This window comes from Enoplosus armatus, chromosome 23 (genome assembly GCF_043641665.1).
Source record: "Enoplosus armatus isolate fEnoArm2 chromosome 23, fEnoArm2.hap1, whole genome shotgun sequence".
Lineage (NCBI taxonomy): Eukaryota > Metazoa > Chordata > Actinopteri > Centrarchiformes > Enoplosidae > Enoplosus > Enoplosus armatus.
The window spans coordinates 15962233-16084128 of NC_092202.1; the positions used below are offsets into that span (position 1 = coordinate 15962233).

The window sequence follows — 121896 nt, forward strand, 5'->3', positions numbered from 1 at the left end:
CCGACGAGCTGTGCTCAAAAGATAAGAGGAAAAATGTGAGGAATCCTCGAGCTCAGAGGGGAAAAACACGGGGAAGAATCGAAGGGCCCTGATGTTTATGTGCGCAGAGTTGTGTAAGAGATGAGATGAAAAAGAAACCGAAGGCACACAGGGGGGACAGAAGACAGAGAGCACAACAAAACCAAAAGACAAACTGACCAGTCGACGAGCCAAATTCTCCGCTTCCCTCAGCTGACCCGGGGGCCAATCACAAAAGTCCACTCTCCAAATAAATAAAAAAAGGGGGGGGGGGGTCAAAGGTGAAGATTTCCTGGCTTTAGCTTTCAAGCTCTGGAACCCGGTTCAGATTCAGCCCACAAGTCCCATGACCTCGTCGGGACTGGTGCCGCACGATGCTGGACTGTGGGATCTGCGCCGACTTTCTTTTTTTCTTTTTTCTTCTTCTTTCAAGTGACGGCACGTGTTTATTTATATTAGCCTCGGTGGGCGGCAACGTTGACACACGAGAAAAATCATCCGAGAGGAGGGGGGTGAGGGGGTGGGGGTTGTCAAAGTGTGAGAGTTGACACGCGCTCAGTCTGGCACTCGGTTTAATGAAGCCGTGCCGCCGGAGGATAAATAGTTCGGACACAAATGGAGGGAAAACGAGGCTGGCTTGGAACTTCAAATTCCCAATTCCAATTTCTTTTTCTTTTTTTTTTTGCAGCATTGAGACAGTGGTCCTCTTAAGTTGTGTGTGTGTGTTTTTTTGTTTTTTTTACATGCCAAGTCTTACTCAGAAGGAATTACACTCAGATTGTTCCATTATGAATTCAATTACAGTGACAGGTCTGCTCAAATAACGCACAGTCTGGGCACTTAGCTTCACTTACAGTCCAGTATCACACACAAATTCTTCCTCCTCCTCCTCCTCCTCCTCGAAAAAGCGCAAAACTCTCCCTCACACACAGGAAACTTAAACACACACAGGAAACTCTATCATGGATAGCTGTGGTTGTGGTCTGTCCATTCGGCAGCCCCCCTTGTCCTCGTTCGAGTCTTGTACTCACCCCATGGCGGTAGAAAGAAATCCCTCTGGCTCTGCTGAGCAACCTCCGCAGCTTCGACGTACACACTCATGCACATGCACTGATGGAGTCTAACAAGGGGGTTTCCTCTTCTGGTTTCTCCCCTCTGTGTTTTTTACCCCAGCCCCCCCCCCACCACCACCACCACCACCACCCTCCTTTCTCTGGCTTTAAAGGTTATCCTTTTTTGGAACTGGAGGGGAAAGGGAAAATAAAAAGGAGCGTGTTAGAAAGTGAGTAAGGGAGGCAGAGACAGGATCGTAATGATTGCTCCTCGCGTCCCACACCAGGGACCTTACCAGCCTCCTGTGATACACCACTCTCTCCCTCCAATCATCCCTCTTTCCCCCCTCCCTCCTCCTACTCCTCTTCAGCCTGGAGACTGTGAAGGCCTGCAGGGAGTCTGTCAGCGCTGTCTTTCGCTCATTCTCCTCATTTCACGCCACGCGATTGTTGGGTACGTGCGTGACTTCGGCAGACTGGTCACCGAGCTGTCTTGACTGCTTTGTTTTTCCCAAGAAAGAAATGAGACAGCGTAGAGTCGTCAAAACTCATGGGGTCAGCCTGTTTTCCGACTTAATTGCACACACCTTGCATCCCAGGTGTACAGCAGGCTCAAATTAGAGGACTAGACTGAAAACAAGAGGGACTTTGGGGGCAAACCCTCAGGACCAGGATGGAAAACACAACAGTTATATCAGGGAATAGTTATCGTTAAAGTTTCCATGAGCTGCCTCGATAAATTAGATATTTCAAACCAACACGCTCCACTCCATTTTGAAAGGAGATTTCGTCCCGCTAGATTAGCAGGCCCTCCAGGAGCGTGCCTCTTACCACCAAGACGGAATCGCTGTTAGAAGGATTGATGTATGTTTTCTCTGGGGTCTCCTCACTGTTATGGGCCCGGCCACACCAGAACGGGGGAACAGTGAGCGCACTTCAAAAGCTTGTGGATCCAAAGTTCGCTAACATTGAACACAATAAAAAACAGTAGAGCTAATTTACTAATTGCGCCGATTCCGTTGAAAATGAATTGGTTTTTGACTGATTCTGATTCTGATTTTTGCTGCAAAATGTCACCGTGCCCTATGTAAGAATCACATTAGCTTGCGGCTGTGGGACTCAACACTGGTACCCAGAAGCAGAAATACAGAATTCATTTTAATGTTCTTCTATTTGTTTTTTAGAACACCGCGTTCAATCAAAAGGCAAAATGGCTTTGTAGCAGTCAACAACGCACTTTGGGGGGGGGGGGAGGGGGGGGGGGGCAAAGCAACAGTGAACATGTTGCCCCACCATCAAGGTCAACTGGTAATATAAAAGATGAATATGTCGAGAGAAACAGGTTAAAATGTCTTAAAATGGTAATTGCATCTGAGATGTTGAATGGGAGCTGCAGTGTAAGATGAAGCACTTGAAGCGTCTTTTTGAAGTGAAGACCCAAAAGCAGTTGCAGTCAGCTGAAGCGTAGCCACTGAAATCTTTATTTCTAAATCAGGCCCTGATGTGCCAGCTTGTGTGTAAGCACTGGGAGCAGTTGAGCTGTCACTTGAAGTGTGACAGATGAGAGCTTTTGAAAAGTCATTTACAGAGCAGGAGGTGGAAGCAGTTGAATTGTCAGCTTGTATGTTCGCACTGAAAGTAGTTGAAGTGTGAAAGACAAAAGCAGTTGAACTACCATTGAAGAAGAACAAGAGGTGGAAGCAGTTGAATTGTCAGCTTGTATGTTCGCCCTGAAAGTAGTTGAAGTGTGAAAGACAAAAGCAGTTGAACTGCCATTGAAGACGTTCAAGCACCAGAGTCCAAGTACACTGTAAATAGTTGAAGTGTCAGTTGGAGTATTTGAGCCGTCATGTCAGTGCGAAAGTCTGAAAATCTGAAGGGATGCCCAGATGTCCTAAACAAGCTGAACTAAAATACCAATAATGTGTAGTATTTTCAACAATTGTAGCTTCTTCAATGCATTCCTTATGATTTTAAAGCTGCTATAATTGATATTCTTATATCAACAATGGGTCAAATGACTGTAGTGTGAAAGCGGCTGCCAGTAGTGACGAATGCCCAACTCTGAATCCACTGTTTTGGGTTTTCCCGGCCCACAACTTTACAGCCTGGTTCACTCTCACTCTCATCAGCATCATGTTTCCAGCATCAGGAGGCTGTTCCCAGTGGGAAAAGTTCCGATAATCCCGCTGTACACTGCCTGCTCAGCGGCTCAAACGGTTAGCTTTAAAGATGTTATGTTTACAGCTTTGTTTCCGCTGCCCCCAAGTGGCCAAAAAAAAAAAAAAGGTTTCAATTTGATCAACAACAACAACAAAAAATTCTACTTCATTATTTTGGTAGTCTACTCATCCCACTCTAATAAATACTATAAGTACAGTCAAACTGAAATGGGCTAAATGTCCCGCTGTGGTAGCTTGTCTGGACATTGCCGCAGAGACTATTCAGAACAGCTGACAGTGTCCTTCCTACTGAATAGGTCCTGTGACAAAAACAGTACAAAGCATCAGTTCTGAGCCTCTTTAGAGTAACTGTGTGTGTGTGTGTGTGTGTGTGTGTGTGTTTTTACATGTCATTGATGTGTCTTGCATGCATATACTCTGGCTTTCAAGTGTATATTTGTGGGCAAGTGTGTGTGTGTGGCCACCTGCTGCGATGGGTGGGTGCATTCAGTCTCTGTTCTCAGCAGATTAAAGCAGCTGAAAAAAAAAAAAAAAAAAGGTGCTGCTTCAAAAGGTCAGTGGCGGTTCAGACAGGAGACGCTTTCAGAAGGGATGGGAATAGAACCGACAACTGCCTCTTTCAGCTCAGCCTCTTTTCAGCTTTTCTAAAAAAAACAAAACAAAAAACCCCACCGCTTTAGCACAGCTGCTGTCTTTGACCATCCTCTTTAATAACCCGTATTGAACCGAGGGTGTTGATGCGCTATTTGAAGTGTCCCGGTCAAATCTCTTTTGGATTGGAGCAGATTCACAGATCGTCTCGTGTCATATATCAGCATCTTTTCCGATTACTATCAAATGTTTCCTCCTCATAAGCATGAAAAAAAGTTCTGATAATTGTGATTACATGATTTTTTTTTATCATCCTTCATCTTGTAGAAACAAAACAAAAAAAAATGGAAAGAGCTATAATTAGAATATTGAGGAATAATTCATCTTATACTTTGAAGATCACATTAGTTCTTAACGGTACAAGTGCGGATTTATTCAAGTCAATATACATTACTCACATATCATATGTATGTTTATGTGCTGCTGTAATCATTCCTACTTTCCATACTGGTGGTGACACAATCTACACTGTAAGAAAGTGGGGGAAAAGAATCCAGTTTTCATTGGGTGCAAAAACCCATTCTAAATATGTTGCAGGGATGACGTCGTTTTGTGGGCAAACGCGGGAGTTAGCATCGCCCTGGTTCCCTCGACAAAAAGCCAAATGAGATTTTTCCTTGGGATTTTGGATTACTGCAGAAAATAAGCTCTAGCTCTGGCGAGATAATCTTCACAAATGAACACCACTTTTATTACTTTTGAAGCATAAATGGAATGGGCAGAGGTGAAAAGCTAACGTTAGCCTATAAAAGAACTACATCATCACTTCAATGTCACCACCACTGAGCTTCACTTTTAAGAGAATACAGATAGATATAGATATATAGACAGATAGATATAGAGTATAAACATGAGGCTGTAAAGGCGGACTAGTGAGTAGATGACTTTCCGCGTTCGGCATCACGACACTAATGTCCACGACAACCTCTGTAGTCTCATTTAGCCACTTGTTACCAACCTCCTTTTTTTTTGACAAGTAAAACCTTCAGAATTCTTCAGAATTTAAAAAAAAACACATTGACTTTGAAACGAGGGAACTGGAAGTGTAAAAATGCGGACTCATTTCCAGGTTTTAGGACAGTTTGATTGGGAAAACAGGCTTTGACAGAACATCTGCATTTTGTCCCGCCATTGCAACTAACAGGAGGTAGCCCTCTGCTGTCGCTCAGTGAGAAAACACTGTCTGGGGAAATAAGAAGCTTTGGAAGGTACCCACTGAAATTTGGCTAACTTGAACAGCTGGGGGTTGGCCAACGTTTACTCAAACATACGAAGCACAGTTGGAGACAGTGCTATCTTGCTATCAGTGGACTTGGATGCAGGAGACTTGGATGCAGGAGAGTATGCCAAGAGAGATTAGATTAGCATGAATGAAACATAAAATAAAATCACTGGAATAACAGCTATCAGACACTTCATTTAAAGAAACACTATCTGGACTGGATAACACCCCACATTTGGATATCGTCATTGAAACCAGTTGCACTTTCAAGACCTGTGATAGGATCAAATGGAATATGGATTACAAGCTGTACTAAAAACATTTGGATTCATACATAAACTTAAAATAGTCCTAATAACAGATCCCTTGTCAAATAACAGAGGTATACGTCAGGGGAGTCAATGTTGAACATCTTGCACAAGACGTTCTAGTACAGCCTCTTTATCTGACCAATAACAAGAAATTATACACTTTTCACCATACATGGATGATTACCATCTCCAATTTTTGGACATTTATCCAAACGCCAATATTGGACAATTCTCCAAAATTGGATTATGTTCAATGTCAGTGTTCTTAACGTACAGTATCTGCGTGAGGCGACTGCGGGGAAAGGTTGTGATGCAAAAAGGGGACAAACCTTAATTGCAAGTCGGTGACGGAACTCAGATGCACAACTTGCCTGCGTTGTCACTAAACGTTGGCATTGGACGCAAATAGTGAGGTGCTGAATCGCCCAATATTAACATAATTCCTAAAGACGGCAGGCGGTGGAATCAATTCCATGCTAGGCATTCATTCTCAGCTCCTTGTCTTTTGGAGCTGCACCATCTTGAACAGTTGATGATATGCAACACGTTTTTTTTTTTAGAAGACATGATAGCAGCAGTTTGACTTCTACTTCAAAAACAGAGGATGTTTTTGGAGGGTTAGACATTTCAAGAAGGTAGAGCAAAGTGCTCAACATATGTGGTCTTGAGTTGAAAGTGTGCAAGTATAAAGAAAGCATATGAGACGAAATCCAAAGTAACCTTTCCTTGATTAAAACTCTAGTTACATTGTCTTCCATATAACTGCAGTGCATGTATCAGTGTTTTTAGCCATGCCAGCGGCAGAGCTGTAAGGATGGCAATGTTGGTCGGTCAGTCGTTCCACCCCTTTGGTGCAGACTAAAACACTTCAGCAACTCTTGGTTGGATTGACCTGAACAGCGACAGACACCGTATCTAGTACCCAGAGGATGGATCCTAACGACTCTGTTGACTGGTGTTAAATGTTAAATCAGTTACCCATTGAAATATATCTACTATGTACTTGCCTTGGTACCGATATTCATGGTTCCCAGATGATGAATCACACTGACGTTGATGATCATCCTGACCTTTTCACTTTGTCCATACAGTACCTCCAAAAATGAATGACGTTCTCATCAGCATGCCCGAAACTAGGATGGCGAACATGGTAAAGATTAGCACGTTAGCACTGTAACTGCGAGCATGGCTGTTGACTCTTATTTGTTCATCAAAACAGTCCGGACGACGAACGGGCCTTCTTGCGCTGGACCAGTAAGTAATATGCTACGTGCTGTGTTGTTGCACTTGCTTAGCGTTTGGCTAATGTTAGCAAGGTTGTCGACTCGCTGGTTTTTTTTCGATCACAAGCCAAGTCAGTCCACCAAATCCAGATCCCCTCCAGTCTGTCAACAAACGCACGTGTACCGCTATCTATGAGAGGGAACTGCACTCCGAAAACTGTGTGTGTGTGTGTGTGTGGGGGGGGGGGGCACCATGTCGCTTAAAGTGCACAGGATACAATTGTTAGCGTGTGTACACATGCAGTCCACACTTCCCTTTATCTCTTTTCATCTCTATACGCACCAACCCCCGCCCTGTGCTTTCTCTTCCCATTCCATATACCTGCATTAGACCCGTCCACTTTGGCCTACTGTTTTGATGTGTGAATATAAAATTCAATGGAGTGGGGGAAAGAAAAAAAAAAAAGCTCCAATCTTCCACATTTTATCTCATATCTCTCATCTAATTAGACCCCCCCCATATTCCATCTCTCTGGACTCATTTCCATTTCATAGAGAGGAAGGCTGACAGATATGGATCTTTCTCTACCTGCTTAGCATTTGAATCACACATCAGTGCTCAGCTCCTCTAAGCGCTCTGCTGGCCCTCTCGCCCCCTTTCTGCCTGAGTTTCCTGTATTTGTTTCCCGTCTGATTTCTTCTTTTTGTCTCCCTCTGCGCTCTTTATTTCTTTTGCTCGCTTTCTTACTTTCTCGTTCTTCTCGCGATTCCTTTGCTCAGTTCTTGATTTGCGCTGTTTCGCAAGAAACTTAACAGCTGCGCCGAGGCGGTGACACAACTTGATGACTTCTGTAACTTCACGGGGCCCATTACATATTTGGCCAGGGCCCCCCACAAGAGCAGGGGCATGCCCTGGCTGCAATTACAGAGCAATCTTCAAGTATGATGAAAATCTCTGTTGTTTTGGCCCTGAGAGTCCAGCGTGAGGGCGCTTACGTATGTTGACTGATGCTTCCATACCATTGGCTGACACTGCAAGACCCCACCCTCTTTACGCGTAAGGGCTGACCAATGCCTGAGTTGTTGACATATATACGCATGCGGCCGTGTGGTCTCTTCCATGGCATTTGCAGATGCGTGTCGAATGTGTTAATAGTGGTATTAGCAATGGAATTAAGAGCTATGATACTGCATCGAATCCCTGTGCAATAAAACACACACACACACACACTTTTAACATCTTCCTTTAGATTTAGAATCCATTACGACACATTAACTTGGTGTGTGAAAGCATTACGCACACGTGTTGAGGGCCCTGAAAGTGTGTTGAAATGTCCAAAGAAAAAGAGAATTAATACTTTAAAGTGCTGGACCGCAGCATACCAGCAAGACCTTCAAAGTAAAAGCGTAAAATCAGTCACTTCATATCCACAGTGGGCGGGCAGTGCTCCTGTGTCTGGTTGCCTTCACAGTTCGTGCTGGGTAAACATGACTGAAAGCAGGTGGGTGTGTGTGGGAGTGAGGGGGGGGCTCAGGATGAATCTGTCTTTTCACCATCATCATCATCATAAACATGATTCTGAAAGGATGTACTCGCTTACGCTTATCTATCTAGTTTATAAGACGCCCCTCGTTCCGCTGGAAACAATCATACACAGCGTCTGCTTCTGTGTGAGTGAGAAAATGTCCACTTAAGGCATGTTTGTCGTATTATCAACACAACCCATACCGCCAGGTACACATGACTCCCAGTAAAACAGCAACCAAGAAAAACAGGTTATCTGACAAACTCCAACTGTAAACAAGCAACATGGGAGATAAACAGATAGCAGCGCAGACCTGAACAATACTGCCATCAGGTGGCCAAAAGCTATCCTCACTTGGTATCATCATGAAGCAGCACAACAGGGGGCCCCGCATCTAAACGATCATGGTCTGTAGCGCAGGGCGCAGGTGAATTTAGGGCATGCCCAATGTGCCCAGTGTGTAACCTTCGTCACCTCTTCCTCACAGCAGCGGGCTTCATTATGTTCCCAGCCTTCATCCCCTCACGGAGAATGTCAGGTACTGTGCGGTGCCCACCTTGTGAATGTCATCTGCACTTTCACATGAGCTCAGATACCAAATAGGAAAAGAGGGAAAAAGCAGTCAAATACAGCCTACAATCCAAAGAAACTTGTCAGGCCAAATACTAAATCACCTGAACGGCAAAACCCCTTGCATCCAGCGCCACCGTGAGGAATCTCAGGGTAACTTGCATAAAACAAACTCCAAGGACTGCCTTCTTTCACCTCCGTAACATTGCGAAAATCAGGAAGATCCCGTATCAAACAGATGCAGAAAAACGAGTCCATGCGTTTGTCACGTCTAGGCCGCTAACGTTGCTGTGTCTCCTGGATGTGTAAATGCTGTAGACAACTACCAAATTAGCAGCAAGAACTTAATAAGCTCATATGAAAAAAAAACAAATATATGCAGCTTTAATTGTAGTTCTTTGGCTCAAACTGTGTAGTATGTATTAGAAAATAAGAGAACTGTTGTTACTTTCTGCCATACAATAAGAATAAATAGCAGCTTTAAATGAAAAACTCTCTTTATAGAACTTTTTTTTTTCTACTACAACGATTGCTGTCGTTTGAGATTGCGTAGCTGACGAGATACTGCAGGTCACACAGACAGAGCAGCCATCTTCTTAGCTCTGCGAGCTGCGCCGGACTTCCTCTTGGCTTTGGGCTTGAAGAGGGGTCGACGGGAACCATTTTTACCTCCACTCTTGGCATCGGGCCGATGACTGGAGAGGCCAAACACAGACAGACACAGCCAACAGGCAGGAGAACAAGTTAAAATATTGCAAATATTGCACCTAAATGGCGCAGCGACCGCAACAAGGGGGGGCCGTCCCCGTGTACACACCTGCTGATCCTGTGCGTGTCTTTGAGAGGGCAGGCTTTGCGTTTGTGGCCCAGGCTGCCGCAATTGAAGCAGCCCTCCTTTCCTTGACCGTGCCCGCACGGGTGGTCTGGGAGTGCACAGCGGCCGCAGGACTGGCAGTGTCTCCAGGCTTAAGGGGGAGGAAATGTAAAGAAATGTACACATCAATACAGGGCAAAAAAAAAAAAGTAGCATCAACGTAGTGCCCATCTTACTGCTGGATCTGAAGCTGTTATGCTTACGTACATGGTTTCACACATTTCTCACATGTTGAGCAGTGCTTCCAGTCTCGGCCGTCCTGGAGACGCAGACAGACAACAGAAGCTGTAACATGTGGCTTTGTTAAGAGTTAGCAAAATATGAACGTACAGAGCGGTGGTTCTATACCTTGGATGGACAGACGTTGCACTTAGCACAGTGCTTGTTGAGGGACCAGACGAATCTCTGACATATAGAGCAGAATCTAACAGGGGGGGGGGGGGGGGGAGCAGATACCTTTTAACACAACTTCAAAGTAACAAAAAAAAATCATTTTGGTATTGCAATTATATAAACATTTAATATATCATCTGATATAACCAAAAGACACACAATAAGGATCCCTTAAACTTGGTTGTTATAGAATTGTGACCAAGACGTGGGGAGGTACAACTTGCATGCACAGGCGCTCTCTGGTGGACAAACTACGTAACATGACACTGTTTCACCTCAAACACGTCTTTGGCATTTCTATACGGAAATGTGCTGTTATTTATCGGTTGCCATTACGCATTGAAACTGATAAATGCTTTGAGGTTACACCAGCCCGGCGACCAAAAATTCAGCTTAAGTGTGTTGATACCTGTAGCCCTCCTCTTTGGGCAGGATGACGTCTTTGGGTGAAAGATTAGTGAAGAGTCTGACAGGAGACTGCTTCCTGCCTGTCTTCCCATGTTTATACAGAGGATGGTTGTCATAATCCACCTGGATGGAAACAAACCAAACATTTGCTTTTTTTTTTTTTTTATTGTTTGTGGTTTATAAGGAAACCCGTAAAGCCCAAAGTTACTTTATAGAGTAGTAACAGAAATCACTGCTGGACTTTGGTTGTTGCCTTGATCTATGAGTCACTGCTGCTTTGTCATCGAGGTTCACACCTAACTAACATCACCTAAGGGCGTTTTCACATTTTGTACCGTTCCGTACCCACTTGATCCGCACTCTGGGCAAAGTAGTAAGGGATGGTCCTGCTATATTCACAGTGAACTAGAGAGAAGACAGGCTTCTTCATGTTTTGGATTTGACTGATGAGATTTAAAAAAAAAAAATTTTTTTTAATCTGTTCTTCCATGTCCAAAGTCTGTCCATCTTGAACCTTGGTCTTGACAGCCTGGCAGCATCAGAGCTCTCATCGTTCCCAAGCGGATCAGATCCACAGACCTTCTTCACTTTGACTTGTCATAGCAGGAAAAGCTCAGGAGTTACTAATATCATTGTTATCATTACAAAGTCTTTAATTTTAGTTCGCATTTTATCTCCTGCCACCACCGTCATGCTTTCTGTCAGCAGTTCTACTCTGCCCATTTATTCCACTGTGATGTTGTTGGTCTCTGGATCAGCTATTAAAATGAAAAATAAGGTGCTGGAGATGTACAACTAAATCCCACACGGGTGCTGTGCTGCATGGTTCCTGACAGCCTGGAAGCCTCCTAAAGCTCTTCCTATCAATACTTGTCTGCTAATCGTGTCTTTATCAACCAACCGCTGAAAGTGATGTAGCGCCAAGTCTACCTGGTAGTCCAGCATGGTCAGCGAGGGGTGACACTCCAGGATGCGAGGCTCAAAGAAATATGGGAAGACCCAGATCATGGGCATGTCGGCGTCACCGCTGTCTGCACACAAAAACATTGATGGATGTTAGCTTTTCAACACTGGACCAACTTAGGTTCATCAAGGTGACACAGACATTACTCCAAATAAATGCTAATGCCGCTTTGTGTCTGCTGGATGTGCAACCGCTTGTTAACGTGCCAGGTATAGCGACTTTATATACGATGACGGGGTGTCAATTTTGTGATTATAGCTTGTTCCGCTGCACCCCAAGTGACCAAAACATGTTTTTACTCTTAAGGTCTCTGTTTTTATGGCTTGTTGGTTTTCTACGTACAAATATATGAGTAAATATAATAATGCTCTCCGCCCTAATGTCAGTTCACTTCCATGAGTGTGCTCATAGGAAACTGCCAACACGTCATCGCAGTATCACCTTTATATAATGATAATATGCCAATTTTGTGTATACAGCCTGTTCTGCTGCCCCCTGCAGGCCAAAAAAAAGAAGAATTATACTTTAAAAAGTGTTATAAGTGACAATAAAAATTTAACATTTCATTTACATTTTTGTGTATGGTAATTCAATGTCCTCTACTGTTATTTATATATACATACATACACACACATATACATATACACACACATATATATATATATATATACACACAGCAGTCATGAAAAAAAACAAAACAGTGACACGAACCACAACTCTGCAGCCCCCTCCACATCCGTGAGATCAGAGAGAAACTATTGGCCAGAGGCTTCACCAGGCCACCGAACGGGGGGTCAGCCACCATCACCACCCTCTCGCCGTCACGCTCTCGGAGGAAGGCCTGAACCACTGCACTGGAAGCCTGGCGAGAGATGAGGGCTTCATTACACTGAACTGGAAATCAAAGTACATGAGGCGGACGTGTTTTCACTCTTACCTCTCCGTCAAAAAAGTGATGGTTGAACATGTTGTAGTGACAGAATTCCTCCTGGCTGTAGAACTGAGCGTATCTGAAACATTATGAAGGAATCGTGTTATTCAGCATTGGGACGACTCTCAAATGCAACAGTTGTCTTCAGTTCTGTTTCCTCTGCCTACACTGTGTTCCAAATTATTATGAATATGCTGTTTTAGTTCGTTTTTCCTAAATAGTCAATACAAATGACAGTTGGTACGATTTTTTTACATCCTCAACAATTATATTATAATCAGGATTTTATGAAACAAAACTTCAGATGATAACAGTATTTTTTTTAAATAACTCAAAATACAGTGTTCCAAATTATTATGCACAACAGAGTTTCAAAGCATTCAATAGGTTATAAAGAACTGAAAACGGAAATCTGTTTCAAGCTAAAACATCTTTACAGGTCAAGTTACATGTTAACATAGGAGCCCTTCTTGGAGATCACCTTCACTCTCCCATCCTTTGAACTTGTGTGTCCATGTATAGTTTCTGCCTGGATTTCATTTGCGTATGCCAGAATTGGGAGTGTGCATTGTCTTGCATGAAAATGATTTTACTCCGGAAGGCACGGTTCTTCTTTTTATACCATGGCAGGAAATGATCAGTTAGGAACTCCACATATTTTGCAGAGGTCATTTTGACACCTTTGGGTACCCTAAAGGGGCCTACCAGCTCACTCCCCATTATTGTTGGGACATGGTGGCCATCCACCAGCCATCCGGAACTCCATCCATCTGGACCATCCAGTGTAGCACGGCATTCATCAGTGAATAAAACTGTTTGAAAATTGGTCTTCATGTATTTCTGAGCCCACTGCAAACGTTTCTCCTTGCAAGCATTGGCTGGGCATTGGGTGGCTGAAATACAGCTTTATGCACAACTGCAAGCCTCTGAAGGATCATGCATCGAGAGGTTCTTGGGACTCCAGAGGCACCAGCAGCTTCAAATACCTGTTTGCTGCTCAGCAGTGGCTTTTTAACAGCTGCTCTCTTAATACGATGTATTTGCTTGACAGAAATCTTCCTCAATACATCTTAACCTGAACGAACCCGTCTGCACTCACACACATATCTTTTCACAGTACGATGATCTCTCTTAAATTTTCGTGAGATTTCCAGTGTTTTCATACCTTTTGCAAGGCATTGCAATATTTCACGCTTTTCATCTGCAGAAGGATCTTTCTTTCTCCCCATATTGCATGAAACCTGTGACTTGCTTAATAATGTGGAACAACCTCCAAGTTGAACAAGTAGTTTCCCTTTAATTAGGCTCACCTGCCAAATGAATTATCAAAACTGTCTGAAATTGATGTCAGTGTTTTAAACAGACAGGAGAAACAACACAAGCGAAACGTTTCATTGAAAAACAAAAAAACAAATGTTTATTTAACTGAAATACTACTTGCATAATAATTTGGAACACAGTGTAATAACAGCTGGCTGGACAACAAGAGCAAGTTTCAACTTATCTGCTGTACACAGACGCAAGTTAGGCAACACTCACTGGTGTGTCCAGGTAACGATAAGGTGTCTTTGCGTGTGTGCTGCAGGCTGAAGCTTGCAACTCAGTAACACACCCTCTGCAGCTCTACCCTGCACATTCTTTACAGAAGCAACCCGCAGAGACGCAGCGCAGAGACCTCGGGTAAGAACTGCTAGGAAAACACGACTTAACAATGCTAAAAGAATACCATTTAGTCTGTGTTATGAATACGCATAATGAATGTACTGCCGTCACAGCATGTGGGGGTTTTAGGGGACGACTCCACAGTAAACATGGAACTGTCTGACTGGAAGCTGTATTCTGCAAAATATGACGAATGAAACATAGAGTACGCAGTGAAAACAACGTTCTTCAGTGGCTTTGTGTTTAGTAAATCTGTTGAGAAAATTAGACCATGTCCTGAACAGGGTTTTTGCACCAAGCCTGGCACGGACTTAGGACTCAGAAAGGCAGGTTTTCACAGACTTTCCAAAAACCTGAAGAACTGGTTTCTCTACAGCTAATGCAAATAAACAGAAGCTTGAAACTGTGCAAAAGGAGAACATATCTCAGGCAGAGAGTTATTATGTGTGTGTTGTTTCGTTTAGTCCTCAGAAATGGCAGAAAAAGAGGCATTATCCGTTGGTAATGGACAGTCAGCACAGAGTGGTCTTGCAGCGCCCCCTGCAGGCCCCCACAGTGTACTGCAGGACGGACTGAGCTTCACTCCACTGGACTCCCGCGCTGACAGTGTTGTTCAGCCTTTCCCGCGATCTCCAAAATTCCAGAGGAAGGCAGCCAAAGCCGAGCCGCTCTCTCAGGTAAACAAGAGCTCGGGATGATTTCACGAACCGCAAGTCTCAACTGCGTGACTGTCAAGAAATGACTTGCTGTAGTATTTCACGAGAGGGCGTAGAGAAAACAGGCCAAGCGAGGTCCACGCCATCTTGAGCCGGTAATTAACCCTGCTGACACCCCAATGATATAGTTCGTGTGCACTGTGGTGTCCTTCCATCATAAGGCTGAGACAAACGTGGACATAAGTGTGAGTTGCAGATATACTCCCACTGTCAGCCTTAAGCCTTGTTTATGCTCACGCGGGCAGGCCGCCGTAGAGGTCGCGTGAGCTTTGAGATGGTATGGAGGCGTTTATGCTTAACGGCCGATTCGTTGCAGTATTGCTGCAGAAACGCCAATGGAAGATTGTCATAAACAAACATGGCTGCACTAGAGCTTGTTGTTGCTGAGGAAGAATGTATCCGTTTTTATCTATTAAATGTGGCGGCAGTCTCTCTCCATGAGTCCAGAAACATGTGGCTGTCCCCTGTGGTCTCTCATGGAAGGGTCGTAGAGGTGTTTAAAATTTACAATATCATTGTAAACTGAATATCTTTGGGGTTTGGACGGTCGGTCAAAACAAGACATTTGAACTCTGGGGAATACATTATTAGAAACATTTGTGTTGTCAGTAGACTGACATAAGAGGTGTTTCAAACAGTGTACTTTGATGCTCTACTTGTAACTGGCCGTAACTCCACACTGTGCAGGAGCAGCTGTCCAGACGCATGGAGGAGCTGCAGGCAGAGAGATCCCGGACTGAGGCTCACATCCAGTCTCTGAAGAAACGCAAGGCAAATCTGTCTGTGAGTATGTATACACACACACACACACAAGACCACCAACAAGGAGGACCTTTGGTGTGTATTCAACATCTGGCCCTCATGCCCTCCATGCCCCCCCCCCCCGAAGAGGAGCACAGAGGTGATGAAGCAGCAGGTTCGAGAGCGCTTCGAGAGCATGCGGTGCGTCCTGAGGCAGGACGAGCAGGACGCCCTCGACTCCCTGGAGCTGGACCTGAGACTGACCAGGACCAGACTGGACCAGGTTCTCAGTGACTGGAAACAACACCAGGACCAGGTCACTAAGAGCATCAGCGGCACCCAGAGAGCTTTGAGCAAGAGCCCCGGGACAGAGGAGGACGGGAAGGTCTGATACACGAACACCCTGTAAATACACACTAACTGGAACTGGTGTTCTAATCAGGATTTTCTGTTTGTCTCTCCCTCAGGGTCAGTCTGAGAATCTCAGGTAAAACACTGCGCCATTAGATGGAACACTTTCAGCTCTACTTCAGACCCGCGTCTCATTATAACCTCTGTGATCCCTCTCATAGTCCTAAGAAGCCCGATGCCTCCGAGATGGAAATCCGACTGGATGAAGAGAGATTTGAAAGGCTCCTTAAAACGTTATCCTCCATCACCAAACAACTGAAGGCTCAGCTGCAGAGGAAGACTCTTCTGTTAGGTACTGGGGGCCATTTTTTCTACATTATATCATCCCGTATGACGGCAAACTCACTTTGCAGTATTCAGTGTGTTTACAGGAACACTGATGCACGGCCAAAGTTCAAAATGTCGACAAATCAATCTAAGGGTTCTTTCGTTTCATTTCAGATTCCTCCCCCGTGGTCATTGACAGGCAGACATGCCACAACCAGGTCACGGTGACCTCAGAGGGGCGGAGCGTGTCCTTCTCAGGCTCTGGCCGCTCGGCCGCCGAGCACCCTCTTCAGTTTGATAAAGTCTGCTGCGCTCTGGGCTCGTCTCCCGTCACGGCCGCCCGGAGATACTGGGAGGTCGACGTCCGCTGCTGCTCCACCTGGGCCGTGGGCGTGGCCTACGCCAGCCTGGAGAGGAAGGGGCGAGACAAGGGCGCCAAACTGGGCCGGAACAGGAGCTCGTGGTGCGTGGAGCTTCGCAACGGTCATCTTTCCGCTTGGCACAACGACCGGCACATGGCGTGCCAGGGCGTTGGGCAAACACCGCTGGGAAAGGTCGGAGTGTGGGTGAACTACGACAAGGGCCAGCTGATGTTTTACGACGCAGACACCATGGTCGTCCTGCAGAGGTTCTCGGCAGCCGTGACGCCGGTGTTTGACAGGGCTCATCACCAGTTCACTGAGCCCCTGTACCCTGCTATCCGCTTCCTGAGACCCCCAGAGAGCCAGGTGTGGCCAAATCACCTGGAACTCTGTCACCTCGACACTCCATGATACTGCGGTCATACTCCAGCGACCGCCGACGTGGACTCAATCTGAATGTCTTGCTTGTGATGATGTGTGCAGTCCTTTCCGTCCATGTATATAAACACCATTAGTAGTACATCATGATAACAAACTAACCTGAAGTCAATGTCCAGCAGCAGACTCTTCATAGGCTCATGTTTCTGCTCCAGGTTTCGCAACTTGATCAGCTCCTGGAGTCTGGCACAAACAGCAACAATCACTATGGACTGAATATTAAATTAAAAAAATGTTCTATTTCTAACAGTTTCTCTCAGTCATTTGACCATTTTGTGACTTTCGGCAGTAGCTGACACCTTTGATTCAAACCTTACCATTTTATTAAAATGTTACTGGTGAAAAATCTCAAAGCCTGCATTTAGACCACCCTAGGAAACTACAACTGTCCTCTGACCCCCCCCCCCAAATGATGAATTTAACTATTTAGGTTTAGAACCTCTTAAAAAAAAAAGAAGGTATTTTTTCACGTTTTCATGGGGTCGCTTTCCCACCTGTAGTTCGCGTCAGTTGGTCCAGACCAGTTCAGGTCCCTTTCATGTTCAATGTCACAATGTGCCAAGAGCTAACGAACACGACATCATACAGACTGAGCAGTCTCACGGATTGGACAGTTCGGGTGACGTCATCCCGTCATCGTCAGTACTACATGGACCCACGGACATTTAAACAACAACATGATATACCTCCATTTTAACCCCTTTTCAATTTGTGATCCTGCACTCATGTGCTAATGTGCACGTGTGTTACCAAATATCCTTAATCCCTAGTTAAGCAGGACATTGCTTCCCTGACAGTCCCCGTCATCGGCAGATAGACTGCATACGTTTATTAGCAGTTTAATGTCTCATATTGTGCTGTATTTACTAACAGCATATTGAGTCTGGTTGACTGTTTTGACACCAGCCTGACGTATATTGATTATTCAACATATTTTGTATTATTCATATAAAAAAAGATTTCTTTTTGCAATTTGCCTTTGTCGGTTAGTTCGAAATATAGATACAGAAAGGAAACCGGAAAGAGGGCAATGTGACGTGCATCAAAAAAGGTAGCCAGAATCAAACCGACAGACATTGCAGTTATAAGATATGCATCTTTGACCACTAGGCCGGCCTTGATGCGCTTATTCTTTCAATTCCCACCAGAATTTAAAACTGCTATTCTTGCAAACTCAACAGCTCCCTCACCTGGGCGTGCCAACACACAGCAACTTCTTGTATCCTAGACTGGCCAGGGTGTCCAGCAGGAAGTGGGAGCTGCGGTCAGTGAACAGATACTGGGCGTTGCTCTTCTTGTTGTCCAGGGGACGCAGCAGCGCACTGGGCCTCCTCAGCTGGGCGGCGGTGACGGCCGCGGACCTGTGAGAGGTGTGAGCCTCCTGCTCTCCTGGCAGGAGAAGGATCTGGCAATCCTGGCAGAACTTCCTCTCGTCCAGCGGGAGGGAGGCAAACTTTCTGAACCTGAGGGACACATTTACAGACCTTTCAGGAAGTGTCCGTTAACATGCTCACTTTTTTGTATGGGGGTTCTGAATTTGGCCATGTCAACTTAACAAAAAAAAAAGTCAGCTTACAGTAAATCAAGTTCATAATCTTATGAATTATGTGAAAAGCGTCTTTTTCCATTAGAGGATGCCGTGACGGGCAGCAGACTTCTTACCTGCTACAGCACTCCAGCTGGGTGAACAGAGGTCTCTTTGACTGGTTCTCGGCCTCTCTGGCCAAAAGCCTGGCCTCTGACACCTGCAAAGCAAATGAATTAAAATGACAAGAGTCCACTGGATCCATCGGGTATCAGACGTGCTGTTATGAGTGACAATGCGAGTACCAGTGAGCCCACCTTTTCGTCTTCCCACTGGAAAAAGTTGCAGTCTTTTCTGTCCCTACAGGCCGAGCAGGCAAAAAACCTCCTGCCTTTCTCGCCTCCTTTGCACACCTTCTCAAATAGCAAGGTTGGACCTGGCAAAGCACGCGAGACATGTTATTCTGTAACATTTTTTTCCCATTTACAACACCAATTACTTACACAAACGGCTACAACATAGCTACATATTAGGTACATGTGTTACTCCCACAGTCTAAGTCTGTCAAAACACACCCCGATAGCTTGGAGTGTAAAGCAATTTTAGCGTACATTTCACTGCGATACGAGCTGTTTTGTGCTGTATTCATACGCTGAATTTATTAAAAGACATTACTCTGTCATGTCATGTCGTGAATAGTATTGTCTAAAGACGGTGTGTCTATAAAATAAGTAAAGCGACTGTGAGTTAGTGGAAACTGCGTTAGTTTGGTTGTCTTGTACATGTGACGTTACTTACCGTGCAGACAACATGGCGCCGTTTTATCGCCGTCTGGAAGAACAACCTCTATCCCAAAACTGTCGCCGTTAGTATCGGTCATATCGACGTTGTTAAGGTTACACAGTTGATGAACGTTTTCACTAAACTTCCCAGCACGAGACTTCAGCCTAACAGTCGGATGCCATACCGTTCTCTAGTCGCGCAAATTTTACGTCATGAGCGTGTTTGTCGCAGGAAAAGCTCGCCAGCCCTAAATCAAAACCAGCCAGAATCTGCATTTATTTGATGCTTATTCTGATATTTAGCACTTTGTTTTCAATCAAACTGGACATCCTTTGTGTTTGTGGGTAAAGGACATTAGAAATAAATTGGAATGTGTCAAGAACTCTTTGTGTTTTATTGCGGATTCCCTCATTTTAGTGGATAAACTTCAACCCCACGTTTTCATCTAAGTGGCTTTTTTTTTGGTAGAATAGATGTATACGTAGATTCTTCGAGATAGAGAGAGAGAGAGCAAGTTGTTTGACGAGTCCCCTGAACATATCATAACCAATAAGAAATAATACTGAGCAAACTCCATCTGCCGAGGAAGGCTGTGAGAGGTTGAAAGGACCTGAAAAAGCTAGTAAGTGGACCTTGAGATAAAAATTATTATTATTATTATATTATTAAAATATTGTGATTTGTTTACTTACTTTTTTAAACGTAGCCTTTATTCTGTAAATATTTTTTACATTTATAGTTATAATAGGTAATTTCTTAATATATATAATATATTTATTATTTATTATTATTATTATAATGAATTATAATTCATTTCAAGTGACGATTGTGTGGGTAACATTGTAGCCTTTAGCTGCTGAATGATGTCTGTGTGCTTGTTGATAATTGTATTACAATATTACAAATAGGACACAGAACCGAAACGAGCAGTATGATGTTCAACACCTCCACAGATGAGTTTAAAATAACTGCATAAACAAATAGCTTAGCCATTATATCTATATATCTATCTATAAATATATATAAAATAAATAAATAAATAAAATACAGTTCTGTCAGTGCCAGTCTCTTTCACAACGCAGTTTGTTTACACTGAACAGGCTTGTAGTCCAAACTTGGCAGCACGCTTATCATTGGAATGGGCGTATTCCCTCTTAAATACTACAACTCCCACGTAGCCTGGGCCGCGCCACCGGCGCAGCGGCGCTGTCAGCCCGGGGATGCTCTTGTTCAGGGGCAGCCTGCTGGATGCTGAAGCGGAGCACAGACAAGATGCCCGCTGTTGCTAACATAAGACCGGAAGCGCGGGGTTTACCCCTTCAAAGTAAACAACAAAAAAAGGCCTCATAAAGCTTGAATGTCGGGTGTCTAGACCAAACAAAAGCATACTTACCTCATCGAAGGTGACACCGACCCCAAAGCGCTCTCTAAATGTTTGGTTTTCTTATTTCTTGATATTTTCTTTATTTTGCCAATAATGATCAAATGTTGTCTCTGTCTAATGCCTGGCAATTGCCACGAATTACTGTAACTGATTCACAGTGCTCTTTCCAACGCAGCATGTATTCACCGTTTGCAGCTCTGTGAATGAAAGCATAGACTCTATACATGTTTATGTACATTACCTTATGTTTAGTGCATATGCTGTAGATGTAATCAAGGCTAGATGACCAACCAGGGGCCCCAAAATCTCCAGTTATACTGCAGGCCAGTTAAGTTAAGTTACAGCCCTTTGGTTAAAATGTAGCATAAATTCATCTGACAAATACATTTCACCTCACCCCTGACTCAGGACCCGTTGTTCAAATTTCCATCCTGAGCTCTTTCAAGATTAACTAGTGATCACTTGTCACTTATTAACGGAATCACTTTCCTTTCAATCACGAGTTCACTTATATTAGTTTATATTGTGCTCACGTATGTACATATTCCTGAATAAAACTGAGTTTGACAAATTAGCACAAATTCAGTGAGAGTACTGCTTGGCATCAAGGCGACGTAATTTTCAGGGCGACTTTTATTTTGAAAAGTCACACCGGAAACCACCCCGTCGCTATTCTGTCTACCTTGACTCTAGTCGCGTGCCTCCACCGCGCGCCCACACCCAACCTGCACCGTCTGCCGTTGTAGTGAGGCAGCGCAGCGCCGCAGTGTATGCGGGACATTGTCCTCTCAGTGCGGCCGATCAGCGGGAGACCTCTGCGGCCTCAGCAGCCGGGGACAACACGCCCGCGTGTGAACAGCTCCCCGCGTTCATTCTGCTCCTCGCCTGGCGTCATCCATGTACTGTCAATGTGGATAGTGGCTTGTTTCCTGCGCATCATCTGACTGGGGGAGACACCTGACTGGCACCATGAGCAGCACTGGTGAGACCATTTTTTTTGTTATTGCAGGCTGCACTGGGTTAATTCTTGTTAGTAGCCCGGGAACACTCCCAGTAACGCACTTTAAATATTCCCACAGGGCGCCCAATGAGCTGTGTTGGTCTGTGGTCGCTCTGTCCTAGTGCACTTTTTTTTCACCTGCTTTGGCAGCACAATAATACCCCCCCCCCCCCCGTGTAAAATGTGTATACTATGCGTTTAAATTCGGTTACTACTATGTATCTGCTAACGCAGGCAGCAGCATCAGGGTGCACCCACACATGTGATGCTGCGGTTAACATCGAGGCTGTCTGATGCGAAGACACAGTTCCAAAATGTGTCCCTGTGTAAATGTGGGCTAATTAGACGGGAGGTAGAAACGCCCACAGTGGGTTTGTTGCCCCCGGCAGTCACTCCTGGCTCAAAGAGGCATGGTCGTGGTCTACGGCAGGCTGCTGTCACACCTGGCTTTGTCCCCGAGGAGGATTCAGCAAATGTTACGCAGGAGGCTGGTCTTCACCTCGAGCCTGCGTGCGGCAGCAAGTCCTGCAGCAACAGAACCGCACTGTTTGTTTCACATGTGCAAATAAATACGTGGAGCCAAGCATAGAACGCGAGTTCCACAACTTCACAATATCACAGACAGTTGAGTAGCTGTGAATGAAATCTAAATCTTACTCGATGAAGGTAAATGTTAGGTGCTCAGCAGCTCAATGCAAATGTTATACGAGCTCACATTTTGGACTCCCAAGGGTTTCTTTCGAGGACCCTTAGCGGTCACTACATGGGGGATTAGCGACCATAACAGGCGGCTTTACAGAGATGTTGGAAATTCAGATTTATTACAAAAAAAAAACAAAAAAGTTTGTCCCTATTAAGTCAGAATTTGTATTAGGAAACTCCTAATCCTTCAAATCTCCTACACTTGTGTGACAAATGGTTGAACACTGATCTTTTAAATCTGAATTAGCCACTTAGCTCAGGTTGTATGCTAACTAGCTAGCTAACGATCCCCTTTGGTGCAAAGCTGCATTATACAGAGTGTCGCTGGGAGGACATATTTTTGTCGGCAAACCCGGAAGTTGGCACTACCCTGGTTCAGAGAGCCAATGGGATTCTTTCCATTGGATTTTGGGTTATTGCGGAAAGTAAGCTCTGTGGCAAACAAAAGTTTGTCACACTCGTGTTTTGTTCAGCTAATCTTCACTAAAGAACACCACTTTTACGATTGTTGAAGCGTAAACGGAGTCGCCAGAAGCTAAAAAGCTAACGTTAGGCTATAAACGAACTGCAGCACGGTCGCATGACTTCAACGCCACCACCGCTAAGCTTCACTTTTAAGAGAATATAGCTAGATAAAGATATATAGACAGATAGATATAGAGTATAAACACAACTAGTGTGTAGATGACTTTCCGTGTTCGGCATGAAGACGTTTAACGTCCGCGACAACCTCCGTAATCTCATTTAGCCGCTTGTTAGCAACCGCCTTTTTTAAGACACGTAAAAGCTTCTAAATTCACGAGTGGGGGTATCTGCTGGCGCATTTTACGTCGTAGGACAAAATGTTGAAATCTCTTAAGCTAACCAAAAACCTATCCAGAAAAACCCATTGACTTCCAGACAAGGGAACCGGAAGTGTAAAAATGCGGACTCATTTACGGGTTTTAGGACTCATTCCTGCAGCACTCGATTATAGCATTTAGACTGTAATCAAGCAGCGAGAAGAAAGTGAGGAAAACATCATCATCAGATATCAGAAATTTCTGACAGCTACACCCCATCTCCTCCTTGCACAATTAGCTACACACCGTTTGTTTGTGTCTGGTTTCACTTGTTCACTAGCGGCCACAAAGATATATGAATATATATTAATAATAATATGTAGGACTATGATAAAAAAAAGACCAGCTAATTTAGCATTTTTGTCTAGTGTGACCACAAGGCTAGCAATGGGGGGTAACCATCTTGGACTAGTTTAGGGCTATATCTCCCATCTGATTTACAAATTGAGAAACTCCCGCACTCGACTTTGCAACAAAAATAAGACATTACTAGGGCTTCAAAACAGGAAGCAGGGATGGTTTTCAGAGACCAGTCGATGCTCTGCAGCACGACTGGAGCTGTTAATGAGAGTGCTGCAGTTCGTCTGGGAGTCAAGACGGAAAGAGAAATTCATTAGCACCCAGCTGTAAACTGCAAGCCAAGGAAACAAACCAGGGACGTGGTTTGTCTGGGACTTTGTCTCCCCTATTTGCGATGCCTTTCAGAAGTCTGACCTTTAACTTTTGGAGGAATGTCGGCCGGATGCGCGAGTGGACGCGAGCATCAAAATTCATTTCAGATCTCTACCTGTGTGTGATGACAGCTGGTCTCCACGTGCAGGGACAAGTTGCTCCTGATTGACAGTATCAGGTGTGTGTGTGTGTGTCTGCAGATATTCAGTTGGATTTCAGTATAGCTGTTTAGCTGGAATTGCATTTTGAAGACATGTGGGCATCAGCCTGTAAAGAGGGAGTGTCTGAAAACATGTATGGTGATTTATACAGTGGTGGTTCACATGTAGAGCTTGTTTCCTCTACCTCAAAGCAGAAAAGCTTATCTTGTCGCAGTTGGGTGTTGAATTAAGTCATGCAGGCCTTGTAAAGTACACAAACTTTTAAGGAACTTCAAAATCTGTTTTGGCGGTCGATCATCTCACTGAATTTGCAATGATGATGTGGAATGTCCGCTCAAACACACATCACACTGCCATCTGCAACGACCAGGTTCACAAGATGGAGGACTCAATAGCGCGACTGACTCAGGTAGGTTGCAAGCAAAAACACAGTCCTTACTTAAGCAGAGTTCGGTCAGACAAAGCAGATGAATCCAGTAGGGAGAAGGCAGAGGCGTAGTCAAACCAAAGGTGATCAAAACCCAAACACCATAAACACGAGACACTAGGAATAACACTGAAACTAATTAGCGACAGGTGAAACTAATCAGGACGGGACAGGTAATCACGCTGGCGAGAAACACACAAGGGCAGGAAGTGAAGTATCTGAAACGAGAGGAGGGGTAAGTGCTACAAAATACAACAGGAAATGTGCAACAAACAACATGGAAGGTGACAAACAGTCAAGACAAGACTAACGAAGGGGGCGAGACATAACACCATCAAGTCAAGTCAATTTTATTTATGTAGCCCAATATTTGTTAGTGGACTACTGTTTTGAAGCCTTGAGTTTGGCATTTTGGCCATGGCCATCTTAGTTTTTTTGACCATATTTGACCACTGGAAGTGACCATATTTGGACGAGCCCACCTATACCGGCGACCTGACTGCACCTGACTCCCAGCTACGGCGTGCAAAGTCGCTGCTAACAAAGTTAGCTTGTAAATGTACATGCCGGAAAAAATGAACAGCAGGTTCCTTGGAGTGTCTTTCAGGGTTCAGGGTTCAACTGAACCCTGAACAAGACATTTTTAGGCGACCAAAATGTAACAATTACCTTTCTTGAACTGAAAACACACTGTGAAAGAGTTCTAAGTTCTAAGACAAAAACACAGACCATAATTTACTAAATGAACATCACGCTGTATTGAAGAAGACTTGAAACTAGCGAAGGAGACCATAAACTCATTAGGAAAATGTTCACAGAGGAAATAAACCAAGTGAGAAGTAGGGCCATCTTCTCATAGACTTCTATACAATTGGACTTCTTTTTGCAAAGAGCGGAGACGCTAGATTCCCGAGTGACCACACTACTGAACTACAGGTACTACCAAATTTAAGACCCCAAAAAAACCCAACCCAAGACCTGGAGCTATATTTTTTTCTTCATGTTTTTTAATAAATTACATTTGAGGATTACTGAACCCGAACCCAAAACCGACCCAAACCCGAAGCAACAAAATGTTCCAAACCTGACTCAAAATTCCATTCTTTCTCGAGACACCCAAGGTTCCTCCATTTGGGCTAAATGTGTGGAAAGATGCATTTGGTTGGAATGGAAACCTGCAGAGCCCCCCCCCCCCGCTAGTATTTGCTTGTATTTTTGGTAAAAATGGGCATTATGAGGAGACTGATATCTGGAGTCAGGACATGGTTATGCCTAGCCCAACGCATTATTGCTGCTAACATCCACCTACTACTACAACTACACCCACCCTCAAACACACACATACTGCATATGATACTGCATATCTTTTTGGCGGTTGTGACACCGTTGCAGTAAGGCAGCAGCAGTGTGCAGGAGGTTTGCACTGAAAGGCATGTGCCTCCAGGGTGGGCGTGTGCTTCGCTGTGTGTGTGTGCGTGTGTGTGTGTGTGTGCTCTGTTGGGACTGATGATATATGTGTTTACACGTGCAGTTTGTGCTTGACGAAGTGTTTGCGGAGGGGAGATGATAGAGTAAGAGGAGAGAGGGGGAAAAAAACGGGGGCATTTGCATGGGTGTGTTAATGTCTGGAGGTAATACATGAGGATATGTGTGTGTGTGTGTGTGTGTGTGTGTGTGTGTGTGTGTGTAGTCCAGGCTGATATTAGCCAATGCTGCCAATGTAATGGGTTGGCAGTTTGTGCAGTTGCTGTATATATGGATTACTGCACAATAAGTGATCAGCAATCAGCAATAGGTTATGATTGGGACTGTAACTCAAGATTATTTGGTAAAACTTTCTGTGACGCCCGTGTCTATAATGCATTATAAACATATTTATAATCATCACTGCATTATTATAGTTATAAGCACTCGTAAATATCCATAATGCTTTATATGCATTTGTTATCTGCATTTTATAATGACTTATAAGGTCAGTTATCATGATACTTCATAATAGCTTTTTTTTTTAATGCGAGGGTCATGATGTATTGTAATTCTATACATTTAATTTGCGCAAATGACAAGAGGCTGAAATTTCCTTTGTACTGAGAGCTGCCACGCCGCAACAACAATACAATTCTGAACATAACTTCGTGATGTTCATCTTAAAATGTGTCGTAGAATGTGTCCCAGTAAGCTGTGCCAGTGAGTCAGCATGCCCTGAAACTGAAGTAGCTAAATGGCACTCAGCGATCAATCATGCTATTATTTACGACTGTGCTGCGTCTGCTGCGAAAAAGACCTTTTGTGTAAACCGAGTGAGTTGTCGTATGTTGTTAAATGCTGCGTTTCCCAGTTTCTGGAGCTGTTACAGTCATGCTCTTGCTGCCGCTGCTGCTGCTGTAGCGGTGGCCCAACTGGTGGGCACATCCAGACTGCAGCCAGGCCGACACCACACCTCTTCTTACTGAGATAAATACTGGCTGACCTCACTGGTGCTAAGCCCCCGCGACACACACACACACACACACACACACACACATACACACAGTAGTAATTAACCCTGCAATGTGGTGTGGGTTTGTGACATTTCCCTGCAGCTTGCTGTCCTACGTGGCCTTTGATGAAGGCAGGAATGGCATGTTGTTTGTCCTACGTGACTGAATAGTTCACAGCTTTCGATAAACATAGCTAAAGTTTTGGGATCGGAGCTGATCCAATACTGAAACCATGTAATAAAGTAAGTACAATATATACGATATATATATGTGTATATATAGTTAATGTGAGTTTTATTCTTTTTACGGGGGAAAAACCTGCTCAAACTGCATTTAAACCGTCATGGGACACCGGATGCAAGGAGAACTGCTTGCCCAGCTCAATCAAAAGCAAGAGAGGACCCTTGATATATGTATTGCAAGTGAATTACAGTATTGAAACTCCAACCGAATTCAAAAAGACAGAAAAAGAAGCACCCTTAGGCTTTCCTATTGCAGATTGCTTTCCTTAAAGGATCTGTCATATCCATTGAGTCATACTTTATTCTTACCTCCCTCACAGCTCCAGCATGCAGCATGGAGCTTCCTATTAAGCTTCTGCTGTTTCTCTCCTGCGTTGAGTGTGTGACATTTAGGTGCGACAGCAGCCATCGAGATCAGCCACGCGTTCTACAGTGAGTTACGGTCGCAGGTTGTGCTCACGCGGACGAGGAGTTGAATGAGTTAACATTGTCAGGGAACCGTTCATGTGATTCTCTGTAGGATAAAATGCAAAAAGGCAAGGGGTTTGCAACTGATGCGCACACAAATGCAAAAGTCATAGGGGTGTGCGAGTTCGCTGTGCACCAACAGAAAGCTTATAACTTGGAGTTCCTTTATTATCATCAAGTAATTTACCCTGTGTGTGTGATTTGGCATCTCTGTGTCACCACCAGTGTTGAGCAAGACCATTTTCTCTTCATTGAATCTATGTGGCTATTTGGATATCCGTCGTTTGCTGAAACTGTTAACGGCGCAGTGTTACATGTTATGTTTAATGAGTAATGTAATGGTGAAGGCATTTCTTTTTTTTCTTCTGCTGGGCCATATTGCCCCCTTTTGTGAAGTTTGACCATGCAGGGTTGACGTCAGCTTGTATTACATTTTGGGCAAATTTGTATTGGGAGTATTGGGATTGGCGGCCGGTCTAGCCAAAGCAAAACTCAGCGAGATGCTAGAAGGCCTGGAAAACAAGGGAGATGAAGATGATTTTTTTTTCTGTCCACTTAACTGTTTAATCCCGCGTCTTTATAAAAAAAATTGGTGGAAAGCCGACGTAAAGTGTCTTAGTAGGGTGTACCTGTCACCAGAAAAAATGCAGATGCTGCGTTCGATAATTCTGTAAAACCCTGGATAACATTCAATGACATTGCAATACCCAATGCTAATATTCTCAAAAAGATTTCTTTCTATACTATCTTCATATGGCAACTACGGTACGGTTAAGGTTAGGGACAGGTAAGTAGAAAAGAAAAAAAATATATACTATGGTTAAAGTATAGTTAGGGTTAGACAACTAAAACTAAATGAAGATTAAAGCCGGGGAAAGATCGTGGTCACGGTTTAAACAAGACCACTGGTCTACAGTCATGCTAGTGACTAGTGTGAGGCTGTACTTAAAGTTCAGCGGTGCCTTGATCTAAGTGTTAACATCAGCATGCTGAAATGATAACAATGGCAATGCTAACATATACCAATGACAATGATGACAGTGACAATGCTTGCACTTAATGTTGGCATTGGATGTAAACTGTACGCCGGCGATTAGTGCAATACCAACACAATGCCTGGGCTCGGTGTTGGGCTACCATGAAACACCAGAGCACAGATTCATGAAGTCTCTGGAACTCTAGTGACGGGAGGAACACAATTCTTCCAAAAGATATTCCCCTCATGATGGTATCTGTCTAACAAATTGCAACAAAATCTCATAACATTTGCTTCATATTATTTTCATACTGATGAAACCAGTAACTTAGCCCTTGTGCTCTGTATGGAACCACTAATTTGTTCAGGTTTTGCTTATATTTGTCACCTGTCCGTTCGAATGTCCTGTGATATGTCCAAATGCTGTTTCAGTGGCGTGAGTGTGACTTTTTTAATATTTCTAATAGTGGCCTAGATCCTCAAGATCTTACAGAACTCATGATGCACAACGGAGGGAAATATACAGTCTTGTGTGAAACAAATGTCTTATTCAGTTCACTTAGCTCCTTATTTGACACCATTATAAATAACTAACAATGTTCCCTTCACCAATAGATCAAATGAAATCTATTCTCACCCCCACGCGGCGCATAATGAACCTGGTTCACAACATTCTGAAGTTAGCGTTTGATCTAAGGCTACTAAAGCTTCCCACAGTCTTTCACCACATATCTGGAAGTCTGCACTCGCAACATACCATCCAGCTATCCGTCCACCCACCTATGTTCAGCTGCTTATCCGGGTTTGGGTGGCCACTGACTAAGCAAGGTAACCAAGACGTCCTTGTATCCAGTCGCATGCTCCTGTGATTCGTGTGGGATCCTTGGGAAATGTCCTTATGCCAGATTGGATATGTAATCCATCCAGGGTGTTCTAGGTCTGTCCTGGCGTCTTCTTTCTATTGGACATGCTCAGAATACTTCCACAGGGAGGCGCCTGGGGGTGGGGGGGGTGCATCCTGGTGGATCCTTTGGAGGATCAAATGCTGGACCACCTCAACTGACTCCTTTCAATGCGAAGGAATGAAGAAGCAGTTGAGCTCCTTCTGGATTTCCACCCTGTCCCTTTGGCTGAGCCCAGACACCCTGTGACGGAAACTGTATCCATGATCTAAATCTTTCAGTCACTAGACCGTGTTCATGACTGGTTGCAGGTTAGAACACAGAACCGCTGGTCAATTGAGAACATAGCTCTTCGTCATAGCAGTTCTGTATAATGGTGGCATCACTGCAAGCGCCACACCAATCCACAATGTCGATCTCACGCTTCATGTACCCTCATTTGTGGCAAGACCTTGAGGCACCTGAACTTCTTCTCATTGAACTGCTTCCCATTTTCCAACTGGAAAATTGTGAGGATTGGAGCTTACCTCAGCAGTCCTTGATGAGCAAGGCACTCCCTTTTATGCCCCTTGGGTTTTTTTTTTTAAAGTGATCTTAACTGGATCTTGCAGTACTGACCTTTGAGGAACCAAAGAGCCGGAGAGTCCGAAACAGAGAAAGCTTTCATAGCTGCGTTGAACCCTCCGCTTTTATATAAACCTACTCTGCCGTCTCTTGGAATAAAAACTGTGTGAACTTATTATCTGGTTCGCTACCAAGCTTGACTGATTAGCACAAGCAAGGTCCTAACTGGCAAGAGTGAGAGCGGTTAGCTCTCCAACTAGCCTTGCGAGTAATCACTGTGCCACCGAGCATCTAGAGAGACTTCTTTTGCAAGGACTCTGTCAAGGATAAGCTTACAGAGTATAGATTAATACATACATAATTGTAGTCAGAACCAAAAGCCCAGTCAGCGATGAACAAATCAGTTGTGGTGATTGTTGAAGCCAATAATAGCTATATTGTTTAAAAATATTCATATTGTCAAAATGTGTTTCACATCAGCTCTGCCCCTCTAATTGGCAACTGACCGTATTGTGGTCTTACAGGGCCTGCAGTTTGTGATGTAATGGGTTCCTGTAATAACTCAGCAGCAAATTTTAATGTGATGAACAAATGCCTACTGGAGCTATTTGTAGGGACCCTATAAGAAGAAATAGGACATGTTGTCCTTTGTGTTTTTTCAAATGCATCATGGGAACGTGTGCAGCTACCTTGAGAGCTAAACTCTGCACTTAAAACCTGGACCAGATGACTGCTATGTGGGTAGAAGTGGGGGGGGGGGCACTAAGATCAATGAGCCTTCAGTGAATTATTCATCAATTCACTTTCTCCTGAGTGTGTTCGTGTACTGTGATCGATCGTTCCTGGAGACTGGATTGTTGTCTGTTGGCTGTCCAACGGTCCACACGCTGCTTGTGTACTGATTCTGAGTTATGATATCTCCACGCCCACTCATGCTAGTTGGAGAAAAGCTCTAAGTGCACGTTTTTTCCTTTTCCTTTTGTTTCTTCAGCACCATTGAAGAAAGGTAACAACTTCTTCCCTTCCCCTCTTCTTTATGTACACTCTCTTCATCCTTTCTTTCTCGCCGCTTTCTCCCCTCGTCTATTCTTTGCCTTTTCCTCCTGTTTCCCTGGATTTTCTCTTCATATATCTCCTCTCCTATTCTTTCCTTTTCTCAGTCTCCCGGAGCCTCCGCAGGTCCCACATGAAAGAACCAATTAGTCAGGTTAACACACCCAAGTCACACCGTGTGCTATCTTTTTATTAAAGGAGCTTCAAAGTAGGAACCGAAATGTGGGTCGCACAAGTCATTTTTGTGGTGTTAATTCTCTGCCTAAGACTGGAAGAAAAACATTGCGAAGACAGAGATTTGCTTCGTGTTGCGCTTCCCTGGTGATCACTAATCCTGATCAGCCTTAGTGCTTTTTCAGTCTGAGCCTCCGCTATCAGTGTGTGTCTGTATGCACGAGGACCACAAAAAGGATGGAAAGGTGCCAGTTTAGGATTCAAACTTGAGTTCACGTTTAAGAGTAGAAATGGAAATAGGTTTTGTTAGAGTTAAGGTTGCATGGGTGTGTGTTTTTTCTCTTGTAGTGATTTTTCCCCCCATTTGAAATGCTAAATACATTGCATGCTTAATTATATGCAGTTTAACTGCAGGGTGTTCCCCATTTATATGCATATATAATCAGAATCAAGTGAGCGTGCGTGCGCGCACGCACACACACACACACACACACACACACACACACACACACTGTATTCTCAACCAGATCCAGGGCAGAAAAGGTTAAAAAAAAGAGACAGACACCCAATTAATGACTAGGAATTTAAATTTAATTGAACCACATTGCATATTACTTGATTATTTCGACATGCAACAGAGGTCACTGGCTGGAATCGAACTGGCGACCGTTGCAACCATGCAGCCACGTGGGGTAACCACCAGGCCAGCCTTTGAATGTCCCAACACGAGAGTCATTTCAGTTTGAGTGAGAAGGATGAGAGACAAAGAAAATTTAACGAGTGCAAGAAGGAGAGAGAGGAAGATGAGCGAGGTCATTCCAGGTCATGCAACAGTCGCCGTGACAAGCTGGGTTTCGGTCTGGCGACTCCTTCTTTGTCTGGCACTCGTCCATCCATCCCTCCGTCACTGGTTGCTATTGGTTACAGCCTCATTTACACTCCTCCTCTCACCAATGAGATGCTGGAGCTAACAGTGTGTGTGTGGGATCTCTCTAGCATGTCTCCTGTTGCGTCGGACATATAATGGGGAGGATTTTCCCTCATGTTTACTTTTGCAGTGGTACACACAGTTACTTGTTGAACCACCCTGGGTATAGGGATTGTAATCTTGGAAATGGAGACAGCAAATGTCCTGAGATCAATTTCTTGACCTTCATTTGGTATTGTCATTGCTATTTAGGGCATAATACTGACTTCTTTTAGATTGTAATATTTTGGGTACATATTCAATACCTTCCTAACCTAAAACTTCTGAAACAAATCAGCATCTTAGGACACTGAATTGGTGTAGAGTTAGAAAGAAGTGGGCTGACCAGACCTCTGTAGCACCGCTGCAGGCTAGAGGCTCCAGGCTACTTTAGCAGCCACTAGCAATAACACGCCTGAATATACGACTGAACTGCGAGTCACATTGAGCGTTGCCGGCGACTTCCATCGAAAGTGCTGGCTTCAAACGCTGTGCTTTCCTAAAAAAATGAAATGTGTTCACAGGGTTTACCGTCAATATTCTCAATATACTTGTTTTTGTAATATCCACAAATGCTCTCTTCCGGTAGCATTTTCCCAACTTTTTAGCTGTGATGCCTGCTGTCTCCAAACGTCGACACGGTTCAGTCCTTCTGTTATTTACCGACACATCGGAACAAACTCGCCTCGTTCTGTCGAGCCGTGTCGTTTGACCTGCGAAGGTCTAGGGCTTGCGGGAAATGGTGCTCCTTGAAGGTTTTGCTAAGAACAGAAACATTAAATAAACAACCATATTATATCGGGTTTTTTTAGCATCTGCACAAATTGAATGAACTGCGCAAGGTACCGTTGAGTGAGGTTATGTTCCAAGGCTGGATTTTAGTAATTTGTGTCATTACGAATATCTATTAACAAAATATGTAAATTCAGTTTTTTTGGATCTTGCTCTATTATTGGCAAAAGGTTATTTTTCTAGATCTGCCTCATGCACTTTATGGAAGCACCCTGCTAATAATTATAATGACAGCAGTACCACCGCTATAATTAATCCCATCCATGCATACGTGTATGGAATGTCACATTGTAATCAGTTCAGGTTTTTCATTGACAACCATACTATTGATCAGCTGAATATCAAACTGCATCATATCTATCATTTCAAAGGGGGATGGCAGTGATTGGGCCAGAGACCAGCGTGTCCTAGCTTTTCATAGCAATGTGAATATGACCCGTGTTTCTTGCTGTACATCCAAAGTACAGTAGTGAAAGGGGGGAGGATCAACCTTTTTAGGTTAAGTACCATTTTGTTCACTTTTAAGACTCCTTTTGGATGTCTAAAGGTAAGCTACTTTTTTACACACTCACACACGCCTTCCATCTTTATCTATCCTCCCTTTAACTTGGGACTTGGACTTGGGATTGGGGTCGATGGGGCATTGCAGAGGCGCACACACACACATGCCTCTGTAATCCCTCAGTGGGCTCTCAGGGCTCCCGTCTCATTCCCTTATCTATTATCCACCACACCAGTATTCCCAGTAGTGATATGGTCACCTGAGCCTTTGAAGTGAGGCTCCTTACGATCGTCTGGTTCACTTTGGGCGCTGCAGGCTTGTCATGCATTAACCTTCTATGTAATGACCCAGTGGCTTCCTATAGGAGTTAGACCATTGCAGGGTGTAATTGATGCTTGTGCATACGTGACATGGACTGTAGGAAAATGCCAGGAGTGGCGAGTGATATAGATAAGGTCAAGGTCAAAAGGTCCGGAGGAGGTATATCATCAGAGCAGATTTATAGCCACGTAGCAACATCTTCATTTTGTTCTATGCATGCTGGCTGTTAAAGAGTAATTCTTGTCTATTACAGCTTGGGTTTTTACTTTTGTCATCGCAGTTTTGGCCGTTATTCCCAACGGTAATAACACCATTATATTCACCAAGTTCACTGCTGAGATCTGGCAGCGTTGTGGTATCGCTGAACAGAAGTGTGACGTCGCAAAGGATCCATCACAGTTTACAGTCGCTTCCCACATCTAGGGTCCGAATTATACTCCAAACTCTGGTTTTAGGCTAGTTTAGCTCAGCCTAGCCTCAACAATGCGGGAGACACCGCCATAGAGTCGCTACGCTCTTAGCTTCTGTAGCCGAGCCACCTAGCCACTCTAAATGCTTTGTATTTTACTACGTCCTGCTGGGAGGAACTCTGAGCAAAGACATTAGCCATAGCCATAATACTTGCCACAGTTGTGTGCACAAGACGTTTCCCTGTGCAACAAGGGATCATAATGGACAGTTTAGGTCTTGCATCTGTTCTCAAAGGTCCATTTTGCAATTGTTATTTCCAGTTTCTCAAACCTGGATCAAATGCAATTCAATACAGGTTTGTTTTCTTGTAGCCAGCCAGATTACAAATCTTATTGCATCCCTCTTTTTCCCTTGTAGATGCAAATGTGGTAGCTTTTAGCAGTGTGGCTCCTAACATCCTGTTGCCAGCTCAACTGGGATACACACAATGTCCCTTCCTGCTTAAAAGCTTATAGACAGAGCTCGAAAGCTACTGAGACAATTCCGAATGGACATCTTGTTGCAGATACAGATAGTTCTGTAGGCGTCTGCTGAGGTATTCATCACATAAACAGGACTTTTGTTCGTTTTTGTTGAACTGAATAGAACAGTTCGAAACAGCAACAGAAATGAAATACCTGCTGAACTGAGGACCCTCAGAATCCGTGCCGAACGCCAACAGCAGTACGAATGATGGCGCGATCGCACGGCCTTGAAGAAATGAGCAAACCTTGAACCATACTGAACAGAGTGAAAAACATTTGAATCTTTGAAACTAGTTCGTCGTTCCGCCTCCACTCCAGTCCAGAGGTGGTGGCAAAGTCCCTGAAGCTTTTGGGTAACTGCCAGAAACCCCCCCCAAAAAAACACCCACAGTGCATGAAGAACATGGGCTATTCAGAGCAGTTTAAAAAGATACCTTGCATAATTCAAGCACTCAGTTATTAGCTGTATTAGCCAAGTTAGTTTGAGTGCAAAAGTAAAACTGAAGCTTTGAGGTGAAGTTTGATGACATTTTTTACAGAAGCTGGTGGTTTGTTTGAATCCCTGTGCCAAAGGGAAATATGGGAGAAAGAAGAATGCTACATTACAGGTAATAACTCCCTCCGAGCATCCTTCCAGCGTATGCTCGCTCTCTCTGTCTCTGTGTCTCTTTCTCCCCTTCCATGTGCCTCTGTAGGTAGGTTCATAAAGCGTGTGCATGATGACAGATTGGGCTGACAACAGAGTGCTGCAGCTTGCACAAATCTGCCCAAACCTCTGCAAAAAAACAAAAAACAAACAAAACAAAAAAATGTAGGTAAGACAGATGGGGAGGAAACCTTATTCATTCTGTGACTGAATTTAAGCCCATGCACATATCTGTCTCCCTACTTTTCAGTGCTTTACCTCGCCAAAACTAGATTTTTTCAACATTCATTTCAGTGCCATGCAAGGCAAGGATTGCTACTGTGGAGCCAGATTATTGCGACGCTAAACCCAGATTGTCATTGATCGCAGTCGGATGGGGAGAAGCAGCCGAGTCATTGTTTTTCCAGTCAGAATTTTCCCCAAGATGAATGGCATTTATTCAGAATGCACTAAAAAAAAAGTCTGCACATATTCCTATGACAAAAGCCCAACGTGGCATTTTTATTATCATATTTGCCATTTTGCAACCTCGTAAATGTCGCCATGTGGCTGTAAATTGTGCCGTGGCTTCATTATTTTGGCTCGGCTGGAAGTGGCAGCACTCAGTTTTGGTCCCACTTTTGGATTTGTTGTGGACCCAACTTGGCAGCTCTGGTGCTGGATGATTTGCAATGCAGATCCTGTGTCTTTTTCTGTCCCTCACACACACACACACAGACGCGCGGTGCCTGCTGCTGAGTCACATGGCCAAGTCCACCATGCACGCTGTTCCCCTGAAGCTTCCTACCATTTACTGAGCACTTCCTTTGGTTTATGTTCCAGCGACGATCCGTCACAGCTTCGGACGACAAGGGAAGAAAGGCAGTGAGGATGTGTGAGAAAGAAGGGGACACTGTCAGAAATGAAATGGGGCCATGATTGCTGCTCAGTCCCTCTGGCATGTGTCTCTGCTCGCTGACAATCAGCTCAGCTGTAAACACTCCTCTGGTACATCCTGTCTGTTATTTTTGGTAGCTTTTAATAACCTCCTCTACGGGCTCCTGGTGGTCTGGCCTGGCAGAATAGAAACCGTTCACCATTCACCTGCCATGTCATGGCTTTGAATGCCGCTCATTCTGTGCCTGTCCTCTATCTGCCAGGGTTCTAGCGACATCCTTTGTTTCTAGGCCAATCCTGAAACCTCTAAAAGCTGATATGTTGTGGTCAGGAGGGCAATAATAATACAGGATCAATGCAGTACCTATCTATAATACTGCAGCCAATGGTGCTTTGAGCTAAATGCTAATGTCACCATGCTAACACGCTCACAGTGGCAATGTTAACCGTTAGTAGGATGTTGAGCATGTTCACCGTGTTACCTTAGTGTGTTGTTAACATTTGCTAATTAGCACTACACACAAAGTTCAGCTGAGGCTGATGGGAATGTCATAAACCGACATATTGGACAAGTAAAAAAATTTGATCTGATGATGGCGCCAGATGAAAAGTGAGGAGATGATTCATTATCTGAGAACCATGAATGTCTCGAGTGGTACGAATTCACTATGCAGATGTGGAGATAAGTGAAAACATCGACCCGCTGCCGGAGCTGAGAAGATTTGGATAGTAACCAAAGTATTTAGGATTCCTCCTCCGAGGAGCACACATTCATGGCAATCCACCCGATAGTTGTCAAAATATTGATGATGGGGAGTGCCAAAGTCAGCAGGATTCATCCATGAATGTTTGTACCAAATTTTATGTTGCAATCCCTAGAACCGTAACGCTAAGCATAGTAATATTTAGGCTGATCCACCGTAGAAATGGTTGCTTATTTCATTAGTATGGCCGAATATTCCTCCTCAGGGCATCTGGTTCAGTCATGATCTGAATGCTTGGCACAATGCCTAATGAATCTGCCTGCTTACTTTACCATTGTGGAAGTGGCTATTGTTTTACTGGGGCCCATAAGATGGAGAAGGTCCAACATAATTACCATTACCCTGAGGTGACCCTACACCAGCTGAATGAAGAATGACCTCATTGTTTCTGTACATACAGTGTTCAGTCACATCACGCAACTATTTGCTGTATGCTTTGGCCACAGAAATTGTTTGAGAGCAGTGAATTTGTCGTGAAACATGTCCAACTGTTAGTGAGTCAAGCCAAGCTGCATTATATATTATGTATAAAGACCTTTTTAAGCCATCATGACGCCTCATTACAAAATTCTTTAAACGGGAACCAAAAACAAACACTTTCAGAGGTCCATCACCATCCATCTGCCCTCGAAAATGTAATACCACACGGCCGCCGGGTTCTCCTTTCATTTGAAATGATGTCAGCGCTGTCCTTGCATCTGGGAGTTGAAAGCTGATTTGATTACAGATGGCAATGAATCCCTAAGGCTAAGTGTTGTATCCGCTCCTTGGATATTGATTAGATATCAGCCCAGATCAATGGTGTGATTTAAAGCCAGTCTCCAAATACCAACAAGCACGCGGCGGCTCAATATGAAGTCACCTCGCAACTAGCGACTGTAAAGCAAGGCACCTAAGGTAGGTGATCATGCAATCTGTAGGCCACGTGTAGCTGATTATCCTTCACCATTCGAGTGCTCATGTGGGGACATGACAAGGTGGTTCCTGTATTTTACTTGGACCACTGGCTCTGTGATGCAAACTAGCTTACCATTTACAAGTTACTTCATCAGCTAACGTTACGAAGCAACCAATGCCAGATCCATGCCGTATAAGTTACAGCTAGCTGGCTAAACGTAGCCTTACCTTAGCTCAGGTTACAGTTAGCGAGTTGTCCACCCCAGCCTTGCATCGCTCAGATGTTGGGCGATATGTTTTTCCAGCCGGCCAGTGTTTGACGATATATTCGCGAAGGTGTGTGCCGTGAGTCCGGCGACAGGCTCCACAACAAGCTAAAAACTAAACAATGTGACAAATGAGCACCTTACAAAGACGGTAGGGCTAACATGCTAGCAAACAATTGCTTACACCTTTAGGTGACATGAAGCGGTATTAGCATTTATTTGCTGCAGATTATAACGTTAACAGCTGACACAACACGTAGTTATTTGATCCAGCTGCCCCAACGTTGACCCTTCTTCATTTAGCTATGAAAGCTAATCCAGGGGGCTAATTTACGTATTCATTTTCAGACCCAGAGAGAAGCATTTTAATTAAATTCATTTGGATAGCTTGCTTACCCGGATATATGATGTTTTGATGAGTCGCCACTTCCCAAATCTCGACAACAGAGTTGGCGAATGCAAAGTCGGCATTACCCACAGTCTGAGTGGACACAGTTATCAGAATAAGTACGACCCAGGTTTTTCAAATCCTGCAATTTATCCTTTAAGATAGAAAATATTGATTAGTGCAGGTTTACGTTCTTTTATGGCCTTTCTTTCCAAAACATCCACATTCCGGAGCAGCACCCTGCTGGGGCCCAAACTCTCGCGCATAATTCCCTCTCCTGGAATGACTGGTGTAACTTTGACCTTTTGTTGATTTGTTGTTGACTTTTAAGTTGAGAGAACGCCAAGTACATTGACAGACTGAATCCCCGATTCGGCCGTCACTGAGCTGTCAGTTGAGTTTGGCGTGGACTGGGGAAGGTGGGACACGCCCAGTGACAGATTACCAAGGAGGAGGTGTCATTCTCTTTGAGCTGCACATGCTTCTATTTATAACAGATAGCTGCAATAACTCAGGGAGAGAGAGAGAGAGAGAGAGAGAGACATAGGGAGTCATATGACCTGCAGCTCATTCCAGAGATAGTGACAGACAGAGCGCTCACTCGGTGCTCCCACCTATTATTACACCAGAGCGTGCAGAGGATGTGTCGCAACACAATCAAAGGACTCTGAAAAGATTTTTTGGATATTGTCTATAATTACTACCGCTGAAGGACGTAGCAATATATCCATTTGGGAGAACAGCAGAGTGACAATGCCAGAGGAGAAAGGTAATAATGACCTTTAATAACCTTTAATAAGCTGTTTGTGGCGTGTTCACCTGCCAGGGAGAGGAGAGAGTTTCTAGCGAAAATGATTTGCTTGTTTTAAGCAGGACTTACCTTAATTAATGACCATTTCAACCCATTCTTAAGTAGATATGAATTACTTCTTTACCACAATAACATAATCAACTATAATAATCCCACAACTCAGAAGTATTCATTCAAAAGTTCTTGGTCATATGTGTGTGTGTAAATAGTACTTTACCTACAGCTTAACAGGCCCCCTATTATGTAACTGCAGTCAGAGGTGTGTAGCTCTTTCTGTTTGCATATGGTGTGCGAATGTGAATGACAACAACAAGCCCGTGGTAGCAGGCTGAATTCTTATGCGGCAGGTTGATATGCCGCCTGCCTGCCTGCAACATCCCTGGCAACAACACTGTTGTCTTGGTCCCACGCCTGCATATCTAATACCGGGAGCGCAGCCATTTGGGCTGCTCACAAAGGGGCGAGGGCCAGTTGCTACGAAGAAATCACCATGATATTCCTGCAGTGATTCACAGCGTGTCTTTAGCAGTGTTTCCCCACGCATGTTGTCCATCAGCTGCAGCAAGCACCACGGCGACCCGTTGTCCTGTGTTAGCCGCAGCGAAAGCGGGCAACAATTGGTTAGCGTCAAACTGCACGCCGACATCGTTTATGTTAATATTATTTTTTGGACTGACAATATGAAAGTATTTGATCGCATGAAGTGTTACAGTAAGAATGATGGCCACTGGGCCGCTGTCGAATGTTTACATTATTCATTGTTTTTTTTGTTTTCCCTGCTGTACCGAAAACATAGCAAACTGCAACCCCCCCCCCCCCCCCATACATACCAAGCTGCATAATAAGCTTGTACTGACCTTTCTATGGCTTTAGCGTCATTTCATTTTCTCTGCATCTACTGCATATATGGGGACTTAATGTTTCCACAAATGCGCCGACAATATGTACGACTGTATGACTTACAGTGAGAGTGAAAAATAAGCTTTGAAGTAGAGGATATAGTACTTTTTTTTTTTGTATAAGATTGCGTATTGAAGGTAACAAAGAACATAACTTGTACATACGGCATATGTGTACAATTTGGCCCAACATGTTCCAGTCATTAACCCCCTACCAGTGGTGGAAGTCAGAGTAGTAGTCAATACTACCATGTAAAAGTCCTGCATTGACATTTTTATCAGAAGTGAGGAGACTTTTGGGTGATTTTTCTCTGAAATACTAAGAAGCATGGACTTTCCACTACTGACCCCCCCCCAGTTGCTTGTAAAAAGTAGCCTCACTGCTGGTCCTCATGAACACACCACAGATATTTCCTCCCCACCCCCACCCCCCTGTGTCTTGTGCTCTCGTTAAAGCTGATCCAGTGTCAAGTGTGTGTTCCAGCTGTGTTTAGCGTAGAGCGGGGAGGCGTGTGTGTGCGCAGCAACGCAATGTGACGAGACTTGCAAAGTTCGGCGGTGAGGACATTCAGGCGACACACCCTCACACGGACCACAGGGCCACGTGCTCGCACACACACACACACACACACACACAAACACGCACACTGTACCGTACACTGACACGCTCGGCAGAAACACACGCTTCAAGGAGGAGCGTTGGCGGTTATTTTGCATTTAAGTAATTTGGTCTTGTTCTAATTAAATAGAAACTAATGACCAACCGCAAAAAAATGGATATAAATGTACATGCTGTTACCCACATACACACGCATGCATGCACAAAACACACACCACTTCAGGCTGTGTCTCAGTCGTAGCCAAGGACAGTGTATCCTGGGGGTGTGATGTAATGGCTGGCTGGTCGTCAGCAGTCACAGCGACGCCCGTCACTATTCTGGACCTGCCAGTAAACAAACCATCTGCGTGTCCGTCAGCTTACCAGCGTCAGCCCCGTTGACATTTTGCATTTCTACAAACTGAAACCAAAAGGCATTTTTATTGGCTCTTTTGTTACTAGTCATGATTTTTGAATTCCCTCTGTGAATGATATAGCTCCGAAAAACGGCAGGCAGTGGCAGGTTGAAAGCATCAGTTTAAGTTAGCAAGAGATCTCATAAAGTATCCTGAGATGATCCCTGATTGACATGGTGCATCATGTTAGAGGGTCAGCTGGTGGTGGTCTATATTTTTGTCGCTGTCAACGAATCCCATGTTGAGACCCAAACCAATATTGGGGCACTTGGATGATTTAGCGCCAAATGCATTTTCTAGGATCAACTCCAAAGCAATTTAAGGGACAATGTGCAGGTAGGGCGCATTAAAATGCATCAACCTGTTAGATGTCAGCTGAGAGGCAGGATTCGGGAAGGAAAATAACATGGCTTATGGTCATTTGACCTATTGTTATTATATTGTATATAATATATTGAGTTATGCAGCTTAGTGCAGAGTTTTTCAGTCACTGCATAATGAACTATGGCAATTCATATTGCATTAAAGGAGGCCTATTATGCTCATTTCCAGCTCTATATTTTCATTTGGTGATTCCACTAGAGCAGCTTTGCCTGATTCACAGTTCAAAAAAGTCCCGATTTATCTTCTACTGGCCCTTCATGCAGCCCCTCAGTTCACCCTCTGTCCGAAACAATCCGTTTGAGCTCCTGTCTCTTTAAGACCCCCCCTCTCCCTAAAAGCCTCTTCTGATTGGCCAGCAAAGTTCCGGAAGTCTTCGGAAGAATTTCCAAAGGCAAACTGTAAACCTAACGTTACAAAGCAACGCTGACGTTAACATGAACATCTGTGTCTGTGCCTGAAGCAGAGATACCATATAAGGACATCCGGGCCTTTCTGACATCAGATAGACATGGCGGGTTGAAAAAACTGAAACTGAGCGTTCAGAGCAGTCTGAAGCCTGAGCTTTTGGCTCACAGGGATCACTTTTACATACCTTTACCTAATTATTCGGCAACTTTGGCGACGTTTAGTATGAATATCCGACATTGTGACAGTATATATGTGACAGAAAATAAGGAAAAGCATAACGGGTCCTCTTTAACTTACTACGATTGCTCAAGTAGCAGGTGAATTATCCAGCAGTCTGAGTTGTCGGGGTCACTCTGTGCTCAATTAGTGACTACATAATGTATCTTTGTCCACTTCAGGGTCGAGTAATGTCCTGTGGATGTTGATAATGGCCCGTGTGTTCAAATTCAGCTGCTGTTGTTCTGGCCTCCCTCCCCTAGGTGCTAAACCTGCTTGGCATATGCCAGTGTTTTTGCACCAGCTCGGCTCAAACAGCTGACACGATGCTTTCTACAGAGAGGCTCTATTCATGAGTCATGCTGTTTCTCTCTGGGTTGAAATGAATGGCCTGCAAGCGCACGCAGCTCCAAATCCCTCGCTGTCCTTTCCCACAGCTCTTCCACTCCCTCCTACGCCGGTTGTGTGTGTGTGTTCCCGTGAACAGCCATGAGATTAGCAAAGCATCCTTTCACGCACACATTTATATACACGTGCAGACACACACAATCACATCCACTGTAACACGCTCAGCAGTTCAGTGATTTTCTGCTGCCTCACAGTGACACACGATCCAAGCTATTATACAGCACTTTCACCCAGACAAGCTAATGATGAGAGCATCACATCGACTTGCCTTCTCAAAAAACATCCCCACCTATCGCCAGGCATTAGACATTAGATGATTCTGCGAAACCCCTGATCATGTTCAGTGACAACTTTTCCGCCAACATATTTCAAATTAGCTAGCTCTCAACGCTAACCGCGGACGGCAGCTATGGTTTAGTCAGGTTTAGGGAAAGACCTTTGTTACAGTGTTACAGATACAGCCTCCTGTGTGAAAGAGAGCTGTGACTCCCACACCGTAACCTTTCTCCTTAATACATAAAGGGCGCGCTACTTCCTGCGTTGGCACTCAATATGAATCTTGATGGAAGTGATAGGGTCAAGGATTTGCTCCCATTCTGCTACAAGAGCATCAGGCCTGGCTCACAGTCTGCCCTTTCAGTTCAATCTCAAAGGTGTTGGATGGGGTTCTTCCACACCAAACTGGAAAACCATTTCTTTATGGACCCGGCTTCGTGCGCAGGGGAAGTACGCAAAGCATGTGAACAGTATTTCCATAGTTTAGGTCATAATAGTGTAGGCTGCTATTGGAGTTTTGATACAGCAGAGATGCTGATCCTCCTGAGTCCTTAAGCAGCTGAAATCAAGAGAGGAATATTGTGGCAGTGACTCGGGGCGACCACATGGAAATGTTCCAGAAGAGCCAGCTGAGGTAACACGTGGGATCATATCTGTAGGCAGTGTTTGTCAGTGGAAGAAATGAAAGAAGAAGAAAGAAAGGAATGGCAGGAGTCATATGTTTTCACACAAAGACCATATTCATTACAAAGCACACTAGTTTCCATGTCTTGCTTCACTTTTGGCCTCTTCATGCCTGATTTAATAATGTTTTGGTTACTATTTTGGTTACTGTTATTATAAATAGCAGCACCAGCAATATTAGTGCCTCCAGTGTCAAAATATACAGGAAGTGAGTTAACTTGGTTTTCCGACACCTCTCTGTTCATATGACGTGCCCTTGTCTTTATAAGGGCTGAGCCAACAAGGGTGCGCCGGTGTCATTTGCCAGAGAGGTCGGAGGTCAGCTTTCTGTGTAGTGCTTGACCTCAGGGTCAGACATCAAATGCTGTTCGGGTCAGGTTGCAGGCGTGACTGCACAGGTGGAAAAAAATCATAACTCATAATGACTAGTCTGTGTGTACCTATTGTCATAAAAGTTAGGTATGTCTCTGCTCCTTTTCCCTGTTTGACTTATACTCAGCGAACTCAGCCTATAGGCTCTGTTCATGTCTTTTCCTTGGCATCTAGAGAGGGTGAGATAATGGAGTGAGTTTTCTGTTGGGATGACGGACAGGAAACTCTTAAGCAGTGAAGTAATGGCTATACAAAGGTAAGGCCAGGTGTCAGCAGGCTCTTAAAGAGTCTTCACATGTTGTTAATCATATTATTTAGGCACGAGACCATGAGAGGACGTGAATACAGCCAATAAAAGAGTTTAAAAAGCCTTACATTTAGTTTAATAGGTCTTTAAAATGTTGCAAATTCTTGGTGTGCTGAGTTCCGGGGCTAAAATCTGCCATTCATGCTCTTATATCTGGAGAGGTTCCTGCTTATTCCAGTTGGCACTGTGGTCATAAATTTGATACTTTAGTAACCTGAACTGAAGGATCCTTAAAACGTGATGGAAGTTGCAGACACAAGGTGAAGGGGAAAGATATCGGGATATCTCTTTACATTGCTGTTGTAGAGGCATTATCCATGCTAAAGCAGATGAGCAATGTTGACTTCAGGTATTAGCGTAAGCAACGTAGTGGCTAATCATTCAAGATCAAATGGAGTTAAACAAAAAAAGTGGATTACCTACATTTTCTAGGCAAGTAAACCTTAGTTTTCATTGCGCATAAGTTCAATCAGTATGCTGCATGTTTTCAATGAAGTCAATGAAGAGCCCCTCAGTAGTTATGCCCGTTATGCGACTTTCCCGAAGGCTCTCTCCCCCAAAACACTGCTAGCAAGACAACACACAGCATAACACGCAACATGGCAGTAAGTAAGCTAGCAATGTTGAAAAAAGCTTTGCCAACCAGTGTACCCAGAACTGGCAGGGGAAAGCAGTATTTTATTAGTTGTCTTGAGTTCTAGTTTTGGTTCGGTTAATGTCAAGAGTTTATAATCCATGAAATGACTTGAAGGCATATTCTTTACCAATTGGCTCCTTTGCTAATCTATGCCAATTTTATTGTGGTAGCCTTAATGCTAAAAAGTGCATGCAAATGCATTGCAACACAAATGAGAAATGAGTTCTCTTTATAAACGCTTAAATTCTAAATTGTGAAATTCTACATGTAACTTTTATGACGATATATGTTTTTAGCTGTTTTAAAATGGGCAAAAAAAAATGTGTCTATTCATATTTACCAGCATTTAAGTAATACAGTATTATGCCATATATTACCAGTACCTTAACCAAAAAACTTGTGAAGAACACTGTGTATTACCAGTATTTACTGGCTTTTCCGTAAAGATAAGAATAACATGTAATCAAAATCTTTTTTTACATCCATTTGTTGACTCATAAGAAAGTGAAAGTCCCCAAGGTCAACAGCTCGGCCACCACAAAGTACTCTTGCTGTGGTAATATGAGCCTTTTGATCCCCTGCCCACCCCTGCCACCTCTGCAGATGGTTCACACCAGGAATGTTGCAGAGCACCATGGGATCCCCGTGAGTTGAGGGAACACTCTATTTTTAGGAGGTGCTGGAGCATGGCTTCTTGAAAAGGCATTTGAGATAGAACTGCTTGTGTGTTCCACCGTGTAGTGGCCTGTGATTCCTCATTACATGTATATGTACCTCAAAAGCCTTTTCGTGTTGAAGCGTTGCAAGAGATACTGTAGAATTTTGTTTCTCTACTGTTTTCAGTGTGATGTGAACTCAATTTCAATCCCAGCAGGAAACATATATTCTGTGTCTCATTTATTGTTGGTGACCTTGAATAACAACAAATTGGATAAGTGTCAGGGATCTTCTTCATGATGTATCAGAGAGAGAGACGCTATATATGGTGTAGCCACATGCCTATGTTTGGGCAGTTATATGGTATACATGTGCAGGTGGCAAGCTGCAAACCTCTGTCAGTGGTCAGTATGTGTTCCCAGAGGCTTCCTGTGGTGTGACTGTATGCAGCACAGACATGTAGTGTTGCATTGCTCAGATAGCTGCCTGCCTGGCTGCGACCTTTGGGACAGAGGCATCAGTGGTGGCCATCGGCCAGAGGACAGACACCAGAGCGTCTGATTGATGATATGGACAACTGGGCCTGGAGAAGACGGGGCACTGGCGGGGGCAGAGGGGATGGGAGGGTGAAGGACTCTTCGTGCTGCTGTGCCCGGCACAGTCACTGTCAGTCCTCAATCATAAAAAGAAAACTCATTACTTCCTCATGTCACCCGCATCCAAATGAATTATTTCTACTTCCTACTTTCTCTAAACAATCTCAAAAAACCTTTGTTTTTCTCTCATTTTCCCTGATTATTACACTGATTACTTGGAATTTCTAAATGCCTGAAACATGAAGATGGAACTCACTGCCCTACTGAGAACCCTAAGAAGGATATGAAAGAGCTGCAATTTGACATGGATTGACTGGATCACTCATTATTCATTTTGTCAGTTAACTGTATCAAATATAAACAGCAAACCGCCCGCTGCTGACAGATTGTTGGACCCTTATCACAGACTACGACTTGTCTTGGTTACTGGCAGCCTGAATGTCTGGAACAACTTGCCGGATCCTACATCTGGCCCAAAAGATCATCTTCTGTCTCCTCCTCATCCCCGCCCTGCTCTTCTATTTGCTGTTTAAAGAGGAAGTAAAGACACTGGATGCCCCCCAACAGGTGCAAGGGGGCAGCAATATACGCTGGGTCAGATCAGAAGGCAGAACCCCTCCCGACTCCCTTGTGGCGACCAATCCCTGCTGTCTATCCCCCTCCCAACCCTTTCTCGCTTTTGGACTGTTGTCTTTTCCAGATGGTTGCAATCAACTCAGTCTAAGACCATTTTTACGAGGACTCAAGACTTTCCCCTCCTAAATTCTTGTCTTTATTGCTTAGCATGCCCACATTTACGCTCAACATGGGTAGCTTCAATAAAGCCCCACCCCCTACCGACAATAGAATCTAGGCTGAATTGTCCAAAATCCCTATTCTTGTCTTGATTCAATTTGGAAGTCAGCACATTTTCAAGTTAGAGATCAGACTGTAATCTCGACATATGGACCGAATGAAAGCAGCTCTGTGGGTTTTAGCATCATCCAAAGCAAACTTCATGAAGAATTTCCTTTCTCTGTATTTTGATTGTATTTGCTGACATCAAGGATGTTCAGTATAACCAAGGAACATTTTTGACATTTTCTATTTAAATAAAAATCAGATTTGGGAATTAGATCCCTTCAGGACGATAACCTTCTGACATTTTATTTGTCTTGGCCTCATGGTAGAGTTTTCAAATCTCTAAGGAGGTTTGGGAAGTTGTGTTTGTCTTGGACACACAGGCACACACACTACAAAGCTATAAAACGGCTTTGTTCCCTACGGTGGGTGAGAGACCCTTGTAAAACTTGCTGAAGAATCTGTTGTTCCTGTAGATCTGGATAGACTGGTGGCTGCTTTTACTCTCCTGTCAAGTATCCCACGGCCAAGTATGGTTTCTATGTGCAGCTCCTTGTAGCCTTGTCATCATGTTGAGGTTGTAAGTTTTCATGCCATCATGCCTGTACAGAGACCAATGGTAAAGCCTGGGCTCACTGACTGTATCTGGCAACCCACGCTATAGCCGAAGGTGCTGCAAAGAAGTACTGGGTGGATGGATAAACTTGTTCGCCAACAAACCACAACTTAAATGCTTGAATGGTTGGAACATTTTTTAACTTTGGAAGGAGTCAGGCTAGCTGTTATTCCCCTGCTTCCAGTCATTATGCTATGCCATGCTAACCATTATCCTATATATCCAATCCTATATATTAACCATATCCTCACTCCAGCTCTGTACTTAATGCACAGACATGAGGCTGATGTTGATTTTCATCTCACTCGACTGAAATGTTCGGAGAGACCAGTCTGACTGGAAAGGAAATGACTTACTATGAGCAAATAAGTACGAACCAACTGTCTCTCCGGTTGTGTCCCTTTAAACTTTATAGGGAGAAAAGTGTCAGGGTTGCTAAACGTGTTTTGTATTGTTCCAAATTATGGAGTAGAGAAAAACAGCAAAACACTCTAGCTTTAACTTAATCTAAGTCAACATATTGTGCCAATGAAACACCCAATAAACGCCCCATGAATTGAGCAAACCTGAAAGAAGGATAGTTTCCACCAGAAAAAAGGTTCTTGGTGAGTTTCCAGAAAGGAGCTCTGTTTGGCTCACAGCTGCTATCCCTACAATTCCTTCTCTCTCGTCTCTTTCTCTAAATCAATTCATTTGATGAACTCCCATCTCCAATCCCAATCACCGGTAACCATGCAGGCCTGTTGAAACCGGTCAGACGACACAAACGTTTCCTGAGAACACGAAAAGGCCTTTTATTCGGCTGATGCACCAGTCAGTGCCGAGAGGCCGATCAGTATGTGAGCGTGTTCTGCCAGGGTTATGATGAAAGGGGAAAATGGCGAGGTGTACCGATGACGCTGTTAGGATGGAGATGTCAGGCTCTTATGGTGTGTGTGTTGCCTTCTTGCATCGTTGCAACGCCTAAGGGTTGTTGTTGTGCTCTGTTAAATGTTTTTCATTGCTGGTGTTGACATCACTTTTCTTGGCACAATCCCCTTCTTCCTGTGTGGAACAAAGGAGAGCAACTGCTTGGAGAGTGATCGGGAACTTGTCAACGCTATGACGTTCATCCAACATCAGTTTTTATGTGGACTTTCTAGGCTTTCTACTGTGTTTGTGTGTGTGTGTGTGTGTGTGTGTGTGTGTGCACACTATCCTGACATTGCGGGGACATAAACCTCTCTACTCAGTCACATTGTGGGGACCTGTCTCCCTTATGGGGACAAAGAGCTGGTCCCCACAACATAAATCATTACATTTTATGGTTAGGACTAGGTTTAAGGCTAACAGTAGGGTTTGGGTTATGCATGTAGTGGTTAGGTTTAAGATTGTGGTAAGTCTCCAGGAATTAATGTAATGTATTTAAATTAATCGAACAAGAAACAAGTGTTTGTGTGTGTGTGTGTGTCTGTGTGTCTGTATATGTGTGTGAGTCAAAGAAAAAAATATATAAAGAATATTGTTTTTTTCATATTGTTGTCTGATGTGACAACATAAGTGAAGGCTTAGCTATTTTTGGATTTAAAAAAAGTAAGCTTTGTGTGTCTATTAAAGTAAAAGGATGGTACTTGAAGCTTGAAGTCCCTAATGGGGACAAACATACTATATATAAATAAAGGGGTCACTTATGTGAATTTTGAAGGCCAGAAGTGATGCAGATATTTTTGGATTAAAGCTGTGTACAAGCAGTATTTGGTACTGTGTATTTTAATGCCAAAAATATTTCATAAATGTATCCAGTATTTCTCCCCCCAAAGTTATTTTCTTAATAGTGGAATACCATGCTAACCAGATAATCTAATTGTTGATTTAGATCAATTGTAGCCCCCTTACTTTGGAATATTCCTTAGATTGGAGCGATATGAGGGACAATGGAACTTTAAAATAGGATTTGTTCTACTAGAATAAGACCTTAAAATAGTCTTATCCTTGTCTCTGTCCGTCTCCTGCAGTGTTTCAGCAGCAGGCTGTCCACAGCCCTCTGGAGCAACAGAAGCAGAAGCAAAAGCAGGGAGGAGGAGGACCTATCGCCTGTCAGAACTGCGGGAAGCCCTGCAAAGGGGAGGCGCTCCGGGTCCAGAACAAACACTTCCACATCAAGTGCTTCGCCTGTAAAGGTATGTAACGGCCCGCTATCGCCTCTCACCTTTACACTGTCACTCCACAACCCACAACTCTCACAACGACTGTATATCTGAGACTGGCATCTTGGTAGTAGAAACAAACCCTCCAATAAATACACTAACGTGGCTTATCTTTTTGAACTATGAGGAACTATTAAGCTAATGACACTGTGTTGAATGTACTAATATAATCCAGTGTGGCACGTTCTTCTATAGGCCTGTTTACTTTTTACTGAATGCAAGTGAGTTGCATCTCAAGGCATTGTGGGATAGCAGGCAACACAGGATTGAGGGAATGGAGGGGTCAAACGTTGAAAAAAAGAATTGAACTTAATGCCATGATTGAAGAAGTTATGCAGTAGTGGGCCAGGAAGATGTTGACGGAGGTGAAGATCATTATTGTAAACTCAGGGAGTTCCTCTAAGGTACAAACAGGTATAAACATGAAAAGTAAAAATGTTATAGAAAATATTAGGCTACGCTTTGAGTTAAATTTGTGTGATTTTTGACAAGCGAATTTGCACCTTTGACCAAAGTGTGCAATAAATGCTCCACAAAAGAGGCAGAGTTTACATACAGGTAGAGACAGTAGTTGATGGTACGAACACATCATAACAAATAACGTAACTTATTGCTGGTTACCATTTGAGTTACCTAGCTTGCTAACTGACAGCTAGTGAGAACTGACAGTTAGCTAGCCAGCTATCTTGGAGAGCTGTTGTGGATGGACTAGTGCTATCATCAACAAGAGGCCACTATCTCAAATAAACGTAACTTATTGCTGGTTACCATTGGAGTTACCTAGCTTGCTAACTGACAGCTAATGAGAACTGACAGTTAGCTAGCTGGCTATCTTGGAGAGCTGTTTTGACAGGACCAGTGCTATCATCAACAAGAGGCCACTATCTCAAATAAATGTAACTTATTGCTGGTTACCATTGGAGTTACCTAGCTTGCTAACTGACAGCTAGTGAGAACTGACAGTTAGCTAGCCGGCTATCTTGGAGAGCTGTTGTGGATGGACTAGTGCTATCATCAACATGAGGCCACTATCTCAAATAAATGTAACTTATTGCTGGTTACCATTCGAGTTACCTAGCTTGCTAACTGACAGCTAATGAGAACTGACAGTTAGCTAGCTGGCTATCTTGGAGAGCTGTTTTGACAGGACCAGTGCTATCATCAACAAGAGGCCACTATCTCAAATAAATGTAACTTATTGCTGGTTACCATTGGAGTTACCTAGCTTGCTAACTGACAGCTAGTGAGAACTGACAGTTAGCTAGCCAGCTATCTTGGAGAGCTGTTGTGGATGGACTAGTGCTATCATCAACAAGAGGCCACTATCTCAAATAAATGTAACTTATTGCTGGTTACCATTGGAGTTACCTAGCTTGCTAACTGACAGCTAGTGAGAACTGACAGTTAGCTAGCCGTCTATCTTGGAGAGCTGTTGTGGCTGGACTAGTGCTATCATCAACATGAGGCCACTATCTCAAATAAATGTAACTTATTGCTGGTTAACATTGGAGTTACCTAGCTTGCTAACTGACGGCTAGTGAGAACTGACGGTTAGCTAGCTGGCTATCTTGGAGAGCTGTTGTGGATGGACTAGTGCTATCATCAACATGAGGCCACTATCTCAAATAAACGTAACATATTGCTGGTTAACATTGGAGTTACCTAGCTTGCTAACTGACGGCTAGTGAGAACTGACAGTTAGCTAGCCGGCTATCTTGGAGAGCTGTTGTGACTGGACTAGTGCTATCATCAACAAGAGGCCACTATCAATTTGGTACACTTTTGTGGTCAATATTGAATCTCCATTATTGTAAAGTCATTTGTAATTTAGGCTACATTAGTGTTGATAGTCCAGCAATAAGAGGAAGTCAATGCTGATGGGTCAATCAGGCATAATCAGGCATAATCAGTTACATAGATAGGTGTGGGTTACATTGTGTGTGTGTGTGTGTGTATTTCTGGGTGGGTGTGGGTGCTGGATTTTCTTTTTGCATGCACTTTATAGGAGTATGTGTTTGTGCCCCTCCCGGCCCAGACTCTCAGCACGGGTCTTGTGTCAGTCCGCTGTTGTTGTCAACACACACTCCCGTTGCTAGGCTACCAGCGGGGTCGCTACAATGGCAGCAGCTTCCTGGAGTTTATCGCCTTTAATCTTACACTGACCAGCAGACTCCCTGTCTGTACACTCTCCTCCACCTCCTCCTCCTCCTCCTCTATCTTTCTCCATGAAAAAGGGATGAACATGAGGCAACTTTATTTTTTATTATAGGTTTATTACAACTTGTACCTTATTTTCATACATTATTCCAAGCAGTAATTACGGCATTTTTCGGCCCAAGTTGTAACAAACTGGAATGATCCTTTAACTGCTCTCGCTGATAGTTGATCCCCCTGCTATCAATTCTTGGAGGAAAGAAGTAACAAGAGGCCACAAGGTCAGCCAGCTACTGTTTGCAGCTACTAGAAAACAGCTTATAGATGTAAGGTCATATATTGTTAGGCATCCCCAGTGGTGGAACATAAATAAGTATGCGTACTTGAGTACAACTCTACTTTGTAGAGTTTCACTTACCCAGAAGTGTCACATTTCTGTTATTGGCCTCCCCCCTCACTGGTAGTATCAGCAATATATGCCACTACTTTGTTCACAATAACACAACTTTTACTTCTTTTTATTAATTTGCTATCAAAGAGGCCTGATTAGTAGGAAATAAGCACAGTGTGTTGTGGTTTAATATTGTGCAGCTATTTCTTAGTGAGACTCTTGTGCCAGCTAATTGAGCTGAGTTTTTTGTTTTTTTCTTCATGCGGAGCTTTTATGTAAAAAGAAATGAGCTAATTGGTATGATTACACGCCTCGGGTCACGCATACAAATTCATCAGACGTTAATGCTTGAAAGTCGTTATTTCTCGGTTACTGGAGGTCATGATTAAAGGGACAGAGCATGCTCTCTTCACTGGATGAAGTTATTTGACTTGATTTCTAAAGAGCTTAATTAGGAAGCGTGGGGCTGGCTAATTTAATGTCAGTCATTCGGGAGGTGCATTAATGCCATGTAGACGCAACAGAAGAGTTATGTAAGGGCGCTGCTCACTCCACCCAGTTCACGCAGAAAACTGGCCTAGCCATTCCTCCCATCCATAAAACCAAAGCACCAACGCATTAATTGAATTTCCAAGTAATTTGGGTCATTAAAAGTGCTGATTGTCCCGGCATTGCCAGGGTTGGGAGGGGAGTCGGGGTGGGCAGTTTGCTATTAAAACCCCCCAGATGTGGACTGACAGGAATCTGAAAGTCAGGGATGGAAATGAAATGAACCATAGAAGGCTGAGTGGGGGATCAGATTGCTCTATCTGCAGTTCAAACCTGAACTTCAAAGAGATGAGAAGACATCCGAGTCAGCGTCAGCAGCCAAGTTCAACACAGTACAGCGCTCGCTTAGAAGTTCGTTCTTTTTCCTTTTTCTTTTAGCACATTCTTTATGGATGTCAGTTGATAATAAAATCCGGTGAAATATCCTCTCCTTTTAGGCTTTGATTTGTAGACCATAAACACACACTGTTGAGGACGAGCTCACCACTGACCGACTGCACTCCCCATCAAAAAGATACCGAGATTAACCTGGAAGAGAATCAAGCCCATGACCCCTGGCTATATTGCTGTATTAGCGCCAATCACAGCCAGCCTGGGTGTTAGCCAGCAGGCTGACGGCGCCAGGCCTGAAGTGAGGGGCCGTCCGTCAGCGCTCAGCTAGCCATGTGTAATTAACACCGAGCAGAGAGTAGCGCTGGATTAATGTGAAGGAATGTTAGCCTCTTTAGCACTGGCCTGATATCAAGGTAGCTCTGGACTGCTAATAGTAAACACAGCATCAGTGTTTCTAGCCTCCTGTCCACCTAAGTGCACTGTTTAAACAGGGCCCTCATTGACTCTCTGCTTGTGATAATTTGGTTAAGCGCAAACACATCCAGGTACAGTATATGCACCATGTAAAGATTCAGTAAGATGGAAGTTAGAGCATCTTCAGCTTCTGCAATGTGACATATTTTTGCAGTCCTCCAGATTTGATTGGATCTCTCAAAAGCGGGCGTGGCTTAGCCAACACGGGGCAACGCTAACCGTCAAGCGCAGTCTTATATGATGGGCGGGGTTAGCTAGTCAACCCAAATCACATCTGTTTACGTCACATCCAAGAGTTAACTGAACAATGGACACACAAATGGTCTCGCAGTTATCTCCTGAATTGCTACCTCCTTATAATAAGGCACTGTTAAAGGGTATAAAGGGTTTATACATTGTAAAGAAGGAATTGTTCACGTTACTTCATTTTAATTAATAAGGTATTTTATCAATGGTGTAAATAAAGAGCTAGCCAGAGAATTATTATAAATGGCTTATTACTAATCTAATTGGTAAATTATATGTTAACCCTTTAATAAAGACATTGCTTACAACTTAAAAACCTCTCATAAAAGGTGCATTATTAGAAAGTGGTATCCCTAAATGTAAGCATGCATCATAGCATAGACATGTGCTTGAACTGACTATGGAAATATTTTTAATTGAAAATCAAAATTCAAGTCAAATATTTTGTTGACAACACAAACTCACCACAAGGTCCATTTAAATTTAAGGGACTGGCAGGTTTACATTTCACTGGGATTGATTACATGTGACAAATAAGCTTGATTGATTGATTGATTGATTTAGTAGTCGTTCTGGAACTCTCGAGTTTGCTCAGTTGTCGTGGAATTGGATTTTTTAATTTTTTTTTTAAATGCTTAATTGCTGTTTTCATGGTCGCATGCCGTCATCAGCAAGCTGTGTGGTTGAGGAAGTGTGTTTTATTTAGGTACCAGCTCTGCCCGTCTCCGTACATCCTGTTATGTCTGCTTGTCGGACATCTTTAAGATGACACTGAGACGCCGTCAATAGCAGAGAGCTGCAGACAAAACGACCTGGCAAAAACAACTCAGACAGACTTTTATCCCTGATCTGTTTTTGCTTTCATGAAAGGGCCATCACATCATGCAAATAGCATTTGAATACAGCGGGGAATACTCAAATGTGAAAATATGTGGTCACGCCCTGATGTCGGCAAGCCTGCATGGAAAAAGATAAATAGTATAGAGCGTAAGAGCTGGAATGGTGAAAGACTCCTTATGTCTGGCACAGTCTCCTTCTTTGTCACACACCACATTCATGAGCAGTCAAGAACACACCCTCACAAACACAGAAGTGGTATCTTTTATTGCGCTCCACTCGCCTCCTCATAACGCTGAAAACAGTTTTATTCATGAAGCATGTGTCGTCTGCCAAGCTAGAGTGCTTCTCAACGCCGCATGCAGGTCATTTGGGAAAAACAATAAATATAGCCCATACAAGCTTTCTGCCTTGAGACGGTGGATGTTACTTTGAATCTCAGGTTGCTGAACTGTGACCCCCTCCAAATTCCTGATTTCTGATCGCAAAAAAAAGAAACACATGGTCCAGTGTAGGGAAAGATAAATGAGGAAAACTGACTGTAGATTTTCACTTGTTTTTGATCTTGACGGTAGATTGTTTTATGACTTTGCTTCCCCGCTGCTTTGGGGAACACTGCATTGGTGAAAATGGTGAGGAGCCTTGAACACCCCATATCTGACCAAGTTGTTATTACGTGACTGGAGGTCCAGATTTAGGTCACGCAATGACACCTTACCATTTCTATTTGCTGAATGAAGACCATGAGATGAGGTTAAAAGCATTGAAAGCAAGTGGATCTTCACTTTTTAGATTCCCTTCACCATATTATAGCATTTGGTCTGTGGTAAAACATGGATTATTCTTATGCATTGTCAAGTATCATTTTTGAAAGAGAACTGGTGAGTGGTATTGTAACCTGTTATTGTCCTTGTTGAATTTTTCGTTCAAGGTTCAAGGTTCTCTTTATTGTCCCACTAGGGGAAATTTGTTATTCAGCGAGAGTTTACGTGAAAGCCAACAACACCAACAATGAATATCACTCTGGTTGCATTCCTTGCACTATCCTGGCACATTTGCACTCTCGCATATATGTACTTGATATGAATTTCCATTTCCCTAAACTAGTTATGTCAATTGCTATTAAGCATATCAATAGCACTTGGGATGAAAGAAACATGGAGACTTGTGGTCCTCTTAACGGGTGCCCTGAAAGCAGCAGCATAAGGGCAATAGCTCAAACTCCCTCTGGAGTGGATGGTCCTGACAGTCCAATGTACCATTAGCCCTCCTGAGGACCTGTCTGTTATAAATGACCAAAATCTTGGCCTGATTCTTCCCTGAGCTCTTACTGGCAATTTTAACAAGACTTCCAAGTCTGTTCTTATTAGACAAGATTAGGTTTCTAAACCAAGCAATAATACGAAAAGTTGAAACAGATTCAATGAAACTTCAGAAAAAGAAAGTCATCGTCTCAGTAGACCTGTGACCTATCCGTTAAAAAGTCTATTATCCAACCAGTCAGGAGGGGATCAAGCATCAAGTTTAAAGTGGCAGATGAGCCTCTCTGGCGAGCAGGAATGGTCGGATGGTATTGAATGCCGAAGATAAATCAATAAATGAGAGTCTGGCATGAGTCTTGGGGGGCCTCCGGATGCCGATACAGACAGTGTGACAGCATCCTAAACACCTCTACCATCTACGCAAATTGAATTGGATCTAGCGGTTCCTTGACCTGCAATAAAACCTTGTTCTCAACAGTAGTCTTGTTGTAGCATGTTGTAATTGTTGAACAGTAACAGTAGTACAACCTATACAACACATTTTGAAGACATTTCAGGTCCAAAACATTGCGGGCAATGAATTCCCAAAGTCCCACCCCTGGCCAACTGAGATTCGTCAGTAATACTCGGCCTTCCGACAGCAGCAATATTAGAATATTGTTGACAATGCAGTGTCAAGGTCCACTTACCCTCAGGTTCACACGGTCTTCACACCTCTATCACCAGACAAGAACGTCGATATTTGATGACTGCAAAACCCTGGATTATATTAAGTGACCTCCACATCCTTATTTTCCACTGCTCTACATGAATGGCACCCTACTTTCTGCTTTGACTCTGAACGCCGGCGTTGGGCATAAATCGTGCGAGCCAAGTCATCTGATATGTTCGAAGTAGTTATTTGGATATTACGGTGTGCGGTGGCCCTCAGAATAATGAGGTTTGAACATTTACAGTTCCATGGCAACTGAGCAAATTTCACAAAGACCGTGTGATAGGGCCGAAAAGCTAGCAACCAAGCCAGTAAGAGGACCCTCACTTGAGATCGTTTCGTCTACCAACTACCATTTTCAAGGTCGAGAATGAACTGTCAAACTCTACAAAGTGTTGTTGCTTGCCTATAGAGCAATGTACGCAACTTACCTGAAAAGATTATGATTGTAGAGGTCTTAAGAAAGCAGACCTCGAGTCTGTAAACCTAGAGGAGAACATTACAATGATGTTTACTATGTGTAAAGCTGAAATTACAGCTGTGACTCCGTCTGTTTCATACAGTCTTCCTCTCAGGTTATGACAGATTTATGGGTTGCATTGTTTTTGTGCATAGCCAGCCTGAGTGCGGTTCTTCCAGGAAGTCAGCTCGGTAAATACTCGCTGCTGGCCACATGTTGAGGTCCAGACGGTCCGATCAGTGGTGCGATAATAGCAGATGGTTGTGATGTTCTCAGTAGGGTGTTGGCTATTGGATTGTCTCCTTCTTGGAAGCAGGCTGACCAGAACAGAGCCAGGGGAGAGTGTGTGTGTTTGTGTGTGTGTGTGTGTGTGTGTGTGTGTTGGGCCAGGGGTGCTGACCTCACACACACACACACACACACACACACACACATGTGTATCGGGAAAAGGGAAAAGCATGCGCACACACTCAAAAAGGACTTGAAGGGCAATCTTTACATACATGCCATATTGTGCATATGATAGAGGCAGATCATTAATCTCATTTTGGTTGTCAGTGCTATGATGTTCTGTGCTGCTCTTCCCAGAGTTCACCTCAGTCAGTCAAACACTGAATCTCCTGGAAAAGATTCAAAATTTAAAGTGAGATTACACTTTTATAGAACCTGGCCATATTTGCATGGTTTTGGCCATAATTTCTATTGGTAATACTACACTGTACTAACCCCAGGGAATGTGGTGAAGTCGCTAAAAAGAAGGGCAGGAAACTCGAGCCGCCTTTGGGGTTTGTTTGTGAATGATTTTACACACTTTAAAGAATCCCTTAGGATGGAAGAGAAAACGAAGGCGAACGAGCAAAATAATCTTCACTCGAGGTCAGTCTACCTAGCCTGGTTCCAGAACTCTGAATCACCGCTTGCCTCTGTTTTGCTCAACAATTCAAACACTCATTGGTGGCAATTCCTGCCGGTTGGAGAAACAATCAGAGCTTTCAATTCAATTCAGTTCAATTCAATTTTATTTATATAGCGCCAAATCACAACAAAAGTCATATCATGACACTTTACAAACAGAGCAGGTCTAGACCGACTCTTTATAATGTTATTACAGAGACCCAACAGTTCCCACCATGAGCAAGCACTTTGGCGACAGTGGCAAGGAAAAACTTCCTTTTAAGAGGCAGAAACCTCGAGGAGGACCAGGACTCTAGGTGGGCGGTCATCTGCTTTGACCGGTTGGGTTTGATATAGGGAGAGAGAGAGAGAGACATAGAGAGGGAGGTAGACGTAGAGATAGTAACAACTGCCATTGCCATATTTCTTCAATTGTCTTTTTTTTTAATCATTTATCTAATGGATGTCTGATTTGATGTGATTTCTTTGATGATAATTTAGGCATATGTTGCGTTGGGTTGTTTGTAGTATGATCAAGGACCAAAAGTGGAAATAATAGCAGTAATGGGTGTGATCGGATGTCCTCCTTGTTTCGCCTCCTTCAGTGTCACTGGCGACATTTTGGGTGTGCTCTCAATCTGGCCTGTAATGAAAATGAACGCATAGAAATGGCCAGCGTGAATCCTCACAAGTCCCCCCCCACTGTCTTGCTGAAAATCCTCAGTTGAGGATACTCATGTAAAGCCAACAACAATGTGTTACAAGATGTGGTGTGGCCCTGTGATTTAGACTATAGACAGACCTCCCCCGTACCAGCTTTCAATTACGGCCAGTGCAGAGGGAGTCTAGACCACTGTGAGCCAATGTGACCTGTCAGAAGTATCAACCTTGAATGTTTTTTTCTTCTTCTTTCAAATACAGTCCCGTAGCTGGTCAGGTCAATGCCAGCAGGCTGAAGACTGTACCGTCAAGGTCATGTATTAGACTAGTGAATGACAATGCTGCAACCCCCCCCCCACACACACACAGGCACATGGATGGTGAGTCATTGTAAAACATGAGGTACAGTCAAGGCCGCACGTTCGTAGCAGAAAGCCTCATGGCACATATATTTAACTCTGCTCACACACACATGCTCGACGGGGAGTCATTGTGAAACATGAGGTGGAGTCAAGGTCGCACTCACGTAAGGACATAGCACATGTGTATTTTATCACCTGACACCATATCATGTCTGTAAATGATGTCTCTGGAGGTGTTGTGTTGGAAAAGAAAGTCTTTTGCACACACACACAAATGGTATACTAACTTTTGACACCCCCACATTGAGTAAACTGAACTTTTTTTTTTTCTCTGTTCAACAAAAGAAGCATGTCTTCATTTCAAGCAGTCTTACAAAGGCTTTTTCCTTAACAAAATGGACTGAAATGGCAAGCCTTGCCTACGGGCACCCTTTACAGATCCAGCAGACACAGAGCAACATTAGCATTCATTTGGAGTCTTATTTCTGGCGACTTCCTGAAATGAAATCCAATATTCACACAGGTTTTGTAAATCAGAAATTAACCAAATGAAAAAAAAAGAAATGAAAAAGACTACAAATTTGACCAGGCATTCAATGCTAGCTTTCCGGTTCATTTTGATACTTGGTGCCAGACACACATTTGGGTATTTCGGTTTGATACCCAGCTCTAGTTTCACCTAGATTGCTTGCATCATGTCCAAACCACTGACTCCACTGCTTACCTTTTCTCTATAGACCTTGTTTGTACACGAGTAAAAGAGATACCCCATGTTTTATTCACAAATCGCAACAGAGCAAATTTGTGGCACACCCATCCGTCCAAGCGTGTGACTTTCTCACTAATTCTACACGCTGAACTGGAGGAAAAGAAGAACGTGGCTTAGAGATTCCTCCAGTGCCGGAGGAAGCGCATTCAGCAGCACAATAAGTTCCTCCGAGAGCCTCTGAGCACATTCACATTATGTAAGTGGCTTCATAGTGCATGAGATAAGCCTTCAGAGATGGAAGTAATCAGTTTCCTGTGAAGTAATCTGCCTTTCAGCCTTGGAAAGTGTTGTAATCGAGTTCCTACCGCAATGTAACCTTTATACCTACTCCACTCCACAACCTGAGAAGCACTAGTATTCCTGTTAGCACTGCTGTTGCTTGCAAACGTGTAGAATTGTCGAATACGGCGACGCTCCATCTCGTCAAGATTTTTTCTGGTTCTGGAGTTACAGCTCTAGGTTGCCACTAGGTTGTGTGTGTCACAGAAAGTCATGAATCATCTTAAAGAACCCCCAAACACACACTCCCTGCCACCGCACACCAAGAGTTCAGAAGGTCAAACACTCCTTGTTCTCCCCAGTCTCAGGACAAAAGCGACTAATTAGCTGCGTCGTGATCTCATCCTCCAACGGCCCAACCGCAGGGCGAACACACACACACACACTCACACACACACCCTCTGTTGTCATGGAGATGGAATAGTTTCACAATAATGAAATCGCTGCTTGAACATGACACTCAGTTGAATTTTGAGGAGGGTTCAAGGCTGACTCGGAGACTTTTCTATTACATTAGCTGATGCAGATGCTGTCTCTGTAATCTCGCCATTTCTTCGCTGAATTGTTAAACTATTCCCTTTTACTCTGAGGATGTGATCCTGGTCGGGGTGGAAAGCCTGTCAGACACCAAAGCTCTCCGTTAAAACCAAAAAGGAGGGAAATTCTTGTATTTTTTTTGCCTCTGTCAAAGCATATCCAAGCTCTGCATAGCCCGCAAACATCGTTACGACAGTCCACACAGCACTGATTGTGTACCATTAACCATTTAAGACATCTGTCCTTTTTCCAAGTGTCAACATTTGAGAGGATCCATTGTGCCGGTGAGTTCGTATTTCACTTGGAAAAGTGGAAGCAAGCAAGTTCCTACTAGATGTTGTGGCCATTGGACCTGAGATAATTATGTTACAAAGTATTTTTTGTCACCTCTGAACCAAATTCATGCCCTATCATGGCAGAGGAAATAAATAAAACTTTAATATCTTTCACTATTCAATGATTCAATGAGTTCTTCGCAAAAATGCATGTTAATTTCAGTTTGACTTAGCTTGGACACATTACTATGAGTGAAGAAAGACGTAAAGAATTTATCATTTGCTTTGGTTGCAGTCAGCTGTTGAACTTATCGTTTCTGTCAGAGCAGACTTGAAAGTGAACCAGCCAGCCCCCACTTGATTAAACCCGATTTACGGACTTCCACATCCGGCTCTGCTTCATGTCTTCAACCTCCCCCCTGCCTTTTAACACGTCCCACGTGAATGAGGGATTAGGGAATGACAGATAGGAGAGATGAGAGCAACGAGAAAGGGATAAGAGCGAGACGGCTTTGACGGTCTCCATTAGCGATGAGGGACAAAACTGAAAGACCATCGTCTGTCTTCCCCTCACTTATGTAATGCACTCAGAAACACACTTTTTAAATCTGCTTTAGAGGCTAGTTTGCCAGTAACTTTGCCTCCCTCTGCAGTACATGCACCCTGCTGCTGTATTGCAGATGAATAATATAAAATGGTTGCTATCACTTTTAAAAGGATGTAATGGTTTCTGGTTGTGTTAGCTGTATAAATGATGAATGGGCTCAGCTGCTGAGCTGCTTAAGCAACTAAGTTATAATACAGTAAGAAGAGGAGTCTATGTGCCAACTGGCAGTGCAGGTATAAATATACAGGGAATGAAAGCTGACGGGAAGCCGCACCTCTGTCGCCATCTCTTCCAGCTCACCATTTCTCTTTCGTTGTGGTAGAGCTGTCTTTAATTCTTTTGGGGCAAGTCTGAGTCGTCTCAAGTCATCTGAACAAGTCCAAGTCAAGTCAAATTTTTTTGTCAAGTCACAAATAATTTGATACAACTCCAAGTCAAGTCTTAAGTCATCTGAAGCAAGTCCAAGTCAAGTCTCAAGTCTGTCAGACCTAGAATTAAGTCACGTCTCAAGTTATTTTAGCCAAGTCAAGTCTAAAGTCCATCAAAGTAAGTCTCAAGTCATTTCTCAAGCCTGTCAGAGCAAGTCTCAAGACAATCGTCTCAAGTAATTCAAAACACGCATAAGTATGCAACATGCAAAGTCTCTAATTCGAGAGGAGCACAAGTCAAGTGTCTGTCAGAGTCTCAAGTCATTGGAGACAAATCCATGTCAGTTCTAATGTAAATTATCAAGTAATTCAAGACATGTCTCAAATCAAGTCTTTCAAAACAACTTTCAAGTCATTTGAGACACGTCTGTCATGTTTCTTTTTTATTGTTCTGGGATTTTAACAAGTCGAAACTTGACACTTCTTTGAAGTCTCAACCTAAAAAAATTTGCTCTAGAATTATTCTAGTCCAGCCAGTATTATCGAAATCTATGTTAAAGCATCACTATTATATACTATATACTATCACTATATGGCCAACATTGTAAAGAGGGTTTTTAGAAACACTCAAAGGGCTCCTCATTGGAAAGTTATGGTGCTGTAAAGAGTGCTTTAAAATTCAAACACTTCCTGACCTTTCATTTTTCATATTGACTGTTATATCAGACAATGACAAAACTGCCCTTTTTCTGGGTGTACTCATGTATCTCATCCGTCCATCCATCCATCCATCCATCCATCCATCCAGCTTTCCACTCTGCTGGTGTTTACTCCATCAGCCCACAGCATTATCTCATTCTAGACAGGTTGCCAGACATCTGAACCGGATGTAAGGGAGCCGGTAGCAGCCACTGGAAAGTATGTCGTCTCACTTCCTGAGAAAACATTCCTTCTCGTATTGTTGTGGTTGTTTTATTAGCACGCTGTAACCCCTGTGAGGGACAAAAAAAGTGAAATGGTGCGAATACTGGACAAAGGTTGTCCAACATGTCGGTCAAAGTTTTAAGGGGATAATAGGGTGGGAGCGTTGGATTGTTACGTTACTGGCCAGAAATGCTGACCTTTTTTAGTGTTTATTTTCACTGATCTGGGTTAGGTGTTACTGATAGTGTGTGAAGAGAAAGGTACTAGCGCATGCAAGTGTTCTGAAAACAATGGGATGTTAGTTATTGTAGTTTAGTCTTACCAACACAGTCAGCAGTTGCAGCAGCAGCAGCAACAGCTCTTGGAGGCCTTTAATGTACTTTTGATATCAAGAGAATCGCAGCCTGAAACTACAGGTGCTGAACCAACACGTCAGAAATATGATGCTGGGTTTTACTTGGACTGGCTCAAGTTACTAACCGATTTGTAAAGAAGCGCGAGCTAATGCTATCTTATGACCAGCGCCGCAAACGGAGAGAGGAGGGTGGAGAAGTTTAGTGCGAGGAAAGTGAAAAGCATCTCAAGATGACCATGCTCCGTAGAGCAATAACTCCCGTATATAGTTATATGCTTGAGAGGGTGCATACTGGAGGTTGGAACTTTGCGTTTCATTGTTTGAGCCGTCTGCCAGCACCATGGACATCAGTTTATATTGAGACTTTAATGAGAGCTGGGAAACCCACCGGCACCGCTGCGACTGTGCCTGGGTGTGTCTGAGCCTTTTCTGTAGAGCATGTGTGTGCCTTTGCAGCGTGTGTTGTGGGTGTGTGTGTGTGTGTGATTTCATCCGTGTTTTGTACAGTACATGTGTCACCTCTTACCTTCTCTGCAAAGAGCATTATGTTGTCTTACCTCATACCTTCACACATCCCTGCAAGTTCACTGAGCAGTCCCGGGGTGCGACACCAACCAGCGCAAACACCTCTCATCTATCTTTCATGTCGTTTTTGCCAGAAAGAAAGAAAGAAAGAAAGAAAGAAAGAGTGGAGGGAAAAGAAAGGAGGGGTATTGTTTTTGCTAAAAGGGGTGGAAAAATAGAGTGAGGCTTCCCCTGAGGTCGTGGCTGGTCTGTGATGTCATGCGGTTGCCATGGTTACTGTGTGTAATCATTGCGTGTGCATGAGAGGAGACGGTGATTTGGAGTTCCAGTCGTGTATTGTTAAGAGCCAGACAAAAAGACAAAGTGCCGTCTTTACACACACACCCACACTCACACACACACACACACACACACACACACACGTTAGTAACACACCCATTCTGACAGTATGATGTAATTGGCTCTTAAAGCAGGTTGACTGGCTCTGCTACTCCTTTTCATATGAATGTCTGTAAATAGGTATATGTGTTCTTGTATTTTCTTTTTGTATGTGCCTTTTATAGTGTAGTACAGTATAGTATACTGTAGTATAGACTAGTACAGTATATTATAGTATAGTACAGAATAGTATAGCATAGTATAGTATACTCTAGTACAGAATAATACAGCATAGTATAGTATACTGTAGTATAGAAAAGTACAGTATATTATAGTATAGTACAGAATAATATAGCATTGTATAGTATACTGTAGTATGAATAGTATAGTACAGTATAGTATACTCTAATACAGAATAGTATACTATACTGTAGTATAGCATAGTATAGTATAGTACAGTATAGTATACTCTATCACAGAATAGTATAGCACAGTAGAGTATACTGTATGTAGTACAGTATAGCATAGTATAGTCGATAGCCAAGATGTTTGTGTGTACTAAAACTAAAAGCTATACATCCTGTGGTCAGTTAGCTGCATTAAGAGAAGACATGACCATGAAAAAAGGGGTAACGAAGCTGAAGCTTGTCCTTCTCATTTCTGACATATTTTGAACAATGGCGTTGATTGAGGAATTAACTGGAAGCCATGTCATGTTGCATGGGATGGGTAAGGGTTAGGGTCAGGGTCAGGGCATTTGCATTTTCAACGCTTCTGCTTTTAAATGTGTTCGGTCATCAGTGTTGTCTAATCTGTCCTCCTTCTGTCCATCCTTCCCTTTTCCTATTCTCTTTCCCCCTCTCTCCTTCCAATACCCTTTCAACCTTCCTCTCTTCACCCCACCCCCTTATTGCAGTATGTGGTTGCGAACTGGCCCAGGGAGGCTTCTTCGTTCGGCAGGGTGAATACATCTGTACTCTGGACTACCAGCGACTGTATGGGACCCGCTGCTTCAGCTGCCAGGACTTCATCGAGGGGGAGGTGGTGTCCGCCCTGGGCAAGACCTACCACCCCCGCTGCTTCGTCTGCGCCTCCTGCAAGTAAGAAACAGGGTTGTGGGAAAGTCATTTTCAAAACCATATTTAATTCATGAATTATCCAGCTGCTTCTTCAGTTGTTTCCTTGCAAGACTCGCAAGTTACGGCAGTGAGTTGTTACTTGACTCACTTAGTCTTGAGTCTTATGACTTGACTTGATACCCTCCTCAAGTGGAAGAAACATGCAACATATTCACAAAGCAGGTAAACTACCCAGCTGGCTATAGTTACAGGGAACATGTCAGTGACAACGAACTAAGCCATGCAAACTCCCATCACCCGAATATCACATGATGATTGAAAGCTCCAGAACAGCTGCTAAACTGACCTGGAGGTGACACTGTTAAACCTCAACCTAAACTTTAGGACTTGACTTGGAGCTTGTCCTTGCAAACAACTTGGTCACAAGTCTGTTGCCCATCTCTATTCTTGCCAATGCAAAGTTTTTGGTAGAAATTCAAAGTGCTTTATATGTATTGCTTTAAAACATTAAATAAGAACAAGATAAAATAAGAATAAGGTGTTGGATATTATAAGGTAGTTCCAGATGGGAGTGAAAGGCGGATGATGCATTTCGTCAAGGGCTGGAGAGAACATAAAGGTTTTTAACCTGGATTTAAAGGTAGTCAAAGTCCGGGGAAGTCTCATATCTTCTGGAAGTTTAAGTAAGTATATGTGACTTACTGTAGAGAGAGAGAGAGGTAATGCAAAACGTATGTATCTTCACCCACTGGTTGCCTGACCCCTCCTTGTACTTTCCCATAACTAAAACAGCTCAAAATTGAAATAAAAAAAACATCTTTCCAGAGGGAGGGTGGGAGGGATGGAGATACCAGCAGTGTGTTTTGTTTTTTTACACACATCATCAACAGCAAGACTCCTCTGGTGTAATTTACGAGTGCATAAAACTGTAATACACATACATAAATATAGGGAAGCACATGAAGACACGTGTCACTGCAAGTCACAGTCGTCGTCACCTGTTTCCAGCCATGAGCACGCTTCTACTGACTGTGTAGTGTGTGTGTGTGTGTGTGTGTGTGTGTGTGTGTGTGTGTGTGTATGACTAGTGTTGTTTCTCAGGCCTAGAAAGGTAATGGGAGCCTCTCTCCAGCAGGAATTCTAAGTGCGTGGTCAGTCAGTGTGGCCACTTAGCCCATTCCCACAGCTAGTGTTGAGTGTCTCTTTGAACTGAGGGTGGGTTTTCTGTGTGTGTGTGTGTGTGTGTGTGTGTGTGTGTGTGTGTTTGTGCTATCATACCTTTGGCGATTCCTTTGCTGAACCTGAGATCAGAATGTTCCAGTGTGGCGTTTGAGGTTTGTAACGTGATCATCAAACTCCTGCGCTCCTCTTATAACAAATATGGCTTTTGTGGTGGCAAAACACACAGGCTTATTGTGTGGAATATAAAAATAGGGCTGAGAGAAGGAGAGCAGATAGACTTCAGACTCGCTCTGTGTGTGTGTGTGTCTGTCATGGTCCCGGTGCTGTATTGATCATCAATAATCCGTCAAGAGTAATCCAGCTCTGTTTTTCGCTCTCACTGTCTGGGTTTTTTTTGTCTGTTTTTGCATGATGTGCCTCTTGCATGCCGGTGCTACCCCACAATTCATCTGCAACATCAACAATACGAGTATTAATTAGAGGTGCACAGACACGTCATTATCTGCATCTGTGTCTGTTCAACCAACAAAATGATCTGTCTCTGTATCTGTATTGGGCTGGAAGAATGGAAGTGGGTGTGGTTTATACCGAAAGTCATGTTAAATCGGGCAAATGGTGTATTTTCTAACCTAATATTAATTGGCAATGCAGTTATTGTGCCTTCAAAGCATCGAACTGATTTAATATTGGCATATAATTCATTACATAGATTTCCACATCCTCATACTGTACTAATTTCTCTCTCAGAAGGTGAATTTTTAACATTTTAAAAAAGAGCCTCGAGCCAATGCTAGCAGCTAACATTGGTGGTCACAACGACACTGCTAACACGCTGATGTTATCGCACGAGGTATAATGTCCGCCATGTTCGTCATCTTAGTTTAGCGTGTTAGCATGCTAACATTTGAGAGTTAGCACTAAACACAAGTGGGAATGGGAATCTCATTAGTTTTGCATGGTATTTGGTCACAAACACCAACAATTTTGACCTGCTAATGGCACTCGATTAAAAGTCAGAGGATCAGAATCAGAATCAGAATCAGAAATACTTTATTGATCCCCGGGGGGAAATTGTACAGTACCGGTGCTCCCATTCCAGAGTAGAAAAATAGCATAATTTAGAACTAAAGGCATGTACAAAATATAAAAATAAGAAATAGAAAATAAAAAATATACACATTTACAGTATTTAAGTGAAGTGAGGTAAAAAAATATATATATATACAGTAACAATGTATATATATGTATGGATGTGTTGCACTGTAGTGTATAACTATATATGTATTGCACTATACATGTATTGCACTTAAACATCCACAATAAATAGTGAGGTAGTGTATGACAGGTGAAGTAGATACAGATACAGATTTCCAGTTTCTTCCTGAGTGTCTGACACTCAGAGGGAGGAGTTGAACAGTCTGATGGCCACAGGCAGGAATGATTTCCTGTGGCGCTCTGTTGTACATTTGGGAGCAATGAGTCTCCCACTGAAGCTGCTCTTGTGTCCGACCAGTACGTCATGGAGAGGATGTGAGACATTGTCCAAGATGCCCCGCAGCTTAGACAGCGTCCTCCTCTCTGACACCACCGTCAGAGAGTCCAGCTGCACCCCCACAACGTCACTGGCCTTGCGGATCAGTTTGTTGAGTCTGTTGGAGTCCGCCACCCTCAGCCTGCTGCCCCAGCATGCAACCGCATAGAGGATAGCACTGGCCACCACAGACTCATAGAACATCCTCAGCATAGTCCGGCAGATGTTGAAGGATCTCAGCCGCCTCAGAAAATAGAGACGGCTCTGGCCCTTCTTGTAGAGGGCATTAGTGTTCTTTACCCAGTCCAGTTTATTGTCTATGTGAACTCCCAGGTACTTGTAATCCTCTACAATGTCCACACTGACCCCCTGGATGGAAACAGGGGTCATCGGCGCCTTGGTCCTCCTCAGATCAACAGTCAGTTCCTTTGTCTTTGTCACGTTGAGCTGCAGATGGTTCTGCTCGCACCATGTGACAAAGTTCTCCACAGCAGCCCTGTACTCCTCCTCATCACCTTTGCTGATACATCCAACTACTGCTGAGTCGTCAGAAAACTTCTGAAGATGGCAGGTCTCAGTGCAGTAGCTGAAGACGTGGTGAAGTACTCCACATAGCTGGGGGGCACAGGCTTTAAGCACCCTGGGGCTGACACCATCGGGGCCTGCAGCCTTGCTGGAGTGGAGTCTCCTCAGCTGTCTTCTAACATGGTCGGCAGTGAAGCACACTGTAGAGATGACCGGTGGGGGAGGGGTGGTGTCGTCAGGTTGAAGAGTGCCGTCAGCCTGGGGACTGGGGGACGAGGTGTGAGGAAAGCTCTCACAGGGGGGTGGGGGGCTGTGAGGAGCAGGAGGGGGAGGGGGGAGTGGAATAGGTGAAGGTTGGAGGCAGACAGCAGAAGAGTCATGGGGGGGTTGAGCAGGGCCCACCGAGTCAAATCTGTTGAAAAACAGATTAAGTTCGTTGGCCCGGTCCACACTGCCTTCAGCTCCTCTGTTGTTGGTCGGCCTGTAACCCGTGATGGTCCTCATTCCACTCCAGACCTCTCTGGTGTTGTTCTGCTGGAGTTTCCACTCCAGCTTCCTCCTGTACTTCTCCTTGGCCTCCCTGATCTTCACCTTCAGTTCCCCCTGGATCGTTCTCACCTCGTCTCTGTTGCCAGCTCTGAAGGCCCTCTTCTTTTCATCAGGATTCATCCTCAGGCCACAATGAATTTGACTTTTAATTCCTATAAACTATAATGCATTTTTAGGCTAGTTTATGTTATGATCTTTAGGGTAAAGTTATTGGCCTAACATGCTTGAAATGAAGGTAACATATCTAGAACAAGGTAGAGGCAACGAAGGCTCTGACATATCTGTGTGTTACACACTGCTACGTCGCTGTTGTCTCTAAGTTATGGTACTGTCAAAGAGCTGTATTGTTCAGCGATCACAGTTTGATGGTAGATGGTAATGAAAACAAGGTTTCGATCCTACTTGGATCTTCGTCAGGTCAGAAATGTTTGAAAATGGACACCAAGAGGCTGACAAGCTCTGTGATGGTGTCATCATCATCATCATCACCATTTGTCAGATATTCTGACCTCACGAAGATCCAAGTAGGATGGAAATGTTGTCATTATTACACGTTCGTGACGTGGAGCAAGTGTGCATGCGTAACCTTTTTTCATTGATGCTATTTTCTGATAGCCCTGCTATGCTACGTGATGTGCATATAATTAATCTCCTTCATTGATGGTAATAGTTGGTAATTCACATAGTATTGGTAATAGTATTATTATTAGTATATCATTTCTAATTACGGTATCCTTCCAATTACCTTATTTCTTTACATTTTTAGCCAATTCTATACATAAAAAAATAAGTTTTGTATGTATAGCACTTTTAATATATCAACCGTACAAAAATTAACTACATGAGTAACCTTTAATCTCAGCGTCTCCAAGTCTGCCCGGATGTATTGCTCTCGCAGTAGCTGGCTGTGACAGTGTGACAGCAGCTCTAATATCACATTTCTGCAGCACGTGGCAGCCAGTCAGAGTCCAGAATCGTCATTTCTCCTCTACTTGACTCAGTGACAGCAGCTTTGCTGGAGCGGCATGTACAGGGCAACAGCCTGGAGACATTAACATTGTTTCATTGCGTTTGTAATGTCCCAGTCAGCAGTCAACAGTCAGTATAATGGCATTTGTCTCTAAAGGCATTTTGGCCAGTGAATGAAAGTACAATTAATTAATTTGATCATGTCTGAATGTTGAAGCTAGTGTCAATGTGCCGTAAGTTGCACTTGATCAGTTGCCTCCTAGATGCTTCCTCCAAGAAAACTTTAAACTGCAAAGAAGAGTGATTCAATTTGTCTCATAAAAAAAGATGCACTTTCAACGTCCCATTTCATTTTTAATGTATGTCTTGGTGGAGACTTGGTCATACCTAAACATAACCACACAGCATTAGTAATGTTGGGTGATAAGGCCTGTCTTGCAGTTCGTCCCAAAGGTGTTGGATGGGGTTGAGGTCAGGACTCTGTGCAGGTCAGTCAAGTTCTTCCGCAGCAAACGCGGAAAAGCTTTTCTATATGGAGCTGCTTTGTGCATTAGGGGGGCATTGAAACAGGTTGAAACAGGAAAGGGATGAACACACTATTGAAGCACACCATTTATTGGGCAGAACAGAATGTGTGCAGGACGAAGCGCTTCTCTTGGTCTCTAAATGTGACAAAGTGTGTACCCCACAGTTAAGTTCTGGGACCACGTCTTTTTACCATTAATAATAAAACGCCTGGTTTGGATGTTCTACAGTGTAAAAATATCCACTTTTACGCAAATAACACTGTTATTTACTTCTTTGCTCCATCTCAGAAAGAAGCTTTCTGTCATTTGCAATCCGCTTTTAACGTTGTACTGTATTGAAAGTGGTTTTAAATGCTCAAAAAAACAAAAGTACCATGGTTAACACATTCTAAGAAGAAATCAGACCTCCTGTTTTTCACTATGTTGAGACTGAGTCAATATCTGTGTGCAAATATCTTGGGTTTGTAATCGATAACTAAAGAAAAATAATTTATTTCTGTTCTGGACTATCGAGACGTCACATACAGTAATGCCTTTCCTCGATGTCTTCACACGTTAGACTCTTTTTACCATGGTGCTCTGACGTTTATTACAAGCAGTAAAAGTACACAAAGGCTTGCGGACAAGGGCGTTTGCATCAATACAAATCCAAAATCAATTCAATAAAACCCTTAAGTGTAAGCTTTGAGAAACAAAGAACTGGAATTTTGAAATGGATGGAAAAGCAAATCAAACATTGGATATATTTGGTTAAGAGCCCCATAATGATGTGTTGTTTCATGCAGAATTTTAGGGTTTTAACAACTACTTTTTACTTTTACTTTCACGCAAATTAAACATGATGGGTAATTTAAGGTTTATAAACTCAATATCTATAAATATATAAAAAGTTAGAAAGTACAACATGTTAAAAGCAAACAAACAGACAAAAAACCTTTCAGAGATTTTTTGGGGAGATTATAACACTTTCTTTGATGGGTGGAGTTCTGTCGGGGTATTTAGACGAGTAGCCCCAGCACCCCTGCTCAACATGTCTGTTCCTTTTTACTAAAAGTGTCCAGTAAAGGTTACTGCTCCCTCTGACCACATCTAGTCATCAATATATTATCATTGTTTTTATGTAATATGTCGGATCAGGGAATTAATTGAGGGATGGGAGGATTTTACTAATCCGTCCTCACCCTGCCTTTAAAAAAAGCTGCTCAGCCACCTAAAACACTTTTGTCCAATGATGCTGTAAATCTTGTTTCCGAGGGCTTAGAATACATTTGTAAGCCTCAGGAAGCACAGACCGCGTCAGTCAGAAAGCCCTCCTCTGATGATCTGTTTTCTGTTTGCAGACAGCCATTTCCAGCCGGCGACCGGGTGACATTTAACGGGAAGGAGTGTATCTGCCAAAACTGCACCCAGCCTCTCCCTGCCAACACCCCTGCACCCATACAGGCTGTCCACAGTCAGTACTTTGTTTATGTCTCCGTCTCTTGGTCTGTCTCTCTAAAGCATAAATCATGCTAAAAGTAAACTTTTGCACACTGCAAACTATGATTTGTTTCACTGCTTGTTAATATAATTTTCTCTTCCCTCCGTTAAACTGGCACTTTCTTAAATTGCGTTAAGTCCTTCCACTCCCAGGAAACCAAAATGTCCAATTTTCTTTTCGTCCTTTTGCTTAACGAAACCAAACTACTCTAGAGGCGACACTTCCACTCAGTCAAAGTCAACTTCAGTATGATTTCTCTTCACATATCGGCTAATCTCCCTCCATCTTCCGTGCAGACTGCTGCGGCTGTGGGAAGGAGTTTAAGAATGAACAGTCTCTTGTAGCACTGGACAAGCACTGGCACCTGGGCTGCTTCAAGTGTAAAGTCTGCAACAAGGTGCTCAATGCCGAGTACATCAGCAAGTAAGTCATTATTTGGCTTTGGCAGCCCTACATGAGCCTGCATTTTAACCCGTTATCAGATGGGTAGTGCACAAAACTTCACTGAATGAATCAGAACTCTTTATTCGGCTGTTCAAATTCTATCTTTGCTCTAGTTGAGTCTTTGCCCACTAATGTCAAACTAATGTCATGAAATCCACAGGTGGTTAAGACACTCATCATATACTGTGATCGCAACGTCCCATTTGTTTCTTGACTGTGACCTACATCCAGTAACTATATTGACAGAATGTATTAAAATCTATTATACAATGGCAGCCAAGAGCACCCTTAGACTTCATGGTTGGATGGCTGCAGTGGGAGCTCCACCCAGCGGCCGGGCTCTGAGCTGTCTCCTGCGCAATGCGAAGGGTACCTGATGCTCTGTGCCGTCTCTGATCTGTGATCTGACCCTGTGTTTGTCACATCAGGGATGGGATCCCCTTCTGTGAGATGGACTACCACGCCATGTTCGGCATCCAGTGTGAGAGCTGCAAGAAGTACATCACCGGAAAAGTCCTGGAGGTAACGCTGATTGCATTCGGAAAGGAATACTCCGTGGTAGCTGCTATCACGTGGTTCTATGTGAATAGATAGAACAATGCCTCATTCATGGCGTGGGTGGATTGAACAGAATGAATGAATGAGCCGAGTGAAAGATGGCTTCTTTTCTTTTGAGTAGGGGACCAAATATGTAGATACGATAGCTTAATAAGCTATCTTAGCTTGCTAGTTACTGTAGCTGGATGAAAAAAAAAAGTGAGATACGCAGACATAAAGCTGTCACTTTCCAAAGTATGAAGTTTGAATGAATGAGAGCAAACATGCAAAACAACTTGAGCACACACCCACATGGCCTAATCCTTAGCTAGTACCCAGGAACAGTTGGTATACTAGTGATACTTTCTGTGTAATATTCTACTTATAGCAGTGAGAATGCGTCTTCGAATGCCTGACGGACACAAGATAAACACATCAAAGGGGCCTTGCACCAATTTTACCTGTCAAAGTCAAACTACCTAGTTATGGTTAAGTACCCGTTCTGTATATACAGTACACGAAGTAAAAGTTCATTTTCTGCATAGGCAACGGAGAAAACGTTGAAGGCTTGGATGGAAATGAAGCTTCCCCGTTGAATCATCAGTATGGAAGATGAGCAGCCGTCTTAGGAAATGTCTGGTTCTTTGATAAACGTTCAAAGGAACAAACCTGTGTCTGGAGACTCGAATGTATGACAGACGCGTTGCAAAGTGGGCACATTAAGTTGAAAAGACATGGGCGTGTGCCAGAGGCAGGGAGGGTCTGAAGGAAGATGCTAGGGGGTTGCGTTATGGGAAGAGTGGGATCCAGCATTTTTGACAGTCATACTGGGGGACTAGTCGGTCCACAGGCCACGTTCCTCTTTACATGCCATTGTTTATCATGTTCTCTCTATGTGCTCTACTGCAATTATTGCGCATAACGTATCCTGTTGTTTTACATTTCCTCGCACTTCCTCATTCTCCTATTTCCACTCGACAGATTCTAGCGTTGGCCCCGTTTCCCCAAAGCAATCATTAAAATTTCAACAGATCTTATACACCGCTGATGCAGATCCACAAGACGCGCTGCTGGAGGCGTTGCCTTGTGTTATGTACAGATCTGGGACCAGCTCCTTTTCACGTGCAACTTTTTTTGGGGGGGGAGCGTGAGCTCTGCTGAGATTATGCATCGGTGTGCGCCGGTCCTCTGGGAATCACCAGCCAGCCGGGAGCGGCTCCGTTGTTGGGCCTGCTTGGCTATTCAGCACGATTTCACTCTGGTTTTTGGGGGTTTTTTTTAGTTCTTTTTTTGGCCGTGGGCTTATGGCTTTGACCTCACTCTCTACTGCACACACACACACATTACGTCTCCTTGTTCCCTTTCCTCCTGCCCCCCTCAGGCAGGTCATCCATTCACTGTCACTCACTCTCAGGTACCAGCCTGCCTCTGTGAGCCATTAAACAAAGCCAGAGACAGCTACAGGACAGACGACGCATTCAGCCCGCTGCCCTTTTGAAAAACACCATCGATGACCAACTATTTTTTTTCTACCTGTTATTCGACACGATGCTGTCATTAAGTCGCGTGTATGTGTGTCATTGTACTTCCTGTATGTGTGTTCGTGCATGACCTGATTGAATGGCATATATATAGAGACGTAGAGAAAGAGGGAGCTTCGCTGTAAATGCACCTTCTAACACGTCATGTGGGAAGACAGACACTCGAGTCAGAGCTGTATCCTACACCCAACTAGACCAAAATAGTTGGGAGATGCGGCCAAAGAATCTGACATCGGGATTATTTCACTTTTTACCGGTACATTTTCACCTCGTCTGTTTTGGAATTTGTAGGGATTAAAACAAACTCCATAGTGCTGAGGGGTCAATGGGCGAAGAAAGAGTAAAAATCGAGGTTCGCCGCCTTGTCCAAGGGCACCATGACGTGTAGGAACGGCGCATGTCGACTGGACTGGACTCTGGCAGTAGGAATAAATGATAATAAAAGAGCAAAATAGGTCATGCAAAGTACTTGACTTCAAATATATCACTATAGGGCCAGAAATGATCAAGTGAACTCGTGCGTCAGTACTGCAACTACTTGCTAGGTCCTGTTAAACTGGGATACCGGCCATGATATCAGTATCTGAGATGGCTGGCGGAGGTTGTTTTGAACTAACCCTACCTTTTTCAGTGCTGTTGGCCAGCCTGCACCACTGTGTTCCATGGCCTACGGTTTGTCAGCCAGGTTATTCGCAGAGTTACACACTAACAACGCGAATGCTCACACACACGTGGGAGGCAGAGTTCGCAATTGCTGGCCACGTCGCATGCGGCGTCAACAAATGAGGGCCTGTGTTGTGATCATGGTCGGAGTGATGACCCCCATTTGCATAGTTGGCTCACCCATTCATTTCGCGACACAGACTTTTTTAGCGTAACGAGGCATGAGCTACAACGCCTTCTTAACGCCCTCTGCAGATCCACAAGTTTCAGTTCGACCTGCGAGACTGTTAAATGAAAAGTAAAACCAGCCCGGGAATGTTTTGCAGCAGTCCGTGCAACGTATCCTCGCAAGTTGAAAGGATGAGACAAAGGCAGAAGAACGCGACAGGGTTGGACGAGAAAGAGGCCATTGGGGAGGCAGGTAGAAATCAGAGTAGGGGAATGTGGTTGTAGTGAAGCAGTCCGTTGTTCTGCAGTGATGGGACACCGGATACCCTCCTTGGGCGGAGAGAGGGATGAGAGGAGGAGGAGGAGGAGGCGGAGGAGAGGAAGAAAGCTTTTAGACAGGGCGGGTTCTTGGAAGCTCCTGCTGTGGCCTCCGAACGACAGAGTAGCATTACAGGGACAAACGACAGTCCCTCTCTCACTTTCTCTTCTTTTGCTTTCATCACATGACGGCCTCTCTCGCATTCTCTCCTTTCACGCGCGCCTATATCCGGTTCCAGTGTGTGGAGAGCAGCGGAAACAACTGTATGGTTGTGTGCAAATGACATCATCCGCTTCCATTTCTTACGGTATTGTGTCGGGCTGTCAGGTGTATGCGTGATTGTTTGGCCCTACAGAGTCCAGAGCCAGTGTCAGTCAGGCAGGACTAAAAGCACCGATACCTATAAAGTGTGTGTGTGTGTGTGTGTGTGTGTGTATGTGTACTAAGCAGGCAGTGGTGGAGTGGTCTTGTGTTTATTAGCCCAAGGCAAGTTTTTCCTCTCTTCTGCTCTCCTTTCATACCTGATTCCTTATGAAATGGAAAGGAAGGTTGCAATATTGTGAGAGCTAATATTGTGTGATATTAAAGATTATATTACATGCAAACTGATGAAAACATGAAATCAAACTTTCTATAGCACAATTCCTTTGAGAGCTCCTGACATGCTGTATGCAAGTACTGGCCCAGCTTTTTGGTATCCTTTGCTATTTTTTAAATAAAATGCCGGCACGCAGAGTTGTCTCTGTGTATTAGTACAGACGCCATTTGCAGCCACTCTACCTGCGCTGGGCTGCACTTTGAAACAGTAACGGAGAGGCTGGGCAACGAAAATGTCGTGACATTTTGGCCGAGATCAAAGAGACTGCTTTGTGGGGATATTTCGAGTCAATAACTGGAGCTGGCAGCGGTGGGGGAGGTAGAATTGAAACGTTGTTTGTTGTTTGTTTTTTTTGCACCTACATCTATGTTGCTCAGCGGCTCATTGCTGTGGCATTTTATTTGCTATTCTTTCCAGAAACCACCTGTCAGTCGAATAGCAGTGAGTAGGTGCTGTGAAGTCTCTTTTCCCTGGATTTGTGGTTAGGCCCTCTGCACAGTGTCAGCGGTATCCAGAGCCCAGTGCAAAGTGCGGTGCAGGTTTATGTCAAGCAATGAGTGAATGAGGGAAATTAAGCAGCAAGCCTAGCAAAGACTGTGAACTGTGTATTTCAGTTTGACACAAAAGAAAGCACTTGAAATGATTGTCCTGTGGAGAATAAGAAAAATAAGAACCCAGCAACAAAGAAAGCTTTGGTGCACCGTCCGTCACTGGTCACGTTATCTGAAGTCATTGCTTGTACATTGAAAAGTCACGGGCAAAATGTGGTCAAAGTTGAAACTTTCAGGCAGGCAAGGCCCAAATCCAGATCAAGGCCCAAATCCAAAAATAAGATGTAGGTAGCCCTGTTTACTTTGTCTCACCCTGCTTGTGCTGACTACTTAGCTCTTGTGTTTGTTCCAGACAAGCTGGAAATGTTACACTCATCGCCCTCAACGGGAGAGAAGGCCTTGGTATGCTTTAAGCAAAGTGTTTCGCTGATCGTCCAGCATCCTCTAAAAACACATTTCAGAGAGTAGCAATTCATTGAGGAAACTCTCAGAATGGCAGGAGTTCCCTGTTTGTGGGCTTGTCTGTTGGTAGCTGCTAGCCAGTACAGTTATCTAGCCAGGAAGTTGAATATTTCCTAATTTTTCTATCCACGAATAGTGTCTATAAGGTAACCTTAAGGTTTTGTTATGCTTTAAGCCAAGTGCTTGGCAGATCGCCTAGCAGCGTCTGACACCCCCTTTCCCACGGCGGAATTGGAAAGAAGGGTAAACTTAATGGAAACAGACAAACTGGAAGTAACGCCACTTCTTTACACAACTACTTCTGTCACTTTCCGCGTGTACGACTGAGGGCAAGACCCTTACAATGCTTTCGAGGAGAGAAGGTGTGTATTGTTATCCCCATTTCATCTCACCTTCAAGTGTGGCCATTCAGAACAAGTACACCATTGTCTTTAGACATGGTCACATCACACGCAGTACAACTGAGTCCAAGGTACAATTTGTTGTCTGAGTTTGATGTAGGTATACTTGACTTGATGAAAGACTTCTTGATGAAAGACTGCTACAGCACAAACACGTACCCGCCTCACCAAAATCTGTTCCAATCTTCCAAATGGATCACCTCCCTTGCCTGACTGGTTCCTGCAGTTGCGTGATGAGGGTATGGACAGAGCATGAGAGGGAGGGTGATTTTGAGAAAGCAGATGGTCTGTATGTAATTGGGTAAATGAAGAGGCAGAAAAGGCTCAGCAGCTCTTTGCAACCTCACCTGCCCTTTCACCACTTTCAGCTCTTTACCATGGCTGTTTCAAAAGCCCTAAACTCTGCAGGAGTCTCAGCCAGAAACCTCAACCCTGGCCGACCAGCGACCACCTCATTCCTAACTAAAACATCCAATCATCATCTGTCAAGTTCATCCCCCCTACAAACCACCCTCAACCCCTCCTCTTCCTTGACTTATCAGTCCTACAGGACATTGAATATGATAATTTTCCTGTCATGCAGCCTTGGATTCTGACAAAGGAAGGATTTGATTGCAGCGCTATCTCCTTTCCGGCCCTCTCATACTTTCCATGTTTGAATTTCAATCCAGTTCCAGCCTTTTATCTCCGGGCCTCAGTGTTTCTAAGTCAACTTCCTCTTTTCTTTTAGTCCCTGTCTATTTATCTGTTTCAGGTCAGTTCAAATATTGGCTTTTGGCAGGGCGTCCGCAACATGCTGCCAGTTTTAAAGCACATGACCTTACTCCCAATAATACCTGGACCTGGAGTCTCATTTTTTTTTTGGTTAGTTTGGTCATGTCTTGGGTTGCTTATTCTCTCCATCTGCTGTCCATTTGGTCCAGATTATCATTAAGCAGGGTGTTATCCAAGAAATTGGGTGTCGACGTCCTGTTTTCTGGTATCGATGACGCAACAAAGTGGATGGACCTCAGAGGGGTTGTGTGTAATCAGGCCGCTGGTGAAGCAAGATGGGATGCCTTTGGGAGGCAGAGATCAGCAGACATCAGATGACTGTTTTGCAAGGAGAGAAAAAACGACTCCCATCTTGAGTCGTTTAGTTCAATGTTGAGTCCATAAATCTGTTTTAAAACCAGAAAATCTACCAACAGAGGGAGATAATTCTACTTGATTCCAATGATGGTTTTTGTTGTCACAACCCAATAAAAGACAGAATAAGGCACTAGTAGTGAGTAAATCACCACTAAGCAAGTGGAATGGTATTCGGATTACGCAACAGACTGAATTACTTTTGAGACAAAATCAGGTCTTCCCTCAACCAGCTTGGAAATCTAGTCAAGAAAAGCAATAGGTCAACTCAACTGCAACAACTACTACTGAGCTGCTCTTGAACAGGGTACTAAAACTGCCTAATTGCTCTGATGGTTTCTCCCACTTATAGAGACCTACCCAAACTGGACGTGCATACAGTAAATAACTTTTCAAAAACAAAGAAACCTGATCCAAAGGGACCCAAGGACAGTCAGGCCGAATCTGAATAGGCCAAAGGATAATTAGACCCACACAGTTCCCAAGAGAAGAGAGAGAAAACCAGCAGCATTTTTGGCCCGGCCCAACTTGGGTCCCAGGTCCGGACCCCTGAAGACCTCTATATCACAATGGCCCTGTGACTTCACAAGCCCAGAAGCAATCCACACTATAACCTCAAAGCAATATCGCAGACACATCCATCCTCACCATGACGACCCCCTCCCCTCACGCTGCCTTGTGGGTTCTCACTCAAGCTCTGTGGATAACATATGACCCCCATTCTCTTCTAAATGTCAAACCACGTAATAGCAACCCCATGCTAAACACACAGGTCATGATAAATGGTCAGCCACTGCCGACTCATTGTTTAGGTTTATTGTGAAATTGTAAGAAGTTTGAGTTGACTGTTAAAGAACAATTTCACCATTAATCCTAAAGCCATTAAGATACACAGCTATTGTTTAGCATAATAATAAAGTATAAAATGTATTTTTCCTTTTGCTATTGATGAATATTGGTCAGTCACAAGTACGTATGTTCATAGTCAAGAGTCAAGTTGATTGGAATGCTTTCATACCCATGTTACTCTTGCACCTTTCTCTGCACTGAGTTCAACTGCAGTGGGTCTTACTCAACACAAGTGCTCCACCTTGTGGCCAAATAATAAATGTAATTTGTAGCTGGCACTTTAATCAAGTAATGCTAATTGGATTCTGAAATGCAACAATGCAGCAAAACTCCTTGGACTGGTTGTTCACGCTGCATCAGCATTTTAATAAGCTAATTATGAACTTTCTAATAAAATGTGCCCTCAGACATACACACAAACACTAATGTCTTTGCATAATTTTGTGGTTGGGGCGGTAGATGCGATGGCAAAGCAATGCCATTTTTCAAATACCATTACGAATTGTTGGTGTTGAGTTTGAAAAATGTGGGCATTTACCTGGCAATGCCTAAGATGCTATCAAGTTGCATTATGAGAAGTGTTGGATGTGGTGTTTTTTGGAGCTTGACTCATGCCAGGGACTAAAAGTCAGGATATCCAGACTCTGCTGATTCAGTTTTTTACCTTTTTTTTTGCAAGTCCCCCAACTTTTTGAATATAAAATTGAATAGCCCTTTAACAAATGTCCTAAAGAGACCAAAACCAACAACAAGTGATAACTTACTCTTGTGCTCTGGTGGCGCAGTGGTTAGCACTGTCGCACGGGAGGTAGAACAGGGTAGAGTGGGTTGGGGGTTTGATCTCTGTCTCCCCCCCCGTCATGTCAAAGTGTCCTCGAGCAAGACACTGAACCCTAAGTTGCTCCTGATGGAGGCCAGCACTTTTTGCATGGCAGCTCGGCCCCCATCGGTGTGTGAATGTGTGAATGAGACCTGATCTGTAAAGCGCTTTGGGAACCAAGGTTGAAAAGGGCGACATAAGTGAAGACCATTTACCATCTTGTTTAATGCTCAACAGGCTGGAGAGAAGCACTACCACCCCACATGTGCCCGTTGTGCCCGCTGTGAGCAGATGTTTGCCGAGGGAGAAGAAATGTACCTGCAAGGTAAAAGTAGCTTTCGGGACTTGAGATGAATCTGTTCTCAGTCTTTAAGATCTTTTAGTGTAGCTGCAAACTTCAGGACTCAATCCTAAAACGCATTACTGCCGTTCGATAAGAAGCTAAAATCTAGTGGTTGCATATTTTCCCTTCAATCTTTTATTCCTGTCTCACTAAACTGTCGACACCTGTCTTCAGGCTCTTGTTTCCTCTCACTCACCAACATCAGTACATCACAGCTAACCCAATGCAACTGTGGATCTCCCTTGCTCCTGATGAACTGAGTTTGGCAGCTTGGCGAATGAATCATCACACGTGTGCCACACGAGTCACGCCAGCGCACTCATAGAGACGTTATTTACTGCTGCTGTGGCACCAACACAAAGTAGCAGCCGGTGCTTTGCCTCGGGCCGCTCCGTTTGCTTCCACTCTCATTGAGCTGCTACTTTGTCACTTTAGAGTGAACTGATTTAGCGGTGGAAGTAGCTCTCTGACACCATAACTGTGGAAAAATGTCTAACGCATTGATGGGTTCATGCAGAAGAAAGTATAAAAATGATATTGGATTAGCTTCATCTTGTATATGTATCCAATGTTCAGTTTAACTTTCTTTTTACATGTATTTTCTTTGCTAATACCAGAATGTAAATTGTGTTTTTACGCGACAGAAAAAAATAGTCGTATTAAGCTAGCTAATCGTGGAACACTGGCATATTAAACAAACTCCACCTGCAACTACCAGGAATAAAGTTGTAAGTTAAATGTACTAAAGAACTAATTTGTTGCATAATTTGTACAAAGACAAAGAGTCTACGGCCATGCTAGCATGCTCTGATTTAGCCGTACTTAGACGCAGCGCTGCTTTGGGCAAAACGCTAATGTTAGCATGCTCACTGTGTTGACACGGACAATGTTCAGCCCATAACGTTTACCACGTTCACCACCATCTGAATTTTGTGTGTTAGCGTGCTAACTATTGCATTAAGTTGGAATGAATAATAATCAATCCAATTAAATTAGCAGTAAACACAAAGCACAGCTGGACAGCCAGATGAAAAGTCAGGGAATCGCCAAAGTTCTTATAGCTCAAGGTGTGAGATCATGAATGTCAAAACAAAATTATACAGTTGCTGCCACATTTGAGTCTGGACACATGTGGCATCTCGGAAAAACAACCTCTGACAGTTCCTGTCTTTGTCTCTGCGTCTTTAGGATCTTCTATCTGGCATCCCCCATGCAGACAAGCGGCCAAGCAGGAGGAGAAGAGTAAGGTGGGTGGGAAAAAAGACCGTCGGCCCACTGCTGTGATGCTACCGTGTCACAAATCCCCAAATACGACCAAAATAGATCCACATTACCTCTTAAAACTTCATATGTCATATGGGAAGATTTGAGGCGTTGTTGGTTTCTGAATCGTACAGCGATAAATAGGGAGATGAGGTTGGTTAGAAAAGTGGTTGAATTGCTCACCGATTTTGTCATTGACCTCCTTGACGAGCGCTGGAACCCTTTAAACAACTCTCCAGACTTCATCAGCAGTCAGTCAGCAGCAAACAGTTAACATTACATCTTCATACACTGCACACTGGAAATCTGCTAGTTAAACTGATTTGTTATGCAAGTGTGCAAGTGGAAGTGTACAAAAAAAAAATTGTTGTAATTTATAATTTAGTCTTATAATATTTATTGCTCTTAAAATAAGAGGTGGAACCTCACAAACATGTCGGGACATTTCAACAGTTTCTGGTATAATCTTTAATCTTCATTATTGATATATCTGTAAATAAATACGATTTTTTTTTGACTGAGGGACATTTTGTCTTCAGATGGACATGTTTACTTCCTGTTGTTGTCCCTGGATTACGCCTCTCATTGAATGTTAGTATTTCAGTTATTTTGCAAGAAAAAGTCACATCAAGTTGGTTTTAGTAACAATGACAACCTCAAGAAGACAAATCAGTGGCTGTAAGGACGATGTTACTGACCGATCACAATGAAGCGGGGGAGGGTCTCATCGACAGTGTGGGGGCCAAAAATTGTTTTACCAGCATCAGCAACGCCACCATGTCACATTGTCTCATCCCCATTCCTCATCATAACCCGTCTCCTTCCCAGAAGCAGGTCCGGATACAGCTCAATGACGTCCCTGAGCAACAGGTTGGTGCTCCTGTGCGTCCCCCCACCCCCCACCCCACAACCATGTGCTGCATGGGTTGACCATAACTGTTGACACCACACGACTACATTTGCTTCATGTCGAGCAGCAGCCACGCACCCACAGGCCACCTACTGTAAAGACACGCAACGTACAGTCCAATTTCTTATGATATCTACGTAATTATGGGATGCAGAGCTGATAGATTTGAATGGTCATGGACTGATGATGCTGTAACAGGCTGATTATCAATCGGTGCATGTATGTAGGGATGCTTAATGTAGAGAGTAACACTCACACAACTTGACAGACAGAGAGGACATAACTGATAATCGTGCATTAAAATAATAAAGATCAAACTGTAATAATGGGCACTTAACACCTGTATTTTTCTATTATTTCATTATTTGTTCTGATGGGGGAGAGTCCGCTCTCTGTCTTCAACTTGTGTGCTTCGGCAAGGACTGGGATCGGTGCTGATGGCCCAGCGCCTTGCACAGCTTCACTAATACCGCCACCATGCCACACTGCGTGATACTTCTGTGCTGTTTGAACACAAAAACGCCTATGGTGAACTATGAGAAAACGCACGTTTTCCGACATACGTTCCATCATTTTCTTTCCCAGAGTGAGCTGAGAGGTCCGATTGTGGACATCGCGTGGCTGGGGGCTGGAGTTGGGCTGCGGTTTGCCGAGTCCAGGGATGCTCCTAGCCGAGCGTCCCGTGGGATCCAAAGAGTTTACTTTGAAAACATTTAATTGTTCAAAGCAGGCCCAGTCGCCTGAATACTGCAGATAGGAATAATGGAATAGGACTCTATTTAGTGGGTTTTTCTCTCTGAACTGGGGCCACGATTAAAGGAAAAGAGCAAAGCAGAGTTGAATTGAAAGTCTGAAACAAATATCTTCTAAGACAAAGTGTGAGCTTAAGTGGAAGAACAATGAATACATGGAGCGTCTCTCTCTCTCTGTCACCACCTGTGAACATTCAATTTATTCAAACATAATTGTGTGCGTGTGTGTGTGTGTGTGTGTGTGTGTGTGTGTGTGTTTCAGGTGACCCGGACTTCATCTGAGAGCATCACTTCAGTCCCAGCATCCAGCGCCTCGGGCTCCCCCAGCAGAGTCATCTATGTAAGGCTGCACCACCTCTACTCACCACCAGGGGGCAGTCGCAGCACATAGTTCAGCCTGTTCCCATAGAGTTCTCACACGTGTCTGCAGGAATTGTTGTGTGCATCTTCGCTCATGTAACGATTTCTTCTCTGCTGCCAGGCCAAACTCGGAGAGGAGATGCTGGACTACAAGGACCTGGCGGCCCTCCCAAAGACCAAGGCCATCTATAACATAGACAGGCCCGACATGCTGTCCTACTCTCCGTACGTCAGCTACCCGTCTGAGGAGAGGCACTACGGAGAGGTAGACCAGCACCACAGCTCTTTGTCTTTCACTTCCCCTTTCAAACTTCACGTCTCTCTAATCCAGCCTTAGTCATTATTTACTCCTAAAACGAGCATAATGAGTGTTTACAGCAATTTAAACGACCAAACCGGTAAATAGAATACTCTAAATTAGCACCACCTACAACATAAAATTTACATTTCATCTTGTGTGTGAAGCATTTTATTGTAACACCACACACAGTGGCCATTCTGCCTGTACTTTTACTTTTGATACTTTGAGTATTTTGCTGATAATACTTTTTTTATCATGTCGCTCTGCAAGTAATGAATCCGAATACTTCTTCTTTCTTCCTCTTTGCTGTCGTCATCTCTGCGACACAATTTGTGGTTTATACGTTGTAACTAATGGCTTGTTGATAATCACATCTTCAAACCAAAATGCCTTTATTGACAACATTCACAGTTCCAGACTCAGATGTATCGTCAATCGCTTATTAAGTTGTACATGACTCACATCTTGTTTTGGAAATTGGCGGCCACATTGTAAACGATTCAAGTCATATTCCACATTTTTTTTTGAGGCTGAACCAAATATCGCTGTGAGTTAACGATATGTCAGCGGATGGTAAGAGTCCCTTAAATTTGTTTTTTTAAAGAAATGCGATCAAGGTGTGTGTGCAGGACATTTTTCATGTTTCTAAAGGACCTCAAACATATCTTCAGTCTCATTACTGACGTTTTTGGTTACTTAACAGCCGCTCCGATATGTCTGCACTGAGCCGATGAGCTAATATCGGCCAATGTATTAGCTGACATTAGCTCATTTGAATGCATGTATATATTTAAATTTAATATATAAAGTGGAGTGATAAAAAGTGAATCGGTTAATCAAAAGATGAATAGAGTTGATTTATTTCCCAGGTATCATTGCTCTTCTGTCTCACCCAAATGAAACCCTGTGTCGATTGAGCAAACTTCCCTCTGTGGCCTCTCCTTTACCAGTTTGGTTGTTCATTTTTCGCCTCGCTGTCCCCCCCTGTCATCGTCCATCAGTAACAGTCACTCATCGACGCCGTGCTTTCTTCTGTCTCACCAACACGCCCGTCCTCACAGTGTGAGACGTCATGACTCACGGCCACTGCACGGCCACTCTCATGGCTGGATGGTTAACTCATATAACCTAGCATATGAGTTCGTCCTAATCATTGGCTTTCTCCCCTCTTCATTTGCAGTCCCCCCAGCTGCTTTCTCCTACTCCCACTGAGGTAATATAATGCACTATGTCTCACCGTCACACACCCTCCATCAGTGCTTTCCTCTGTGCACGTGTGTGTGTATGTGTGTGTGTGTGTGTGTGACTATACTTTGGAAGACTTGTGTTGGGTTTAACTTTGTGTGTGAACATTAACGGTAGGTACCATAGGTCAAAGTTGAACCACAAAGGCGGTTGTGATGGATGTTTACTACCAACCGTTTGGGTAATAATTACACCGTTAGCTTTAGATTTCTCTTCCAAATGAATGTGTCTAACCTGTTTGCCTACAACCTGACTGACTGTAGTGCTGCTAACGTTTCTTGCTCCATCGTACTTCTTTTCAGCTTTGTTTTTTTTCTTTCTGCTCTCAATATTCTCAGATTGATTCCGTGATTCAAATAGGTCTGGTACAACAAATGGACCAATCACAGCTTCGTAGCAGAGATTAAGAATGGGGATGTCATCTTTTTTTCATAGCTAGCTAGCTAGCTGGCTAGTTATCTACCTACATCCCAGGGGGAAAAAAATCAGAACAGAAAAGTGGCCACAAAAGTGGGGATGAGATGGACGCAGCTGTACAGGTTGTTGGCATACAGTTGAGTTTCAGAAATAACAATTCTAAAATATATGAAATATATTTCTAAATGTCACAAAAACTTTAAGCTAACTGCTCCTAGCAACCACTACCGCTGTCTGATTACCAGGCTAGACACATATCCAGATCTCAGATCAACTAAATGCTATAATACAACACGTGAAACTGAAAAACAAGATGTCTGACTGTTGAAACCATAGAAATCAGTGTAGTCCCGGTCAGTTACACAGGGATCTAATACAGGGCTGAGGCTTTGCCACAAGGTTCAGTTCAGAAAAGTCATTTCAAATGCGTGTTTCAATTACACAAAAATCTAATTAAATCAAATTTGTAACATGAGCTGGTATGTTTTCCTAGCTATTTTTTCCCTCTGAGAGCTGTTGACTGGATAATTCATAGTATCAGGGACAGTCTTTCATGAAAGCCACACTGCTATTGAATTATTCAAACTAATTTTAATTTCAAATTCCAGTCACCTCCATTGAATTAGAGACAGATGCCAAAAAAAGTCTCAATATATCAAATATATATCAGATATCTCAAATCCTGGACAAACAAAACCAAAACCAACAGCATAGCTAGATACCACTAGGTAAGTTGGCTTACCTAACTTTCCTTCAATCATAAGACTTTGTGCCATTTTTATGTGTCATTTTTCAAAAGGGAAGTACTGACATTGTATGCCAACCATCAAATGAGACAAGTGAAAAAGACTTTAACGGTCAGTTTTCTAAGCCCACTGTTGATCGTACGTTACTGATAGCGATCATCATTTGGAACATTTTGTTTGGCACGTGTATCCAACTTGACTTCAACCTTTATCCATTGGTTGATCCATGTTTTGAATCAGCCAGATCTGCCTTTGACATACCAATATCAGATATGGAGTCATGCTCAAGGTCCTGACTGATACTGTGATTAAGGACTGAGGTAATGTTTGTTTTTCAGTAGAATGAGTTGACTTTTCTTACTTTTTGTGTTTGTGTGCATCCAGGGCGATGGGGAGAAGTCACCCCGTCAGCGGAGGCCCTCCAGCCCCAGCTCCAACAGCTCCTTGGGGGGCTACGGGCGTTACACCCCGTGCCGTTCCCCCCAGAATTACAGCCGACCAGGTATCAGCCTCATACACGCATATGACACACAGCCCATTATCCATATATTGCTGTTGTTATGTCAAAACCTCCAAGTTTGAGTTTGTATTTCTGAATTTTTGAAGAATTACGTCACCCGTGAATCCTTAAGATTACATTCACCCTCTTTCCTCTGACATGTGTTCTTCTTAGTGAATGACAGGGAACAAGATAGTGGGGAAAATGCTTGCATACTGTATTTAGGAGTAAAAATCTGCCACAAACTTTACAAAAGATTCATCACTTCCTGTATTTTGAGAAGATTTCCTGCTGGTGACAATACCCACAACCAGAAATTAAATTACATGCTGCTCTACAGTTGAATACTGCATGACTGTCATGCCTACATAACGTCCTGATAAACTTTTCCGCTGACAGCAGCGACTCATTCTTGTATGATATATATGATGTTTATCTATCATTGCTTAAATGACAAATAATGTTATTTCTTATCCTGGCCCGTTTTTATCAAGTGTCTCAAAATCCCTACTAGGGAACGTACTGTCCTAGGACTGCAAACACTCCACTACCTTGTAGGCCTTGAGAGTTAATTACGAAGCTTCCTACACTGATTTTACAAGGAGAAAGATGGCTCCTGGGCGACAGTGTGATTTCACGACACACTAATCCACAAAGTAGAAATTATGACTTTTTTCCCCCCTGAGAGTTGTGGTTTGGAGTGTTAATCAATGGAAAAAATGGCAGCGCTGAACATAGCACTGGTTTTATGTATAGGCTTCATTTATACTATATGGGCAAATCATTTAGGTAAGTTATCTAGATTATACATGCAAAGATATTGTCCCAAAATCAATAGGTATAGCATATTTCCCAGTGTGTCATTTGCCAGCCAGTTTGACTGTTATCAGGCTATTGAATAGGCGTTCCCATCACACATGTCGTCCCAAATATATGGGCTAGTAGGGGCCCACTAAACCTACTAGTGGGTTCAGGAGGCTGTTATCACGCATTTATTTCAGTGAGCCAATGCAGCGTGTTCAGGCGACGTAGTATGAAGCGCGACAAAGTCCATGTAAGGATGTGGCTGGGGTGGAACACAGGCCTCCCACCCAGGAGGCCGGGGTTCACGTCCCATATGAAACCAAAAAGTAATTGTTGACTTAATTGAAGTCATGCGTCGCATGATCTTTTTCCAACCTCAACCAAGTAGTTTCGTTGCTTAAACCTAAGCCTACTAGTAGGTGTGCCAAGCCCCGATAACTACTGGTAACGCCCATCGACCATGTGAATAGATGATAATGGCCTTCTGAACCTACTAGTAGGCCCCTTCTAACCCATATCTATGAGGCTGATAACCGCTGATAACTCCCATTCCAATCGGGTGCATTTGCATTGTAGGCTGTTAAAGTTAAACATTGGCAAGCCACTTGCTTGGTTCTACTACATCTGTGAATGAAGTAGCATAAAGCCTTTTGTGTCCCCAAATCACTGTTGCAAAGCTGCGTTTTCTGCCGAAAGACGTAAAGCGACTTGGACCTTCTGCAAGGACAGAACAAAAAGGATTCAGCTTTTGTCAAGAGGATCCTTCAATAAGCTCATTGTAATCAAGGCCTATCAAAACATTCTCCCACAAAATGTCTTTATTTGAACACTATATCCAGGAAACCTCTGGAGCTCTCCTAAATATAAGCATAGGTAGGAATAATTTCCTAAGTTAAGATAAAAAAAAAAAGTTTTTTACCCTAGGTCTAAAAGTAGTTGAAAATATGCATCACTCTGAGAATCTTTGGTCACTTAGGACTGATTTCATACTTTGAGACACTTGATGAATAGAGGCCCTGATTGCTAGTATTAGGATTTATAATAATTTCATTGTCCCTCCATCTCAGAACACATGGCATAAAGTGCCTCGTGTCACAAATAGACCTCTCATTCGTACACAACCAAAATATTATTCTTTAAGATAAATATTTAAGGTGTCACTGTGTGCTGTCAGCCTTTTGTAAAAGGACCACAAATGTATTCCCCTGGATTTGTATTATGTTTCTGTGCTGTTTTCCATGCCAAATTGGAAAAAAAAGACTATAAAGCCACTTAATACCTTCATAATTGTATCCATTGACTCAACATGTTTCCTGTGATCTGATTGGACATTCAGGGCCAGAGGTATACCTTGGCGGTAAACACAACAGCCAGGCCCGTGACTCCAGTTGTCTCCCTTTGCCTCCAACCCTCATTGGTGCTGTTAAGTACCCCTCCACCTGGGCCAGGGACTCATCTTCCCTCCCTGTGTACTATTCTGGTGGGGCGGAAGGGAGTGGTGGTGGTAGTGGCAAGTACTCGCCCACACCAACAGGTGGCAGTGCAGGGTTGTCTTTTCATCTAAACCCCACCACCCTGGCCATGCTGCAGCAGCACAACTACATCCCTTACTTCAGAGGTATCAAAGCACGCTGAGACCGAGACCTGGTCCAATACAGACAATGGACAACTTGCTAGAGTCATTGCTGTTGTCAAACCTTAGACAGAAACAAAAACCGTCTGCCTTTTCAAGAACCTCCAAAAAGCTAATATTTGAAAGGGGATTCAAAGTCCAAGGTGTTACCCAAGCAGAACCGAAGCATGCAGCCCTTGGACTCAGGATCAAAACCATGAAACTCTTGAAAACCTTTAGCTAGACAGATTCCCCCACAGCAGCAAGGTGCTGGTCCGCTCTGTATTTGACTAAGACCAAAGGTCCTAAAGAATGCTGTGAAACGACCACCACGACTTAACTTGGCATGGGCTGTGGTTAAGCACCAAATTAACCTTGTGTTGGAAACTCACACTCTAGGTCTTTGGGTCTCTCGGTTCACCATAGACCCATGAGTCATAATGGAAAATGGAACGTCTGGCCTGGTGTGCGTAGCATTTGGGTCTGAAACCACAGTTTGATCACTCATGAAGATTTATTTTTTGTTAATTCTTGAAATAAAGCCATGAAACCACTAATTATATTCACGATACCACACGTCCCTCAAATCAACATCACAAACCGGTACTGTACACATTCCCCTTGCACGCTGTAACCCCTGCAGAAAGGCTTATCCAACCACCTCCCTTTGCTTCATTTTCTCCCCATCCCCTGATCTCCCTCACCCCTCAGGGTTCAAACAGGACCCCCTACCTGACCCTAAACCTAGGACATCCCTGCATCTCAGTTTACCTCCTCCTAACGGTAAAAAAAACCCAGAAGTCTTTCTCTTCTCTGTGTCTCCCTTCCCCTAGTGGAATGGTTAGCAGGTTTTGTGATGTTGTTGTCCGGTATCGTGGTGTTGTTGAGTTTCATGGGGTGCATCAAGGAACATTAATAGGACCACGTAGTTTTCCCATACTGCTTGCCCTGTTCACTTGTGTCTGTGGACGTGGTTGTTGTCGTGCATGGTTTAACTTGATGTAGACCTGAGTGTGACCCTGATACATTTGGCATTATCTTTTAGAGGACGGGAAAGGGAGATTTCATTTTTGTGCTTGTCTGTTCAGGTTGTCGACCTAATTGTTTGCCTACCTTTGACCTCTAATCTACCCTCTTTTTCCTGAATGATCCCTTGTTCATTGTCATGTGTCAGACTTCTATCTCTTTGGTGTTAACCGGCTGGTTCAAATTTGACCTAAATCTTGTCTCATTTGTGGTCTGATGAACAGTTTCATTTTCATTCAGAGCCCCATATCGCTATTTTTCTAAGTTATTAAGTTACCATAGCTTTCATATGGAGTCGAGCACACCAGCAAGAGGATGAGGTGGTGTGGACTCAGAGGCTTCTCCCTGTCCCTCCATAGGCTTCCAGAAGCTGGCCAATCAGAAGAAAGTGGGCTTTTAGGGAGGGAGGTGCTTAAAAAGACAGAAGCTAAAACGGCTTTTTTGAACTGTGAATCATGCAAAGCTACTCTAGTCCTTTGCCAGAATAAAAATTTAGAGCTGGAAATGAGCATAATAGGTCCTCTTTAACAGAAGAGGTAAGGGACCCTAAACCATACTTTATCTTAGGGGCAAGACTGGGTGGAGCAGAAATAAGAACTTTTTGTGCACAATCACGGTTTTATTGTGCAATGAGGAGTTGTTGTTGTTGTTTTCTTTTAGTTTTTTAGTTTTCAAACTAATTAGTAGCTAATATGGCTAAACTGTTGCCTAGTTGGACCTAATTTTAGCAATGTCGTGTTCAGGGATCACACGATTTCTCCATCTGTGGTGCCCAATCTAAAATTCTCCCACTCCATTACGAATACAATTTTGTTTTCAGCGTTCAAATCAAATTCATTTTGAATAAATAGCGACAGCCTAATTTAGTTTTCCCATGTAGAGTGATTTTCACTTACAAAGAACATTTGCACCATATAGAACCCTTCCAGCAGGAGCAGATTTTTCTACCATGTTTGCTTGGACCATGGCTGATTAAAAGGAGGAGGTAGAGAGGGAAGCAGCATGAGAAAATCGCGAACATGCGGTCCAGGGTTTTGGCGTTTCTTTTTTTTTTCCATGACAGGGTGGAGAGGCTGAGAGGGGAGTTCTCCGATGGGGAAGTTGAAAGAGAGGAGGGGGAACGGAGGAATGAAATAGCCCGAGCGGGCCAAGCTGTATTTCAAGGTCTAGTTGCCAGTTGCAGTGGCATGTAACACAGTGTGCCGCTGGCTTTGTTGGGAGCCTAGCGGTTCCTAACGTGCCGTGAAAGAGGCCTATTTGTTTTCAGGCTCATGCCTTAGGGCCTGTGTCCACCAAAGCGTTTTTTTCCAAGCTGAAAACCCCCAGCTGGGAGCATTTGAGAGCCGCTTTGGTTGCAATAATATGGAATATACATAGAAGTATGTGTTGCAAGTAGCCTAATTTTGCAGATAGTTTGTGTTATCAACACATAGTAAATGTAAAAATGTTGGCACAAGGTAGAGTACTTGCTCTGGCCCTTGCTCTGGATGAAGGGAAGGCTGAAGTCTGTCTGGTTTCATGTGATTTCGTGGGGCGAGGAAACATCTCAGTTGGTCTTTGTGGTATTTGTCCCGCCCCTCCTCCACTGTGATTGGACGGCTGGGTAAAAAGCGACAGTGACGAGCGCAGAGCTTCACCCAAAGTTGAACATTTTGCAACTCTCTGCGACCACAAAAAAACAAAAAAAACAACTTGTAGGCATTTGTAGCAGAGCGTAAATACGCAGCGCTCCCATTTCAAACAATTCAAAAGCTGTGGTGGACACAGGACACATCAGGTTTCCGCATAGAAGTTACTGCGGTAGCAAGATTAAGTAACACTCAGGAAGTTTAGATGTGTTGTTCAATGGAAATTAAGGGACAGTTGAGGAAAGGACCTTGCAAGGACGAATCATGCATGCTTTTGTTTTTATCTCCCTGATTTCTTCTCAATGGTCCCAAAACCATCTTTTGTATTGCTGTTGTGTTATTGGTTTTTGATAAATGAATGGCATCCACCTTTTGTCGAATGTGTAATCTGTTCACATGAATTGTAACGCATCTCCTCCCTTTTAACCCGAGCCTCCAACACCTCTTACCTTATCTCCAGATGTTTGTATGGAGGATCTGCCCTACATTTAGAACTGCACTAACAGTATTCTGGTGTGTGAGTGTGTGTGTGTGTGTGTGTGTGTGTGTTTATGGGCCTGTCTGTGTGATTGTATGTGTGTGTGTAAGGAGATCACTCAGACCAGCACTAACAGCACTGCTGTGTGTGTGTGTGTGTGTGTGTGTGTGTGTCTCAGTGATCTCATCCACTTGCATCCAGATCCCTGCCGATGGTTCCTCTCTGTCTGAGGGGGGAAGAGTGTGTGTTCAATCAGCTCTCTCCCGTGCACACTCCCAATCTCTCTCTCTCCATGTTTCTCCCTCAAAGCTCTGGATGTAGAGTGTTTATTACTTTTGGCCTTAAGGGTGTCAGTGACTCCATCACCCAGCCTGCCTGTGACGCAACACAGCGAGGTGGACCCCGGGTTGTGATCATAGATACACAACACACACATGCATGCAGTCAGCAAAATCTATGCCTCTCTCAGACAACGAAACCCACATTAAAACTCACATGCATTGCCTTTATTTTGGCACCTGCGCTTAGATTTAAACAAATACAATAATACTCTTAAGTGATGAGAACGCTGATCATCCACCCCATCCAGGTAAGTCATTGCTCTGGTGCTAGTGGTACCATCATCACCATACCAGCTATTCCTTGACGGCCGTTTCCAAACATTTCTCGGGACTTCACAGAGCCAGCAGTCCCGTAGTCTGCTGTAAGTGTGAAAATGGGCCAGGCTTCAAGACCTCTGCGAGTTCTGAACTAGTCTCTTCAGCACCTACAATGCGGTATAAAGCCGTTCCACTTAAACTGTGCAGAGTCGCGGGGGGCTGGACCCTATCTCAATTCACTTTAACCACCACACAGCGTCGCCTTATCCACCAAATCTGAAGTAGCTGCATGAGGTACTTTGCCAGTGAAGTTTGAAACAGCAAACTCTCAATATCTTTTGCCACCTTTTTATTGCTGGATCTATTTGAAACTTAGCAGAAGCATGTGGTCCAAGGTGGATTGCTCAATCCAGGTGAAGGGTAGCAGTGGAGGAGTTAGGGTCTACCATGGGGTCAAATTCACGAGTGAGGGCAAAAGACGTTGTGATTTTGACAGAGTTTAAGTTTAGAAGCATCGGCATAAGTAACTCAGGTTTGACAGTGGACAGCGGTCGTGAACAAAAGCTTGGTTATAAAGCAAAACTATCAATTGACTGGCCAGTCTTCATTCCAAACCTGACTTATAGTCTTAAGCTTTGGGTAAAAGTGGCCAAAGCGAGGTTTCTGTGAATGGATGGGTGGCCTCTGGTTCCGGAATCTAGCATACCTTCGTGATGAGGTGCTCCAGATGTGACAGGTGGGCAGGAGACCTAGGATACTCTGGAGAGATTACAGAGCTCACCGTAGTGCTAGGGGATCCAGGAGGATCTGGAGGATGTCGCTGGGAAATAGGAGATTTGGGCGGAGGGACAACATAGGGCAACATTATCTGTGCCAAAGTGGTAGCATTCAAAATTCTACAGGATGATTTTTGTGTCTCATCGCTTAACAGGTCATTAGACCAGGTAGCATTCTCTACCCAAAATTCAGTGAATTGGTTCAAGACATTCAAGAAATAAATACAGTAAATGGCTGGGTTATCAAGTCAGCTGCATCATTATAATAACCACTGCTTCATATTTGAGCTTTATCAATATGCTTACCACAATGCTGCCTTTTTTCCCCCCCCAACACCCTTTGTTTTCTCCCAAACCCTTTCCCTTTTGCCTCTCATATCCAATGCCCACCCAACTCCGTCCCCAACTGGAGGTAGTGAAAGTGGTCGGAGTACCCCCAGTTTATCCACCTATTCTGATGGCAAATCCCCCTCCTCTACTTCTACATACATGGCTGCTCCCCGGCATTTCCACATACCAGGTAGGCCACAGCCGCACAGCTTGGCTCGCAACTCCATCTTTACACATTCTATACAGTAGGCTGCCATTAGTAACACGGAGGTGAATTACAAGGTAAGCTATGAGGTCATAACAAAGTACTTGGTATCGACTGTTACGTTTACTATTAGAATCTCTCGTAGAAATGTTGTGTGTTGTTAAATGATCTGATGCTAAGGTTTAGGTTGGTCCACCAACCAATGCCGTAACACCAAGCTGAAAAGCATTGTTTCACTGACCTCCTGTGGTTGAAAGTTTAAAAGTCTGTTGCACCTCTGACCCACCCCAACAGTGATGAGCCGGGTGCACTGCCCGCACTATAAGTCAAAACTTCAACCAATGTAGGTTAGAAAACACAAGATTTTGATTCGGCGCTCAGTGACTGCTCCATGTAAACAACAAGTAAACTTGTTTTGACCGGAGTAGACTATTTTCCTCAGTGCATTGGACTCCTTTCTTTCCAGGTACGTGCAGATAAGTCGTCTGAAGCTATCAACACGTGTGGGATAGGGCCCTCATGCAAGAACATTTTTGTGTTTGTTTCCTAAACCTCTCACTTTTTTTGTCAGGTTTTTTTTTTCATCATTAGCATAATTGACGCACCCAAAATGCCATGTAAGTCTCATTCACAGAAATGTTACCTGAGACTGAAAAGCAGAACTTCACATTGTGGAGCTTTAAGTCCTGCTGTTGGAAAATCAGCAGATGGAAACGTGACGAATTTAGTGTTTTGTCAGACCCAGCTGTCCATTGCAGAGCCATATAATGTGACAGAAATAAAGAAGAAATGGCTCTAGCCAATGTCATGTAGTTGAACGTTTAAAAACTTTAAAAACAGCTGGTTGGTATGCCACGGCACAGTGTTCTTAGGGGAATAATCAAAATCGTATTTTTGAAGCCTTCTGACCTATAACCACTGGTTTATCGTGAGAAGATGAAACCAGTGTTCTAACCTCTTTTATCCAGCAGCGAGTTGTGTTTTCAAAATATTCTCGTGATCCCATAGACGTCCTCATCTGCCCGAAAAGATCAAATGTTTGCCATTTCCTCAGACTGACCGTACATTCTCAATTAGGGGCCAATGCCTTTAATTACCTTAGCTGTAGAGGGCGCCAGGCCTTTATTTGAAGCAGGCTTATATTAGAGACAGGCCTTTTCATTTCTAACTCCCTCTGTTTGATAGGCATATTTGGTCATATTTTAGTATGAAGCACCCTTGTTTTCTGATCTTCTCCCGTGTGCCCTGTTAAAGTTTTGTTACGGCATTATGCTGTTAATACAAACTCAATACTTCCTGTGTCCCTTTCAACTTAAAAGCCTTCTCGCGTTTCAGTGGAAAGAATCTGTTCATTTCCTCTCAAGACCTTTTTTTATTGTGAAATATTCACAGGACATCAGAGATTTGCGTGGTTCTCATACGGTACTTCAAATGTAGCTGCTGCCATCTTGTGGCACTTGTATGTTACTACAAAATACAATTTGGCTGAGACATTAACGAACATACACAGACTGAAATAGAACAATAACACTTTAGATGAGTAATCCAGAACAACAAAGTGTTGAAAATAGAATGATTAGATTGTAGAATTTATTGAAGTAAAGCGATGTGTAGTTAGCATGCACGTTATATAACAGGCACCAGGAGTTTATCCACTATGATACTATGTGACCGAATCGTATTCACTATCATCTGGTCCTTTGGCGGTGCAAAAGTTTATCGAACAACATTGGAAGGTAACTCAGAAGTTTCAAGTACAAAAACATTTGCCGCCAAGGAATCACTTATTCCTTCAAGACTGGATCTGTTTCGTATGAGGGGTTCTTGCATGAGGCCCAATGTCTTTGCTTTGTACTTTATAGTGCAACAGTTGACGTCTTGCCTTTGGCTTACGGATTGCGTTCTGTATATCCCTAGGATTTATTCCCAGCATCCCTACCGTTTGCTAATTCCAAAGCAGTTTCTTTGTGACACAGCAATGATATGACATGAGATTGCGTCACTTGGAATTAAATTTACACTACGTTTGGACAGGAGTTGATGTTAAACGCTGTATCCGTCATTACTCTCAGTCTCTCACAGAGGAAAATCCGTTTGATCCAACATATTGTTCCCATTGACAATTACACTGTCAGCCATGCAGAGGGGGGAGAAAAAAACAAAAAACAAAAACTCTCATGTTGGATGCAAGTTAAGTGGAAAAAACAGCCAACGATTATCCACTTAATGGCTTTCATAGTCATCGTCCTTATTGCTTTTATATGGATATTGTTTCAGATGCTGGCAGGCACTGAAACAAGCAGGGAAATAACCCAGATGTGTTGTTTTATTGTGAGTCATGTTTCTGCTGGGGCTTAATATGTGACAGTTGTTACTAAGCATCCCTGTCAGAGGCCTGTCTGGGTCCACTGACACTGAGATGGATTAGCTCAGCCCTAGAGAAAAACATACTGTCCCCATTACCCTCCAGAGGAAATGTCATGTGAAAGTACACTTAATGCAACAAGACTTAAATAACTTTCAACTTTTTCTTTATTGTTGCGATGTTTATATTATTCATTTAGGTGCCCTGTTTTGATTGAATTTGAAAATCTCTAAAGAATGCTAATACAAGTAGACTGTTTGATGCCTGAGGACCATGTGCGGTTTCTGATTTTATTCTTTGAGTGTCATTGAATTGTTCTGCATCAAATAACCCCCCATTCAACAAAGACCAATACATTGATCTATTTTTGAATATGTTGCATGAATAATATAAAAATGCGGATGTTTCTGATGTGCCGTAAGAAAAATGACAAATGTCTTGTCATGTTGAATCAAGCTATACTGCGCCCCCCCCCCCCCCCCCCCCTTTTTTTGCTTCTTCAAAATATCTCATCCCTCTATAACTGCTAACTCATGCTTCTTTTTCTCCATTCTCTCTCTTTCTTTCTCTCCCTCCCATGTTGGCTTCTTCCATTTTCTTTCCTCTGCGTCTGTTCCCATCTTCAGAGACTATGGTCAAAGATAATATCTATAGAAAACCCCCCATCTACAAACAGCATGGTACAGTCTACTTCCTCTTTAACACTTCCTTCTCTGGTCTGGTCTCTGCACGATGTGTTGCATGTCCACCTGTCGGTCATCTCCTCATCTGTTTACCCCAGTTCTCCTTCCCTTTTCTCTGAGGCCTGCACTTGTCTCGTAGACTCCATGGATCTACATGCACGGGGCTGGCGTAAGGGGTACTGCGCCCATTTATATGTTATAAAAATCAACCTAAGTCTTAAAAATCTATCAAGGTTCAACATTTGGATGGTGGGCAATGTTATGACAGAATGACAGAATTAAACATTAAAAAACATTGAATTTTGCAACCCAAAGTTTTGATGAAAGAAAGTGGTTGCGTTGGTGTGGGCAGGTAGCCCCAAGTACAAGTGAGAAGACGAAATACATTTCAGGAAGGCTGGTTTGAGTAATACATCTTGGAGGGCTTACCAGACGCTAAAATACTAGTCCAATACGCTTAAGAATATTGGACACTTGTGTAGCACAGGATTTACATCCAGTGTTAGTGCCAATACAGGAGGTGGTATGTCTTTTAGGTAGCAAAGCAGAAAGTAAGGGAGGTGATGTGGAGGAGATACCACAATATTCCCTTTTTACAGTAACCAAGGTCCTTCCCTAACCTCAATCAAGTGTTTCAGTGAGCATCACTCAAACATAGTGCTGAAGCTGACTGTTGGACAGCATCTGAAACACTTAAGACATGATTTAAGGTTCCGCCCTCTAGAGGCAGTTTGCTGCAATACCCAATTCAATTTTAGATTTAGACTTGAAATTAGAAGGAAGAGATTGGTTCTAATCTTATTTTATCTATAATAAACATTGCCCCAAATTTCAATATCTGATTTGACATTGCAACAAGACCACACACTGAATATTCGTTTTTCAAATGGGACTGATCATTGGAGTTGGGGGCCCTTGGGTGCTCATTTCGCTTCACCCCGTTCATGCATGTGTGCGCTCATCTCACCAGCTCACTTGTTGGTTTTAGTGGTGATGCTGTGACTGTTGGTGTCCACTGTGAGCGGCCGGACACATGATTCACTTTGTATGGTGGCATTATTGCTGGACGGGTCACTGTCTCAATCACTGTGTCTCTCCCCTCGCCATTGTTTGATTGTGTCTGATTTATGGTGTACGCATTTCACTGTGGCTGCCCTCAAGCTACATGTGCACATGACAGGGTCACTCAAAACAAATTGATTGGAGTCCCAGGGGCTTTTATCACCTCTATCACACAAGGAAATATTGACCTTTATGAAGTATGACCAGTAAATCAGCTGCATATGGCACAGTACTACAGATTTATGAACAGGCTTCACCTGCATTGTATGCATTCAAGCAGAAACTGACAAGGTGTGTGCTGTCTGCCAAAAAAAAAGGGGGGGGGGGGGGGGGGGGGACTTTATCTGCATTGTTACAAGTAAAGACTGCTCCTAATGGTTTAACCTTGGAGCTGTTTAAGTGGCATTACGATTGAATGGGCTGCACTTATTTGGTGGGAATTTGTTCCATTGGCCAAGTTATCTGCGACACGATAAGAGGGTTGTCGAGTGTACATGCTAATGCTTTAGTATGCAGTATGTTCACATGTGTTTGACAATGTCCTGAAAGAAAGCAAAGGCAACTAGTAATCTGTGCACACAAACTGGATTGGATTATTTGGATATTCGTGCGCACAAATGCACATGAAATCGTTTTTTTAACACATAGCATGTTGACGGGATGGCAAAGGTAACACAGCTTTGTTCAACATGTAAACAGGCTAAATTCGAGGTCCAAAAGTCCAGCTGATCAGTTTCCTTGGCCTGACAACCTGAAAACACAGGTTCATTTGCACTGTAGCCCACACAGTATATATATGGTATATGTGCAGCTAACCGATAGCTAGCCAGTATTACTGAAACAACAATTTCCATAAAAAGGAGTGTTGAGGGGACAGGGACAACTGTACTGAGAGTGAACGCGCACAATATTAATATGAAGGTATGAACTCATCGTTTGCAGTCACCCCAATACCAAAGCACAGCTTCTAGCCTGCCGCTAACACTCTGGGTGCTCCTTGCTAACTGACCGGAGTAGCTACAACAACCTGTAACTTCAATTCCCACTGTTACAAGTTTACACTGATTGTTAGCTGCCAGTTCATTAAATTGTTAGGCCAATGAAGAATGATGAAAGGCTCTTGATCGTGGGAGAGAAAATTAATTAAGTAACCCAGAGAGCTTGAATAAGTCATTTGTGCAAAGACTTTATTGATTCCACGGGACAATTTAATAATTGCGTGCGCACAAATGCATTTCCTTTCTCTGTGACACCTACTGGACTCCATAGTGGCGTAATAGGAATAGGAATTGACCATAGAGTACCCAAAATGAAAAGGGTTCATCCTCTGGGGAAAATTGATGCACTCCGTCATAGTCATAGAAATCCACCAGTTAGGTTTTTGTGTATATTTCTTGAGTACAGGTGGAAATATTGGACTGTTGGTGAGTAAGAGGTGGGGAAAAAATTTTGACCAGGGCCAGGGGTGGAACCATGGATATCCTTACCAAATGTCATCATAATCAGGACTGTAGTTATTCAGATATCTTGCGCCGGTGGGTCAGACTCCCAACATGTCAGTGCAGCCCTGTACGCACAATGTTGGGACAAATGTTAGTGGTTGCTATCCGTCCTGTTTTACTGCACAGTTCCACAGTGCATGTCGAGGTCCCATCTGCAGCTGATGATGTCATGGTCCAGGGGTGATTTAGTATAGAGTTAATAGTGCAGTACAGTGGAGCTGAGAGGCAGATGATCCAGCACATTAACTGCGACATCCTGTAACATTTGACTGTTTTACAGCTTCTAGAACATCCTGGCAGGATGGGGAGGATAGCAAGGTGGGTCTGTGTGTATCTGTCTGTCCATGTCCGTCTCTTTTCATAAACTTGGCAAATACTGTACATCCATGAACTAATTCACTAACTCATGCTTTGCCATCATCCATCACTTCTTTCCATCTTTCCTCTCTGTCTCTCTCTCTCTGTCTCTCTCTGTCTCTCTCGCTCTCTCTATAGAGGACCAGTTGGATGATCTTAAAGAGTGAAATAGATGGACAGATGGGTCCAGAAGACCTGGATCCCTGCAAGTCTACCTGCAGTCTGCCCACTGACACCTCCCAGCCTAGTGAGTAGCCAACCACACGCTTAACCAGGTGTGAGTGACACGAATATAGATCTTGATTATTTTAAAGCAGAAAATAAGAATAAATATTTTTTTCTCTCTCCGCAGATTTCCCCTACAATAAGTCTGCGTCCTTACCTGGATATGGACGGAACGGCATCCACAAGGTGAGCTGCAGTGATTGTGAGCAAACACAAGACATTTTCAATCAAATGGGAGAAGAGAAAAGGCATTCAAAAGACGACAAATACCACAGCTTAAACTTCAGCCCTCAAAGTAAACCCATTACGACTCAGGTTTTTATTTTTCCGAGCACTGGCCGTCGGTTCTATCCTTTAAGTCCTTCACTCTAATTGTGCAAGAAACACCACCTGTCCGACAATCAATGCGGTCATAACAAAACTGACAGTTTGGAAGAGAATCTAAAGCACTTTATTTGGAAGTAAAACCAAAAGTGAGGGACACATAATGTTGCTAATAATCCTTCATTGCTCAGGAAATCCGTGTGTGCACATAAACTCCAACGGTAGGCCAAAGTTGAAGTCGGCCTAGAAACTGTGACAGTTTGGGTGATTCTTTTAGCTTTCATCTTTGTGTTCTCTTCCAATGAAGTTTGACTAACCTGGAGATTTGTCTCCAACCCTTCCAACCCCCGTCGGATCACGCATTCCAAGAATTCTGTAATTCATTTGGTAAGCACGATGTTATCATAGCCAACAGAACCCATGGCTAAAACTACCAAAATTCAAACACCAGTCGTAATAAACCATAACATTCCTATCACCCAACTTGTACCTACCTCATAATGTGAATCCTCTCCTGTCCCATCTGGCACCGGGGTTTGTATATTTCCACCAAGCCAACATGACACAATACACTAACCCATATTTAATGATAACCAGCCTCAGTGTCCTTTGTTCCCGTCCAATTCAAGTCTGGCACAATAAAGGCTGGGCCCTTGGCAGGGCTCATGCCGCCGCAAGAGGTGCGCTGTCCTGTTGTACTGAGAACTCTGAGCATTTGACTCACTGCAGAGTGACTTGTTAAGGGAAATGGTGTGTGCCTGTCACCATAGTGAGGAGTTAAAACAAGCACACCCACAGATTAGGGGACCTCTAAAGAAAGAACCAGCAGTAGTTGCATTTTAGGCCACTGGGGAGTGATGTTTCTTATTAACCACTGTGCTACAGAAGTCAAATAGGACACCATCTTCATGTGATTTCACAACAGGTTTATCAAATCAAGTCTCCCCTCCCCTGCACAGACCCCTACCCTCTATTCACCAACACAGGAAACCTTAGAGTAGCATTTAAGCCTGTTTCCTCACCAAGATGTTCTCTCACACTTTGGGTATCAGATTGCACAGGGGTCAGTCGGCACCATTCACTCCACACAGGCCGGGCTCAGGTTTATTATGAGGACGTTGGGGGGGTATTTAGTCTATCATCCGCCGATATTTCTGCTCTCCCTCTGTGTTTGTTGATGGATAGAGGACAGGCAGACAAAACAGAGCAGAGAAGGAAATGAAAGCTCAGGAGCCACGACGGGTTCATGGCGCAAAGCGTATTGAACTGTTTTTCACTTGCTGATGTCACTAGTCAGTGTTGTTGACACGGCGGATTTAGTGTGTTTGCAGAAGAATGAAGGGAGACTTTTTTTTTCTGTTTAACGTGGAGCTACGCAACATTATGCTTGCAATACACGTTCCCTTTTTGTGCAAGCACATTGCTCACGTACAGGAGGACGTAGTGCCCAATCTCCATTCAAAGTCCGACTGAAATTGAATTGCACTTGATTTTGTGATTTGTATTTCAGCTACAACATGCTTTATTTGCATAAAGCATTACAGTAATTAATCACTGGCTAACAGACAACAGTCGCAGCGAGAGAAAAAAAAAGCCCCACACTTTGAAATGCGACCCACGTTAGCTTTCTAGCTAATGTCTCAGGTACAGGTACAGGTCTTGCATTTGCACTTTGGATTTTTTTTTTTTAACAAGCTACAAAATAAAACCGGGAGGAAAGTGCACCGCTAACCATAGTTTGCAGGCTAGATCGCTAATTAGCAAGTCGGCTGTAGCACATCAAACAGCTCAGAAACACAGCTGTCCCTGGTTTGTTAGCTACGGTTACTAGCACACGTTTGTTTACAATGCGTCTACAATACTACTGCCAGTTCAGTTCAGTCGCACAATTACAACGGCCGAATTATTTCTCATGTTTCTCCACAGATCTTTTTTCCTCCTTTCAATGATAAAGAAATGACACGACTATTTGACTGCTGGCTAATGACTTGTTGTGATTCCATTCCGGACTTTAACACAAAACGAACAGCTGATTTGAATTTGAACTGTGTTTTTTAGATAGTGCTGAATTGCTGGCCTCAAGCTGAGAGAAAAAAAAAACAAATGCTGCCTAACATCAATTCTTCCCTCTCTTTTTGATGTAAGCTCACTATCAAAAGAATGTGTCACACTCACTTCCTTTTGAATAATGTGAGCAAATCACAGGCAAAAGCAGTGACTGAGGCGGCTTTCAAATGAACCCCCGGCTGTGATAAAGACCAGCAAGGTTCTTGGCAGCAAGGAGCCAGACATCGGAATGATGGTCCAACTGGCCTATGTTTATATGTGTGTGTGTGTGTGTGTGTGTGTGTGTGTGTGTTCCTTTAGGCTGCTGAGATGGTGGAGGATGAAGTGGACCCAGACTCCCACAGCTGGGGAGGCATGAGAGGTGAGAGTGAAAATAAATGAATACTGTTTGTGCATCAGCTAAATGCCTAAAATACATGCAGTGCAGTCTATGGTAATCTTCTCAAATATCAAGATTTGTTGCTTTTTGTCTAATTGACAGTAAAGAGAATATGTTCTGGGTTTGGACTGTTGGTTGGACAAAACAAGCAGTGTTTGTGACGGGCGTTTTTCACTACTTTTTCACCGTGTCATAGACCAAACGATTACTCAATAAGAAATTATATTTATAATGAATAGAATGTTGCACCCTAAATGTTGAACATCCTTAGAATAAAGTTGGAAGTTGGCAATATAACGTCATAGTCATATAGTTGGGAAGTCGGAGGAGCCACTACATTTCTACGTTTCTTCTTTAATGATATCATCAAGGCTCATCACCAGTACATTCTCTAATGCACCTTTCATTGGGTAAATTGAGAAATCTGTGTTCGTTGAACTCAACTACGTCTTCATTGTAAATAGCCTTTCCAACAAATTTATATCTGGCTTCAGACCACATCAAGGAACCAAGACTTCACCAATAAAGGTGTTAAATGTTCAGGTAAAACATAATTTCTGTAGTGCAGCTTTTAATACCTCTGACAATAAAATACTTCTGGACAGACTGGAAGAATGGGTAGAATCATCTACTGCAGTACAATCCTCCATTGGTTCAGATCTCACCACCATGACCTGTGGAGTCCCCATGGGTTCGATTCTTAAGCCTCTACAGTATTTTTAGCAACCGCGACAGCGTGTGGTACCTGGTGCAGGGGTTAGGAAATAGGGCCTGGCCCACATTCGTTTTAAGTCTCGGATCACTGTATCCCAGTATGTTAGTGTGTGGGTGTAGTCAGTACTCATGGGTTGGAATATCAACATGTTCACGGGCGTCGCGGTTGGCGTGATCCCATCACAAGATGGTCTCTAGTTCAATGTGTATGTGCTCTCTCTAGGCCAAATCATGCAAGACAGTAAGTCATTGCAATTGGGGAATTCATCCAAAATTGACCCACAATGTGAATGTTTTAGTGTGTTTGTTCAAAGTGCAGTCTTTAGCTTCCTCTAGCAAATTAGTAACACATGCAACAACATTTGAAGATCGGTTATTGGAGATTTCATACCAAAATGCTACTTAGGAGTCAAACTTCTCTAATCTAGTTTTTATATACATAATCTTTGGCTTTTTTTAATCAAACCACCACATTTATTTTGAGTTTCATGTCCTTCCAAGCCTCGGACATGCTCTAGCGTCAGTCACCTAACACTGTTCATGCAGAGAATGAACAGGACCTCGGACCCCCAAAATAGCTTCACAGCTATATTAATGCAATAGGTCACAGACTCAATCCCCAAAACAGAACCCCCCCCCTCCCCGATAATAGTATCTTAAACTAAAACATGTGAAACGGCCTTTGTCACCTTTACTTTAAGTACAGATCTATGGTCACTTTACAATCCCTGATTACATTGTGACTAAGCAAGCACAGCCTTGCAGCTCTGGCTCCAGATCAGTTACTGGAGGTAACAACATAGAGAGGTGATGTCATTTTTCCAGCTGCAGAATTATTGGTGTGTGTTTACAAGTGTGTGTGTGTGTGTGTGTGTGTGTGTGTACAGTCCTCGCTGTATCTTGGGCAAAGACCGAGTTGACAGGAAGCCAACCTCATAACTGCGTGTGTGTGTGTGCAGAGCAACCGTTTATAATGCTTTTGACGCCTTTGAAACCCAATATTTTTGAGGAGATTTGAGTCCACAAGGTGTAATTTATTTTTCAGGCTCTCTTTTCATAATAGGTCTGCTATTCATATAAAAACGCATTGTTCCACCAGATTAATTCTCTCTTTCTCCCTCTCCTTTCCTCCCTCTCAGAATATAAGGTAAGATTTCCCTCATTTGTTAATACCTCTATCATCTCTACTTGTTAACACAAATATTATTCTTGGCAGCTTTGTTTGGACGCTGGATTATAATTGTGTTCCCTAATAAATCTCTCACAATGCTTACTTTGTGTGTGCCAGATCTACCCTTATGAAATTCTGGCAGTGACGCATAGAGTGAAAGTGAAGCTTCCCAGAGATGTAGACCGCACCAGACTGGAGGTGAGCTCTGTTCTTCTTCTCCCTGCTCTGTTGTCCCCCCTCCCCCCTCTTTCCACAGGTCATAGAAGTATCAGTATGATAAAAGTATCAACCAAAGCCTAGAGAAATGCGATCTCCAATTTGTGTAAAGGCAATTTTGCATTGAAAAAAAAAAGAAAAAAGAAAGAAATAGATGTACTGTATGGCCAAAAGATTGTGAGTAAGTATTTCATGAGTCCGAGGAGCTCCGAGTCAAAACACGACAAAAACGCCCCCTTCAATCAAAGGTAACAACAACAAAAAATGAGTGTAATATAAGAGGAAAACTACAAAAGTTTGATATCTTTCCACAAGGGGAGAGTATTCATATTTATCTAGCAGTGTGGTGATCATGTGGTAGGAGGAAATTTGCTGAAAATGTAATTGGTGAGTTGAATGAATGAACAAAGTCTCTGGTAAAAAAAAACAATGTATAGGGCAGAGGTTGGGAACCTGGGGGTCCCGACCCCCATCATGGTTCCCCAAAGGTCCACGGAGGGTCGTGAAGCCCTCGTCATTTTCAGGCTGTAAAATAGGGTCCCTTAAGAAAAACGTTGGGAACCACTGGTATAGGGGGTTGACCACGGGGAACAAGTTATAGTCCTCAGAATCAGAAATACTTTATTGATCCCCGGGGGGAAATTGTACAATCCTGTAATTGTACAAAATTGAAATTGTCCTGTGTGTATGAATAACCCAAAAGAGTGACTGTTTGGAAGTAGCGTTAGAGGTAGCGTTAGCTGCTAGGCTAGCGTTACTCGCCTTGGGTTGACCGATGGCAACTTTGTCCTCAAGGCTCAGGTTGCTTTCTTAAATAATAGTAAGGAGGTGTGTGGTGGCACCAGCCCCCACCCCGAGTGTAGCCTGTGGAACAGGTAGAAAGACTTATGCCTCAGACAACACCTTTGAAGCATACTGAAGCCTTTACCTTCATGTAGGGTAAATCTTCATGTTACAACACACAGTAGTTCCACAATAGTGTTCTTTCAGTGGTTTCAGTTTGGTTTTGGACCTTGACCGGCCTACACAGAGCACTGACTTCATCCCCATCCAACACCTTTTGGGTGATACAGCCTGACCCGCAGCCACTAATGTGGCTGAATGGGACACAATCTGGGGGAAAGCCTGCAACCAGAAGAGTGGAGGCTGTTATAGTAGCGTGGTGTAGTTTGCTGAAAGAAAACTCCAGTTCAAGCTGCGGCATGCTAAATAAAGTTCATAAATTGTGGGATTTTATTGAATGTGAATCCAATTGGCAGCAGTATTGGTTTCAACTTTCTGATGCTGGATCACATAACTTGCTCTCGCGCTGGGTCACAGCAAGTTTAACCCGCATGCATGTCTTATAACAAAAAAATTAAGCACAATTGAACTTAATGTCCCATAAGAACTCATTTCCTGCAGCTGTTATTCTTACACTACCCATTTACAGATTCAGAACTCTGAAGTTTGTTCAGTCGAAAACAGGAAATATCTTAATCAGTAGTCTCAATTTAAGTTCCACGTTGGATTAAAACCCTGTTTAAAAATTTGCTCCTGTCCTCAAAAGAGGTTTCATGAACCTTTTGTTTTACAAAAACACCCCTTTAAAACATTTGGCCTTCAGTAACCCTAATATGACCGCTCCCTGTGGACCTTTATGGGAATGTTGTCCTAAGAGGAGGTGGACCGTCGGGATATCGAGGTGTTACTGACGCAAGAGATCGCCTTTGTGGTTGGGATCACCATAACTGGAGCCGTATTGTCATTAGTGTGACTGTGTGCGTGTGTGTGTGTGTGTCAGAAAGAAATATTCCAATCTCTTTTTTTTTTTACTCACCACTGTTCCTGATCCTTGGCCCCGGAGTGGTGTCGGTTTACCCGGACTAAACTCAGAGCCAAGGCGGAGACACTTTACCATGAGGCAACACAACCAAATGGGATATTTTTGATCTGTTACTGGTGGCTGCTGTGTGAGGAGAGGTGTTCTGTGTTCAGGGGCGTAGCTTAAAGGTACTATATGAGATTTTTTGTACATGTATTAATCGCTTTCTGTTTGAAAAATGAGACCCTGCCCGACTTTCTCGGTTGCCTGCAACAGCCCTCGGACTGATTTCTATCTGAAGGACGTTTTCGATGTGACTGTTCTGTGCTCCCCTACAGTGCAAACAATGCGCAAAACTAGCTAACGGTACCTTAGATATGGAGTCCGCTACGTTTGCTTTCTTTCAGAGAGTGAGACGAGAAGACGGATATAAATTCATATCGATGTCTTTGCGTACAGAGGTGGAGTCAGGATGCAGTTAGCCTAACTTAGCATAAAGACGCCATGTTCTTTGGCGTCGCCCATTTCGCTTACCAGTCTTTCAGATTGGCTGTTGGTATCCTAACATTTAACGACCATTTGTGATATTGGGAGAAAAATTATATGGAGGTAATTATTATAATCATTTTATCTCCCAGTCCTAACTGTAATGACCGTAGGTGTAATGCTAAAAAGTCTGACGTAAACAACATTTAGACATACATTCACTGTAGTTTATACAGTATGAGACGAGATGCTCTTTCAGTCATTCCAGTCCCTTTTAGTTTAGTTTAGTTCCCTTTTTTGTTTTAAGTCATCAATAGCTGACATTTTGCACGTTTTCCAATCATTGAGCTTTTCCAGGACCTTACGTCTGTAAACACAGACATTTAATTTACATTTTATCGACCTTTTGTGGCCCTCGACCCTGTCTTTAGCACTCATTTAGGTAGGTAGCATGGTGTGGGCTCTAGGTAGGATTTTATAGGATTGTAGATATATAAAAAAAGATTTGTAATTATGTTTTATGATACATAAATGTACGAAACATATACGATTGTGAACCAGAATCTGTAGCTGCTACGTTTCTTCAGTTCTGTAAAGTCCAGTTGGTCTTTTGACAATAAAGTTTTGATCTCTCAAACTAAATAGTTCAAGAAACTAAACTCAACGGGAATTTGTGTAAATGTGTTTCAGCAGTAATATTAGCAACTCCAAGTACGTGACTACTGTCTGAATGCTGTACAATATGGGGGGCCTGCAGACTCCCCAATAGTTGTTGGGACATCAGAAAGTATGGCTTTAGGAGGAACTTGTTCGGGAGCGCAAACCCAAATCTAGGGACCAGGTTTCTGTGTTTGAAATGCAGGAAAAGATCTATTGTTTGAGCTAGTGTAACTTACTGTGTGGACTGCCTTAAAGGTTGACTCCACAGTCCAGCCACACCCCCTGTCGGTGATGCCATTGACCACTGAGAGAGAACACACTCTTGCGACATCGCTGATTGGGTTTGATGGTTTGACTTTACTCGATAACGTAATAATATTGTGAAAATCTAATTTCCCTGATAATGGAGGTTGTATTTGTTGTAATTTTACTATCATCCTTCGTTAACCTGTCAGCATGGCAGATGAAAAATGAAAGGGATCTGGATGGTTTTTGCCAAATCCCCTGTGTTGGTTGGCATGGAAACCAGGTGATTGGCTACGGCACAGCAACAGCCTACCTCTAATTTACTATCACTATCATCAGAGACGCATAACTGCTGTGCACAGTGTAGCCAAAGTCTTAAAATAAAGTTTTTTGTTAAGTTCTTGTTCTGGGTATAAATCAATACCATGCATGTTTTTTGTTCCATGGTATATTTCTGACATTTACAGGAGTGTTTGCCAAGTTTTGGATAGCGGCTTTGTTTGGATGAACTTCCAAGGCGCCGGACCGGATTTGACGTGTTAAGCCTCAGCACCGACGGCAACGTAAACGCCTCCTTATGTGGCTAACGCAAACATGATTTTAGGACTGATGAGTGCATGAGGCTTGCTGACTTATATACTGATATACCAGGCGGCAGAAGTGGGTGAGAAAAGTCCAGCTGGCCCGGAGGCAGAAATGATCCCACTGGTTCGCTCTGGCAAAAGCCACCATGCAACTTTTGAAAGAAGCAACAGACACAAATTGAAAAGTTGAATTCACAAGCAAATAAAGCGCACGATTGCTCAACGTAACACTTTGCTGTGTTTTGCTTGTTTTTCCAGAGACACCTATCTCCTGAGGACTTCCAGCGTGTTTTCGGCATGACCCTGGAGCAGTTTGACCGCCTGGCCCTCTGGAAGAAGAACGACATGAAGAAGAAGGCGCGCCTTTTTTAAACAGGAGGAGGGGGGGAGAAAAGAGGAAAAAAAATAAAAAAATAGCAACATCTCAACAAGCATCCGTCCTGTCTGGGAGGAAGCGGAAAAGAAAAATCCCTCTGAAATATCTATATATGCACCGCCATGATACCCTTACTTTCCACCTGTAAAACGCCATGCCATCTCTGCCTGTGGCGCCACGGAGAGAGGTGCCCCCCTGCAGGAACATTTTCACGATGTCGAGGCAGCATCTATAGCTTTTTGTATGCGATGTGGTCCGAATGTTTGACTGACAACCTTACAGAGGAGGACGAGGAGCTGTGTTTTGCATGGCCTGTGTTGATGCTCCTCGCCTCTCGTGTGGTCTCTGCATCCTCCCCCTCCCGCTCATCTCGGCGCTTTACATACACCCTGGCAAAAAAACAACCAACAACGGCTTTTTCTAATTCTCGTGCAGGCCTTTCTCCGCCCCCACCCCCAGGTTTCTGTGGTTCTGACTGTTTCATGCGCGCCTTCTTCTACTCTTGTCAATCTTGACTTACCTCCCCGTTTCTATCGCAAGTTTTCCATCAGTTTGTTTTCACTTTGCAAGGGTTTATCGTGCCATCTTCTGTCATCTGTCTCTACGTATCTTCTGTCTGCCGGCGCTGCCTTTTCTCTCTCTCTCACTGTTTCTCAGTCATTTTAAGTTCCTCTCGTTCATTGCCATTGTTACACCATTGCTTCAGGACAGTGAAGAGCCTGCAGACTTGAAAACACTCATTGTTCAAAGACCGGAATACGAGATGAATCCAGCTCCTCTGATCTTTTAACTCAAAAAGCACCTTATCATACGCTCTTGCTTTCAATATTGCCTTCATGTTCTCTCCAGTCAGAGAAGGTGGGGGAAGACTTGATATGCGTGCCCTGATATGTTTGAACGAGGTCCCGTATCTTACACAAGCATCTCGTAAATCAGCACAGATAGGAGAGCCAGGGCTGGATAGGGGCCACAACATGGCAGTGAATCACAGACAGAGAGGAGGAGGCCTAAGGAGGGGCCCTGCAGAACACATACAGTGCGGATGATATCAGGGTGTGTAAAGGTGTCAAACATGCAGCATTGCCATAACGACGTGCACTCACATCAAAAAAATAAAAAAATAAAAAATAACCCCAAAAGAAATTATTTTTATAAGCTATTTTTGACTTCTGGAAAGGATCATTTAAACCAATTGCGAGACTGCAGCTGAGAGAAATCATGATTTTGTTACCAGAGAAGAGAAAAAAAGCCCATGCTGACTTTGTTAAGCTTCACAGACCTGCAGCAGCACTTAGGCATAACAAGTGGGGTCTTGCTTGATTTAAAACTCAATACTCTAAACTGTGTTATATCTTCTCAGATAGAGACTTAACTCTTTGTGTGTGTGTGTGTGTGTGTGTTGTCGTCGTTTGAAAGCCTTGTCGTGTGACGTAAAAGCTCCACATTTAAGCTGAAAGTCCCACGAGCTTTGCTTTGACGATCTCTGGAGCGCAAAGAAGTGATTGAGGCGCCATCTAACATACTGCAAGATGTATGAGAACATATACTGGACATATACCAGATACATTTGTCTGTATACAAGCCATGGTGTATAACTCTTCAGGCATGCATGAGGATGGGAAAATTGGAGTTTGCCCACTGCCCTCAGATTAGAAATGTACGAAAGCGTTTATCATCAATGTGGTTTTGAGTGGTTGATTATTTTCTGGTGTGTTCTGTCAAATGAAATGCCCAGGTCAGCTGCTTCCATTAGCTTGTGTTAGGTATTTATTTAATTGCAATATTAAAGAAGGGATTTTATTTTGAAATCTTAAGGGGGGGGGGGCTTAGTGTTGAAATGAATAGCATCACAGAGAAGAGAAGCTTTAGAAGAGAAACATCAGATTTTGAGTTTAACCCGAGTGTCAAATTGATTTTGCTCCTGTAAGTAACACACTAACTGTTGCCATAAAGCGTCATGTCCTCTTTCTAATATTCATCATGCTATTAAAGTGCTTTATCCAAACCACAGAGTCACAATGGATTTGGAGTGCTTGACTTTGTTAAATGAATGTCATGTTACGTATGAATTTCAAGTAAAGTGTGTGACGTATGCAGGAAGTGTGTGTGTGTGTGTGTGGACGTTTTTTGAAGACGCAAAAGGAGTTTTTGCCATTTCTGTCGTTCCAGTGGTGAAAGGAGGTTGTCAAAAAGCTGGGAAAGCTCATCTCCAAAGCCAGAGACGGAGCTCTGAAGAACAGAGGACACGTCGAAAAAACACTGCGGCTGGTGTCAGTTGTCACATTCATTCAGCTGAAGGAACATTAACATAAGCCGGAGGTTGTAGTAGTACAAATGTTTAAATTTGTCAGCGGAAAAATCTGCCATGCTACAGTAGAGTTGAAAATAACATGGTGCTGCTGCTGTGGTTCCCTCCAGCACCAGCAGATAGCACCGCAGTCAGCCATCTACGAGCAGCTACATGGACCACGGACTGGATGGCCTTCATTCTACATCAGGCGCGACCTCTGACTATACACTGATAACGCTTTAAGGGGACCTATTATGCTCATTTCCAGCTGTATATTTTCATTTTGTGATTCCACTAGAGCAGCTTTGCGTTATTCACAGTTAAAAAGTCCTGATTTATCTTCTACTGGTCCTTCATGCAGCCCCCTCAGTTCACCCTCTGTCTGAAACAAGCCGTTGGAGCTCCTGTCTCTTTAAGCCCCCCCCAGAAGCCCACTTTTTTCTGATTGGCCGGTCAAGCTCTGGGAGTCTTTGGAAGAATTTCCAAAGGCAAACTGTAAACCTAACGTTACTGAGCAACGTTGACATAAACAGGAGCAGAGATACCATATAAGGACATCCGGGTCTCTCTGACATCAGATAGACACGGTGGTTAAAAACTGAAACGGAGCGTTCAGAACATTTAGCTCACAGGGATTACTTTTACATACGTTTAACCTCATTATTTGGCAACTTTGGCGACATTTAGTATGAATATCCGACATTGTAACATTATATATATATGACAGAAAATAAGGAAAAGCATAATAGGTCCTCGTTAAAGATTACACTGGTTATCCTAATCAGGGTGTTATGAGGCTCCAATGGCTTCCAGTTTTGACGACACAATTTTCTCATTTACCTCATCACATGGTAGGTCACATCCGAGAAAGATGTGAACAGTCATCCAAAAACTGTAAATATGAGCAGTAATTCCAAATGAAGCAAGAAAGAGTGATGCTACACCTGAGTTGGGGGGGCACCCAGACTGGATTACACAAACAGGCCTCTGACTGGGAGAAAACCACCCTGAAGACTTTTCCCCTCACCGCTCAGAGCCCCATGATTCACATAGAGAAACTACATTGATCCCCATTTTTTTTTCTCCAGTTTAAGAGAATGAAGTTCCCAGTTTCACGAAAGTGTCTGTTTATCTTGAAATGTACATTTCGACTTGGAATTGATCATCAATCATCCAAAGGAAATCACAGCGTCTGACGGGCAAGGCCTTGTTTCAGCTGCATCCCTGTCTGATTTGTTTCCTGTCTGGCTTTTTTTGCAAATTTCGCAAAACACCCGATTGCCGGTGTTGTAATAAATGTTGAATGTCTGCCAAGAGGATTTACTTGTCCGGACAAACAATGTATCACCGCGTTCTCCGGACGAAACATCTCCCGCTTGTCCTCGGCCGTATCCTCTCTCTCTCTAATCCCTTAACAGCCACGTTTCCTCATTCGTGCTGAATGTCTTATCCGATTAAATCTAAACTGGATCTCGAGGGGAGCGTCCCATCGCGATGAGAATGAGTTTCATTTTCGTAACTCATCATTTCCTCTCACAGCGTTTGTTCATCACCGAGCATCGCGTGGCGTTAGGCTAACTAAAACACTTGGTGGAGGTGAGGGAAAGATGTCTGCCTTCGATGCTTAACTGAAACTACGGTCGTCCTCAAACCTGAACAAAACCACACAAACCTCATCGCGCTTTTGTCGCTGCCAAGGATGAAATATTTTGTTTCTCTTGCAACTTTGCAAGTAAGCTGATCCAAATGTTGGCTGAAACTCTGCAATCTTCATGCTTTTTTTGTGTTATTATTATTTTATGTTTTTTTTTTTGTTCATTATGTTTGCTGTAGTCAGGGTATTCCTCCGTTTCAACCTGTCTCTTTGCAACCCCCCCCTGCTACACATCACCCTCCCCTCCCCTCCCCTTCTCCGTGAGCAAGGTGTCCCACAAGACCCGCCCCTGGTGGCGGAGCCCACGATTGGCCGACCCTGCTGTCAGTAACTACGGCTGCGGTGTTTTGACGGGCGCACCCGCCCTGCCTCTATTGTCACCGGTCCGAGAGGGAATACTTTAAATTATTATTATCATTATTATTATTTTATCATGGAAAAGGAGAAAAACGACAAAGGTAAGCTGAAGCACTTTGCTGTCTTGTCTGTTCGCGGTTAGCCGTTAGCTTTGCTTGCTGTCACGAGCTGCTAGCTTGGCTCTGTAGCTCCCTTCAGGGGAGTGATGGAGAGGATGTTGGCTTTTCTTTCATGTCGACATAAAACTCCTGTAAACTCCTTTCTCTCTAAAGAAGTACAGCGGTCAGAGTCAACTTTGTGTGCTTTGGTGCTTTGATAAGTCCCTTGAACCCCCCCCCCCCCCCCCCCCCAACAACATTACAGGGTCTTTGTGGTGTTTTGCATGTGACTTTTATACTGAACTTATTGCCATATTTGCCGTCTTTGTAATAGACTCGGTCTATTTGTCGACCTTGAATTATTCTCAGAAAACACTGGAGCTTCGGTGTTGTGAATGGGACTGTAAGAAGGTACAAAGGAGCATGTGGCAGGAGAGGAAGAGGAGGCAGGCAGGGAGGGAGGGAGTGTGATGAATTGGCAGACTCAGGGTGTGCGATGCCCCGGGCTGGAGGCTGCAGGGCTGCTGATGCTGGGAGCAGCCCTGCAGGAGGGGGGGTGGGGGGTGGGGGACCAGCTGGGAGCCTGGATCTCTGTCAACTCCCCACGCTGTGACCCCCAGACAAGACCTCCCAAGGTCTGTATTTTTGAGAGTAAGTAACAGTATCTCCAAATACGTCCATCTGTCAATTCAAACGCCTTCGTTTTGAGGATGTTAAGGCAGTCGGTTAAGGGTTGCCACATCTTGAAGTGGAGCCACAGGCATCAGCTGATCTGCACCCCCCCCCCCCCCCTCCAAACCACTCCCACCATTGAATGCAACAGACTGTGGGTGGAGGAGGGTGCTCTCCAGCAGCTCAAGGTTGTGGGGCAAGAGTCCAATTAATCAAATACAACACAGGAACCCGGAACAGACAAAAGCAGAGAGAGTAATTAGGCTGGAACTGTTGATGAAACTACCGCGGCGCCGGGGATGACTTCTGATGAAGCACTAGCCGCCATCATTAGCCGTCTATGTGTGTGTACATTTAGGCTAGCCTGCAGCGTTTTGCCTCTTGATTAACGCCTTCAAGTGTTGTTGTAGGAAATTGGGGCTGCAGCTAATAATTGTTTCCATGATGTGTTCGTCTGCCAGCTATAATCTTGACTATTCGGTTAATCGTTTGCTCTATAAAATGTCAGCTAGCAAAGGGTACCCATCGCAGTTTCCAGAGCCAGAGTGAGCTCAGTCAAATTGGACATTTTAGCTTTAAAACGAATGACTTCACCACCAATCAATGATCTAAGTAGCGGCCGATCAGTCGACGAATCGATTAATCGACCGTTCATGTCGGCTCTATTAAAAACACTTTAATTAGCCCACATATTGTGCACATACTGACCCAACAACTTTGTATATTTTGCACAGCAAGAGAAGAAAAGAATGAATTGTTACCGATATTTAAAGTCGAGGACAAAGAGCACAGAGTAATGTTAAGGATGAATTCCAAAACGATTACTTAGAGAAATATAAGCCAGTTTTCCTCCTTTCATTTGACAAAACAAAGCCAAAGGTGCCAAACGTGAAATGTTTTTGCCCCAAATAATCATCGTAATCAATAATCATCACCTGACAAGAGTGTCGATATTGGAAGATTCTGCGAAACTGGACTACTTTCAGTTACAACGTTTTGAATTCTTTCCGTCCACAGCGGCGGTGTGGTTCTGCATTGGCAGTGGCATTGGATGCAAATTATGGATGAACGTGCGGTAATTCCCGGAGACACTGGGCTGACACCCAAAGTAGTGGGTAGTAGAGGGTAAAGGCCCCGGTGTGTTTCAAACAAAGTGTTTGCCGAAACTGTCCTGACAGCATCTGGGAGGGGCTACGTCCGACGTTGTACGGACACGTTGCAGTCAGAAGGTTTGATACCCAGCCCGTGCAGATTATAAGCATACAGAGACCTCGCGTAGACCTGAGCGCTGATTTGTGGAGGACTGTTTATGTACCGTGGTCCCCACTTTCCTTACCTCAGCTGACCTGGCTCTGTCCCGAATTTGAATTCCAAGAAGTCTTCATACTTTGTACAGTCTTTTGTCTTTTTTTTTTTTTTTTTTACCCTTTATTGTTTGTGTGTGTGTGTGTGTGTGTGTGCCCGAGGCTCGGTATTTCCTCGGTTGCTTGGGAGGCCAGGCCAGCTTTGCCGCAGCCCGTCACTACGTGACAGCGGACAATAGCAGGCAGACAAATTGTACACATCCTGCTGGCTGGTAGAGAGGATGGAGCTAACTGAACCGACTTTGTAACCTGCGGACACAGAGGAGGGGAGCAGAGGGTCATATAGAAAACAAAGGGGGGGGGGTTTAGACTGACGTTTCTATCTCATGATGTTTTTCCCTTCCCCGTAGTGATATTCTCTATTTTAGCATTGTGTACACACACTGTGCGTAGATACCACGGCGGGACATCTTCCTCAGGAACTTCAGACTTTGTAACAACACAAGCATTACTGTATTATTACTGTACAAGGTGGCTGCGAGGTCACAAGGCTCCTGTGTTGTTAATGCTGGTGTCATGGCGGAAAAAGCAGGGCGCAAACAACAAGCTCCCTTGCTTGTTATCCCTTAAACCTCGTCACAGTTTGCCTATGACAATAAGCTGTGTGTAGTAAGAGATTTTTCTGTTCTTATGATGTTTCATTTGAATGCATTTTATACAGTAACTAATAATTAATTCACACAAATTAACCCAAGGTAATTTTAGCATTGAGCGATATTTCACATTGTTAAACAGGCAAAGCGGGATAAATCAACACATTATATTATTATTTATACAATATGCAGTGCACAGATTGCGGCCAAAGCTGGCTGGCCACCGTCATCAACCTGCAGTGCATCACGCCCGTATAAAGAAAGTGTCGTGATGAATGAAATGGCAATATTGATACGAAAGGATTCATTCGGTATTTAGACGCCTAAACACAAAAACGCATTCGCGTGCTGCTAACGGACTAGAGTAACCGCAACAACTTTCGGACTCCCAGTTCCTGCTGTTAACGCTGGCTTGGCACCTCCGGTCAAATCTAAATAAACACTGAGCTGGCGCACGCAGATTTGTGTTGTCTTGTTTTCTCCGTGACTCCACGATGGGCTCCACATAAATCTGTTGAATGTTTAACGAGAATGAGAACTTACGACTATGTGTAACCACAACTTTTGTTGATATATTTCTAATGATCATTATCAAGATTTGGAACTTTATCCATTTATACGCACAGGCTTTGACTACATTACACAAGCTTTGAGTTTTCACAGCAGCTGGCTCTATTATTCCAGCCCTGTCAATACTGTTGGTCCTGCTGAGGATGACATCATTACTATTGGACATCTGGGTCTAGTGTGTGTGTTGAGATGCCATGGTAACAGTGTGAGCTGAGATTTGACACACAGCCCACCCCCCTCAGTATAGCCCATGCTTTGTTCAGTTACATCGCTCCTGTTACCAGTATTAAACTGCTGCCTTCAGGTTCAGACCATAGACCGTATAACAGAAGTGGACGTAGCCACCGTGTGACGTCACCCATTGGTTTGTGGACTACCGTTTTGAAGCCTCGAGTTTGCCATTTTGGCCATCCCATGGACACTATGCCCGCCTACCTATACCGGCAACCTGACTCCTGGCTACGCCGCGCGAAGTAGCTGCTAACAAAATTAGCTTGTAAATGTACTTCTAAATGGGACCATCATTTACAAAATGAACATCGTGCTGCGTTGACTTGAAACTGATCTGATTGAGACCATAATCTCATTAGGAAAATGTTTGCTGAGGTAATAAATCAAATGAGAAGTAGGGCCATTTTCTCATAGACTTCTATGCAATCTGACAATTTTTTTTGCAACCAGTGGAGTCACCCCCTCTGCTGGCCATTAGAAAGAATGCAGGTGTAATGCACTGCAGCATTGGGTTCACTTTTCAGACCCGGTGGTTGATGATTAATTATTGTGTTTCTTTGGTCCCCCCCCCCTCTTTGTCTGCCCCACCTTGCTTTCACGTTCTGCCTTTGTCTTCCTCATTCACCCACTCCTCTTTACTCTTCAGCTTTCCTTTTGTCTCCTTGGTTTTCCCTCCCCTGCTTCATGCAATATTTGTACCTTGCTTTAGGCCAACATTCACAGCCTTTCTCTCTCTCTCTCTCTCTCTCTCTCTCTCTCAGTGTGTGCAAAGCTCTGTCTACCGTTGCAGGTCCAGGTGTTTGCCTGCAGGTGAGGACTCTGCCCTCATAGTCAGAAGTCAATAAAGAAGAAAAACTAAATATTTGGTCTGGTGTGTGTGTGTGTGAGGATACATGTGCACTAATCTTACCTTGCACGTGTGTGTGTGTGTGTGTCTGTGTTGCAGCTATTGGTGTGTTTATGCGTGTTTATTCTTCTTGAGATTATTTTAAAGATGCTTCATTTTTACAACTGGAATCAGGTGTTTACAGTCCTTGTTGTAAAGAAAAAGTAGAATAACATGAACAGTGTGCTTCCTGTACGTCAGGGCCTTTTGAGCAGCCGTCTGCGCTATGAGCTGCTGTAAAGTCATGTTTTGAGAGGGAGAAAAACACTGACGGATGTGATAATAATTAATCAATCAGCGCGACCCACTCTGCTTCTTGGCTTACTTTTAGGTTTATCAGTCAGACAAGAGTGTCTGTGCGCTTATATGAGAGACTCCTGACAACTGCATCTTTCGCTGTGGTGAAGCTACCGCGGTCGTGTTAAGTCCGTTCTATTTATTTGGCTCAATGTTACAAATCACACATTTCCCTTGGGGAGCCTCACAGTCTGCGCAGCATACGACGCCCTCTGTCCTCAGACACCTTGATTCCGACGAGGAAAAACTCCGCAAATGGTGATCGGGCTGCAAGTATACTGTACATATGGATGATTGTTGAAACTCAAATATGGCACCAAAGAAATCTGTGTTTGTTGGTGGAAAGAGTTGTAATGTCTGGTCTCTCAGGAATTGTAGGGTCTGCTCCGAAGTGTAGGTTACAAGAGTAAATCCTGGCCTGGATATTGGCCCCTACAGGACACTCGCATGTCAAGGCACCATAACGAGTTAAAAAGGGTATTTTGCAGCGAGGAGAACAGAAGAAGGGATTCAGCACAACACATCTCTGTCTGTCAGCCCCACTCTGCCTGTCGGTGCTTGTGGGAAGACGGAGGCCGAGCGCATGATTGTGATGCCTGTTGCAACGGAGTAGAGGTGCAGAACTTCAAGTCAGGACACGGCCGGCATCTGCTGCTTACAACTCTGTTTGGATAGTTCAGCGTCTGTCCAAACAAGTTCGGCAAACCATCACACCCCCCCTCCACCATCCTGGCCCTGTCTCCACCTCACACTCTACCTTCTCTCAGGGATTATCTGTGGATACAGACTGTGAAATGATTGATGGCACTACACTGTAACATGCCGCAGTCCTTTTTAAAAGGACAAGTAGCTTGAAGATCCACTTAACGATTTTAATTCAGTGAGGAAAAGCTCGCATTGGATTTTTCAAAGCACGGAGAGTCTGTTTCGGTTTTTGGATACGTTCCTTAGTAGCCTATACTGTTAATAGTTGACAGTGATTTGTCATATCAATCTCACGTCTGTGTGTTGTGTGATTTTTGGAGCTAAAACCAGAATGTGGTTAGCCTAGCTTAGCATAAAGGCTGAAATCGGGGAAACAGCTAGCCTGGCTAAAACATTTCTCTACCAACAACTCCAAAACTTGCCTCTCGTTTGTTTCATCTTCACACAAGCAGAAACGTAAACCTGGCTATTTGTAGTGTAGGATGGTGTTGTTCGGTGTGCAAGTGTTTCTCAGTGAATGATCCAACTTTTCAAGGAGTGTTGAATTATTTCCTTAAAATTCTGACACTTAAAATCTTGGCTAAAGGTATTCATTAGGACTCTGTGGGTGTGGTTTTTGACTTAGTCTCACATAGCCAGACCTATCTCCCATCAACCAATTCTGGGATAGGGGGGAAAAAAACGCACAGGCTTGTTTGTTTTTCTTCAAACCAATCACAATCGTCTTGGGCGGCACTAAGCCCAGGACGCAGCGACGGCACCCTAACAAAAACGATAACATCCAGATAGCGAAAAGGGAGGAGAATGGCGAAAGAAAAGTTGAAACACATTCAACTTTTGGAGAAACGCAACCCAACATCGGAGCTTGATTCTGAATGCAGCCGAAGAAGTTGTGATATTAATGACTCTCAACACACGGGAGGGAGGAAGTTGTCCGTTAGTTAAACAGAAACAACAGGTTGTCAGCAGAGCCGTAATGTTTTCCGTCCCCTAACGCCACTGACGCTTCAACATCAAGGCTCTGAGTCAGGACGGTTGGTTGTGGAAAGGGGTGTTTGTGCTGTGTGTGTGTGTGTGTGTGTTTGTTGTGTTGCTAACTCCTCTGTACATCTGCCCGTCACCACACATTTTCATCATTTTTAAAAGCCCAACATGCGTGCATTTGCACCACGCATACACAATATTTGTACACTCACACACTTATCCCCAGGCCCTGCACTCACCTCCAGTCCCTACAGTGTTTACCCCTCAGGCAACAAAAACATGACGGAACGGGAACCTAAAAGCCGACGACGGGGGGAATGAAAAGCATGTAGCAAGATGAGTGGGGTGAGACCGACAAGAGTGAGCCTTTGTAATTCAATCGTCCGTCGACAGATTTGTCTGGTGAAATTGGAGTGTGTTGGCACTTGCCCCTCGCTGTGATCCCGCACCGCTTCGACAGGACATCAGAAGCGATTAGCGAGATGAGGAATTGTGTTATGAGGGCTACAAGGTGGTGCTGAGTGACTGTGTGTGTGTCCCTCCATGTTTTGTGGCCTTCGCCAGGTCGCTCTTCAACAAGTCAGGCTGGTGTAAGGGCCAGTGCTGATATAATTTTGCCATTTGCAGGGATAATGTTTACTGGGGGTGTAACGATACCCCGAAACAAAGCGGAATCCGGCTTTAACGTTAGAGATGCGCGGACCCCCTGGATCGATCTAAACGTACCATGAACCAGCCGACGGCCCGATTCTAAAGTTACAAATCGGTTGACTGAAGCTTCGATGCTAACTCTGCACAGCGTCTCCACTCTCGTAAAGAGGTCAAAGGTCAATGCGACACTCTCATTAGCGTCACGTTGCTGGCAAGGTAAAAATAAAACATGTCCGACCATGCCGACATGGTTTAGAGTGCACGATAAAATCTAAAGTTTGGAAGACGTTTGTATTTAGTAAGAAGTCAGGAAAACTGGGCCAAAGTCTGGCCATTCGTAAGGGTTTTGCGTCATCTGGACGTAAATGCCTGAAGTAAAAAACAATGATATATGTCTGTTCGTGCTGTCCCA

At 43.6% G+C, this 121896-nt stretch overlaps 3 protein-coding genes across 3 annotated transcripts; 2 read left to right on the plus strand and 1 right to left on the minus strand.

Annotated features, from left to right (window-relative positions):
* Positions 1-9151: 9151 nt before the first annotated feature.
* Positions 9152-19362, minus strand: zcchc4 (zinc finger, CCHC domain containing 4). The gene is made up of 13 exons (XM_070929705.1): positions 19247-19362; positions 18766-18884; positions 18586-18668; positions 18114-18386; positions 17026-17106; positions 12333-12405; positions 12107-12257; positions 11362-11462; positions 10433-10554; positions 9979-10054; positions 9838-9889; positions 9574-9721; positions 9152-9451 (listed from the first exon to the last, which is right to left on the minus strand). The coding sequence occupies exons 1-13, from the start codon at positions 19326-19328 to the stop codon at positions 9328-9330; spliced, it is 1485 nt and encodes a 494-aa protein (XP_070785806.1). The 5' UTR covers positions 19329-19362; the 3' UTR covers positions 9152-9327.
* Positions 13919-17170, plus strand: LOC139305759 (nuclear factor 7, ovary). Its single transcript, XM_070929706.1, has 7 exons — positions 13919-14006; positions 14453-14665; positions 15392-15487; positions 15594-15830; positions 15913-15932; positions 16018-16148; positions 16298-17170. Exons 2-7 carry the CDS (start codon positions 14462-14464, stop codon positions 16894-16896), a joined length of 1287 nt encoding a protein of 428 aa, XP_070785807.1. The 5' UTR covers positions 13919-14006; positions 14453-14461; the 3' UTR covers positions 16897-17170.
* A 29272-nt stretch (positions 19363-48634) lies between the features above and the next one.
* ablim2 (actin binding LIM protein family, member 2) lies at positions 48635-110153 on the plus strand. The gene is made up of 24 exons (XM_070930263.1): positions 48635-48686; positions 49752-49916; positions 65211-65394; positions 71997-72109; positions 72433-72559; positions 73009-73102; positions 80855-80942; positions 82149-82207; positions 83052-83093; positions 84148-84225; positions 84367-84510; positions 85727-85759; positions 87339-87456; positions 89594-89875; positions 90581-90652; positions 94789-94896; positions 97903-97956; positions 100804-100841; positions 101019-101127; positions 101233-101291; positions 103797-103857; positions 105729-105736; positions 105878-105958; positions 110015-110153. Exons 1-24 carry the CDS (start codon positions 48635-48637, stop codon positions 110126-110128), a joined length of 2283 nt encoding a protein of 760 aa, XP_070786364.1. The 3' UTR covers positions 110129-110153.
* Positions 110154-121896: the final 11743 nt, after the last annotated feature.

What these genes read in the sequence shown, in the direction of transcription:
- LOC139305759 (XM_070929706.1), top strand. Translation starts at nt 14,462, where the DNA reads ATGGCAGAAAAAGAGGCATTATCCGTTGGTAATGGACAGTCAGCACAG. An exon ending in AAGCCGAGCCGCTCTCTCAG is followed by an intron (nt 14,666 to 15,391) that starts GTAAACAAGAGC and finishes CACACTGTGCAG; the next exon opens with GAGCAGCTGTCCAGACGCAT. An exon ending in GAGGAAGACTCTTCTGTTAG is followed by an intron (nt 16,149 to 16,297) that starts GTACTGGGGGCC and finishes GTTTCATTTCAG; the next exon opens with ATTCCTCCCCCGTGGTCATT.
- ablim2 (XM_070930263.1), top strand. Translation starts at nt 48,635, where the DNA reads ATGGCGAGGTGTACCGATGACGCTGTTAGGATGGAGATGTCAGGCTCT. An exon ending in TTCGTCTGCGCCTCCTGCAA is followed by an intron (nt 65,395 to 71,996) that starts GTAAGAAACAGG and finishes TTCTGTTTGCAG; the next exon opens with ACAGCCATTTCCAGCCGGCG. An exon ending in CAGTTTACCTCCTCCTAACG is followed by an intron (nt 90,653 to 94,788) that starts GTAAAAAAAACC and finishes CCCCAACTGGAG; the next exon opens with GTAGTGAAAGTGGTCGGAGT.
- zcchc4 (XM_070929705.1), bottom strand. Translation starts at nt 19,328, where the DNA reads ATGACCGATACTAACGGCGACAGTTTTGGGATAGAGGTTGTTCTTCCA. An exon ending in TCCAGTGGGAAGACGAAAAG is followed by an intron (nt 18,669 to 18,765) that starts GTGGGCTCACTG and finishes TTTGCTTTGCAG; the next exon opens with GTGTCAGAGGCCAGGCTTTT. An exon ending in ATCACTTTTTTGACGGAGAG is followed by an intron (nt 12,258 to 12,332) that starts GTAAGAGTGAAA and finishes ATCTCTCGCCAG; the next exon opens with GCTTCCAGTGCAGTGGTTCA.